The 144,179-nt window shown below is 35.0% G+C and overlaps 1 protein-coding gene and 1 long non-coding RNA gene across 3 annotated transcripts; both read left to right on the forward strand.

The window, feature by feature from the left end:
- The first annotated feature begins 1,873 nt into the window (after positions 1–1,873).
- Positions 1,874–3,591, forward strand: LOC134670803 (uncharacterized). 2 transcript variants are annotated; one of them, XR_010099133.1, is made up of 4 exons: positions 1,874–1,958; positions 2,061–2,199; positions 2,411–2,549; positions 2,660–3,591. It is a non-coding gene; the product is annotated as an uncharacterized LOC134670803 (long non-coding RNA). The 2 variants fall into 2 exon arrangements; XR_010099134.1 differs by lacking the exons at positions 1,874–1,958; positions 2,061–2,199 and adding an exon at positions 2,263–2,308.
- A 29,398-nt stretch (positions 3,592–32,989) lies between these two features.
- Positions 32,990–99,962, forward strand: LOC134665923 (zinc finger protein 177-like). Its single transcript, XM_063522982.1, has 7 exons — positions 32,990–33,626; positions 78,647–78,757; positions 79,090–79,261; positions 82,030–82,296; positions 82,539–82,708; positions 98,361–98,526; positions 98,987–99,962. Exons 1-7 carry the CDS (start codon positions 33,438–33,440, stop codon positions 99,022–99,024), a joined length of 1,113 nt encoding a protein of 370 aa, XP_063379052.1. The 5' UTR covers positions 32,990–33,437; the 3' UTR covers positions 99,025–99,962.
- The last annotated feature ends 44,217 nt before the right edge of the window (positions 99,963–144,179 follow it).

Below are 144,179 nucleotides of genomic sequence, written 5' to 3' on the forward strand. Positions count from 1 at the left end.
TACAAAAAATTATGAACTAAATAAAAACTACATAAAGCTACAACTAACTACAAGATAAACTAAAATTATAAATAAAAACTTGGCTCCAGCTCTGTGCCTTTGGGCAGGGTGCCAAGAAGGCTGGCGGCATTGCCGCGCTGTCCAATTGTATTTTTCCACAGTTTTGTCTTTTCTAGTTCCACTAGGTACGGCCAGGGTCAGCATCAGCTCAGCTCTATGTATACTAATACCTTCTCCAGAATGTAACAAACACTTTTCTGAAAACCACATCAAAATCGGTTCAGCTAAACGCGAGATAATCGCGGACACATACACCGTGTAACATTAGGAAGCCGAATAATTTTAACAGCGTATTCCTGATCATATTTAGAGACAAAAATGTCCTATAAACTTTTTTGAAATTCGCCTAGTTTCAGAGATAATATTATTAAAAAAAAAAACAAGTTTTTATTGTTACAAGTTGTGTGATGTTGCTGCTATGAGACGTAGTCTAAATATCCTTATTGATAGATGTCCAAAAGTGACAAGTAAGAGTGACATTCCATTTCCAACTGCAGCTGCAATACTGTTCATTTTACTATGGAAATTGACAATGACAGCGACACGTTTCCATAGTAAAATGAACAGTATTGCAGCTGCAGTTGGAAATGGAATGTCACTCTAACACTTTGCAAAAAATAGGTTTTACGAAAAAAAATTTAAAAATCAATTTTAAGTGAAAAGTTTACCAATCAACATCAAATAACATTTATTTATTATGTACAAATACATTCAAAAAATTTAAAAAACAAAACAAAAAAATTTTTTTTTTGGCGAGGTAGACCTAAACTGATATTACATTTTTTCTTTCTTTTGACCTCAGAAATGCGTGGTTAAAGTTATTCGGTTAAAGTTACGGTGTAACATCCTCATGTTACACCGTGTATACATACAAACACCGTTCCGTGTAGTTTTGGACATATTATAAAAGTTATTCAACGATTAATGCAGGTGGCTGGTAATAGGGCACTTTACCCTATGATAATAAATCTTCCTATCCCAGCTTTTTGCCACAGCTGCTCGCAGCGGGTCCGCTTGGCAACTAATCCCGGGAATTGGCGTAGGCACTAGTTCTTACAGTAGCGACTGCCATCTGACCTTCTAACCCAGAGAGGAAACTAGGAAACTTGTTGGAATTAGTCCGGTTTCCTCACGATGTTTTCCCCTTCATCGAAAAGCGATTCATCACCATCTCGACCTATATACGTCCCACTGCTGGGCACAGGCCTCCTCTCGAGCGCGGAAAAGCGATTGGTAAATATCAAATGATACCCATTTCGTACATAAATTCTTTTCAACTTTACCGTATGATAAGCTACAAAAAAAAAATTAGAAAACTAAGGGATTCAAATAGGTCATTCATTGGCTCCAGGGAACCCCTTAATGTAAATTACAGCATCAAAGTTGGAAACAACAAAACTTACGATGTTATTATGTACCAATGTCAGCAATTATTATTGATAAAATTGTGTACCTAATTATTAATTTCGAAAAATAAACTATAAATCTTTTTAAGCACGGCAACCCCAAATATGAATTCATAACCGTTAGCACTCGCGGATTGGACGAATTTTGTGCGGCACTGGAACACACCCAATCACGGATCACTATTTTTACGCGCGCGAATGGCGCGCAAGCTACATGGATCACGCGATCGCTAGTCAAGCGCACCATGAAGCGCACCCCACGCCACGCACCTGAGGGCTTACCGCGAACCACGTTCGACGTGTTGCCTCTCTGCCGCACCTGTGAATTTGTACGTAAGTGTGACAGGGAGGCAACACGTCGAACGTGGTTCGCGTTAGGCCTTCTGCAGCTGCGTTGGTGCGCAGTTGTTCACTTCAAAATGGCGCTCGCTGTGCGTAGAAAGTAGTACTCGTGTAAACGTGTAAAATTGGAGATAGCATAGAAGAAAACTGGTAAATATAAGTATTAGATATACCTTTACTTTCTTTCATCGAATATCTAGTGAAATCTGCATTAGACCTCAAAGCGTTATGTACTTAATGTGATTGTTCCAGAAAGGGTTCGCGGTTCAACTTTTTCTAACGGTTTCCTCAGCGTCCTTTACGAAGTTCAGTTGATATCGTGTCCACGTCCAGGGTAGATCAGACCAGATCTGCAAATCTTGGAGCACTCGTCGTATGCCATTAAAAAAATGTAAGTATTTACTAGCTACATCTAAATTTAAAACGATATTAGTACATGCTTGATTTTGTAGGTTAATTGTGTAAACGTGTAAAATTGGAGATAGCATAGAAGAAAACTGGTAAATATAAGTATTAGATATACCTTTACTTTCTTGCATCGAATATCTAGTGAAATCTGCATTAGACCTTAAAGCGTTATGTACTTAATATGATTGTTCCAGAAAGGGTTCGCGGTTCAACTTTTTCTAACGGTTTCCTCAGCGTCCTTTACGAAGTTCAGTTGATATCGTGTCCACGTCCAGGGTAGATCAGACCAGATCTGCAAATCTTGGAGCACTCGTCGTATGCCATTAAAAAAATGTAAGTATTTACTAGCTACATCTAAATTTAAAACGATATTAGTACATGCTTGATTTTGTAGGTTAATTAAATAGTCACCAACACTAATAAATTGTGTTATTCCTTCACAGTAAAACATGCCTGTTATAAAAATTTGGTCTGTAGATCAAAAAATCAAAAAAGCGGTTCAAATAATGGACCCAACAATAGAAAATGTTATTGAAAATGGTGAGTAAATCTAAATTAATTTGACTTTTCGTAATGAAATATTTTTTGTGTAATTGTAGAATGTAGTGTATTGTAGAATAGACTATAATTGGATACCTATTGTTAAGCATTAATGTGCTGACTCAAACCACATTTATTTTGCAGTAACATCGTTGCTTATCATGAACAGTGGTACAACTAAAAATGAAATGCTATTTATTGCATTTAATATTCTATCTTTTACTGGTAAGATTTAAAGTCGTGATGTCAATTTAAAAATTAGACGCTTGAAGTTGACATATTGCAAAATCAATGTGGTTTGACATATTAATATTTTTGCTAAACAGTATCCAATTAGGTATGTAGATTGTAGATAGAGGCCTATTTTCTGTCACTTAATTAGATCTATTCGTGCCGATATACCTCTATGTAAATACATACAAACTTGTTATACCCTCTCTCATATATCTATGTGAATGGTAGTAGAGTCGCACCAAGAAAAGTCTGCAGCGGATTTGATAGCCCACGCAGTGTGTTATTTATACGTCATAATTTCATAGAAGTTTGACGTTTAAAATGACACTTGCACTGCGTGGGCTATCAAAATCACTGCAGACTTTTCACAGTCTGACTCTATTAAGCAAATATTTAATTACATTGTACGCCATAGCGCTAACTTGAAAAGTCACACTTACATACAGAAATTTGTTTAACATATTAAGTAATTAGTGATCACCTGATCGGTTACAACATTCTAATTTACATGTATGTATGACGACCGGTCTGGCCTAGTGGGTAGTGACCCTGCCTGCGAAGCCGATGGTCCTGGGTTCGAATCCCAGTAAGGGCATTTATTTGTATGATGATACAGATATTTGTTCCTGAGTCATGGGTGTTTTCTATGTATTTAAGTATTTGTATATAAAAAAAAACTCATTTATTGTAAAATTTATTGTACAAAACGCTCACGCCCCGCCCTGAAAACGCGCCTGTGTGACGGAACCTGAACTCTTCCAAGAATCAAAAGTAACACCAAGATCAGCTTGCAGAGTGATTGCACGGGATTTGTGTGACAAATTTTCACAACTTTATGACAGAGATGCTGATACAAAAAAACTAATAGTAGGAGATCCCACATATGGTCGACCTTTACCAATCTGTCTGACGGATGAAAGCATGAAAATATGAAAAAAAATATGTTCCAGAACATAAATTAATAGGGTTACCTAAAGAAATACGGTCAAGGCTATTTTTAATTTCATGTATTACAGCACGCTACATTTATACTATACTATTTTTACTGTTTTTATAAGTATTGAATTCTAACAATATTTAGGTGGTAACTACTTACTGGGAATAAAATTCCACCAAGCCGAGTTAGTGGTAACTAGTGGGATTTTTTTTCCCAGTAGTTACCAGTGGTAAAAGGTGGAAAAAAAATCCCAGTAGTTACCACTGGTAATAACTTGGTGGTATGTAGTGAGTTTTTTAAGCACTATTTTCATGTTTTTTTTTGAAAACCCTATTTATTTTAAAACTCATATCAAATATCATCTTACAACACTGGTATCAAACGAAAAAACAAGAAAAAAAATGTATGTAACCCTATATCGAACTAATCGTTTAGAAAAAAAAAACGGTTTTTCCTTCTAACTTTTGAACCATCTGTCCAAATAATATGAAAAAAATGAAAATAGTGTTTAAAAAACTAAATCAAATAAAATTAAAACAAACTTGATCAGTTAAGCCGTTTATGAGTTATCGCTAAAAGTCTTCCCTTCTTATTTTAATTAAAAGCCTGGCAACCCTTATTTCTGACCGGATTTTCGCAGGCAACCCTGTTTACTTTCCATTGAAACTTATTTCGTTCGTCAGACAAATCGGTGAAATTTGCCGAAAATTTTTTTTTTCAAAAATTTTATTAAAATTAGCCTTGACCATATTTCTTTAGGTAACCCTATTTATTTATGTTCTGGAACATATTTTCTTTCATATTTTCATAGTTTCATCCGTCAGACAGATTGGTGAAGGTCGACTATACAGGGTGATCAATCCAAATGGGTCAGTATAAGTCAGAAACTATGAGAGATAGCGAAATCTGTTCTTAGGAACCATGGCTTCGATTTTAGATTTAATAATAATGGCATTCAATTTTTTTTTAATCTATCACACATATCCGGGATTCGAACATGGTCAATATTCTTGTTGTTTGTTTGTATGGCAACTTTTAAACGATGCGTAATAGGTGGGGGGTGCTTATACAGGTTGATCAATCCAAATGGGTCAGTATAATTCAGAAACTATGAGAGATAGCGAAATCTGTTCTTAGGAACCATGCGGCGAGCCTGGGGGCCCAAAATTAGCATGTCAAAAAAAACATTTTGGATAAATCTAAAATGGCGGCGGACACGGGCAAAGTCAAATTACCAAGTAGGTTAAGCGAGCCCGAAGGGCCAGCTTCAGGCCGGGAGGCTGAAAGCCGACCCCGGCAGACAGCCGAAGGCCCGGAGCCTCCACCCCGACTCCCAAAACGCGACGCTCAATAGGAAAAGTGTTGGGTCGTGTTTAAGGCTCCGGGCTAAGGCCTTCGGACTCGCTTAACCTACTTGGAGATTATTTGACTTTGCCCGTGTCCGCCGCCATTTTGGATTTTTTCAAACAAAAATTTTGACATGGTAATCTTGGGCCCCTAGGCTCGCCGCATGCCAAATCTCAGTGCGCTCGTACCAACTTGAAAAAATTAAAAAAAATGTCGGCCATTTTGATTTTTTTTTATGTAGTTTGTTTTGTCTCGGGGCCCTATATGATATTTGGTCGAGCACCTCCCACCTTATCACGCATCGTTTAAAAGTTGCCATACAAACAAACAACAAGAATATTGACCATGTTCGAATCCCGGTTATGTATGATAGATAAAAAAAAAATTGAATGCCATTATTATTAAATCTAAAATCGAAGCCATGGTTCCTAAGAACAGATTTCGCTATCTCTCATAGTTTCTGACTTCTCCATACTGACCCATTTGGATTGATCACCCTGTATATGTGGGATCTTAGACCATAATAGGAACAGGCTACCACACTATTATTAACACACATAGGTTTCCGTTATAGGGGTTTATATACCTATACAGGGTGATTTCGGGGTCGTGGAGCAAGAGAGCCAGACATCATACAGAATCCAAAGATGAGCTTTTTGATGTTGTTAATTATTGTTTTTCACCAATAATGATGATGATTTTCCAGATGACAAGTAGGAAAAAACATTTTTGCATACAAGTTGGTGACCCTACTCAATGTGACATCTTGTCGCTTTCCATACAGCGTATGTCAAAAGTCATAGGGTGACCATAATTACTTAGTATAACAATAATTTTACTTGAAAAATAAGAATAATTAAAGTAATTATCTTTTAATCAAATACTACCATACGATAATGTGGATCATTTACAGAGTCACAAAAAGTGGTTCTGGATCACGACCCTGAAATCACCCTGTATATATTTTTGAAAAATGACTTCATAGTTGATATAGTACACACATCTGTACACTCTTTTTTAAAGAACATATTTTTCCTAATTTATTTTCGTGTCGAGTAGTACATACCCATCAATAATAATTTATTAGGCACTATATATTTTACGTGCTACTTAAAAGACTCATAATTATAAACATATATATGACTCATAATTATAAATATATTGTAAGGCATATCTTCGTCTAAAAAATCGTTGCTTCAAGCATCACTGGGCCATTCCTTGCAGCCCGTACTCATTATTTCGATGATTTGAATTCTTTCTTGATCCTATAAGATAAGGTATCGTCACTTGTCACGTAATACTACCTCTCTTCAATATTTTATTAGGGCTTTGTACGTAATGAACTATTGATGTAACGGATAGTTGTTTGGCCCGATCCCGAATACTGGATGTACGGCCTGACGATCGGCCGAATATTCGGTCTGCGGCCGGCGGAAATACACCTACATTTCTGTTTTTCAGGTGCGCATTTGTGCAGTTTTCGACCTGTTTTGTAGTGAACTTTCGCGCGGACTCATTTCTAGGTTCGAAATAAGTGCGCGAGCAAGTGAGTGGAATGTTTAAATTGTTCTTCCATAAATGATTCCGTCAAGTTATGTTGGGTTATTCCCACTAGGTACCACCAAGTTCTTACCAGTGGTAACTACTGAGAATTTTTCCCCCACCTTTTACCACTGGTAACTACTGGGAAAAATATTTCTCCGTATATAGTTACCACCAACTCGGTTTGGTGAAACACTAATCAATTTATAATAATTGATTAAAACATAAATTTACTTAAAAATTGATGTTGATATTTGTATGGGAGAGTCAATTTTTTTTCGCCTTTGGTTCCATAGTAAAAGTTGTTCAGTATGACTTACATCCCCGTAAATTAATGCAGGTGACTATAAAAAAAACAACCTGTATTTTATACTGTACTTTTATTAGTATTTAACTCTAACAAAATTTTGGTGGTAACTACTGGGAAAAAAATTCCCAGTACATAGTTACCACTGTAAGAATTTGGTGGTAACTAGCGGGTATAACCCGTTATGTTCTAATGTATGGGGAAGAAAAACAATTACAGCCAGCGTTAAATGAACGTAGTATGATAGCATTGGGTATGGTGCTTTACGCACACTAGCGTCCCCTCCCCTACCCCTGACACAACCCCCCTTTTTAGCATGAAATATGTCCCGGTTGATGGTTTTTTTTTTAATTTTTTGAGGGAAGTATTAGAGTCTGGAAAAAAGTGTCAAGGTAAGAAATAATCCTTAATCAAATTTGTACAAAAAAAGTTACATGCAACTGTTTGGTAAGACTTACCATATTCATGTATTAACTTGTTGAAGTTGAATATATGTAACATAATAATACGTGATAGTACTGCAATGACAGGCGGTCTAGCATGAGTTGTGTTCTCGTGCGCGATTTTAAGTATGGACTCGCACGCGAGAACGCAACTCATGCTAGACGGTCAGAAATCGTATGGAGAAAACCAGCTTGTTGAACGGTAAAATTTTATCGAAGTTCATCTAGCTATAACATGAATATGGTGCACCATATCAACAAAATGAATAAAATACCTTTTTTGTTGAGAATTTAATAAGGGTTATTTCTTTCATTGACACTTTTTTCCAGGCCCCTCCCCCTGATGCAACTCCCCCTTTTAGAATAAAATGTGTCCCGGTTGACATATTTTTATTTTTTGGGGAAAGTATACAATATAGGAAAAAAGTGTCAATGAAAGTAGGGACACTAGTGTGCGTAAAGCACCATACCCAATGGTATCACACTACATTCATTTTCAGCTGGATATAATGTGTTTTTCAAAAAACACAATTTGACCGAATCAAAAGGAGAGAGATAAATCACTATATAGTTGAATTGTATATATATATGTCGCAGTAAGATAGATAAGGCCGTTATATAGTTATAACTCTAGGGATATAATTATATGACGTAACATAGTTATATGAAAGCGATTCATTACTATCTTAATAGGTATATAACTATAATACGGCTTTAGTTTAGTGATATAGTTATATTACTGGATTAAGTTTAGTGATATAGTTATATTACTGGATTGAGTTCAGTGAAATAATTGTAGGTAGGAGTGCAGCGGTGCGGCGGAGGTATAGTTATATCCCTAGGGATATAGTTATATGTCGTATAATACTTTTTTGCAATATTACGTAAAAGTACAGGTCGATTCACGAAAGCTGGCGCGAGATTTCTACTGAGTGACAGCTATTTTCATTGAAATTCTGTCAAATCTCGCGCCAGCTTTCGTGAATCGATCGCAATGCCTCATAAACCCTTAAAAATAGCAGCATGAAAATATATATAATAGTTATCTTACTAGGAATATGATTATAATACGGCATATAACTATATCCCTAGGGATATAACTAAACCTCCGCCGCACTGCCGTACTCCTAATACCTACAATTACTATCTTACTAGGAATATGATTATAATACGTAGTTACGTACTATACGGCATATAACTATATCCCTAGGGATATAACTATACCTCCGCCGCACCGCTGCACTTCTACTTACAATTATTTCACTAACTTAATCCAGTAATATAACTATATCACTAAACTAAAGCCGTATTATAGTTATATACCTATTAAGATAGTAATGAATCGCTTTCATATAACTATGTTACGTCATATAATTATATCCCTAGAGTTATAACTATATAACGGCCATATCTATCTTACTGCGACATATATATACTCAGAACTCGACACGTCCTGCCGTACTTAACACATATTCTTGACGAGTGGCCAGTATAGGTATTGTTAGAGGAGATACTGAATATTCGGCCGATGATCAGGCCGAACATCCATTATCCGGTATCCGGCCAAACAACTATCCGTTGCATCTCTATAGTTCGTTTTTTTAGCATTAGAAAAAAGGTAAACAATCTTGATGCGTCTTTTAATTGAAAAACACGTTTTAAAAATAAGTCACGGCAAATATGTAACAATTATGAATCTAATACGATCATTCATATTCTTCTGCTTTCATAAGTAATAGTTTATGATTTTTAAAAAGCGTTTTTCAATTAAAAGACATGTCAAGATCGCTTACCTTCTTGCAAGTTCTTTCTAATGCTAAAAAAAAACGAACTATAATTTTATTAATGTCAGTAACAAACATTTTCAGACAATTCGTTACTTGAAATGGTATAGGTTTTATTGCGTGATTCACATAGGCCTTATTAACCGAAACTTTTATAAGACTAATGTACATAAGATATAATTTATGTACTGGATTGCTGTTAGCTTTTAATTATATCATTTTATATGTTACTGTAATAACCAGGATGGTTACATTGTTGAAGTACATTATTCTGCAGGGCTCGTGTTGCCCGCAGGTGACACAGCTCACACACCAGGTTTGTAAAACTTATAGACCATTTAAGCTGATATGCGGGTCCGCCACCAATTTTTTCCCACATTGGCTTTTAGAGACTAGTAAATATAAAGACTGCCTTCAATATCTAGTTATATACAGTGTCGCATTCCTTTAAAATAATGAGCCTGCGGTAGATACAATTATTATAGGTAGGTAGGGGTACAATTATTATAGAGAGGTCTCTGTACCATTAATTTCGTTTGACACTTATAACTAGACGTCTGCTTAACACATTGGCACCGTCTGTAGGAAATTCATTGAGTGCATATTATTATATTATATTGTGTTAAGCAGTACAGAGCGCGTAGCCAATGTGCCAATGGTTAACGCTCCGTAGCGTATCGTAGTCATCTTTCTCTAGCACTAGTGCAACATTGACGGTTGCGTTTCGTTCGCTACGGAGCGTTAACGATTGTTCGTAGGCTCCGCACCCAGATACCTCTCTATAGTGAAACTAGCTACAGCAGGTTCATTATTTTAATGGAAACGCGACAATGTATAGACATGGGGCCGTATGAAAAAAAGTAAATCCTTGTGATTATAGGTATAAGAAGTCACTTCAAAAGAAGGTATAAGCTAAGCATTTATACTTTATTCATCTATGGATATCCTTTACCTTCTACTCTGAAGTGAATTACTGCGTTTGAAGCGAATGCTTTGGCTGTCATTCGAGTACTTTATTCATATGATTGAAATGAGCAAAAGGCCCGGAGTAAATCGTTTTGCTTAGCTTTAAACTTTTAAAGTATTAGCATTTGACCATGTATCTTTTTGTCAAATTTGACGCATTTAATACGTATAGAAGTGAATGCTTATACTTTTCTTTATTCATACGGCCCATTGGCAGTCTTTATTTTACTAGTCTCTGCTTTTAAGATGGCCAATTTCCTAGACCATGGGGTATGGGCAATCGCCGCCCTTACTGCCTAAAGGTGGCACGTGATCGCTCCGAGAAGCGGGGTTGATCCATTCACTTTTTTTTTTCTTGAGTTACCAGTATAAAGTCGGGCTTTGCAACATAAGCGCCGCATACAGATAATCAAATGTTATATGTATTATAACCTATTATAAGGTGTTAGCGAACGGGCTCCTAAATACTTTAGACTGTTGAAAAACAGTCTGCCTATCTGTACATGTGTGATACACTGTAAAAGCTATAGGTATATCACTCAGAGGGGTACAATTATTATCACAACTGTTATATACACTCACGTGAATTATTTGTCGCTACTGGCGGCGGCTGCACTCCGTGCACTGCGCACTGCGAACACTCGAGTCGATGAGGGACCCCCGAAGGGCCCGAAACATGTCGCCAGTATAGCGACAAATAATTCACGTAAGTGTATAACCGTTGTGATATAAATATTTTATAATATATTATGTCTCACGAAAGTTTAAATTCGATTAAGCATAGACTATTGACGATCCCCTTAAAGTAAACTACTTGAAATCAAACAATCAAAGCTTTTTCGCACGTACTTAGCCGGAGAGCTAGCCACGGAAAAAGGTATGAAATTTATAGAGCAACGAAATCCCTATAGTTAGTGTGCCATACTATCATTATTAATTAATCCGGGCAGCTGTTTAGCTGTGGGTGCGGGAGTGGATGGGAAACAAAGGGGTTGTAAAATCAATTGAAGGTGTGCAATTTATAGAGCTCTGTGTTTGGTGTGATATAATAGCTAATTATGTATTTAATTCAAATATAACAATGCCAGGCGTTTTATTTGGAGGAAAAGTAGTGCCAGATGATGAAAGTACACAATCCTTTGTGCGCCTGTCGAAGAGCACGAGCAATTTGCATCTAACTCACAATTGCTTTACGCATAGTGTCGTATGTCTTCTACTTTTTGTACTCTGTCACAGAATAAATAATAGTACTACACTGTTCAATTACGCCTAGGTAAGTGTTAGGAAAAAGTAGAAGACTCAAGACACTATGCGTAAAGCAATTGTGAGTCAGGTGCAATTTGGCCTGGCACTTGGCACCTGGCACTACTTTTCCCCCGAATAAAACGCCTTGCTTTGTTATATTTGAATTAAATACATAATTAGCTATTATACCTATCACACCAAACACAGAGCTCTATAAATTGCACACCTTCAATTGATTTTACAACCCCTTTGTTTCCCATCCACTCCCGCACCCACCGCTGAAAAGCTGCCAGGCGCCCGGATTAATTAATAATGATGGTATGGCACACTAACTATAGGGATTTCGTTGCTCTATAAATTGCATACCTTTTTCCGTGGCTAGCTCTCCGGCTATAGTACGTGCGAAAATGCTTTGATTGTTTGATTTCAAGTAGTTTACAAATTAGTGTTAAGTTAATCTAAGTTAGATAAGTGTTTAACTCGCAATGTTGCTATAAAACTAATAAAATTCTGCGTGGTATGTGTGTTTATGCATGTAGATATGCATGTAGACGTGTGCTCTATCATTTTAGTGCAAGAACTTCAATAAATTTATTTCTTTGTAATTTTGTTTTTTATTAAATAACCTCCAAACTGTAAATTGCTTGTTGTTTGTATATTATGATAAAATTAACTGATAACTGATAAAATTAGTTCGTTTTACATGTTATTAGGCGATATTTCCTAAAGAATTCTATACAAATTTTGTACATTCACATGCTATCGATAATTCTCAGGATTTTGCTATTGGCAAGTTGGTATTTGTTTTCTTATGTATTTTAATAAATGCAGTCTGCAGACAGGCTGCATTAATTAATTACATAAAAAAAAACTAACTAATTAATAACTAAATCCGGAGAATTACCGTAAATGTACAGAATTTGTATTGAATTTTACAGAAAAATATCCCCTAATAACATGAAATATTACCTAATTTTACAGGTAATAATACACAAACAACAAGTAATTTTACCTTGCCCATATTTAAAATCACAGTTTTCTTATGTAAAAATACATAAATTGTATCATTAATATTACCGAATAAAATGGAAAAATACTCAAAAATCATTAAAAATACATAAAGTTTGTGGTTAATTCACATACGCAAACTGTAATAAAACACATAATAATTCTGTAATATTACTGAATAAAAAGTAAATATACTTAAAAAAACATTAACAATACATAAAGTTTGTGTAATTTTACAGACGAAATCTGTAACAAAATACATAATAATTTGGTAATATTCCCGAATAAAAAGGAAAAATACTTAAAAAAATCATTAATAATACATGTACTTTGTGTAAATTCACATACGAAATCTGTAATAAAACACATATTAATTCTGTGATATTACCAAATACAATGTAAATATACATAAAATATCATTAATAATACAAAAACCTAATGTATTTTTACATACGAAATCTGTATCAAAACACATAATAATTGTGTAATGTTACCGAATAAAAAGTAAAAATACTCAAAAAACATTAATAATACATGAAGTTGGTGTAATTTTACAGACGAAATCTGTAACAAAATACATAATAATTCGGTAATATTACTGAATAAAAAGTAAATATACTTAAAAAAACATTAACAATACATAAAGTTTGTGTAATTTTACAGACGAAATCTGTAACAAAATACATAATAATTCGGTAATATTCCCGAATAAAAAGGAAAAATACTTAAAAAAATCATTAATAATACATGTACTTTGTGTAAATTCACATACGAAATCTGTAATAAAACACATATTAATTCTGTGATATTACCAAATACAATGTAAATATACATAAAATATCATTAATAATACAAAAACCTAATGTATTTTTACATACGAAATCTGTATCAAAACACATAATAATTGTGTAATGTTACCGAATAAAAAGTAAAAATACTCAAAAAAACATTAATAATACATGAAGTTGGTGTAATTTTACAGACGAAATCTGTAACAAAATACATAATAATTCGGTAATATTACTGAATAAAATGTAATCATACATAAAAATCATTACTAATACACAAACTTTATGTATTTATACATACGAAATTTGTAACAAAACACATAATTACTCTGTAATATTACCGAAAAAAATGTAAAAGTACGTAAGTGAAATTTTACGTATATGTAAAATTACATACATGAAATTTTACAGATTATGTAAAATTACATAAGTGAGATTTTTACATATCTGACAGCATGATTATGTAAAATTACATAAATATAATTTTACATAACCGTCAATTTGTTTGATTATGTAAAATTACATAAATGTAAAATTACATAATAATGAAATCAGGTCGATATGTAAAATTACCTACGCCTTGTAAAATTACATAATTATGTAAAAATACAGAAAAGTTAGGGCAACGAAAGTTGCCCTAAAATTATGTAAAATTCCCTGAATATTTTTAACAGTGTACAGACATTAAAATACACGTGAGGATTCCAGAGAAAACCTTATTAACAAAAAGCCGAACGTGTTATGGACTAATATTGCTGGTTCAATTGGTAACGTTCTTGTAAGTACTTGTACTCTTATTTAGATGAATAGGTATTTAATACTTAACATACGTAGATACGTATGTTGATTACCTAAATATACAATTTTTTAAAAGTGTTCATACTATTTACTTCTCTCGCAATACACGAGTCTATGTGCTTTATACACGAGACTAAGGTATATCAGGTCTGTAATGTAATCAGGTTTGTTACATTTCGTGTATTTCTATAGTAGTTAAAACTATTTTTTAGCCTATAATAGCCTACTTACGGCCAAAAGTAACTTTGTATATTTTGTTACACACTTTACACTAATTTTTACGATCACGGATCCCTAAAAATAAAAAAGGTTACAGTCACGATTCCTTCCAATTTCAAAAATATTCTGTATCAATTTAGAACACCTAATTTCGGCCGTAAACGGTTCAAACTTTGCATATGAAATTCCTATTTTAATTTACATTTATTCTAATTTACATCCGATTGATAATTTGGAAGACTTGGGGCAGTTGCTGCCATCCACGACTTGACTAACAAGAATCAAGAACAAGGAAATTTATTCGAAAAGTTACTAGTAGGTAAGTAAGTAGGTAATGGTGTAGTTCAGCAAAAAACTTGCGGGTGTTAAACCTGAGATTCATTGAAAATTATGTTTATTGTAGGTTATTGTTGTATAAGATTTTTTTCCTTGAATTTGTTTTAAAAAACAATTAGAATTTATCTAGAATAAAATATCTCAGTTGCCAGTATCGTATCTAAGCATCGTATTTAAGCAGCATTATTGCTTAATCAGCAATAATTAAACATACTAGTAGGTAAATAATAAATGGTATATCACGCACTATATTGTTCTATTCTCGTCTACACGATGGGATTTTAATAAGACGCTATGTTATTACGAATAGCTTTTAACAACATCGTATAATTACCGGCAAGTTGCCTTAAGACATTCGGTGACCGAAGGTAATTAATATTGCCGCGCTTACTTTGCCTGCTTGTGCTTTTAATAATAAAATTATACGTGTAATTTTCTGTATTTTTTTTATACAACCGATAAAGTATATATAGATTGTTCGGTAAAGAGATACCTATTAAATCGTAAAAACAAGAAACACTGAGATACCCATCGGGGTTCAAGCCCTTCCTTCGGTTTTCGTAGAGGTTCTGTGGTAATATCATTCATGACACAACTTTTTATAAGTACCACTAGTAATTACTGCTAGCTCGTACGCACCTCCTCGTGTAAAAATTACATTTGGATAGCGACTGCACCGCTCCTGCAGCTGAAGTACTGACGCAGGCGATGCCACTGTTAATTTCCTGGACAAATTGTTACAGATGTAGTGCATAATTGTTTACCATGTTCGTATTTGTCATCCTAGTTCAGTCAATGTCAGTACGTACTTGTTGTACCAAGACTAACTGAAATAGCAAGATGCGTTCGGAGTTTCAGTGAGAATGATATGTATAATAATTATGCACTACATCTCTACTGTCATTGTCGCATAAAAGTGACAGTCAGTTTCCAACGACAGCTGCAATACTGTTCATTTTACTATGGAAATTGACAATGACAGCGACGCGTTCAGTACCGGGAGTGCAGCTGCGGTTAGAAATGGAATGTTATCATTAAGGTGACAGTCCAATTAGAACGCTCAAACCGTCACTTATTTTATCAAGGAGCTGCAACTATAAAATGGGACATTCAGATAGTGTCTGTCGCAGCGATACTGTTGCAAAGTTACTGCTGCAGTCACAGAATATGACCTTGATCCCTTAAGAACGCTTATTTTATAAATTGACGTCCTAATTTTTTTAAACAGCAGTCGTGCAGTCCCTATACGTAATAATAGAAACCATAACGTGGGTTCGTGGGCTGTTCCCGTAAACGACTTCTGATTTAACATTTAAATTCGTTCCCGAGGCGATGCGGGAGCACTCTAATTGCTGCGGCCGGCGCAAATTATAAATTCATTTAAAGCACAGACCCCGGGCTAAGGAGATTTTTCAAGAGCAGCACTTTTTGTTGTTAGTTGATGACGATGAATGTTAGGTACTACTTATAATCTTTACTACTAAACTACGGATGACTTACGTTAGAACGGTCCGGATCCGGGCATAGGTGATCACGTGATGTTTTCTGAAAAGTCGGATGTCTCGTCTCGAATCCGGACCAATATAGCGTGAGTCATCTTTAAAGAAATATAATAAACCGACATAACATATCGACCTAATTTATGATTACGATTAGCCACTGTAAATTAAAGTCGTTGACTCTTAAAGTCAAGGTCTGATATGGAGATGGTAAAGATAAAAGTATCAAATGGCGCGCGTTATTATGAAGTTTTTGCTAAACACGTCAATCAATATAAAGAGGGCATAAGGGCACGATAAAAGTAATAGTATTTTATGCAACAGTTTTATAAGATGGGTCAAAAAATGTGAGTGGCGTGGGTAACAATGTGAGCCGAAGGCGAACATTGTTAATAAATACGCCATGAGCATTTTTTGACTACTTATACAACGTTGCATACAATGCTTTTTCTATGAGTAGGCAATATTAAATAAAATACAAAAAATTATAAACAAAATTTTATTTATGAAAATGTCAATGTAAATTTTGGATAGTAGGTATTACTATATGTATGTAGCTCTTGTATGCGACAAGCACCCATAATACCAAATATTACTGCAACCTGTAACAAGAAAAAGGAGAATTAAATAATATTCAGCTTCAATGCAAAAATATAAAATGTACATAAATATAGCTCGTTGTACTGTGTATCAAAAATTTTTATAACATATACCAACCTTGCTTAAAAGATAGATCTGATCCGGTGCTTCCAATTAGTCTTTGAAAATACACCAAAGACGTTTTCAGAGAATGACGAAGTTTTGTGCTCCAATCTCCACGCCATGCACTTCTCATAAGATTTGTCGTATAGGTGCTGAGATTTAGTACTTAGGCAACAAATTTTCGGTCGCTGCTTTTGCTGCAGCGTGGAAAGTATTAAGTAAAACGCAAGCTGGGCACTAACTGACTTTATTATGCATCTACCCGATATGTTACAATTGTTGGCATACCCTACACATCCCACCACCAAATCAAGACATAGCCTTTAAATAATCACTATTGTAATTAACATCATTTCGTGTGAATTTGACCTTCAATTATTTTTATACATATAACAGTACCTATCTACCCCATATATATATCCCTCCCACCATCGGAAGGCAAATCTAATAAAATAAGTACATGCTAGGATTAATAATACACTTTAACTGTGCATACTTAGGAAAAGCCTATGTTTTCCGTGAACGTCCGTTAAATGTTGTAAATTACTTGTAATAAATTACCTTACTAAAGTGTATGCGTTTGATACGCCGGTTCCAGAAAAATAGGCTTGTGCTAAATATCTTGACAAAAAAAAAAATTTATTTGTTTATCAATCTATACTTAATGACAATGACTAAATCTATACTTAACTACTTTTTTGTTACTATTATTATTGTCTTGATTAAACCTTAGGTTCGATCAGGCTCAATTATGGTAAGCTTTTTGTTAGCCCTACGTTGGGCCCGAATGCTTCGAGCGGAAGGGGCTGTGTGCCCCGCGGGGCGCTCGTCATTGTCTTCACCCGGCAACCTGTCAGTGTCTACCGCGTCCCCGTACTCGTAGTCAGACTCGGCCTCTGACTCCTCCGCTGACTTGGTGAAGTCAGCAGCGCTATCCCTATTAGTCTCCTTACTAACCCCTGCGGGCTCGCCAGCCACCTCCGACATCGATCCCTCACCGGCGCCATTCGTCTCGCCAGAGTTCGTGTCCGCCGGTAACATACTCGCGCGTGACAATGAAAACCTAGTAGTATTATTATTTCCTCTCAACGGAATAATTTGATCTTGGTGCCGGCGCCAAATCGCATCGTTTCCTACGTCCACTTTGTACGATACTGGACCCGTGGTCGCAGTAATCTGGCCTTCAGACCATCTTTCGCCCTTTTTAGTATAATCACGCGCCAGAACTGGCTGCCCCACGTGGAACCGCCGGTACTGGCCGCCGGCTGCCGCGGCCTGCTTGCTCTGCGCGGCGTGCGCCGCGGCCGCGGGGTCAGGGCGCAGCGCGTCGAGACGCCCGCGCAGCCGCCGCCCGAGTAGTGCCACGGCTGGTGCCACACCCGTGGTGGCATGCTCGCTGTTCCTATATTGGAATAAAAATCGACTTAACGCCTCTACAATGTCTACCCCCTCGATAACTGCCCGTTTAACTGCTTTTTTTACTGTTTTTACCGCGTTTTCGGCTTCCCCATTACCCTGCGGTCTATATGGCGCCGATGTGGTGTGTCTTATCGAATTTCTGTTACAATACGTATTAAATTCCTCCGAAGAAAATGGCGGGCCATTATCCGTGACTAATTGAGAGGGCAAGCCAAATCTCGCAAATATTGAACGGAAAGCTTTTATTGTCGCCCCCGCGGTCGTTCCTGACATTAGCAAAACTTCTACCCATTTGGAATGAGCGTCAATAACAATAAGGAAACGTCTATTAGCACAATCAAAAAAATCGGCATGCAATCGCCTCCACGGGTGTAAAGGAAACTCCCACGGGTGGAGCGGCGCGTGCGCGGGCGCGTCCCGAACCGCGCGGCACGCGGTACATGCGCGCGCCGTCGCCTCGATGTCGGCATCCATGTTAGGCCAATAAATGTAATTACGAGCTAAGCTTTTCATTTTGTTAATGCCTAAATGACCCGTGTGGATTTCCCTTAAAATATCACTGCGTAATTTTGTGGGAATTACGATTCTATATTTGAATAAAATACACCCTAAGTCCACGTATAATTCGTCCTTACGAATAAAGAAAGGTTTTTCTTCCTCTCTATTAGGGGATAATGGCCAACCGAACATTATGTAACCTAGAATCTTACATAACAAAGGATCTTTTTTTGTTTCATTAGCCACATCTTTAAAATTAATGGGCATAGTTTCCAACATATTAAAACACGAAGTCTCAGGGGGGGGGGGCGAAGCTCGTGTGACAATGGAAGCCTAGACAGACTGTCCGCCGGGCCGTTGTCCGCGGACCTAACAAATTCGACTTTATAATCATAGCCCGCCAGCGCTGTAATCGACTGGCCGCCGTCTGTGGAATGCCTTTCTTTTCCCCAAAAATATACATAAGTGGTTTGTGATCCGTGCGGAGTAAGAACTGCCTCCCAAACAAATATTGGTGATGTTTAATAGTCACCCCATAAAATATGGCCAAGGCATCTTTATCGAGTTGGCTGTAGTTCTTCTCCGCGTCGTTGAGCGTGCGCGTGACGGGCCGCTCGCTGCCGTCCGCGTACCGGTGCGCCAACACCGCGCCGACGCCATACGAACTGCTGTCCACAGACAGCACGAGCTCGCGCCCCTCCTCATAGTGCGCCAAAACGCGATCACTAACCAACATGTTTTTTGCATTGTTAAAAGCCTGTTCACAATCACTGTTCCATGACCAATTAACATTTTTTTTTAAAAGCGCATGCAGTGGGTGTAATAAGGTACTAAGATTCGGAATAAATTTTCCGTAATAATTCAAGAGACCTAAAAAACTCTTTAACTGCGTGACGTCAGTAGCGTCGGTAAACTAGTGATCGCCTCAAGCTTAGTCGAGTCCGGGTGCAAACCGGTTTTATCGATGATAAATCCTAAATAATGTACTCTTTCTTGAAGAAATGTACATTTTTCCATTTTGACAGTTAACCCCATTTCCTTAAGCCTCTCAAGTACCATCCTGAGATTGCGGAGGTGTGCATGGCGGTCCGGTCCCGTGACGCAAATATCGTCTAGAAATACCACTGTGCCCGGTATCCCCCGCAAAGTCTCCTCCATTAATTTTTGAAATTTCTCCGGTACACATGAGAGACCATAGGGTGTGCGGCGGTAAGAAAACGTACCTATATGTGTGGTGATTGTGGTAAAACGTTGCGAACTTTCAGTTAACATCACTTGTTCGTATGCATGTCTAAGGTCGATTTTTGTAAACTCCTGCCCGTTACTTAAGTTGGCAAATAACTCCTCAATACGCGGTAGAGGATAATAGTCCCGCTTTAGCTTAGGGTTAATTGTTATTTTATAATCGCCGCACAACCTAAGTTCCCCGTTTGTTTTAATAACAGGCACAATAGGAGTTCCAAAATCCGAATGACTCACCCTGTATATAGTACCATCGCGCTCCAGGCGCGCCAGCTCGCGCTCGACGCCCGCGCGCAGCGCCAGCGGCACCGGCCGCGCCCGTATGTACACACCCTCGCAATCCGTCAGCTCCAAGTTGAGAGTTTTTTTACATGTACCTAACTTGTCAGTGAACACTTCTGGGTACTCTTTGCACAATTGCTTCACGAATTGATCCTCCACTATCTGGTTAATTTTTATCTCTTTAATACCGAACGCTCTAAGCCAGTCTCGACCTAGCAGTGGCCGGCCACCGTTTCTAACAACATATAGAGATTGGTTATACACTCTCGTACCTTCAAAGTACACTTCGACAGAGAGGTACCCGAGAGGTTCAATTCGTGAGCCCTGATAGCTACTAAACCTTGAATGATCAGTTAATAATTCTTTATTTTTAAAAAACTGTTTATAAAATTGTTCATTAATTGCTGATATTCTACTGCCGGTATCGATTTCCATTTCTACATTTAACCCCTCAACTTCCATGTCAACAAAATAAGGGTCGTTACCTCGGGATTGCATTTGAATATGGTAAAACTCGTCCTCGGAATTATCACTTAAGTAGTGCTGCCGCTTGTCACTATTACGCCGATCACTTTTTGGACACATCACTTTTAAATGTCCGCGTTGATTACACTGATCGCAATTATAATTAGCAAAACGACACTTATTTGCGCGATGCCGTTTACCGCATCTCCAGCAAGTCGTATCGTCGCCCGTCGAGCTATATGCGCCCCCGCCGCCGCCGCCGGATGCCCTCGCGCCGACGCCGCCGCCGCGCTCCGCACCCTCGGTCGGCCCCCGCGGCCGCGGTCTGCCTTGCCGCGCGCGCAGGGCGTGCAGGCCCTCGCCCGCCGCGCCGACGCCGCCGCCGTTCGCACCCGCCGCCGCCGAGCCCCCGCCGGTCCCGCTTAGGACCGCATGTTTCTCCGCGGCCTCCAGTGCCAGAGCTAGTTCCACCGCTTTCGCGTAATTAACATTTTTCTCTGCAAAAATCCGTGATCTCATGGCCTCACTTGCCAAACCAGAGACGAACTGATCTCGCAACTCCTCCTCTAACCTCCCAGTAAAATTACAATTGACTGCGAGAAAATCAGTCAGCGTTTCACCCGGTTGTTGCCTCCGTTGCCGATAAACATGGCGCTCGGCGATTTCTGAGCGCTGCGGCTCGAGGTGGTCCGAAACCAACTTGACGAGGTCGTCAAATGTTTTTGTCTCTGGGTGGTTAGGAGCACAAAGGTCGCACATTAACGAGTAAGTGGCCTCACCCGCCACGGTAATTAACGTCGGCACTTTTAAAGTTTCTTTTATTTCGTTCAGTAAAATGAATTGTTTGACACGTCGTACGTAAGCCGGTTACACACTACCGCACCGTACCAGGGTCGTGGTGCTGTAGGGTATAAAAGTATTTTTTATTATGTTGGTAGCAATGAACTCAGTACAAATTTGTTTCTTTTTTAATAAAAACCGTATGCATTCAATCGTTTGTCACGTTGGTAGCAATGTACCGGTATGTGGCACCTGCTACCCTGTACTAGCTTACCGTATCGTAATGTCTCTAAAACGACACAAGTGCTTTTTTGGGCAATAGACTATAGACTTTTAAGGAGTATTAATAATGTATGCCCTTATATGTTCGTTCGTGACTATGTAAATGACAGATAAAAGTACTCGAGTAGAAAAAAAAATATACATCAAGGTAATCATATTTTTGTATTTAGAATAAGATTTAATAACTTTTGAGATTGACTTTGAGAATAGAGATAAGATTGAACATTCATAATTATACATTAGATAGTCGTTCCAAGTAGTTTATTAACGATCTGCCTCGGTATAATAAAAAGCTATGTTTTGTACCTAACTGGGATTCTCCTTTCAACTCATAACGTGCCCTAAAACCTGCGAGGACGTCCTGCCATCATTTATTCGCTAACGCTAGCGATCTTTAAGGATCTCCGCATGACGTGTGTGTTTGATATTCTGTTGACGTTCGCTAGGCATAGCGAAGCATCTTCATCGGGAATCGTAAAGTATACGCTAATTATATTAGTTTTCCTCGAAGCCCAGCATTTCCTAGCTATATAGTGATGTTGGGTTTAACGTTTTGTTTTTTGAGAACCGCGCTTATGCGACTTTTGGTGTCAATTAATTTATCAAAACTCGTAACCTGAAAACTAGAATCGACATAGTAGGACCTGAGTTCTTAACTAGACACAAATATGTATAGCTTTTACAATTTATTTATAGCAAGCCTCTTTAATCATTTGAATTATTGGCGTGGTATTATGGCATTTTATCCCTTTACATAATATTATGGCTGCTATTTAACTGATCACCAGATTTAATAAAATTTAATACCAAAAAAAATCTACTTTACCACCCTAAAATAATGAATGATCACCAAAATTATAACACCATTTTAATGTGAAATGATTACCAATTTTATTACATTTTACTATCCTATTAAAGGAAATGACACCAAATTAATCATTAGTAACCCAAAAATTGTAAATAATTACCAAATTTCAAACCCCAATTTAATGTCAATTGATAACCAAATTTTTACATCGTGCTATCCTATTAAATAAAATGACACCAAAATAATCATTGTAAACCCAAAAATAGTAAATGACCACCAAAATTAGAACTCCATTTTAATGTAAAATTATAACCAAATTTTTAAATCTATTTCGTTTCTGTATGGGTTGCAGTTCAAACCTAACCTAACCCACTTTTCTAGTAACATTTCGTTTCTGTAAGGTTCGCAGTTCAAACCTAACCTTACCCACTTTTCTAGTAGCATTTCTTATCTGGAAGGGTCGCAGTTCAAACCTAACCTAACCCACTTTTCTAGTAGAATTTCGTTTCTGTGTGGGTTGGAGTTCAAACCTAACCTAACCCACTTTTCTAGTAGCATTTCGTTTCTGTAAGGGTCACAGTTCAAACCTAACCTAACCCACTTTTCTAGTAGCAATTCGTTTCTGTAAGGGTCGCAGTGTTAACCTAGCCCACTTAACTGATAGCAGTACAAACCTAATCTAACATACTTTTCTAGTAGCATTTCAGTATGCCTACCTAAGTTATGCGGTGCGGGGTACGGGGGTTGAGCGGGAGGCGCTAGTAATTTTGGCATCATTTTACTTTATTTGGTAATATGTATAAATATTTTGGTATCATAGTGGTTTATTTAGGTGAAAATATCGCATTTATTTGGTCTTCAAGATTTGGTGATCATTAATGATTTTTGGTAATCATTCAATATATTTGGTATTCGAATACAATTTGAAGTGCAGTCGTAATTAAAATGGTGGTACATTTGTAATTTTAGGCCTTATTTTTTTGGTGTTCAGTAATTTTTTTTGGTAAGCATGCTTTTTTTTAATTAGGGTACCAAAGTATTTTTTGGTGGTCATTATATTTGTAGCCTAATATTATTTAGAACGCAAAGTTGTGTGCGATGTATTACTACTATTTTAATAATACAATTAGGCACGTCAATTCAAAATAAAATTGAGATCAATACACTTACTCATTTATTTAACATGTCCAACGCGGTCACATGTCGTCTGCCCAATGAATATGTCACAAAATATAGATTTATCTCGATTGGAATAAGAATTGATGTCGGCCTACGTTTTTTGTAGATTAGAACTTATGGATGTCGGCGCAGCTTGTGGGGATTTAGTTGTTAATTTAATAAATACTTACATAATTTTAATTTATATTTGTGTAGGTACTGAATTTATTTGTTAAATAGTTTATTTTATAGCAGATATATCTACGTTCAATACGTGTGCGTTAAATACTAACCGTAAAATTCAATTTTATCACGTCTTTAATTATTATTAGGTACTCTTAATTAATACTGAAAACGACGCAACAAGCAAATATCTGACGCATGAAACAGGAGCGTCATGTCTAGTTCAATATAATATCATTAATTTATTATACAATACAATACAATACTCTTTATTGCACACCTCACATACACGTAGTTTAGGTCAAGAAATGAATGCTCAAAAAAGGTTGTAGAGGGAAATGCTAGGAACACAATTTTTGACTCCGTAACTTTGTTTGGACTAGTTAGGAGGTGAACATATCAAAAGTCCCCGGCTGTAGCCCCGCTGCTGGTGGGTAGAGGGGGGTAAGAAGGTCGAATTTTTCGGTTTTTCATTGATATCTTGGAAACTTTGCGTCTTAGCGACATGACTACTAAGACAAACCGAAAGCTGATAAAATTAGTTACAAGTTTTATCCTGTCAAGTTTTTCGATATCATGAATAGTTTTTGAGATACCCGCTCTTGAAAGTTTATTTAGGGATTTTAATTTTATCTTGATATCTACGTCAGTGAAGCTGTTAGGCCATGTTTGGTATCATTTTCGTATAAATCGGGGGTGCTGAATTCATTTATGGTATCACATTGACACCATTCCGAAGTAAAACCAAAATTCAAAAATAAATATTTTTTTAAATCCCTCTTCACGCTTAAACTGCTGAACCAATTTCGTTGAAATTTGGTATAGAAATAGTTTAAATCTCGACACACGACATAGGATAGTTTTTATAACCAAAAGCATCTTTTGAGGGTGTGAAAAGTGGGGTGGAAGTTTGTATGGGGAGTCAATAACCGCTGAACCGGTTTAGATGAAATTTAGGACGGAATACATCTGTGATTTAGATAAAAGTGATACCAAACATGACTTCAAACCTTACCTTGAGCAGTATTAACCTCAGGAATTCAGTTTCGTCGACGAAGTTGAATTCCCCCCATACTCCATTTCACAACTTTAAAGGATGATTATTGAGATAAAAAGTATCTTATGTCCTGTCTTGGGACTCGAAATATCTGTATACCAAATTTCAATTAAATCGGTTGAGCGGTTTAAGCGTGAAGAGGAATTAAAAAAAAAAGGTATTTGTTTAAAGTTTATATGTTTTTTCTTAGGAATGGTGTCAATGTGATACCAAAACTGAATTCAGCACCCCCGATTTATACGAAAATGATACCAAACACGGTCTAGCAGCGTCACTTTTTTGGCTGTCTATAAGCAGTTAAATCTGTAAGATCGATAAAGTATTGCTTTATTTGCTTTTGTTCGTAACAAATCGACCTGTTTCATTTGTCATTTTAGTTTAGTTTGTGAAGCTGCCGCATGGCGCTAGCTGTAATATCAGTAGGGTTGCCAGATCTAATGGCGCTATTATCGGGAAAAAATATAAATATTTCGGGATTATGGGACTTAAGTCGGGAAAAAGTAATTGTATTAAAAACAACGATATTTTACATTATTGGCACTACGTCAGCTACTCTGCCCATAGACGTTTTTATATAAAAATAGTATAAATTCTTTGAGATCTTGAACAGTCTCGCTCATCGCTCGACGCGGGTCGCTCGCTCGTTCGACGATAGTTTGTAACTTGAAATTAATGTTTTTTAACGTGAAGCTGTTTTTCGGGACAGTTTTCACTTTGTCGGGAATCGGGAACACATGCTAAAAATCGGGAGAATCCCGCCAAATCCCGACCATCTGGCAACCCTAAATATCAGACGTAATGTACGGCCAAGATGAGTTTGACCTGATAATATAACAACTATTTTGTACGGAGTAATACCATACATAATAATTTATTGTAATGTACTAATCTCTTCTAATGTTACCATCTTTGTCTTTTGTATTCTTATTACTATATTTGTCTTTTTATATTAATTTTGTTGTTATTCTTTATGTATATTAATAATTTTCTTGTTATTCATGTTACCTGTCGTGATTGTTTCACCGGATGGTCTTATCGGAAGACCAGCGCTGGAAGTCGCCAGCAACATGCTGAGGTGAGACCATTTCGTGGCACTCTCTCTTTTTTATTATGTTTTCTCTGTTCAGTGTAAGTTTTTATTTTGTGTTTGTGCTCACGAATAAAATTATTTCTATTTCTATTTCTATTTCTTTCTACTAATGTAGATATCAAGGTAAAATTGAAAGCCCTAAATAAACTTTCAAGAGCGGATATCTCAAAAACTATTCAAGATGTCGAAAAACTTGACTGAATAAACTTGTAACAAATTTTATCAGCTTTTGGTTTGTCTTAGTAGTCATGTCGCTAAGACGCAAAATTTCCAAGATATAAGTGAAAAACCGAAAAATGAGACCTTCTTTCCCCCCTCTACCCCCCAGCACCGGGGCTACGGCCGGGGACTTTTGATATGTTCACCTCCTAACTAGTCCAAACAAAGTTACGTAGTCAAAAATTGTGTTCCTAGCATTTCCCTCTATAACTTCTTATTGCTTGGCCTAGTTATTAGTTATAATTTTACTAAAGGGCTTCTTAATACGTAGGAAATTTGGCACTACAACTTTCCATCCAAGGGCATCTCAGAACAAAATGGAAGGATGTAGTGCTAAAGGACATGAATGAGTGCAAGTTATCCTAAGACGATGTCGTGGACAGGGCGAAGTGAAGAAGGTTAAGCAGGAAAGCTGACCCCACCACCATGTGAGACAGATAGATAGCTAAGAAGTCAAAGAGATTATTGTATCTATAAATACCAACGCTAACAGGCGTATATAGATCTATCTAACATAATCCACATCGACCACGACTTACAAACCGTACAATATTGACGTGTTATACCGCCAAACCAAATCGAGTTGAAATTAATATCAATTAATCCTTGCTTAAACGGGCTCGCGCGTGACGGGATCCGCTCACGTCCATCCCGGGGCGGATAAGGGCTGACGGAATGACAACGGTTCAGGGTTCATTTTGACTTTTTTTTAGTTTAAGCCGACTGAGGCACTGGTCGCAACATGCTAAGAATAAAATGAGATGTTTTTATTCTTTGTATTGTCTTCAAAACACATTTAATAAAAAGTTTATGATTTTAATTAACTAACATTGTAATCCAAAAATAAATAAATTATACGGGTATGACGACCAGTCTGGCCTAGTGGGTAGTGACCCTGCCTGTGAAGCCGATGGTCCTGGGTTCGAATCCCAGTAAGGGCATTTATTTGTGTGATGACACATATATTTGTTCCTGAGTCATGGTTGTTTTCTATGTATTTAAGTAGATATTTATATATTATGTATATCGTTGTCTGAGTACCCACAATACAAGCCTTCTTGAGCTTACTGTGGGACTTACTGTCAATCTGTGTAAGAATGTCCAATAATGGCAATAATATTTATTTATTTATATCCTTATTACAATTGAATGTCTATTTTTGTAACTGATTGTTACTTTGTAGGTATTCAGTACATTTCATCTTGGATAATGTAATTTTGTCACATAGAAGGTATTGTGGGTCTCTTTAAATAGGTAGTATTGAAATGTTATTCAGTATTAGCTGTATCAGGGTATACATTTATATGCACGCATATATCCAAATCCATAGCACAATTTCAACTATTAAACACATGGAAGGTCGTCGTTATTTCACGCACAAACACGCAATAAATGAAGCACCAAAATTAATAAGGAAATATGATATGACACGCTGGTAGGACCAATAGCGTAGTTGTCAAACAATAGTGCGCGCCGGTATAGCACGCCGGCGCAAGGGAGGGCCGATCGAGGCCACGCCTTTGCCGAAACCACGCCCTGTGGACGTATTCTGTAGCGATCGAATTTAGTAGAAATTGTGATATTTTGAATAATGTAAGGGTTTTTTAGTAACTTAATTATATCTCAGATACTAAAATTCCAGTTAAATGCCAATTTACTACACAATCTGTCTGATTTTGTACAGTAAAGAATGACAGTCGGATTGGGCAGATTGGATAGATAGTTAATTGGCCAATTTATCCATATGATTTAATAATTGAAATTATGTCTGGGATTAAAAAACACGGCTACGGGTTATTCGATTTATTTTTTATACTTACCTATAGTTAGTAAGTTATACTTTTATTCTTACCTATGGTTCTGTCTTTAATAAGGTAATAGTAAAATATGTCTTTGGATTGATTAATGTTGTATACATAGAAAGGCTTAAAATTTCCTTTTTCAAAATAAGACCTTAAAAAGAGAGCTAAAAAATATGGCTCAAGAGTGAGATTTTCTACATATAGGTAGTTCTTCAGAAGGGTATTGTCATCTTCCTTGAAGAAGAAGTTTATTTATTTTGAAGGTAATATAATTAATTGCTAATGCATAATATACAAAAAGAATCCCTAATCTTGTTATTCTAAACAGTCGCATTCGTTTGAGTTTAACAATTTTAACACTACTTTGTGCTCCCACTTGGTGTTATAAAGTGTTATATAACGTTATGAAACATTAGTAGTATATAATTTTATCGCATTTTATAACAAAAGTAAAGCATTGTTATCATGTTGTAACGTTGTATACATTTTTAATCTTATACCTACATCAAAATTACAACTTCACTGTAACAAACTTCATTATAACTTTGGTGGTAAAATGTTTTATAACATTATAAAACTTGTTAGATGGTTAAGCGCTCCCACACTGAACACTTGCAAAAATTTGTTGCAAATTGTTGTATAACAACTTATAACTTTTGTTAAATCTATTTTTTTGTACAACATGTTGTGCATTTTTACCAGTGTGGGAGACATTTCAAACATCTAACGAATTGTAGCAAGTGTTATAAAATGTTAGTGAACGATATCGTGTTATATCGTTCTATAACATTTTGTAACACCAATGTGGGAGTACCTTTATTGCTCACTTTGTATTTGTATCATAATTTATATATATTTTTTTAATTTATACAAAAATATGAGCGAAAAATATGACCATAATATTGAACTGTAAAGTAAACTGCAATGAAACTTTGGAATAACCGTAGCCAGCGCTGGAATAAGCATGTGATTTTATGCAACTGAACCGTTTGCGGCCTAGCGGTAAGATATACGTCTTTTAAACCAAAAGTCGTGGATTTGGACCCCGACTCATTCCAATCAGTTCTATGGAACTTATGGATCAAATGTATAATTATATATCAAATGTGATATTTACTCCCCAGGCCAAAAGTATAGAAATAACGTTGTTTTCTTTAGTATCTTATGTTTCTATTATTCTTATTGTATATTGGTAACCAAAAACTTACATTAGGTTGCCTAAAGGTTCAAAATACATTAGTACGTAAAACTATACTTCGTTTTTTTTAGCATTAGAAATTAGGTAAACAATCTTGACGTGTCTTTTAATTGAAAAACACATTTTAAAAATAAGTTACGGCAAATATGTAACAATTATGAATCTAATACGATCATTTATATTCTTCTGCTTTCATAAGTAATAGTTTTATATTTTTATAAAGCGTTTTTCAATTAAAAGACATGTCAATATCGCTTACCTTCTTGCAAGTTCTTTCTAATGCTAAAAAAAACGAACTATATGTCACGTACTCATAACATATGTACAGTCGCCATCAGATATATCGGAGCAGCCAAGGTGTTCACAATATCTGAACAAGCACTCTAATGCCCTGACAATAGAGGCGTGCTCAGATATTTGTGAGCGCCTTAGCAGCTCCGATATGTGTGATGGCGACTGTACATAGTACGTTCGTGACACAGTAGGATTGCGGTGACGGCAGGTGCATGCAGTGCAGGTCGTTGGCGCTATCTGTAACATATTGGTTAAGAAGTGGGTACAAGCGAAAATGAACTGTGTGTAATGATTATAAGAAGTAGTTTAGGACTTATTTTTATAAACACCAATGTTAAGGGTAACTTGAGTAGGTGCTCGTATACTTTCCGTTCATGCGTTTGGTTGGATGCTTAGATTTACCTAATAGGGTAGTTGACTACTATTAGTCAAATTAGGTTCTTTTTTTTTGAGCTGTCAAAACGATTTGCCAATGTGGAATTTATACCGGGTGTGGCCTGTAATACGAGCAAAAAATTAAACTGTAGGCTGTACTCCTCATACTGACCAACATTTGTTCAGAAAATTTAAAAATAACTTGTGGTTTGATTTTTAATACACTTTAAAGTTTATTCTAAGACGCAATGTATTGCGAATTTTGTTATGTTTAAAGCGTGACAAGCAACGTCAATCACAATGATATGGCGTGGCGATGGCGTCCATTGAAGATAATATTTATTTTGTATGAAAAATAGGGACTCTAAATACTTCATAATTTTTAAAAGTTATTGAATAAAAGTGTCACCGTTTGAGGCGTACAATCTATGTTTTAATTATTTGCTCGTGTTACAGGCCACACCCGGTATAAAACACTAGCAAATTACGCCACTGTCAAGTTACCTACTCTTTTAGTTCTATTGTTGAAAAATAATTGCTGTAATTTCTTTATTTAATGTTCTGGTGCTTTATTTCATGCATGGTGTGAAATAATTTATGGATTGTGTGAAGAAGATGTTATATCAAATATTTGGCTACACCACTACTTAAAACACGTACTTTGATACGTAGGTGTCTACTAGTATATTTACGACAATAACCGCTCTATTAGTCCAAAAAAAATGTTCTACAGCCTACTACATTCTACATGAAGTTTAATACAGTCTTTCAGTGAAAAATATGTTGGACCTGATCAGTTAGCCATTTTTTTAGTTTTCGCAAAAACGTATGAACGAAGTGGTATCCATAGTTAGTAGCCCCTTCTAAATCCTATGACATACCTATACCTAGACACCTAGCTTTATAGTATCTCAGCTTGGCGGAGATTTTAATTATTTAATTTTTGTATTGAAATCATACCTACATTTCCTCTTTATTCCGCTTTTGACGAAAATTACCAGTTGAAAAAATAAAATGTGAGTTAAAAAGTATTCTTTATATTATATTATGCACAAAACCTCGTCTCGTCATAGAAACATGATTCGAGTTACAAACTTCATTTATGCCGTAAAGCGTGGAACATAGGAGATAATGATAATATTTTGAATTTGTCGCGTTTTTCAGGTTTAATTTCTAAAATATCGATTTTGGGGGAAAGAAGGTGGGAACCAAAATTGTTCAGGATTTGATTCTCTACAAGTTTAGTCCTCTTCATTTATGTCGTAAAGTTGAAAATAAACGAGATGTTGAAAATATTTTGAATTTGTCGCTTTTTTCAAATTTTATTTCCAAACTATCGATCCTAGAAGAAAAATTGTGAGAACCAAACTTGTAGAGAATCAAATTTTCTAAAATTTTTGTCCTCACGGTTTTACTGTAAAATAAAAATGACCGAGTTATTCAAGAAAAACCGTTTTTGGAATATACACAGGACCCTGATTCAGTCTACTTTTTGAATTTACACTCCCAGTGATTCCCCCGAGGGACGTACGAAAAAAAAATCCAAGAACTGATTATTCACGGGAAGGGTCGGTTTTTTTGGATATAATGACTGGACTAACTTGTAGAGAATCAAATTTCCTACAATTTTTGTCCTTACGGTTTTACTGTAAAATCAAAAATGGCCGAGTTATTGAAGAAAAACCGTTATTTTGGAAAAAAACCATTTTTTGAATATACGCAGGAGCCTGATTAAGCCTACTTTTTGAATTTACACTCCCAGTGACCCCCCCGAGGGACCTACGAAAAAAAAATCCAAGAACTAATTATTCACGGGTCAAAATCTATAATGACTGTACAATCCTGCAAGAAAGTTGTAATAATGACCCTGCAGATGCATTAAGTGCAAATTGGTGCAGCGGTTAATGAGTGAGATCACAAAAGGACTGACAGGCAGGTGTTTTATCTAATGGAAGCTCTAATTATGAAGAAGGATCCTTTATCTCTTAGATATATAAATAGAAACGGAATACAGCTAATAAGTTGCTTAGAACTACCTTGGGGCATAAAGTATTTTCCTAATCATTACAGGTTTATTTATAGAAAATATAGAATGTTAACGGAAATTGGCCTTTCTATTCAGTTCTAGTATCGTAAAAATAAATAAATAATAGTGTAAATATTTTCTTGAAGTTTTCTATTCTAATTTGTATTATAGGTATTTATATTATTGAGGATGTTAATTCATTATTTTAATTACTTCTTTCTAGACCTACAACATTCATCACGAACCACTACACGCACCCCCAAAAGTACATATTACAAAGTTAAGAATTTTAAGTACAGAATTTTACTAAGATAAGTGGAAATCGCAAATATTCTTAAAGCAAGATAGGTACGTAAAAGCTGGTATGCGCGATAGGGATCAAAATATATTCAATCTTAGGTAGAATTATGCAAGTCCCTTCATAATACTAATGAAAACATTTTTTTTCAAACCCAAAGGTAAATTAAAAAAATATATGTAAGTAGGTACATGAAATCTACGTCAACCTATGTTTTGAGTAGGTATCTTTATTTTATTATGGCGCAAGACAAAAACACCTTACGTCAATAAACCACCTAATTAAAAAACGGAACGTTAAAAAAACACCTGTCGTAAGAAGCCGAAAAAAGCTCTATAGCAGGTAGGTGCGCGTGCGCCGAGCGAGGTTCTACGCCGCTCTGACGGGCGGCGCACGAACCTGGCAGGTGCCGCCTTTGGAGGGGAGCGCACCTTACTACATCTTACAAACATATCTATACATTTGATATGGAACTTATTGGTAGCGATATAAGACCTATATTTCGAAAATGACTATGACAAACTCTTGCAGGGCTTTACTCCTCTCCTTTTTATCGAGCAAAAAATGAACTGTAAACGCGATCACGGCCGCTACTAAGGTCAATGTTAGCGCTTCCTTCAGTCTACGTTCAGAGACGGCGCGCGCATCTTGCGTATGCGCTTACCGGTACTCCCGTACTGTGCTGATATTGTACCTTAAACGGACAATATTGTGACGGGTTGAACGAACTTTGATAAAAATGACCATCTAATATTTTCTTTAACTTTGAGAACAGCCGTGCCTGACTCATATGAGTATATGCAGTGATTAATTTACACTGACGTTTCACTGGACGATCGATCACGCATCCAACCGATATTTTGTCGGCGACATCAGCGACTGATAATCGGAGAGACGTCCCTTTTTTCTTGTAATAAATTATTTATACTCATTAACTGTGATGGACGAGTTCAGTCACATTCTCGGGGATTACTCATTTGTGGCATGACTGTGGGAGGACAAATTTAATCCCAATTAATTAATCAGTTTTGACTGAAAGTGCGTGCAAAGATGGAGACTTTGGTGTTAATACCCCAAGAACTTAGCTTGGCTTTGAGGCCTGGTGGTGCTAGAGGAAGGGAGGCGTCAGTGAATGTTTGGACATCACAAGAGCTGCCGAAGGGATCCCTTTTATACCCTTTTCAAGGAACTATAAGAATCGACAAGCTTCACGTCTACTCCTATGTTCCTGACCACGACGTGAGTAACCGACTGTTTATTACCTACTTACGTTTCTATTTAGGAAAATGTATCTTATTTAATTAAACTATCCATGAATTCATGGCAGAAATTTGAATTTGTAGATTCATCCAGTAGATCAGATAAATTCTGACAGTAGATTCTTAATTCACATTGATTGAATATACCTAACTAAGTAGGTTCTGTTCTAATTTAGAATTGTGAATATCATTTGAAGACAATCAACACTTTTTGAGATGCATATGACATGACAATGTCTTAATTAGTAATAATACGTTTGTAAAAAATCTGTATTTTTTTTTATAGAATGTATCAAGGATTGTGAGATAAAATATATTATGCTCTTTACCTGCCGCCCATTTACCGATACTTCTATAATTTGTTTGTTTATGACTGTGACTCTAGTGAAAAACGGTGCAAGTTTCATACAATTTTTAGTAACATATAGCGTTTTTCACCTTCTAACTGGGTCCTAACTGAATTAAGTATAATTAACGCAGAGCAAAAGTTACTGTATCCTAGAAACTTGATTGTTACATTAGGCTATTAACGTAAAGTAATAACACTAAAGTTTTATGGACCCAAAGCCTGAAATAAATACATTGAATTTATTAAATAATCCACTAAGAAGGGGTTTTACAACATAATACAACCCCTAAAATAAAATAAAAAATCCACGCTAACGAAGTTACGTAACTTTGAAACGATACTGAAGAGTGAAGATACAGACTTTACAGAATTGCTACTTCATTAGTAACCTCATAAAAAAATTGCGAGACTTCCTTCTATAGCCAGTAAAGATTCTAATCAGACTTTAAAAACCACATATACTTATCCCATTAGAATAAATTATTAAAAATTGGTACAACATTAACATTTTATTTTGTCAAGTTTAATGGATATGGGTGTCCTTGGTAAATAAGGAAACGACACATATTTTAATATATCTCATTTTAATAACTACACGGATTTTGTAACAGTTTGTGTATAGGCACGTGTAGTGAATTATACAAACTGTTACAAAATTAAGGAATTAATTAAGGTAAGTAGGTATAGGTAAGTATAAAAATATTCATTATTTATTAGCCACCAGAAAGATACATTATCTATGACCAAAGTCGCGCTCGCATAGAAGTTGTTAAACTGTCACTATATGAGTCTATCTACACAAAATGTTTACTCCACATTCTATGTGAAACTACAAACATATACGTACATTATCAATACTATAGATTTATTTTTTAATTACCAGTCAATGACGAAAAACTAAATGTATTGCATTATATTTCTTATCTTTCTTCTATTACATAAGCCTCCTAGTTACAAGAAAATAAACAACATTATCTTTTTCTTTGACTTTTCATAGTACAAGTTATTATTTAAGTAATATATCTTGGCTTACCCATTGTTATGCTTTCCCATTATTTTAATTGTTTCGTTTAGTTTTCTGAACTACAAAACAAATGAAACATATATATTAAATATGATGACTGATGAGTTTCATGTTCTGTATTACTGATAGGAGAGTTAACATTAAAAGCGTCCTTATCATTTTGAATTAAATAAAGAAATGTATTAGAAACCAGATAATAAAAAATATGAACCAAATCTTTATGTCGGAGATCTATTGGACGTTGAGACATATAGCGCAACTTCCCGTGACGGTCAGATTACAAGGTATGTACAAGGTTACAGACAGGTAATTAAATAATGAGGATTGTGATCTATGAGCAGGAAGTAGATACTTTAATTCAATTAATTGTATTGACAAATTCAACAATAGATACCGACTGAAGGTTTTGTAGATCTTTTTAATTTAACAATTTAAAAAAAGCTTTTCTTGAATTCTAACCGTGATCTTTATGATCAGGAAATAAAAGAAATGATCAGTTTGTATACAAGATGTATTTGCAAACAGTACAGACTTAAGTTTAATATTAAATTACTAAGCAATGAAATTGACGTTATTAATAACAAGATTTATTTTCTTAATGGTGCTCTCAATAATGTTCTTGTAAAAATCTATTCGACACCAATACATACATAAAACAATATTGATAATGGTTGAACTGATTAAATACTTACGGTCGGTAGCATCAAACTTACTGACGGTGTGTAAGTAGGCAGTTTATTACAATTTGGCTGTAAGTAATTGAAGAAAAAAGAAATAAAGTTTGTTTTGGGATGATAGACGATGGCACGTTTAATAAATTAATATGATGTGCAACTAATCCAATAAAAAAATTGCAACAAACGGACACACATTATATAGGTACTTATTAAATTTTAATATTATTATATGATATAGTCACTTCATTTCCGTAAGTAATCTACCCGTCTTTACAAAGTAATAAACTTTTACTACTAACATTCGTCAAATAATCAGTATTAGACAGAAATTTTAACGAAACAATCCAGTAGCATTGAAAATAAAATGTCTTCAACTTTCCCATTCATTATAGATAATCCGTACTTAGGGCGTCAGTAAACATCGTTATTTGAAAGTAATGACTCCCTTCCTATGTTATTTGGCTTGCTCGTTATACCTGTTCAAATGAATACAAACAGAAAACTTATAGGAAACCACAATGGTTTCGAAAACGTGAGTGCAGCCTTGAAATCGTCGGAGATGTACAAACTTGGGAAAGGTTTGGTTGTATACATATTTACTATAGTAATTACGAAATAATCAGAATCTTAACAATTGAATAACTTGTTTTTTTTAAAGTAATAATTTAAAATAAAAACAAATGAAAAAATATAGGTAGGTACCGTAAACAGGTACCGTAAACAGGTTAATGTCGGGAGTCGTGGAAGACAAGGGGAGAGGCCTTTGCCCAGCAGTGGGACACCTTAATAGGCTAGCAAAAAAAAAAACAGGTTAAAAAGTAAATTTTAAAACCCCTGTCTTGTTACAAAAATATTATACGTAACTTATATCACTTTTACAAATAAAAGCATTCTAACAAAACTTGACTTGTCCAAAGTCCGTCAACCCATTTGAGATTTTTGACCAGTGGAAGCTTCATAAAGGATGACTCACGTTAGTCACGTTAGACCAGGTCGGGTCCGGGCCGGAGCTTCCAGTGCTTAATTTACCATAGAAAATGAAGAGCCGAAATCTCCGGGCTGGAGCCGGCCCGGTCTAACGTGAGTCATCCTTAATGTCGATACTTGGGATAAAAGTCAACTCCATTTATTTCTAGTCTGTGGTGGTCGACTCCTCACGTCCGTCCTCGGTTACCAACGAGATGAGAGTTTAAAACGGACGGATGGACAAAAACCAGATCATAAGCAACCGCATGATTGTGCTTTTCGCGGCCAGCCGTTGGTTTTCTAAATAAGCTCGCGCTACAGACTTGCAACACAGAACTTTGCCTTAAATGCGTTTTTTAGTCAAAGCTGTTTTCTTTCGGACTGTCTAAGTTTTTTTTGCCAGAGAGTTTAGTAAACATAGACTTCTTAGTTTCCATGAGTTTGGTAGATTCTAAATTAAATTTGCTATATTACTGAATAGCAGAACTGTTATTATGCCGGAAATACAGGCTGTACGACAAGTTGACGTCCAGATTAAGTCATCAAGTTTTATGAATTTGACTCATTTGTCTTTATTGTAATCGTATGGACTCTGTAAGTACTTACTCTTAAATAGCTATGTACTTGATATAACTTTAGAGACCCTCATTATTTCATAAACGCATACCCACTTTATTTAATGAAAAGTCTAAATCCACCAGGAAACAAATGTTTGGGTTAGTTTATCCCATGGCTCCCACGTTGGACATAATTTTGCTAGTAACTAGCTAGGTACTCAGGTAAGTATAGGGGATTTTAGTTAGAATAATACAATTTATATATTCAAAAATCCAGAATTTCACTGGGTGTGGCTGCAACGTAAAATCGGAGCCACAAAAAACCTTTAATTTATATCAAGGAATCTAAATGCATCTCTTTATGCGTGACGTAAGTTATCAGCTTCAGAGGATATACTCAAGTGGGACACAAAACTCTCTAAAAAATAGATGTACGGAATATCTATATGTTTGAATATTAACACTCTTTCTTACTACGCTTGTTCATAAACCAGATAGAGCACGAAACGGACAACAGCAAACTGCCTCTAGGATCCATTTTAATCCCTTATAACATCTAGTATATAAGTAATAAGTACTTGGTTTAAATAAAAATAAAAACACGTTTTTTTTACGGTAGGGTACCGGTCATAATGTACTGCTTATATCATGTAAATAAATGTTCGGAGCTGTGATTTTTTTTTAAATATAACTTTTATTTTTAATTTGAGCATTGGCAGCGAGTAGAGTAAGCGAAAAAAAAGCAGTGGTGGCCGAGTGGATATGACGCCCGACTTTCAATCCGGAGGCCGCGGGTTCAAATCCCGGCTCGTACCAATGAGTTTTTCGGAACTTATGTACGAAATATCATTTGATATTTACCACTAGCTTTTCGGAAGAAAAACATCGTGAGGAAACCTGCATACATCTGCGAAGAAATTCAACGGTGTATGTGAAGTGCCCAATCCGCATTGGGCTAGCGTGGGGACTATAGCCCAAGCCCTCTCGCGCATGAGAGGAGGCCTGTGCAGCAGTGGGACGTATATAGGCTGAAATGATGATGAATGATGAATTGATGAATGAGAGTAAGCGATATACATACGTACGCTTTCATAAGTATGTAGTACTACAAATTAACAAGACGAGTGGAATGTCATCTGTAAACCCTAAACAAAATATGCACTAACATTTGAAATCACACTTCGTTTAAAAACACCCGCAAATTTCTCCTAAATCGAGCCACACAACACACAATCTAGTAACGTTTTTATACATCCAACTGATCCAACGCACGCGCCTCTTCATAACCACTACTTTGTTCCTCACAAGAAGCTGATTACTATTGTACTGAATATTTTGACAACGGCCATTTATAATTCTTTATACAGTCTTTATTGGACCGGAATGTATTAGCGGTGTTGAAATTTAATAATTGGTCCATTTCACTCGTTAATAACTAACTGAAGTTTTGGTTGAGATACATCATTCAAATTTGTTGCACACAAAAATTGCATTTTTTAGCAATATTTACATACATAGGTACTTACAAATTTTTTATATACAATTAAAATATAAATAAACTTAACATTTTTATTTTTTATATTAAAATATTTTAGTAAATTACGATTAATATTAGGTATGTACATATTACATTTATTAGTGATTACATTTGTGAGTTATCTCAAAAGCTTATACTATAGATAGGTACCAAACATTCCGTTGAGCTAACAACACTTAAAAGTAGGTTACTTTTAGGTACAATAAGTGATAGGTGACGAAGTAAAGCCTATGCTTAGCAATAGGTAATTGCAAGCTGAATAAAATATGATGAAAATACATAAGTAACATGGCCCTAAAAATGACTTAAATAACATTAACATTATTTTGATAATCATATCTGATAATAAAATTATCAAAGCTAACCTACGCATAATGGGTGTAAAAAACGTATAAGTTACCACAGTAGAGAGTGCAAATCTCATTGTTTTAACACAAAAGCGAAAGTTTATTCTTCACTATGAGATAATTAGGTGTTTCACCTGTTGCATGGATTGCGTCACATGAGGTTTTTCCTCGATTGTATTGGACAGTGAACTTGTATGGAAAGAGTTTTTATAGCCATATTGTTGACGTGTCGGAAGCTATTCAGGTTAATTTATAATGCGGCGCGGGGCGTATGAAGTGCACTTTATCGCAGACAAACAGTCTGTTACTAATTAAACTTTTTCGAAGGATTTAGATATTTATCTGACATTTGGATAACTTTTATAGACATAAGATTTAAGGTTTTTATAACTACATACAATACTAATTTCCATAAAGGGTCTACCTATTAATACATTCTTTTATAATAGCTAAATGCATGAGGGTTTTTTATTTCTTTCAGTTGTGACGGAATTTTATTTAGCGATTACTAAAATATTGGTAGGTATAGCTAGAGGCTAGTGGCACTTCATCGAACTCATATCTTCACACCTATTGGAAAAAGATAGTATATTAGCCTGCGTTTTCTTTAAGACATAGGTAAAGGTGCTTAATTATATAAACTTTAATTATAAATTAGCTAAACTTATGGCATAATTTTATGTTTGCCTTGCAACTAAATTAAGCCATTCACAAAATTATCCCAATGTACCTTATCGTATAACATTATCTTATCGTATATTAATGTAGCAAACTCTGTCACTAGTGACAGAGTTACAAATTACGTTGATGACACCTCCACCCTAACAATTTTATAATTTTAAAACATGTCATCTTGATCTAGATTATCTGAGTTCAAAGAGCAAGAGCATGTCAACGTTCCTACATAATAGCTTCATTTTTCTCGCCCATACTACAAAGAATTTATGAAGAGTTCGCACGCCTTTTGTTTTTTTATCACAAAGAATTATACGAGTAAGTAGTAGTCATTTCCTTAAAATTGTTGAAATTGTGACGATACCAGTAATTAAGAAGTAAGACTAGACGATGTGTTGAATGTATAAAAATTCTTCTAAAATATTACATTGTTTAGACACTTTCATAGGTCTAATGAATATCATTTAAATTAAAACAATAATTGTACCTAACAAGAGGCCTCTATTTATCTATTTCAGAGTTATTTCAGATTTTATTTTTATACAGTTTATTAAAAACCCATTAGATCGATCGGGTTCTGATATAAGAGAGGGTTAGGTATTTTATGTATAACGCTTACATTAGATGTGAACCTTACCATGACTGTATTTTGATATTAATATATAATAATAATATATTAGGTATACCAGGTTCCGATTATACTTAGGTGACGTGTGACGAATCTTTGAGGTGTGGGTATTATGTTACATAGGTACATATTTATTTATAACAAGTCTTTAACTCTCACGCAACCTCGCTTCGCATTTAAGTAATACAAATATACCTTGTAACAAATTCTCATTTAAAATAATTCTTATCGGTCTATAATTAAAATCATTCATAATCTTCCCAGTAATTGCCCGCAACCGTTTAATTGATGAATCACGAAACGCTCAAAGTGATTTATTTTAAAACGAATGTGAATATTTTGGTTATGTACCTATCTTTATACAACATAGATACTTATATTTAAACTTAGATAGAAAATATTTGCATATTATTTAAATATACTAATTAACCATAAACAATTCGTATATTTAGCAAGGCATTAGCCAAAAGAGTACTATTATTTATTCTGTGCTAAAAGCTAATTTTTGTTGCGACTGTTAGTACTTTACTCACCTTTTCAAATTTAGGGATCTGAACTTCTTTTAGGTTTTTATCATGGGTTCATGATTTTATAAATGGAAATAGTTCTTTACAATAAAATGATAGTGAACTATTAATCAAAAAGTGAAAAAACAAAACTATTACTGTAACGGCTATCAACCACTTCATCAATAGCGAAGATGAACAAAAACCGGAAAAAAATGTACCAAAGAACTGCACAACGACTTGTTCCTATCTAAGGTCTCACTTTTTGTTGTAAGTAAACAACTTTGTTGTCACTAAACAATATTTATTTAAACAACCAACAAAGTCGCATCGCATATAAACCGGCGATATAAACAAGTCAATATTAACATAATACAAAACACATCATTACTAGTTTATGGCGAGTGCTTTCAAAATAGAAAGCGTTATGCGAAAAAGACCCAGAAGCGGTGCAAGTGGCCAGCACTTAATATTCATGTGAATGGAGTCATGTAAGAAGTAACCACTGAGAGGACTCAACTGTAAAAATAGCAATTACAATTTGCCTTATTCTTCAATACATTCTCTTTAATACTTAACAACGGTTAAGTATTATCCGGTATTATCCTACACGACGCCAAATTAAAAAAGAATCAGGCACTTAGTACAAAATTTAGTACTTTTAAGGTTTGTCCGTACATATTTACCAGATTTTTACATAATCTTAAAAATATTTTTGTATTTTTCAAAGCTCAAATAGATAAACATAAACAAAGAACTAATTGACTAATTGTGTTTCACCATGATGTTCAGCCTGATGGTCTACTTTGAGCTAAAAGAGTCTTAGAACTAGAAAGATTTAATTAAGTCATTAATTATGTAAAATCCGCGTAACAGATAGATTGAATTTTGAAATGTTTTCCTTTTAATCATTTCTTATCTGTAGTCATAATCATATTAGTTCACTACTAAATTTAGATGTACAATTTGTGCAACTTGCAATCTTAATAAAATTAACAATATTATCTACAATACTTTCTTCTGCCAAAGTTATACAAAGTATATTATATATTTCAGAATACAATACAATTAATTCAAGATCTAGTTCTGATTCGTCTTGGTTCATAGCGTTTACCGTGGACCAACTTAGTTTCACCTAGCCGGAGGACAAAAGATTTGAATAACCAATCGTCGCTCCGAAGCAGACTCATAAGTTACGGTTTACGTACCTTTACACATATTATTATTTATTGTAGCACGAGTCTTAATATTTTTAGGTACGAGCACTATACAATTTTATGTTTGATGACACGACTTCCGGTGCATTTCACACTGCACCAATTAGCATCAGCATTGTCATAGATGTAGCAAAACATAATTAAACCTTAACCTTATTTATAGGTACTTAAATTTTTTTAACCCCAATTCACGATTGTTCAGAATTCATGGTATAATTTACGTTATAAAATTAAGCTACATTCAAACATATTTTCTAGATTAATTAAAAACCGATATTCAATAACTAATAAATATTGTTATTAAAAGTGGACAAGCCATCCGTAATAGTCCAAGGGCATAAACTGTGTGCCCCGTTATTCGATTCCATACCCGAGTTTACGATTGAACCAATATCTTTGCTTGTTTATTTGCAAAACCATAAGACCTGAGTTTATTGAGTAGTAGGACTAGATGTTGCATAATATTATCACGTCATATTCCCATTAGGTACTATCTTACATTAGTTACATTACAGGAAAGCCTTTGTAAACTCACAAAAAACATTCTAAGCCGTTGTATATATTATATTTTTATAATGTAAGTAGGTATAATAGTTAATTCTCGCGATTTATGTGTAGCGTTTTTAACCAATTAAATTCCGTCGTAATAATATTAATCATTTTAATTATTCTTACAAGTGTATACGGACTATCAATTTGAAACAGGCGCAATCAATTACACACTTATTTCACTCACAAATCATATTAAACATTTCACTTGAGCGACTCATCTTTTTTACTTCTAGAAATTTAATTAATCGAAAACAGATGGTACCTTGTTAACCGGTGGTATTATTCGGATTCGGTTCTTAATTGAAAAATCGATAGGCAATTCATGATCTTTTGAAAGATCGCGCAAATACAATGCGCACACGCTGCGCCATTGACTTTCTATGAAGGACGATAATCACCTATTGTCCATAAAGTTCATATAGCCACGTAAATGTAAGAATGTAGTTTGATATCGAGGTTGGGTTAAAAATCGTTAATCTTATTTATTCAAATACATATGTACCTATAGTAATGTTAAAGAAAAAGTTCACAAATTGGCTCGTAATGGTAAAAAATCATTTATGACCATACTGCGTTTCAAGACGATTACAATGAGCCTAAAAACAGTAAGAATACAGTAGCTTTAAATGACGGAATGCTGTTTGATACTTTGTGGTCTTCATCGGTTCAGTGGTTCAATAAATATCGATTTACGATAGCAAATGCACGAGGTACAATGAAATAAAGGATTACCCTTATCACTATAGGTGTGCCTATTTAATTTAAAGCAACTGTTAATTTTTTAGTGTTTTGTTTTGTATTGTCATACAATATTTCTCGAAGACGGTTAGTCCGATTTGTATTTATTTAAGGGTCGGTTTTTATAATCGCGTCAGGACCTGATTATTGCAATCTCGGGATTTTTTTAAATATAAGCAAACTAGGTACATATATTATATTTTAATAGTAGAGGTAACCTATTATCTTAATGTGTTTTCGTAAACATACCACAACTATACCTAATGTAAGAAGAAGAGGCTCTTTTACTAAAATTACTAAGTATTGATTTTAATTTATTAAGAGTTTATAATTTATATGATGAAGATTTTACAATATTAAAGAGTATATTTACATTATTATTTATATATTACTATCCGTCGTCTACGCTATTTTAAATTATATTGGTGTAAATCTAAATATAACTTAATTTGCAATGGCAACAAATAACACCATAAATAAACTATAATAAAATGTTAACGCTTAGAGCATTCTTATAATGTGCCCGGTTTCCAAAATTTACATATAGTTTTGTTGTTAGCGTGACTTTGGATTCCCACGGCTGCTGGTTTGGATTGTGTATCCATTCAGCGCCCAGAGCGAAGGATATCGTAATTTTGGAGCTTCCGGGCTGTTTGATATTGTTCGCTAATTCAGTTATTGGCAATTAGTATGCACATTGATCAGCGGCGTAAAATAACTTAAAAGCGCGGGTGAAGGTGTGATAAAAACCTTGCGCATAATTAAATATAAAGGTGACATTTGGTTGAAAACTATGAGGCATTTGCCGCCGCATTACTGCCGTGGTTATGGCGTTCAATCCGTCACTCATTTTACTAAGGAAATTAACAGATACAGCGCCCGCATCAAGGCAGCTTGACAATATGTAAATATTAGCTAACTCTGTACTAGTATAACTAGCTATTGCAATTTTCTCAAGATAATTTGTATTTATTATTATTACCTTATATTACTTACATTATTTAAAAATATTATTTTGAGAATAAATTTGCTATTTAATTTATTCAAATCCAATGATTTTATAGTGTGTTTATTTTCAACGAGGAAATAATGATTTTTATGGTTGAAAAGGACAAATAAAAATATATAATACGACATAAAATGTACCTAACCATTTAATTCGTCATTATTACGACTTATATCCCGTAATGGATGGTAATGAAATTCTAATCTGTTCGAAATGATCGATAGAGTGACCAAAGGTAGACATCATTTTATCGAATGTATACATTTTTTAAAGATAAAATATGTTTTAAGCTTACTTAATAATATTTAGAATAGTAAACCTTTTTGTAGAGAAAGGGTAAACGATAAATAATTTAAATTGCAAAAATAAATATACCTACATGTTTTAATGAATTGATCGCTACCTTATATTAATGTGTTTATTAACTAATGTAGGTAATAAAAAACCAATAAAACTACAAATCCATGTTATATCAACACATCCAGACGTTCTGAAACCATTGTTACAATTAAACTTAACACAAATCTCGACCGGTTAGACCAGTTAGTTAGAGTTCCGCAAAATTATGTGCGTTGCCTTATCTCAAGCTTTGCCATAAAATATTATTTGTAGGAAAACCAATTTGTTTCTTCACTATTGAAATTGTGATTTATGAGTTAAGATTTATTTATGTTTTACTTCTCTGTCCAAGTAAGCCACTATTGTACGGAGACTTGATTAAGTTATGATGTAACTAATTTAGATTCATTGTTAGACTTTGCTAAAATATGCGAGTAGTGGTTATTATGACAAGTCAATAAGGGTCTGGTTGTCACGGTATATATGGTTTATTTATATGAATAATTGTTTTGCTTGTAGTGTATGTACAGAGTTGTTTCCTTATTACTAAAATACAGACTAAGAACATGCACCAACTTTTGCCATGGCATTAAATAACCTACATTTGCTTACTGTATCTTATAAGATACATAATTTTATACCGTCCGAGTCTTGGAGTTTTTTAACTTCACTTCATACAAGTCGATTAGGGCACAAAATAATTAACCCACTTGTAAAATATTATTGATTTATTTTTGTAAAGTACCCTTTTCTATGTGGTCATAATACAAAACGGCCCTTCTAAAAAAGTAAAAAATAAAACTTTTCTTCAACTTTCGTCTGAATATAATAGATGCTCTAAACCATTTTTTAATTTTTTTATACTTTTTAAAGTTTATTGTAAAATTTAGAATATCTCAAGTATGTTACTTTCTTGTTAAGCTTAAAAAAATTACGTTATGAATTTATTCAGTCAGACTTTAAGGACATTACCCAACAATCTTATAAATCCAAAAGTTCATGTTTAAAAAAAAAATACTATATTCATAGCTTTAATAGAGTAACTATACTATCGTTAATCATCCCATCCAACTTACCATATGGAGGAAATTTTCGTTAAAATCCACTAAAACCCTAGAAATGTCGAATTGTCGATACCCATATAAAATGATCAAAAAAGACCGGAAACATAAAATAACACACATCGTTAGCAAAATTACAATAATGCTATAAAAAGGAACATTATGCTTTGGTGCAAATTTGAAAAGGTTTTATCTTACCTGTTTCAAAGGGATAGATATAGATTGACATGCGGTAACTCAAAAAAGGTTGCGCTAATGCGTTATAATACGGGTTGTGAATGGGTCGAAAGTTTTTTTTGAAAAAAAAAATGGCGCCTGACTATGAATGAACAAGTTTTTTTTACATCCTCACATTAAACAAAATTAAATAAGTGATACAATTGAGAGAATAAATTTTGTGTTCGTTAATGCAATTCCTTTCTTTGATCGTAAACAGATATGTTGATGTTAACTTAAACTGAGAGTAGAGCTTTACGTGCCGTATATAATTATATTATAGTGGTTTCTTAATTTTCTCTAATCACTAAAGCGCGTCGCTACAGGCATGTCACACGAGAGATGGGAATGGGAATGAGAAAGCGTCGCGAAGTTGACCGTGACGACTTTAGTTACGCTCTGCTCAAATTTCAGCGCTGCTCTATAGGTAGTACGTACCATAATATATTTAGGTAGGTAAATAGTGCTTTAAAGCCTTGACGAGTGACGAAAGACAGAGGAGGCCTTTGCCCAACAGTGGTACACTAAAAAAAATAGTGCTTATGTCATTTAATTTTGGGTTCAAGTTGCAGAGCTCCAGACTCGAAAATTTAGATGCGGCAAAATGCCGAGACAACGTTAGGAAGATAATGACTTGTTAAGGCCATATTATAGTCCAACAAGAAATTATAGAAAATAAATGAAGTTCCACCTCTTAAATGCTTAAACATGGCAACAATTTAGTATGTGTGTGTGTGGGGACGATGGACTAAAACATAAGCGCAATGCTAGTTCTCACAGTCAACGGAAGTCATTTTTAGGTCATTAACCTAGACCGTCAAGACATATGGGTCCAAACCAATATTTTGACCACATCACAAAAAAACACAAAGTGCAAAACTGGACTAATAAATTACCATTCAGTAATATATGCTAATTAGTTTAGAAAGACACTGGACTTCTGTATATCTGGTTCACACCATAAATATAATAATGTCATGGGAAACCTACATAAGTTCAAACTTCTAGTATTCTTTAATCAGATCGATTCTGTCGCGAATGTCGCGATTGACAAATTTTATGGTTGTTGAGTGGTTTTGCTACCGGTGCGCTTGTTTTAATTCAGCAATAAAAACTAAAAAGATAGTTTTTATTGCCGATACTTATCTCTACGTATAACATCAACAGTTTGCGAAAATATAATTATTATTTTACGCTAATAGGGGCACTATCCTTAAATGATGGATAATATATGTTTTGTTCACGAAACACGCTTATTTTCTTTTCTTTTTAGATTTATTTGCACACAACGATATCCATTTCATGCTCAAGTATTTTTAGGGTTTTGTAGCTAACATAGGGAAAACGGACCCCTTATACTTAGTTTCGTCATGTCTGTTTGTCCATTAAAGATTGAAAACATTTTTTTTTCAGTGATAATCAGCGTGTGGCACATCATTCCATAGGTTTTTAAAAATAATTTTATTAACTTTTTGAATATATGAATAATTGCTTTTAAGTCCAAAGAAAAGTAGAGGTAGATACTTTTCTCTAACTATTGAACCGAATGTTAAAAAAATTTGAATAAATATACGTTAAAAAAAGTACCCACAAACAATATATCTTAATAAATATATTCCAAAAAATTCTTTAGAACATGATCGGTGAGCCATAAATGAGGATTTTTCAAAAAAGTTATATTTGCATTAACAGTATGAAGTCACGGAATCTTTTTTTACGCGTTTTTCCCGACATGAACTTGGTTTTTATTTCAACAGTTAATGGTTATTATATATCTTATCTCGTCAGCTGTCAGAAAAAACACATTACACGTCATAAAAACCAAATTAGCATTAACGAAATTCCCATTATTAACTTTCATATTATTTTGATTCATCATTCGAAACGTTATTTATTTTATTGGCACTGTATCTTGTGATGTATTCACATAATAATCCATTTGATAATTAGATTTATGGTGTTGCTATTGAAATTTGACATAAATTTATTCAAATATAGTCTGTTAATTGCGAAACTAGTGTTTATAGTTATAGTGATTTGATGGCTGACGCATGTCTATACATCACACTCCTCCCCTTACTAATAATACGCTCAATCAATTACCACTAGAAATGTACATCATTCATTGCTTCTTTTAAACACCATTGACATTACTAACTTCCGTGTGGCTGAGAAATGGTGATCAAACATTATGGTAACATCAGTTATGATTAATTTTCGTGACCACATCGCGACGGATGATGGGAAACGTTTGGCGGGTGATTTGTGAGTGAGTATTAGGAGCATAGTTCAAGCGCTAACACCCGTGGATGGGAGGTCAAATGCATTAGCCACCTAGCGGGTACGCGTATGCAAACGTTTATTAATCAAACTTACTTAGACTTTTTTTTGGTTGACCAACATTTTCTTTCTCAAAACCAAGTGGTTGTAAGTTTAATGTCTATCAACAATAAAGTTGTCTTTAAGTTTATGAAACATGGATATTGAGCCTGAGAACTTTAATGTTGGTGGGAAATATAGGTATTTAAAAACTATTATTATTTCTAAAGGCAATTTAATTGATAAATAACGACACTAAAATTTAGTCTTAAAATTTACGGTTTTCATTGGTTTTTCGTACCTGAAATTTTACTAGGCATACCTAATCCAACAAAATCACTTCAAACAGTAAAAAAAATCGAAACACCGTTGATATGTTCCCATCACATGCAACCAGCCAACTATCGTTATTCAAAGTTGCTTAAGGAAGGAAACAGTTGTTGACAAATCGTGTAAAACCCGATCATCTTGGCCCATTAGACCAATTATATATTACTAAAAGCATCTAACTTTATTAATATTTCCTTTAAGCAACGGAAGCAGTGAACATCGCGATGTTATCATCTGCACTTTGTCACCAACCGTTAAAGTTATGAGAAAATTTATATAGATCAAGCCATTTTTGTAAATCTTACTAGTCACTTTAAATGATATTGCAAAAAAAAATCGAGCATAACATTTTGCTTTAAGTGAGTAATTTGTTAGGTATCTTAGTAGATTGTAAAATGTGGCTTTCCATCAGAGCCTTAAGCTTCATGTGAAATAAGAGTGTATCTAAGCTCCAAAATAAATGTAACGAGGGACGTTACAACAACGGACAACAACTGGCAAATGGCGCACAGAGTCGTCACGGCTGAGAAACTCAGGTGGGCCATAGACAGCTTCCATCCCTTCAAGGCGGCTGGTCCGGATGGGATCTTCCCCGCTCTCCTACAGTGGGGTCTAGGACTCATCCAGGAAACCCTGACCGACATCATGGCAGCCTGCCTAGCCTGGGGGTACGTGCCCAGGAGATGGAGAGATGTGAATGTGGTATTCATACCTAAACCAGGTAAGAACGACTACACAGCTGCCAAATCCTTTAGGCCCATCAGTCTCACATCATTCCTGCTGAAAACTTTGGAAAAACTGTGCGACAGGGACCTGAGGGACCGGGCGCTAAAGAACATACCGATGCACAACAACCAGCACGCGTACAGCTCAGGTAAATCTACGGAGTCGGCTCTTCACATGGTTGTAAGCCGCATTGAGAGAGCCATCCACGGCAAAGAAATGTGCCTCGGCACTTTCATTGACATAGAGGGCGCTTTTGACAAGACTCACTTTTCCAGTATAGGGAACGCCTTGGAAAGCCACGGCGCTGAACCTGGACTAATAAAGTGGATCATGAACATGCTAAATCAAAGGACAATAAGGTATGTAGGTGAACCGCAGGCCGTAGCGGCGGTGCGGGGATGCCCTCAAGGGGGAGTTCTCTCACCTCTGTTGTGGAACCTAGTAGTCAACAACCTCATAACCAAACTGAACGAGGAACACTTCTACACAATAGGCTACGCTGATGATCTGGCAATATTAATATCAGGTAAATTTGCCAGTACAGTATGCGACCTCACCCAGGCAGCTCTTCGGATCGTAGAACGCTGGTGTAGAGATTTTGACCTATCAGTTAACCCCACCAAATCAGAAATGGTAATGTTCACCAATAAAAGGGCACTTGGCAACTTTACCAGACCAACACTCTTCCAGACTGAGCTACAGCTGACCGACGAAGTTAAGTACTTAGGGCTAACGCTCGACAGTAAACTCAACTGGAACAATCACATCAACAAACGCATAGACAAGGCGGGAGTAGTCTTCTGGCAGTGCAGAAGGATGATTGGTAAGAGGTGGGGACTCAACCCGAAAATTACCCTTTGGCTCTATAAGACTATAATCCGCCCCCTACTCTGCTACGGTGCTCTGGTTTGGTGGCCAAGAACAAACCTAGGCAACGTACAAGACAAGCTTCAAAGACTCCAGAGGCTCGCATGCGCGGCCACCACTGGCTGCACGAGGTCCACTCCGACTGCAGCCATGGAGGTCATGCTAAACCTTTCACCGCTGCACTTACACATACAACAAGAGGCCAGTCTCTCAGCGGTAAGGTTACGAACCCTCAATATATGGTCTAACACCACAGGAGCTCTTCACACAGCATGCCTGGAAAAAGTATACAGCGAATTTCCAGTGCTCATGGCGGGCACGGATCGAATTCACAAACAAGCCATCTTTGACAAAAGGTACAAAATACAATTATTTGAGGACGACAACTACGAAGGACTCAATCCCCGGGAGCTGAGAATCTTCACTGATGGGTCCAAAACAGACAGCGGATCAGGCTCTGGAACCTTTTCAGAAGACCTGAACATGTCAATCACCACTCCGCTAGGAGCCCATAACTCGGTATTCCAGGCTGAGTGCATGGGCATCATTAACGCGGCGGCTGCCATCACTGCAAGGAAGGTAGTAGGATCCTCCATCCGCATACTCTCCGACAGCAGAGCAGTCTTAATGGCCCTAAAAAGCCATATAGTCACATCCAAACTTATACACGAATGCCACGAACGACTAATGGAGGTATGTCAGAACAATAAGATCACCTTACAATGGATCAAAGGACACAGTGGATCCCGAGGTAACGACGCCGCGGACGAGCTCGCCAGACAAGGATCGGGTGCGGGGGCGATAGGCCCGGAACCGATCCTCCCGATACCGTTTAGTAAGGTACGCTCAATGCTGCTGGCACTTACAGGGAAACTACACACAGAACACTGGCTAAACCAAACTGGATGCAGACAGGCCAAGCAGGCCATGCCTAGCATGAACGGTAAGCTCACAAGGGCGCTCCTTCAACTAGGAAAGGTTCGACTGAGTATGGTAACCAGTGTCATAACAGGTCATGGACTTTTTAACAAACATCTTTTTATAACAGGTGTCACAGACAGTCCCCTATGCCGTGGATGCATGGAGGAAGAAGAAACAGCCTCTCACGTGGTGTTGGAATGCAGCGGATTGGCCCCATACAGGGCAAAACATCTCGGATCCCCGAGTGACCTCCCCGAGGTCCTACTCAACATCAAAGGTTTGATAGGATTCCTCGAGGAGCTGGGCTGGCAAGACTAGCCCACCCCCTATCACGCAAAATAGGCGCAAGACGTCGAGTTGCGGAAAATCGCCCGAGCTACAATACAATACAATAAATGTAACGAGTACAAATAGTAAAGGATCGTTAAAATCAACGTTAAAATCTTGACTATAGTTGTACTTAAGGACTATAGTTACCTAATTTTATGGTATGTTCTTGTTTTCACACTAAAGAAGAGGCACTTTAAACGTAGACGAGAACATTAGTCGAGTTAAATATAAAACATTAATAAAGATAGGTACTGGCACGTGAAAGTGGTCTACCAGAATGACCAGTTCCTACATCGGTGAACATCGGTTCCGTCCATATTGAAGAAGCCAAAATATCTAATCAAAGTTTCCTCCCATGATTATTTAAAAAAAATATCACACCAAACATCCAAAATTGTTGCCGAAACCAATAAAATGCCAATTAAAACCGGCTTCCTTCAGTTTATTATCGGAAGTGTTCAACAAACGTGAGATTTTGTTATTTACCGTAATACACTATTAGAGATACCACGATCTAGTATCGTAAAGTAACGGACGACACTTATAGATTAACATTGGACATTAGTCATTTGCCTAGATACAATCAATTTAGCAAACATTTATTAAACCATAAACGGCTATTAGCATTTTTATTTTATTTTGGGTAATTGTTACACAAAGTGGCTGATTCTGAGTTGTGCATGGCCAGTAGACCCAAACGTAAGTATTTGTCTCATCATTTTGCAAAAATGTTATAAGTACATTTAAGCAAGATAAACATAATTTACACATTTTGGATGTAGATAAAGTAACAAATCGCCATTCCATGTACAAAATGTTGTATGCAAGTTTCTTTGTTATTAAAATGCAAATCTTATTAATTTCACATTTAACGATATAAGTATTATCACCGTGTTAATGTTATACAAATATATACTTAATAACAACTTTTGAGAGTTAAATCCAATCTAAGTAAAAATTTTCACAATAAACCATTGATTTTTCTGCTGAAATAGCGAACAACGGATTTCATTCACTTTCCTACCGCGATCAATAAGCATAAGCACCTTAGTGAAATTAATTAAGTACAACAAGTCTACATATTATGGCTATATTACTTTTACGTATGGCCGGATATTGGGCTGCGTGTGAACGGCACTTATCGGAACGGAAGTGCTCTAGTTGTCAGTTTATAAGAAATAGTTAGTAAAATTATTTTAGTAAGCGGTTTTCTATATACATTATTTACCTACTGATTTCTTTATAATATTAGTACCTAGTAGTGTAGTATTTGTACTGAAACAATACACATCTTTTTAAATACATATATCAAAATAATTATTCGGCACAAGATACCACATGGATCGGAAATGTCAGTGTCAAAACTGACGTTTTTGACACTGGCGTATCCAATCCATATCGTATCATTAGGATTAACGGTATCTTAAAGTTCACATCGGCAGATGGCCGAAGATCGAGAGGCCTGGAAAGCAGTGGTAGGAAGAATAGGAGTCACGTCCCTCAGACATGAGGTCACGACCACGAAGAAGAAGAAAGTTCACATCAGGCCGGTAGTTACGAGTAGTTATCGATACATTTGGAATCAAACCCGCCATCTCCGTTTCCGTCTGACGGTTAAACTATTTAGGTACATTGAAATGACATAGGAAGTGATTACTGTTTGTAGTAGGTGCCTTACTAATTTCGGCCGTCTTCCATTGGTCTCATAATTTTTATAAGTATGTTTCTTATGCTAGCTACAATTGCATTAATCAAACTCGCTCTCTGAAAGCTTAATCATTTGTTTGAGTATTGTTTTCATACTAATTAAGGGCTCATTTAAAGATGTCTATTTTGACGCGATATCCTATTTTGTAATAGAAAATGTTCATAACTTACCATATATTTGTTACTTAATACAATTAAAAATAAAACATCGAGATGAGCGAGCCGTACCCGCAGACTTCTCGTTTTCACACCACAAACATTCACTCATATTTCACCGCATCGTGATTATTGACATATGATCACGACCTCGTCAGAGTATTGTACTTGCAAGTAAAATATAATTAAGTATTTTCTTAACAACAAAATGTAGCAATAGAGACAGTAATTTAATCAAAATTGTATCGTGGCGCGTTGAGTCCCAAACAACATAAGTCACTCTTTGGGAAAAACGCACTAAAATACTTAGACAACCTAATAACGAATTATATATTATAAAATTAATAGTCAGTAAGTATGTTTTTCTTATTTTCTAGAACGCCTGTTTTCCAATATTTTAGACTTTTTTTCTTTTAAAATAACGTTCTGTAAAAGAAACAATTCGGAAGTAAACTGCAGCAAAGCTGCATTAACTGTATTGCGACATTACTTCTGCGGCGCTGAAGCTGCCGCTGTATCTAAAAAATTCCGTGATAAAATGAGTGACGGATTAAACGCCATAATCGCGACATTTTGATCAAATAAAATTACAGATATAGTGACTGCGTCAAGCCACAGCACTAATGTCGACAGTAATGCAGCTGCAGTTGCCATCAGAACGTCACATTTACTTATACAATCTGGTTCCCATACAAACCGGTAGATTTTGGCATCGTCTGTTTCCCAAATGAAAAGTCGATCTCATAAATTTTGTTATAAATCAAACGAATCATTTGAATACTAACCAGGCAGTAAAATCTTTGAAGTAAAGCGGTGCGCGGTAAGCTAAAGAGTAACATTAGTGAGATATATAGTTTTTCTCAAACATGCAATGAAATATTGATGTTATGTTCCTTATAATAGGCTGCGAAGTATGACGTTTCAGGTGCGGCTAGGACAAAAGGTCGTTAATGGAATTTCATACACATCTTGCAGGCCTAGGCCGGCAAAGTCCTCTTTTTTAATTTTCATTTCACAGATATTTGTGACACAGCATCGTGGCATTCATCCATTAAAAAAAACTAAAGGCAGTATTTGCTTTATGGTTCGTAATGACACTCTGCAACTACGCCTATAAAAAAAAACAAAAAACAATGTTTGCTATAATTTGCAGTTTTATTTGTATAAAATCAACATGAACTTAATAAATAATACATTCTATAATTTTATAATTTTTTAATTATAAATTTAACTACACAAATAAAAACATTTAAAATATTCATCTAAACGTTATCGTTAGCGGTAGAAAGGTCTACTCAAACACGCGTAGTTATATTTTTTAAATTGTTATGGAGGTAAAGTTGAAAAATATTCATTCTGTTTTATTGGATTTATGGTGCGTTGTTGATTTTTTGACTTTAATATGAGTTCCGACGAAATAATGAAATTAATATTAATTGTAATCGTAGGTGTTAGAATTGGCAGCGTAAGCAGAATTGATTTTAAATAACTTCCTGCCTCTGTCGCCAAGTCAAAGACGAAGTATGTAATAATGGATGCTGTTAAGCAATAATATGTCAACCCACATTAATTTTTCAATAAGATGTCAACTCAAAAACTTTACGCTTAAAGTTGACATTTTATTGCAAAATGAAAGTGGGATAACAAATTATTGCTTAACAGCATCCTATATGGTTGCTTATGGCAATTTTATTATTTGAGAAACTAAGAAAAATGGCTTACAGTTTATTAGAAACAGTTTTGTGGCATATTTTAAATGAATGTAACTACAAATTCGTCAACACTGTGGAAATTATACTTATTTACTCCATGCATAAAGCAACGATGTATGTGAAACATGATATCAATATGAAAGACTATGTAAACTTATGTGACGAAAACGACAGTCAGGCGGATACAAGGCGAAAAAATCAAAGATACATGAAAATACACGGGTAGTAGAAATACACGACTCGTGTAAAACATACGCGTGATAATGATATAGGTACGTGTTGGTTATATTTTGGGTGTAGTTTACTTTTAGTTTTTTCTATAAATAAAACTTGGGATTCGTGGATTTTTTATTTTATTTATTTCATTGCATGTTTGAGAAAAGCACTATACATACCTCGGCGGGAAATGGGGTTGCCCGCGCTCAGACCTATCCGGCCTCGCTTCGCTCGGCCGTCTATATGTCTTCGGCCGGCAACCCCTTTCGTCCCGGCCTCTGTAGTAATGTACTATTAGTTGGCTTTTTCAATATAAATAATTATCGCATTTGTTTACATTATTAATCGTGGCTACTTATTCCATTAATGGTGTGGCATATTTAAAAATCGCGTTTTGTTAGTGATTTCCAAAATTAGTTTCATACTCTTAAAAAGAAAACAAGCTACGATTAAGTATATTGCAGAATTAATCTTTGATTAGATTGCTCTTAATTAAATTTCTGTTAAAATTTCATTGTGTACAGTAATTGGATTTTTACATTTTCTTTTTATTTATTTTTCTTCTAGTTAGGTTGTTTATAACATGAATATAAAATTAAAGTACAAAAGCACATACAAAACTATAAAAAATACCGTTAAATACATTATAAAAACCTAACCTAGGCTACCGCCAGCAGCGGGGCAGGGCCCAAACATTAAATTTTTATTATTATTGTAAATTTTGCCGGTAAACATGAATTTAGGGTTTTGTGAGAAGGTTATGGCTGTGAGTGACTTCAATATTTTAGTTTGAAGCTTTTAGTATCAATTTGTGGGTACATGTATGTGGGTATACATAGTATAATATACCTACCTATTAATAAACTTAACGACGAAGACAAATCGCCAAACGTGAAATACGCATCGTTGAAGAGTTCCGTTCTGGTCTTCATCAGCAGTTCCATTACATCAAATGACACTGTTCTGAATGCAAATGCTTGGTTTGTTGATGAAAATACAAAAATGGCTATATGTTATATGCCCATAAGATTTGAGGATTTTCCTAAATTCGTTATTACTAGTTAATCTAGTTATCGTTAGAACTAGCTAATTATGACGATTAATCCGGAAGACCAATCTGGGACTATGTACTTTTAAACAAAATCCTTTTTTTTCCAAATCGGTTTCGAAATGTCGGATTTCTGAGGTGACATACAATTTAAAAAAACAGCCGAATTGATAACTACTACTTCTTTTTTGAAATCTGTTATAAAGTACGCACCAGTACAAGTTCAGTCACTTAGTTTGTAGCTGTTTTGCTTTATTTTCTGAGGTTAATTGCTGTTTGAATAGGGTTTTAAACCACGTGCATATATTATAGGTGGAGTGTCGTGAATGGAACTTGTTTAGGATTTCCTCTGAACCTAAATAGTAGAAAGGACGCTTACAGTGCGCACGTTTTAAAGCTTAACTTTTTTTACCCACATTACTATTAATAAAGTTGTTGGAGGTTGAATTAAATTATTATTAAATTTATTAATGTCACAACATTTCTAAATAAGTTAAGGCTTGCGTACCTATGAATAAATAGTTATGTACCTAAATCTATAAAGTTACGATTGGGTAACTTAATTTTACGTTTCAATGTTGGTATGGCCGTTTTAAATATGTTGGACAATGTTGGTTTTATAACGATCCTTCTGTATGACTGTGCAAGCGCACAGTGCTACTCGATCACGCAGCGTCATACTTATTCATAAACTAAGGATTACTTGCAAATACCGGACCTGTCCTGCGGGAATCTTGTCCAATAAACGAGAGCGCTGCCACAGTGTAGGTGCAATGAGTTATGCTCTTCATTATAGTGTCTCACCTAGGTGGCTTATATCATGTATTACGATTTCAGGAATCTATTAAATAATGTTTTCACTTTAATATATTTTATATACGTAAGTCCAATAAGCAGCCAATCACAATAATAACTTTTTAGTTAAATTCTTATTCTTATTAGGAATAGATAACTACGTAAAACAAGTAATAAGTAATATTCGATTGATTTATAATGTTATAAAATATACAGGTATTTGTGAAATTTCTCCAGATATCCGGTCCATTTTATTGTCCACTTATTTTCTAGGATTAGTGTAAAATGTTGCATTTCTAAACACATTCACATTTTTATACATTTATCATGATTGCTCTTTATATCAAGTTTAGCAACATTCAAGTATTCTAATTATATTAACTTCCGGTGTAGTACACACCGGTTCCGCTAATATATAAAATTTTAAAGTAATGGCTAGAGACAACAGTCACAATATAACTAATGATGAAATTTTGTAATGTGTTACCTATGTGATAAGAAAGGGATTTTTATTGACTTAAGATAAAAGGATAAATTAATGTTTATTAATCTCAACCAATATTTTTGGCACAATAATGTATATTATATAATAAAGAACAAGTCACTTCATATTTTTATGGTTCTTGTTACATGTATCGTTGTCAGTTTTCAAATTTACTTTCGGGGTCATGATAAAAAGTTCCTTATAAACATTAGTATAAGCTACAAGCTGCAACCTACTTCTATCTGCCAGTTGTGGCGATATAGATTTAATTAATGTCACATTTGTATTCAACCATTCCCATAAAATAACAGTTATCGACCAATTTACTTAAAACATACAGGCTTTTAAAATCGATAGCCATATTTTAGTCGAATAAATCTAGTTTTATCACAATATTTGCCGTGACAAATCGTTGTTAGGTTGATTTTTGGATTCAGAATGTCATTATCGGTGACATCTGAGAGACCGCTGGCATTAGGAGGCTTATTTATTGGGTACTGTTGAAGAAACAAGTGTTATAAATGATTTTATCTACGCACATATCATTAACGCTCTAAAATGCATTCAGAAACCATAGGAAATGACCAGCATTATGACAACCAATTTTACTATGAGTACTTTCTTATCTGTGGTAGTAGGTAAAATCTGTACTTTAAAGTTATAACTTTATAGATTTTTGTAAGGTTATGAGTTTAAATTTGGAACAGCTGTCAAAACTCAAGTGGGTGTCTATTCTAGTATCCATAGATATTAAAACAATTATCGATACGAAACGTCAATTCAGTATATTTTTTAAATATAAACCGTACGACATTTTATCTCGAGTGACATGAGAATAGGGACTTCATTCGTTTGTCTATGAATTTAAAAAAAACTACAGATGCGTGACATGTGTGAAAAAAGTTTTCATTTACCGCCATTTGACGTACAGTTTATCTTTTAATTAGTTTTAGGTATAAAATTAATTTGTTTTGTTGTTTCTAAATAAGTTTCAAGCAAAAGTTTCATATAAAATGAGTGATAAAAAGATATTTAAGGAGACTGCACCTCTCAAATCTGCGAGTTCCGCCAGAGAGCAACGATGGATGTCGACTGAAATATGAGGTTAGTGAATATATAAAAGAAGGTAATTATATGTGTGTAGATAAAGTAGTGTATGTAACTGTACATAATTAGGCATTAAAACACTCGTGTGATCCTTTTAAGAAACTCACTTCGTTCGTTTCTTAAACCCACACTCGTGTTTTAATGCCTTTCATTATGTAGCAGTCACATAAACTACTATTATTAGCAAAGTACCGTACCTTGGTCGGTTTTATTAGGTAAATTTCTTTGTTTATACAAGATAGGTAACTTTAAAGACGTAATAAAAATATATTATTTTTGTAAATAACTATCTGCAAGCACGTAACTTTTTACTACTTCTAAAAAGGGATTACTCAAATAATTATAACGTTTCGAAATACTATGGCGTATCAAATCAGTTATTTTGAATCCAGTTGTAATTTATGTTCAGGTTAGGTAATTGATACTTCAAGGCACTTTGATTAAATTTTATGTTACTTTTTGCTTTATTTAAAAACACGACAAATATTGAATAAAAAAAACATATAGACTTGTATTATTGACTGTCCGTGCCCTCTTAATTTTATTTGTTAGTTCACATTAATGTTTCGTTGAGAGCATTTCCATCCAGAATCGGTAGCTTAATCGCCTGTTAATTTGTTAGAACTGAGCCCAAAAGTGCCGCCTTTCAAAATTTATGGCTTTATCTCGCTATGTTTACTCTTACCACGTTTTTTCATTGACACTTTTGAAATAGCCGTCGACTTCATTTTATTGGTATTTTAAGTATCAATAACGACCGTCTCAAAATCGTTTTATGATAATTATTTCTTACTTCCCACTTCCTATGAGGTGAGGGCATTTTATACTTATTTTAAATTATGATAGGGTCATTTGAATATAGTAATATATACCTTAATTGCTGCACAAATTTGGACTTATTGCAAACCATAACAATTTATCTATCTACATAAACATTCTATTTCGCAAGTAGTAAATTACAAAGATGTATATATGTAAATATGTATATATGTAAATATGTATATATGTATAATTTGTTAATCTATCTAGCTAGTGGAAGGAAACCGACTTGACTGTACACCGACGCAATTACCCTATGCAATTTTTAATCAGAATATATATATTGTTTTGTAAATATTATTATAATAAAATAACAACTAAACTGAGTGAGCGCAGGAATGAATAATACATAATAAACACAATTATTAAAAATAGTATTCAGTTTTCATATTTTAGTTTTGATTCCGGTTAATACTTTCCAAATTGCCATTAAAAAGTAATGTGTGTATTAACAATCCCGACAAAGAATCTGTATCGGATAACGGTACAATCCAGAATGCTAATTCGTTTGGTAACGAGTTCGGACCTAATACTCACTTATCTCAACTAGACGCTTCGCTAAACATGACTTGGAGGTTTAAGTTTATAACTGCAAGCGTTTGATTCTATAGCATTTTATTTTAATACACGAGAAATATGCAGGTAAGTACCTAACGTAAATCAACAAAAGTTTTCGCATCACACAATATAGTAGTAAATAAGTAACATCTATGTCTTACCATATCTCGGGACCATGGGGTCCTGGACCTTTGGGAGGCGTGCAGGCCGAAGCCATCATCACAGAGGCCCTTTAATACAAGTTTGATGTCATGTAGAATTATTAAACTTTTATTAGCGAGTTGATAGATTTTTAAGATAGGTGACAATAAATTATAAATAACAAAATTTATTTTTTATGTGATAGGAAGCAAACAACTAGACAATAGGCTTGTTAGTTTGGAAGCGTTTACGTCATTTTACAAAACTGCAACCAAACAAATAATTTGTCCTTTAAGTTTATAAGGTGCCCAATACGCTATGCGCTTGTGGTTTGAGGCGCTTCGTAACTAGTGTACGCTTTAATTTGAAGCCAATAAAATCCAAACCACTTGCCATCAAATACAAGACTCTATGAAATTATAAATGATTCCATAATCGCTTGACAGCTGGTCAGAGGGCCTACCGCGAACCACGTTCGACGTGTTACCTCCCTGTCACACTTAGGTACAAATTTACAAGTGCAACAGAGAGGCAACACGTCGAACGTGGTTCGCGGTAGGCCCTCAGAGTAGACACACGATAGTGAACCAAAACTAATCATGATTAACCTTGCGTCGTAATTCTTCGATCACTTTGGTTGGAACCCATAAACATCGGACGTCACGTTTCAATGAAAAATAGTTTGAAAACGGAAATGGGTAATTTATTTTCTAACTAACAACTAAATTGTAAGTGTATGTGTGACATAGGAAATAAATACAGGCCTTTCCAATACAGTCGAACATTAGCAGATGGCCAATAATCTATCGATCTGTTAATGTCATGAATCAGGTCTAAAAACAGTAAAAGAAAAGTAGGTAGATAGATATATAATTTCCAATATAGGGACATTTAAGTAGATAAATACTGATAACTTAACTGAGTGAGCGCAGGATAAAAAATGGTTATATAATAAACACAATATTATAAATAGTACCTATTCGGTTTTCATATTTTAGTATTATTCTTAGTATAGGTACCGTCCGTCCTGGTATCTGAAACAAAATGTCGCTATCAAACATGTATTTTATTTTCTTGTTCGGCTCTGGAATCACGCTAAAGCTGTGTTAGCCGTCCTTTACGCTAAGTAACGACCTTTGTATCGGTGAATATTGTTCGCAGATAGAATAGATTCGTGTTATAGTTGACAATTCAAAAGTAAATTGCTGTTTCTTCGCATTAAATTTATCGATTAGATTTTTACAAGAAATTTCAATTATGAATTTAAACTTACGCATTAAGTAGGTACTTAAAAACAGATCATTCAGCAGTTAGGTACGTATTAGTAATGTGCGTTCTACGTAATAGAAAATTAAAATCGTAACCTACGAGTACAGTAACATACAGCCGTATTCGAACTTTAAGATATTCACAAGAGACGACACTTACTAGATCCATTTTAGATATGTTATAGTTTAGATATCAACTAGTTCTCTTTTGGTGCGCAATTCGGGCAACCAATGTCACTTTTACGTTAGATAGCGTAAGATATCTATTATGTAGATGTGAATTAGATCTCTAAGTCATATCCCGTGGAAATCGTTAAAGAGTATCTCCAGAATCGCGCAAATGTCAAATTTGACAGGTTAGATCTTAAACATATAGTTATCGTATCTTGGTGATGTCTAATAGATGTCTATTTCATAATCCGAATCGGGCCCATAACCAGTTAAAAGAAAACGTTCTAGGAAATCTTTAATGTTAGTTTGAAAGCTTTGAAATTGAGTTTAAGTTAAGCAGTGTCTTATTCCAAGACCTCCAATTAAGTAAATCCCCTTCTTGGAAGTTTTAAAGTTCGAAAAGCGATTGCGACATGTCGTGATTACAGCGAATTACATATTAGATGTTTGCTCGTTCATCATTTGTATTTGTTAGAACATATTTTTCAGTGGGGATAAAGAAAGTTTATGAGACCCTACCGATTTGTCCATGTTCAGCAAAACTAATGGTAGCAGAAGAAATAAGTACTAGATAAGGCGTACTAACTTTTGCATTTCGATTATTTCATAAACTATAATTTAATAGTATTCATTTTCAGTAATTATTGGAGAAACTTTAACAAATTAATATTATGCTGAGTGTATTTAAATTACATTTAAAACTAATGTTAATGTATGGAGTCAAATTTTGTTGATTACTCCTACACCACATACCTATTACCGCTAAATATACGTACGTACACATGTATTTCAAGTCCAAACTTCCTTTTCTAAAAGTATATTCCAAAGTTGATTTAAGGCAAACAGCGGCACAAATTACATCGATGTCGAAACTTGCGGCGTTCTCGCCTTTACTGGCAACCACGTCCAATCAAGCCCATGAGCTCTCTTCACACCCCTACTTACTATACAATACTAAACAGAAGTTCGCAATTCTGAGCGGATACGTGTTGTTAAAAGTTATTGTAATTTGTATCTACGTCTAATTGATACCTACTAAAAAAACTGTTTAGTTCGTAATTTTGTACGTAACAAACTTCATAGATATCTTAATTAATTTTTAGTGATTTTAAGATAAATATAAATAAAATAATCCTACTAAAACTATACGTATTTTGTGGCTAAGCATACAGTTTACTGTAAAAGGCATGATATATTCCTCTTAGTTTCATTTTAAAATTATTCTTTTCATGTTTCAACCCTTTCCTACAATTCCGTTATATCTAAAAAATTGACTATACCGCTACTACTATACACTACAACCGTGAACGCATCTTTACATTTCCAATTCTAAACCTTAATCAGAACCCGTGATATATCGGCTACCGAAGCAATACCTGCCCACCAATTACTAAATAATTACAAAGTCTTAACGTAGATACTCGTACTAGAACATCGTAATAATATAATAACATTTTACTCTTATGACTTTTAGACTCACGCAGTTGATAAAAGGAATTAAAATAGGCTCTCTCAACTCAGTTCAATCTGGTAATTATGATAACAAAAAAATATTACGTGTAACCAGAAGTCGTTAAAGGATTGAATGCTCTTGTTTCCGTTACTAATATGTAATGTCTTCAAATTATACGATAATTAAAGTTTAGGTTCCTCCAGATCTAGTTAGCGAATATGCCGATAATGTACGGCTCGCGCGACGTAAATGGAAATTAATATGCAAACGTAAGCACATTTTTTAGTAATGACAGGCGTGGCTCACTCCGCGATTTCATCGCTTTGCTATAGGTTGCTAAAAGTACATCCGTTCCACCCCAATTTTGGGGAAAGCCATAAGCCGCGCGTGGTGCTGTCGCCGCCTAGCGGCCATATCTGTGCTGATCGTAACAAACGCGTTTTGTTAGAGAGTGAGTCTTCTGTAGGTACCTAGTACTATTATTTATTCTGTGGTAATGAGTTAGTTTAGGGATAATCGAAATTACAGGGGAAGTAAGTAGGTACTTTGTCTTCCATGAAAGCTTAAGTCTATTAGGTCGATATGTATGTTTAAGTATCAACTATGGCTACTTTCCTTTAGACAGGTGCGTTTGCAAGTAGCAAAAACGGGAGACAAAAATAATCTGAATCTGAAACATTCGAGCCATCTTTCCTCCGAAACCATAATACACCCGAACCGTGGAACGTCCCCCTGTTATTTGGCGCAATTATAACGTCGTGGAAGAATGCAAGGGCAAAAAAAGCGATAGAATTTGCAGGGCCCTTGATTAAAATTGTGACGGGATGATTGTTAGCAACGCATACTGGCTTTGCCTTTTTGTTTGATTATTTCAGAAGCTTGATTACGGTTTTTGTGGGTGTAATGCCTGGTTTCGGAAGTAATTTAAACGTCGGAATTGGATCCATGTTTATGATTTAAGGTTATGTTATGTCGCACTATACTGTACATACTGGTGGCATCAAGATGTGTACTTGTAAGATGCGGTAAGCAAATAGGTATTACTTTTTATACCTTTAAAATTTTAGTAAAAAAGGCAATAAATTATTAATGTTTTTTTAAGCATATGTTTATACTTTCTAATTTCCTCTTTATTTATTTTAGTGCAATTGGACCATACCTACTCATATAACAAAATTTAATAAGATTAATGTACCTACCTATAGGGACTTCGTTTTAAATTGTCCAATTTATCAGATAAAAAACAGTGGATCCTACATTACCCACATTCTTCATGGAATCACTTTTTAAAAGTGTTTTTTCGTAAAGGACCGTTTTCTTTATAGATTTTTTTTCCTAACACTGATCACGAGCGGAAAGGCGCGTGCTTGTACAACAAACCAAATATAATTGTATTTATAGGTACTTATATTTTATACTTAATCTAATTTTAAAGACCAATGTAGCCTTAACTGTGAAATTGTTTGTGGTATATTTAAAATAAAAGTTACAGCAGAAAGAGCAAGAAGTACGCACTTAACCGTAAACACGGGAACAATACTACACAACAGATCACAGGAAAAATAATAATTTAGCAGTATGTTTTCAATGTGTCATAATACATTTAAAAGGAGTATAATACGTATAAAAATTCAAGACGATATTAACAGAGCCAAAAGGAAAAAGTCATAATACGAGAGATTGAAAACAGGTGTGAGCATGTACTCACCTACTTAACATAAACAAGACGGTATTGTACGTACCATACCGTGACGGAGGGGTGGCACAGTATTGCACTTCACGCTTCGGTATACCACGTGTTCAGGGTGGGAGGCAGACCGTGACATTGCTGTCAACACCTATGGTTTTCAGCCAATTAAAGGTATAGCACGCCTTTTGATGAGTTGATAGGATGATAAATGTGTCGTGTCAACTGTTCGTTGTCAAACACGATGTTTTCATAAAAAAATATATCAGGACTTGAAGAGCATTCAATGTTGGGCGCCATTTGACTTTTTTAAACCGATTAGTGAAAACCTCATATTTTTGAGTTGAAATGAATAGTTGATGGTGATATATGTAGATTGCTCATAACAGATTCCACGGTTATTCCACATGAGCGAACAGAAAATAATGATATTTTTTTCATTTGTAGGTTTTATTGAGGGTTACTGCACCAAACCGCTTGACAACGTCATTGTATTTCGCTATTAAAACTTGCTTGGGTTTAATTATGAAAATAATTTATTAACCTAGTTGTGGGTATTATATTTTAAACCATTTTGCTTATTGTTACCAATCAATTATGTAGTAGGTACCTACTTATATTTTTTTTTTATAAAACAGTTGGGTTAAAACGATCAGGAAAACTGACATCTTTCCTTGGGCACTACGTGCCTAAGTTAACGATTAGGACTTAGTAAAGGCTTTAATCATACAGCTTTTAAGAAGTAGAACTTAAAACCGAAGTTTGAAGTAGAAGTTAGGTTGTTTGAACATGCCTATAACGGTCCGGTAAGTACTAAATTTAATAAATTGTATATTTAAATAAACAATGTCCAAATTATTTAGACTTTGTTATTGGTCTTCAATTTAATATTTCGGCGTGTAAGGATAATTTCGAAATAATCGTTATTTTAGTAATAAGTTGTTTAATTTAATTTGCAACTTCTTTGCTTAATGTATATATGCGAGCTATAAATCATGCCCACTTATCACTTAGCACAGTAACGCACGCCCACCGTGAACAGAACATCGATTACACGGTATTTGCGTGCAATACCGACCGTGACGGTATGGCACGGTTTGAGTGGGGTGGGTGGCAAAGCGTGACGATAACACCCTATTATTGCTAATGGTTGTTGAAACATATAATTCATTAGGGATAATACCCAATCTCCGACATATCTGACTGATTAGTTGTCTGTTTAGTATGCAAAAATAAATGCTACCTGGGTTCAGTGACGGACATATTGCTACAAAACAAATTCATTTACTCGTAATTAGGTAGGTAGGTATTAGGTAAGCGTACGTGAGGTGTGCAATAAAGAATATTGTATCGTACTTACTACATGTTTGAGACTAATGAAAATCGTAACGTATTTTTTTATGAAAAACAAAATTATTATCTTCCTAGATTGTAGACCATTTCTAATTACCAAAATATTACCTCTGACTGAAAACTGCAAAAATACTCTTATAAGTATGCCAAGATTGCTATTTAAAACAAAACTGATCCCAGAACCTGCTCACAAGTGTTCCATTCATTCTGCAACCTCTCTGGACCTATAGTAGCTGTCAAATTGGTACACAATCAGTGCACCGCGGCTATGCAGGCGGAGTAATGAGATGCAATTTTAGATCATGACTGTACCATTTGTGACCGCGCGAGCCGGAGGGATAGGCTTGGTATATACGAGTGGTGTTAGCGGGAAAAACTGCAGGTCCAAATCAGTAGAGTACGTTTGGAAAATGATATATATTAAATTGTATAGTGAATTTCTTTCACTTACAAGAGAGGAGTAACAGCAGCATAATCGAATTGTACAACCTCAACTTGTTTAGTCTACATTTGAGATACACCTACTTAATTTTCTTTGTCTATGATTGACCATTGGAAAGGGAGAGGGGAGGCCTTTGCCCAGCAGTGGGACACACTTATAGGCTAATAAAAAATAGATGGACCATATCTAGTAAGTAAGCCGTTATCATTGACAACGAAATGATTTTAGGTATATAGTTTACACTTGTATAATAATATAATATCTAAGACAACAAGTAGTTTACGTACGTATGTCCCGCTTTCTCCTACACTTTAAACAATAAAATTGCAATAGCAGGCAATGTGTCCAGTTCCGTAATTCCCAGTTATTACCTACCCCCGGCCTTCACGAACTCGCGCCGTTTTAGAAATTGTTTCTACTTGACCGCCAGCACGTGCGGTATTGGGAGCGGTTACCTACCGCTCCATATATCTGATAACATTATTTGTTTGCTGTTATAGTTTATTCTAATCTACTTATATTACTACGATGAACATTTTAATTTCCTTATGGCTTTGTTTATCTGTCGTCTGACAAATTTCTCAAGAACTATATTACAATCAGATTACAATAAATACAAATTTTATACAATAGGCACATGTCACGTGTACGTATAAAATTATAATGATAAACTTAAAATGATATTGCTTTTGAATATACCACTGTACTTCTAAAATGTCTGTTGCAGTAATAAAGTTCTACAAGAATGTATAATTTAATTAACCGTGCCATTATTTGAAATCGCAAAATAATTTGGTGCCATTAAACACAACCGCGTCTAATCAAGCCAAACTGTCTAATTGGTTGTTGGCATATATTGCAGACATTATTCGTCGGTATGAACGCAGGCGCACGGGTGCTCAATTTGGTGGAAGTGCGGCAAATAATCGCCTACGGGCTTGGTGCAATCAACGTTTTCACGTAAGAGTAAGGTCGGACAGACGCGAAAGTACTGGACGTAAAATGAACACAGATTTGTGTAAATGTTCGATTGCAATTGCAGGAATTTTGTAATAGAGTTGTAATATTTTACGGTTATTCGACGTGCACTAATCTGATACGATATAAATATTCTTATTTAATGAGAAATATATTGATTTTTACCTATATATAACTGCAAATTTTTACCTAAGTAATCTTTTCCCAAAGCAAAATTAAGTCTGTCCCTATACCCAGTGCTTTTTTTACCTTGGCACTTTTTGAATTTAACAAAAGTACTCAAATAATTATATTCAAAAAATTCCTTACAAAATAATCCCTTAGTAGCAGCCTGCAGTGAATACTGCATTTGGTGCATAAATTAGTCGCATCCTTTAAAAGAGTCGCCCGAGGCCCGGACGTTCGTTTCGGCTTCTGTTCGCGGCGAAATGAATGCATTACTAAAGAATGCACGTACTGCAAAAGCGTTTAATAGAGGCCTTTACTGATTGGTAATTCGTTGGGGTCCTACCTACTACTGAAAGTCACGCAAGCATGCGGAACTTCTGTGTGAAACAGACTATTGTTTTTTTATGTGGCCTCCCAGAAATCAGAATTGTATAACACAATTGTTTGTCTCAATGATTTGTTTTCTATATAGCATCACGAAATTAAACAGTTGAAAAATCAAACTAAAACATGAAGGTTTGATGGAAGAATCTAATGTTCTAGCGACATAAAATCACTAGCATACTAAGTTGTGCTATTATTTATAGCAATTATAATCGCTGGTCACACCGAAATACGGTCGAGTAAGTTAGCTCTCCGATTAAATAATTAAGAATGCGACCTTTTTCTTAATATGTAACGATAATTTGGTCAATCTTATTTTACAACGTGAAGTTCTAACACGTTTAGGTAATTCCATAGGTACTCATCTGTGATAGAGATGAATATCGTATACAACATATGTAATGCCACAAGGCATTAAATACTAGAGGTAGTTAAGAGATTAGTAGTAGTCAATGAAACTCGTTATCAAGATTATTCACTCGAGCGAAGCCAGGACGGGAAGCTAGTCACTGACTCGCCTGTCAGTATTTCACATCTGTTTATGTGTCTAAAGGAGTGTGTAGAATGAGTGGAACGAATTGTAAGTCTAGGGATTAAGGTAGAGTCGATAACTGGTTAGATACTAATGACTGTTGCCTATACTGTTCTCTAGAAAGTTACAAGAGTACTTAAACAATTACAAGTTTTTATTTAAAAACGTAGTTACTTATATGTACGAGTACAGCCGTTGCATACTCGTACAATACTTTAGGTATCTAATTTTTTCTTCTACCATTTCGTAATCTGAATAAGATACCGAAGATGGGGCTTAAATGGATCCTCACTATTTTTATTACGTGTATTTCGGTTTAAAATTAAATTAAATTTGAGAATTTTACAATGGACCTGTAGACGAATAAACTTTAGCACCGCCACTCAAAGGGACCCATTTATATTTTGTACCTTCCATTGAATAAAAAAAAAGTGTAGGTACTAATGCAGTGAAGATGTTACAAAGTACCTATCTACGTTTTTCTATATGTATAATTATACTACTTACTAAGTGTGTAGGTACCACTGACTGTATTTAGAATCGGTCAATGTGCAAGTACCTTTCTATAGAGCGTGCGCGGTGAGCGATTTGACGCCTCAGGCGCGCTTCTGTAGATCGTGACCAGGCAGCCGCACGCGCAGGCTTGGAGGTTATTTAAAGGGTCTTTTCTTCGGTACCTAAAACGAGAGATGGCAGTAGACTCAATACAAGATGAGTCGGATTCATCTGGTCATCGCTTAACTACCTAATTGAATAATAAGAAGAACGCGGGTAAAGCAGTATGTAGTTAATTAACTAATTGAGAAAATGCAATACCTAATACTAATTGATGTGTAAATGAATAATCACAAAAAGTAAATTAACTAAACTAAATTAATTAGTAGTACTACTGTATTATATATTGTATGTAAACAAATTATTAAAAGAACTAAACTAAATTAGTAAGCAATTTCTTAAATTATTTTTTTGCAAACTTTGTGCCAACTTTTGGGAATATTGCCAGGCACGCTACCCAAGTGAACCAGGCAAAATGCCGGGGCAAATCTAGGAAGATGATGATGAAGATATTACCATAATATTTGAGTTGTTTTCATTTGTAATCTTTATAAAGTTGTTTTTTATCAACAACAACGGCTATTAATTAAACAACATTTTAAAACAGATAAGAACAGTAAAAAACTTCATAAAACATATTATTATAAAATTAAAACTAGAAATAGACCAAAAATTAAATTAATCATAACCAAATAACTGTATAATCAAAACACCTATGTCCCGTTCCGTTGAATCCGTTGCACAACCAGCGATATTAATTTATAACTATTATGATTCTACACAAATTTTTGAACCAAATATTTTGTAAATTTACCTATTATTCAATCACGTTAGCGTTACAGCCCATATGATCAATATAGTCCAATTTGGCTCAATATAATCATAGTATCTGTCAGTTGCGGTAAACGAATTTAACTTATTGATTTACAATATCGGTTAAAAACCAGATAAGTAAGAATCGTTTAACTCAACTTGGTTCCGCTGACGTTAAACGCAAATAGAGCATAAAATTGCTGTGATACTTAAGGGTTTTTTTTATAAATACGCTAGGTACGAGTAGGTATTGTCGTTATTAATGTTATCATTTAAATTACTTTGTATATTTCTACGAAGCTTTTAAAAGTAGGTAAGTATTGCATTTTTTAAACAAGCAAAATAGTCCACCTTGTCTGTGTGTTTGAATTGACTTCTTAAAATAATATCTATAACAAAACTATTACCATGTTTTGCCTGTAACTCTTTTCAAAGGTCTTCTTTCTGAGAGGCCCCAAAAACATTTAATTGGTAAGATACTCGTTATGCGGCAGTACGTCTCAATAACCGCTCGATCCAAAACAAGAACGTTTTTTAGGTCCCGATTCACGATTGACGTCAATTAATTTTGATAGGCCCATTTGGGAGATTGATTAAAAGTCGATTGCTCGTTGAATTCGTATCGATTGTTCGCATTGTACTTCAGTCGAAAGTGGACTACTGAACTACTTTTATTTAAAATGGCGTTTTTGCGTTAATTACTTTTACAAAATTGTCTTAGAACCAAAATTAAACTTCAGGTGACTTATTTTAAGATAAGATTTTAAAACACAATAAAAATGACATATACATATTATGATGATAGGTAAAATTAAAAAAAATACGTAAAAACCCAATGTCATACATATAGAAATTTAAAGGAGGTACCCTTAAATTTATTGGCAAAAGGAATCCAAGAAAATAATTCAGAAGAATCGATTATTGCTTGAGGTTCTGTAGGACATCGGTCCCCATAAGGAAAAGCGAAATTACCAGTATAGGACCACCAAAGACGTTTGTTACGTGCCGGAATAAATGTAATTACGATTTTAGTCCACAAGCTTGTTTTTTTAGCAAAACCGCAATATTAAATTTACCCAGATGGTTATGGATATGGTTATCAGGTACAGTAATTAGAGGATATGGTACCGTTTTCAAAACTTATGTCGAATTTAAATACCTATGTAGAATCAAAATGAAGCCCAATTTAACCATCTACCTATATAAGATTAAAGATATAAAAGAATTATAATTACAAGAATTTCGGCAGTAAGTCCTATGTTTTTTACTCCTTTACCTTTTTTTTTATCTAATAATAATACTGACGGTGTAACTAGTTAGGAGCCACACCAAAAGCTGGTCATGTATTTTAGTTATTTCTGCCTGTATAAATACATAATGTTCCCCTATATTTAACCAAAACGGTATTTTTTACTTAACATTAGGACATAACCCTTCGTCTGAGTCATTGGAACAAAAAGCTGACATGTCCCAGACTCCTGCGCATCCGCCCGACTAACGGTACCGAGATTTATGAGAGCGCGTCTTCGAAAATACCAATACTGGTTTAGAAAGGGTTTTTGCTCTGAATAAATTTCCATTTCACTTTCAAGGCTTATTACAAAAATACAAAAACCAGTTTATATTTATTTTTATGTAATTTTTATTACTAAACTAAAACTAATATATTTATGTGATTGCAATTAAATACAACAAAATTGGATTTATTAAATTTTATCCCAATTATGTGTTTAATCTTTGTACCTATGTTTACAATTTTTTTATCCATTGTCGAATTATAAAAAAAATACTAACGTAACGTTCGTTTTTTTTAGCATTAGAAAGAACTTCAAAAGAGGTAAGCGATCTTGACAAGTCTTTTAATTGAAAAACGCTTTTTAAAAATCAATAACTATTAATTATGAAAGCAGAAGAATATAAATAATCGTATTAGATTCACAATTGTTACATATTTGCCGTAACTTATTTTTAAAATGTGTGTTCAATTAAAAGACACATCAAGATTGTTTACCTTATTTCTAAAGTTAAAAAAAAACGAACTACTTCTAGAAAAATCTGATGTCATAAAATACCTAATAGGAAGCTATTGGAATACTGACAGTAAAATTTCCTACCAAAATCTATTTTTATGCGTCAAATTTATGAATATTTTTGCTGTGTGAATTTCTTGTACAGTCGGCGTCAAAGATATGTTTACATTTTTCACCTTATTACAAAGGCGTAAGGTGCAAAAGTGTAAACATATCTTTGTCGTCGACTATACTCGAAGCCGGGGGTCTACTTAGCAACCTTTGCCTATGAATTGGAGCGAGCACCAATTTATGAATGGGGCTAACAACAAGCGGTGTAAGCGTGAACCTCTTCACTCTTAAACCACTCAATCCACGTATATTTAAGTCTGTGGCTCAACCGATATAAACCAAATTTGGTAAGTAATTATACCAAATTTAATTGTAACATAAATAATGTTGTTTTTATCAAACATCATCCTCATTCTTCCACAGACGAAACCGCGGGAAGAAACTAGTGATACATAAATTCCTTGACTTAACAATGCAATGAAAATAATAAGTAATAAATTTAACATTAATAACCACCACTTGATTGATATTTTTCAGTGACCTCTATTATTATGTGAAAATAAGGGTGACAGCTCGCAACTACAGTTGCATGAATCATGTGAGTGGATAAAGAAAATAAAATAAACTCCTATATTATTAATCATGCGACATAATATGTATAATCATGTCCTGACTTTTATTATATGAGTTATTTATTCTAATTTGATGCTAACAGACATCTAATATATTACAAATCTACTGACGTGTTAAGTATTAGTGTAGATTTACATTTTTATAACTTTTTAACATATTTAACTATATGGTAGCAATAACTGATTATGTTTAATACACCATTCTCGTATAAATTATGAATAAATATGTGTTTAAAAGATTAATATAGTCATTTTACGTTAACATATTAGAAAACAATAATAATATATGTTGTAAGGTACAGTTATGTTCTCATTGCTTTTAAAGTAATAAAATAATTAATCGCTTTTAAAGCAAACTGCTAAATTAATTAAATGAAATATCTTTTACGATTTGGCAATCATATCGTTTATTTTTTTATTGCTTACCAAATACGGTTCCCACGAATCTACAGTAAACTTAAATGCGAACCTCCAAAGTTTTCTTTATCGTACCGTTGCAGTGAAGTTTTCGCTTTAACAATTAAATCTTTCAGAAAATAGACTGCTTGATGATACGTGACAAATAAAAAAATATCTCTCATATTTAGTTTTGCACGTATTATTAAGAATTAATACATTTCGAGTGAAAGTAATAGACAAGTACATAGGTACAATATATAACTTTATTTAGCGTCTGAATATGTACAGTCATCAGCAGAAGTCGCTATACACTCCAGGTGCTCAAAGAGAGGTAAACGTTTAAACTGTCAAAAAGTTGTTAACTGTCATGGTAGTATTTACTTGTGAGCGCTCAACGTGTCACAAATATGTTAACAGTCGCTATTCATTAATTTCTACACTTACAACAAGTCATTGATACCTTAGCTGTCAAAAAACCAATGGTATCTAAGCGGTCAACGTGTCAAATATATCTGAACAATATGGAAAAATAGACTTTAAAGCATACAAGTATGGTCGAATATTGAATAAAAGATAGCCATGCTAATTTCAGGTAAAGCGTTTTGACAATCATCGAAAGCAGTACAGTCTTGTCATCACATACATCTATCTCACGTTTTGCTCTTCAACCATTTGACAGGAGCCTCTCGGTCAACTTACTGCAAACTATTTCTTTTAACAGAATCGTCAAGACGAATGACACAGCAAAAGCTAACTGAAGCCGAATTTAGAGCCAATTGTCAAGGCACGTCGTGGTCTCAGTAACAGGCGTTTGCTTTTCAAAGCAGAGACCGCGGGTTCAAATCTCAGTCGTACGCACCTAGAGATTATACAGCTTTTTGCTTTTTTTTTTGGGTTTCATTTCTATTATTAATTTGTGTCTTCTGGTTTTATGTTAATTTCGCATTAGTTTATATAATTTTTGAAGATAATGTCACATGTAGCGTATGTACCTACGACTTTCTATCAGGACGTTGTAGGTTTGAACCCGCAGTGGGCGTTACTTAGATTACTCCTGTGCGGAATGCCATTTGATATTTACTACTCAAAAATCACGTTTGTTGTATAGGAGCCCCACTTAAATCTTTATTTTTTTCTGTTTTTAGTATTTCTTGTTACTTATTATAGCGGCAACAGAAATACATAATTTGTGAGAATTTCAACTGTCTAGCTATCACGGTTCCTGAGATACAGCCTGGTGACAGACGGACGGACGGACGGATGGATGGACAGACGGACGGACAGCAGTCTTATTAATAGGGTCCCGTTTTACCCTTTGGGTACGGAACCCTAAAAATGCTGGTGTCTTCGAAAACTGACTAAATTAAATTAAAGGATATGAAAACAATGCATTTTATTAATTTCAGACATCATGTTTCATAGTAACATTTATTGCATAAGACCTACACAATCTAAATAGAAATAGTCTTAGTTTTATTTTTCAAAACGTTCGGGGTTCGCTTCCCGAGCTGAGTACACATTTTTTTAATGTATGAATGCAGTTTTTCGTGTTACTAAAATCGATGACATGATTCCTAAGAAGAGATCGGTGTATATCTTATAGTATCAGATTTTCCCATACTGGCCGATCTAAATGGGCCACCCTGTATGGTATATTTTAGTACAATAAGTGGGCTAAATAAATATATTAACATAAGTATATAATATGATCAACGGTTTGGAAGAACAGCCGCATATGACAGTTAAAATAAAAAAAACCGATCATTCTAGTAGAACCTACTTATTTATTGTATAAGTTTGACACTTAACGATAAAATACTTCTTTAAGAAAGGAGGTGTCAATTCTTAGTGCTACAGTATTTATTTTAAAGTTAAACAGATAAAATGTTGATGCTTAGTTACCATTGAAATAACACCTGCTTAGCAACTGGTGGCACCCTGGCTGCTGACGTACGTGATTGGCAGTGCGTTAAGGTATTAATGACAGCAGCTTGAATTTGATTGCTTAGTTACCACTGACTTTTTAACCGTTATTGTCATTGTGATTAAATAAGGGTGTATGTGTTAAAGAAAAACTCAGAAGTTAAGGTATTTGTGACGAACTGAAAGCCTACGTGAAAATGACATCTTAGATGTCCTTATTTTTGTGACGATTGAAGTGTATATGTTTTCTTGGACACCTTGCCCGCTCAGGTATATCTGCTGCTGACTGTACTAAGTAAGTTTTAATGCATACCGTCGCTGTGCCTACAAAAGTCGCCATGTGTTTTTAACCTACTTTCCAGGAGACACAAAAAACTGTTTATTTCGATAACTATTGAACATATTCAAATCATAATTTTTATGATAAAAGTATTTGCACTTTAACATATATTACGGAATTACCTGAAATGATATTTTAGTTTCAATAGTGTGAAAAAATATTTTTTTATAAATATGTTACATAGCGATTTTTGTTTTAGTCGTAAAAACCGCTAAGTGTCTTAACCAGTTCATAGGTAGATTTAAATAAAATGATGGGGGTGTTCAATAAAACAGAAAAAAAAACTTTTAAGTCGATATAATGGAAATTTAATTATGATTGAATAGTCTACGTACTTTTTTATTATAACTATATATTACTACATATTAATATTTCCTTGTTTGTAGGCAACACAAGGGTCACTGCGGTATTTGCGTGGCTTGTAAATTGAAATTTTGTTGTCTTCTAATATTTCTTTAAACTTCTTTCTCCCAACATAGCATACGAAAAAATAATTCAATCGACTCTTTTACATATATTCTGGTACTTATTATTTTCCTTTGAAAAGACATGAATAATTAATAATGTATTTGTCTGATGTTTACTGCTTTTTTTTTTCATTTATTATCTAAGTTTGTGTTACAATATTAAACACGACACGATATTGCCTAGCTCAGTTGAAAAGAAACCATTTGTATTTAAGATATTGACCCTGCCTGTGAAGGCGATGGCCCTGGGTTCGAATCGGGTCCATATTGGGTCGCATAATAATTGATTGTCCTAATGTAATGTTACGCATAAAACTCATTTCGCATTATTGTTATTGTGCTGGAAATATTAACATTTCTGAAAAATTATAACACAAACCATTTGCAATGCAAAATATTTTCGAAAATACTTTCTGTTTCAGTTGGAGAAAAAATATGCGAAAAGAGATTTATGCGTAACATTACATTATGACAATCAATTATTATGCGATGAGACCTTAGGACCCCGTTCGAATCCCAGTAAGGGCATTTATTTGTGTGATGACACAAATATTTGTTTCTGAGTCATGGCTTGGTCATGGTTGTATGTAAATATTTATATATTATATATATCGTTGTCTGAGTACTCACAACACAAGCCTTCTTGAGCTTACTGTTGGACTTAGTCAATCTGTGTAAGAATGTCCTATAAAATAACATGATTTTTTTTTCTTTAAGTAATGCATAAATGCACTACATGTTCATGTTATAAAGTACATTGCGCTAACTTTATTAATTTTTTTTTATCAGAGATAAATCAAAATTACATAATTTTTTGATCCAAAAGCATCGGTAAACCAGAATGGTTTGTCTCGATACTCCATTCCGCAGTAAAATTCCGCACTTAAATAAGTAAATATACAATAGGCAAAACATATTTCTATTTTTTATGTAATTTTTCATTCACTTGTTACCTTTAAAACTGCCAACAACTTGTAACGAAAACTCACAAAACTCAATTATTTGTACACACACGTAATAACATACGGTAGACTGGATACTGGATTGTTATAAGAAAATTCCGCCATGTGTCGTAACAGGCACGGTCTGGGAACATAGCATCGACTCCAACTTGTACAAAAATTATCGCTATGTGCGAGGAACTACATATCGGGCGCAAGCGCATCTAATCATTTTTCGATAAACTAGTAGAAAATATCGCTATGTGTCAAGAATGACAGTCATAGCGAGCGCACGTCTGTAATTGCTGTTGAAGTAAGCTAATGTAGTTATGTGATTTATTCCAGTTAGCGATTATAGGAAGAGCATTCATTGTATGGGCATCACATACCTACATTTGTTAAATCCTTAAATAATGAAATAAGCTCAACGCTGTTTTTGGAGCATATGCGTATGGAAATAAGGTTCAAAATGGCATTAAAACCTAAAAATCGTCAAAAATCACATAGCGATTTTTGTAGGCACAGCGACGATACGTAGTTTAAACAAAGAAAAAATATAATACATATGTGCATCGGGGTAATACATATAATGCTTTAGAAACCAATACTTGTACTGTACTTATAAAATACTGAATTTTCTTATATTTTTTACAAACGTAGGTACAATAAAATTGTTATGACTAAGTCTAGAACTATTAGTTAATCTGTACACAAGGCGCTGGCGCATGCAAACTTACTCATACTTGTTGCAATTTTCACGTCATTACGTATAACCCCAGCCCGGCGGTTACTTCAAAGGTAGCTGACGCCATAGATTAGTATTTAAAATGGCGTAGACATGCCAAGAGAATTTCCAATAAACTACACATTAATACTACTTGACTCGACCGCCTAAATCCTGACTATACCTACTTATTTACATTAAGGAGCTATGTCTTATTAATTGTAGCGAAAAACATGGACTAGTTATATTTTATAACCATGTTAACAAGTAACTTTCTCTAACACAAAACTAGATGTTTTCGTAATTTAACATTATAGTATAGTTTACGCAATAACTTGCCTTTACCTTAAGTTACTACAACTAATTTAAATTATTACGTATTGTTACTAATGAAAAAAAACACATACGATGTTTTATTTTCAAGACACACCCACTTTCATCCGCTTCTGTACTTAAAAATGTATTCTTAACCTACTCGTATTAAGCAAATGAATGCAATTTACATCGTGTTATGATAATGTAGTTATGCATATTGCACTGAAGCAATTTCACCATTAATGCACTGTGATACTAAAACCATTACGCTTAATAGAAACGCGAATTATTATCGCTTAAGATCTAGCTGATAGCGCTAAAGTTCGAAAAGGATGTATATTTCATAGAACGTAGACTGATAATGGCTCTGAAGTGCTATAGATATGAGTGAAAAATTAGCTCTTATGTTTATCTCGTAAGCTGTGCATATTCATGTGTGATAGAATCGTGGCATTGGCAATACTAGGTTACTTAGTAACCGATAATGTAATCGAATTAAGACACCCTACCTACGCTCTAAGTTAAAAAATATTCTGTTTTAAAACTGTGATAAGAAGACTGATTGTAAAAAAATAACGAACCAAATTATTTTTAAATAAGTACATATATAGGTTTTAGGTACCTACTAAATAGTTTTATAGTTGTACATTTCAAATAAATACTTATAGTAAAATAACAGCCATTACGGGAGTGGATGGGTTACAAACCTGAGATTTACTTAACACCGTTTTCATTGTTCTCAGGTCCGCCACCGATTTGGTTTATTTGACGAAGTATGTACTTCGGGAGGCGTACAAGTCCGGCATTGCAATTGGGTTCGATTTCTACGAGTTTCTGAGAATTATGGCCCACAAGTAAGTAAAAATTCTGTCTTTTAGTAGAACTTTTATGTTTTCATTTGTATCACTATAACATTTATACCAGTATATATGTGACGTTCTCAAGAAAAAGGTACCACTTTGTCGTTTGCCATAAAGACACTCTAATCGTATGTAAGTACAAGCAAATTTCGTCCTTATAGTAAGCGACAAAGTGGTACCTTTTGTTTGAGAACGTCACATATATAAGGAATATGGTAGAAAGTTGTTCATATCAAGATATTTAAAAAATATTTTTTTTTAGTAAAAGATTCCGTTCTGACTTGCTGTTTGTTAATAAATTGGTTTAACAAAGCATTTATACTCAGGTAAACCTAGTCTGCACAAAAGTCAAGGGCGAACCAGTCTACGAAGCAGTAAAACCTATATCAGCCCACACAGAACTGGTGGTCTATTATCTACCAGAAAGACCAGAGGAGCTATTCTTCGTGAGGATGAGGAATAACCTGTACAGACAAACGATGGATTCCATTTTAGAAGGTAAGTTAAAAGTAATGTGCTATCATTTGAACAGTCTTAAAAACAATGGTTTATTTATTTAACCTTTATTGCAACAAAAAAAAAAAACATTTAGCAACTGTATTGCAAGCAAACAAAAAAGGATTAAATTTTCCTTTTTTTTTTTGTAAAAAATATTTAGATTTAAAGACACATAAAAAATCTTGTAAAACTGCTGTGGAAACCTCAATAGAGGTTTAGACGATCAAAGAAAGGTTCTGAAAATGCATGAATACCGATTTTGATTCTCAGGCCAGAAACAAATTTCTAGTTATTTTCATAACGATTAAAACAAAAGTATTGGGCAAGGTAAGCGACACCCTGTTAGAATGCTCAGTAAATTGTTTACGTTAAATAATGACTTACGTTCCACAAATATTTGAACGCATGACTTTCATTTAATTGCAACCGATATATACTCGTTGAATGCTTTTTATATGTAGGAACATCCGTTCATGCCGACAGCTGCAGAGTTATCAATATGGTCTTGCGATCCGATCGGCAAACGACGCCGCAATGCGTTATCGATTCATATGTAACTTAACTGGTCTTAAGGAGTATAAAGATTCGGTTTTTATTTCGTGAGATAGGTACCTAGATTTCGAATTGTTCGGTGCACTTTGAATTGTCTTTTACTTTTTATTATGAATTGTAGCATTATATACCGCAAGCAGTGATTAAAGCATAAAGTTCTCTAATGATTGTAAATTTAACCTATTTGTAAAACGTTAATTTTAATTAAATAATTTGTCATCCGACGTCGATGTTGATTTAAGGTTATGGCGATATCTTGCGATATATATCTATATACATACGAGTATATAAGTGCAAAGATTACATCAATCGCAACGCGCTATTTTTATTGTCATTAAGGTATGATGTTTCTAAAAACTTTCTTTCCAAAATTAGATTTTAAGTGCTGCATATTAAGACAACGAAAATCTACTGAAAAGGCATGAATCTAATCAAGCTAAGAAACCGCTGCCTACTAAATTAAGTAAAAACACATAAATCACGTTGACACACAGATATCGCCATTTCACTGGCTGCTTAAGTGCGATAAAAAAGCAATCACGACCGTCGACTACCGAACCGGCGCGGGCGCTGCGGAATGTCCTTTGATGTGCCGGTGTTAGGACGGGCTTCACCAGAAGCGGAGCGGAGCTCAGTTCAACAACGACTTGAAAAAAATACAATTAGCTCAATGTTTAAACTCATAATATATGTAATGGACATAATTTCTCCAAACATTACCAGAAATATAATTAATTAAATATTAGATTTTGGAATCCGTATCCATAAGTGACTGTAATATGACACTAATGCATGCCAAATACATACCCTCCTGGCTCATGGTCCTAGCTATAGTAGGTACTTATTCAGTTTGATTAAATTTAAATATTTTATATTGGAACAGAGCATTTATTTTCTTTGGTTCAATTTTCAAACAAAACAAATATATTTCACAAGAATATTAATTTGTATGGCTGGGCCTTAGGAGGATTACATGAGAAATTACAATAATGGAAAACTTAAGTAATTTGTTGTTTTTAAGACCCGGTTTGATTAACAAACCGCTTCGCTTATTCTTACGCTTATAAGTAGACGCTGCTTTACATCTCTTGTTGAGATACAATCCTAGCTAGATCCTCTCAGTAAATCTGCACTTTCTATCCGCTTGAGGATGGCTACGAACCTACTATCTCAGAGTAATACAGGTTTTTCCATAATTTTAAAGTGAAAATGGGTAAAAAGAAATTATATTACGGTCGCAAAGTATCGCAACGAATTCCTGAAACCTTTGATTTCATACTCAAAACTTCCTTGATATTAATCGATAAAAACTATTTAAAATCAATTAGTAAAATATACTGCCTTAAAATATAATGATCGTAACTTGTAGACTAAGATTATAACGCATATATTTCGCATAGCATTTACTCAACGGTAAGAGGCTGATACAAATAATAATGCTCTCACATGTATGGGATCAAATTGATTGTTGAACATTAATTATAATTATATAAAAACTTTCATTAGAATATTGATCCAATCAAGCGAAATTTTAATTAACCAATTTCACGAACAACCGTAACGTAGTTAAGGAAGTCTAGACAATTTATGTTTATTGCCCGTCTTAAAAATTAAACCAGTTTTGACTCTGACGTGAAAAAATGTTCGTTCAGAACTTTTGTTCCGAAAGTCTGCATTTATAATATGCGGCCTTCGTACAAAGTTATCTAGTGAGATTGCCTATAAATCTTCATAGCTTTAATACAGTGTCGCAGATGCTGTGGATTAATTAGTCGCCGCGTTCTACTTGAAATCTACATTTATATCTTTAACATTTGCGCTGCATGTACTCTGTTTTCTATATGTATTTTAAGATCACGGATAGCAGTTGCAGCGGCTAACAGACAGATGGCAATGATAGCATCTCTAGTTGCCCGTCAATACATTTCGCCTGCTATCTGCAGATTTATTTTAAAATCAATACCGTATTCAAATGAATGTTTCAAATCATAAATTTTCTAAATAAAACATCTCTAAATTAGGTACATAGTGGAATTGTAGAACCTATAATAACTTTTGAATTACATATACTATCTCAAAAGTAATCTTAAATGTTGTTTGTTGAATCATATACTAAAATAGTCAAATCCTTAACTGTCTCATATTCCTGTCACTTTTACCCGCATTATTTTACCTACTGTATGGATTGAAGCCTAACCTAACATTGTTTCTTTTAGATTCACCATTAGACCTCTCAACGTCGCTCCTGTCGAGAGTACTATTACCAATATCACCACCCTCGGGTCCCGATGATGAGCACAAGTCAGTTTCTGGTGATTCCCTTGCATCATCATCCGCCGGCTCATCAAGTGAACTACTAGACATGACACCAAAAGTCCAAAGAAAACCAGCGAAGTCTGAAAGAGCACTACTGCCTTGTGAAGTATGCGGGAAAGCATTCGATAGACCTTCATTATTAAAAAGACATATGAGAACACATACAGGTATGAAATTCTACGTTAAATTTTATTGACCTCGGGGAGCGGTACTCTAATTCTCAAACCTGTTAAGGTTTTGATACTGATATAACAGTAATAAAACTTTAACAAATTTTTAATTCAGGCCCACAGCCGTTCTATTTCTCATGCTGAATTTGTCCTATAGTATAAGTAACTCTAAAGTAGTATATGATGTGTAGGACCAGACTAAGATTCAAATTTGTTCATTCAGATTTGTTCACTTTCAGGTGAAAAGCCTCATGTATGTATGGTATGCAATAAAGGCTTCAGCACTTCAAGCAGTCTTAACACTCATAGAAGAATTCATTCCGGAGAGAAGCCACATCAGTGCCAGCATTGTGGGAAGAGATTCACAGCTAGTTCAAACTTGTATTACCATCGAATGACACACATAAAGGTATGACACTTACTACAAAATTAATGAAAAATTTTACAAATTCTAGTTCTTCAATTATAGTTGGTTGATTTAACCGATTTTTAGTGTCATAAGTTTGTGACACAACATTTCGAGTAAGTATTTTTCTCACTTGAATATCATATCAAGAAGACCACAAAGACTTGCGTGGTCGAGTGTGGCGAGGCGGAAAAGTCATGTGTCTTAGACCGTCGTGGGAGCGACCTGCGGGGAGGAATACGTTTTGAAAACAATTATAAAAGTTTTCACGCTATAAGTCTTATTGATATATCGATTGGTGTAAACAACATGTATTTACTCTTAAATTTGTTTCATTTGCTTTACTGTTACACGTCTTACAAGTGTGAAGTTAAACAGCTTGTAACAAAAGTAAATTTAATATAGTCCATAATAAATAGTTATTGCTTCGCTTGCAAAGATGAAAAGTTGCGGACTGCAAAGATAAGGAATTAAAAAGCAGTAAAGCTAATAAGAGTAATTAAAGTACTTACAGAATGTACATCATCGCGTAATTAGTGTGTATCTACCGATATAATGTCCTTTCAATCATATCCTAGTAGGTACTGTCTTGCTTCATCGCGGAAATTATCCACACTTTACAGAACGATATAAAAAACGGGTTATCCTTGATGCAAAGACAATAGACTACCATTAAAGTTTTTTCTTCTGATAATTCACATACTAAGCGTATCCTTTTTCATGTCACTGTAAGATACTGCAATTGTTTTTTTTATGTGACAACATGTAGTTACTGACCAGTTGCTCGATTGTTTATTGATGATAATGGGTGGTCGATTGAATATGAAATTATTATTTTATTTAAAGGAAACTGAGATTGTTTACGTACTGGAATTCTTTGGTAATTTTATTCATATTACTTAGGTCCGGCTTACATTATATTGTAATATTATAAACAACCCCAAAGATCTTCAAAAAATCTACATCTAGGCAGATAAGTAAACTTAATAGATTTGCGTAGAGTAATAACTAAAAAACTACACCTAAACTATATTTTTACGTGTGGCACCCACCCCTCTTCAAGTTACTCAACATAGTTTATTATTATTTTTATAAAATGTTGTACAATAATGTAAAATTGGTACCTAACGATGATTTATCCTAAAGTGCTATATTACTGGCCGGCAAAGCTTGATGCACATTACACGGTGATGTTACCGTGCTCGCTTCCCATAACGCCCCACCTGAGTTTTTACTTTAACTATGACCTCATGTTGAGGCGACTTAAGAAAATCACACAAGTGCACACGGTCAATGAGCACAGGGCTGTCACGACGCTTTTCTTCGGCTTAAAATCATTTTTTTTTATTGTGAAGTTGACATGCATAATTATCTATTTATCTTATCTTATTAAATTTTGCTTTATACGTCATTCTTATATGAATAAGTATTATATATCGTCGGGTTAATAGCCATAGTGAACCATATTAATACCTAAATAAGGTTGATTTGTGTTATATTTTTTAGTAATTTGTGAGTTTTGCTTGTCACCTGTCGATATGTATGTAAATAGGTAAATTGAGCCTTCACTTACATTTGAGATTTTTCCATCTTTATGACAAACACTTAATTGTACAAATAAACGAAGTGTATATACATATGTGTAATTCAGCGTCACACAATAAATACTTATCACATTCGTACAAAGGTGAACTTTACTACTTGGGATCCTCAATATTAAAAGGCACCATCACTATTTATGTTATTTTTATGTGTTATGAAAATAAAATTTCGACTTATCAACTACCTTAAATATTTTACCACTTCCCAAACAAATGATCATTACGTTAAAGATTAAGTTAGAATCTAGACTTTAAATATTTCGTAACATCTTGAAAACCCTACGAGTACCTACCTCGCCAACCCTTAAGACGCACCTGTGGTCACAGGCAGTTATAGTTAAGGCGTTCAAGGGCCAATAAATTACCGGGTCAGGTCATCGTGGGAACACCCCTGCGCAGGAGACCGTGGCGACATTGTTCGTAATAGGTTAATTTGATTTTGTATGCTTTAGTTATCATGGATCGGGTTGTTCAAGCGTGTTACACGTTTGGTTTCACGTGTTATGAGTTGAACAGTTTTATTTTATTAGGATTTGGATACGTATACTATTGCTATTTGTAATACAGTGTTGTCAGTTGACGTGGTTTATTTACTTTTGCGCTGCCTCTGTCTTTCCATTATTTAATTGTATATTTACGTAAGGGAAACATGTTTTCTATTAAAATAAGGTTAGGTATATTATTGGAACTATGTTTAGACTAATCTTTAAGATTTTTTAGACTATTGGATAAATCCATATAATGTGCCCCATTTGATTTGCTCATGACATTAAGTATGTTCATGATATTATAATATATATATATATATACATTATAATATCTCAAAACTCACGTGAGTAAAATATGGCCTTTTGTAAATCAGGCAGTAGTCAGAGTATTCCTATTGTATTTAGAGTAATAATTCCATACAGCATTAAAAAACGGTAGCATCTCATATAGCAGTTCACACACGGTCGTGTGAAGCCACGGTCTGCTGGCCTCGTCTTCGGTATCGTCTTGGCCGATACGGTTCCTTGGCCAGTCGTGGGAACGTGAATTTGGCCGCTGTAGCTGTGTTGGCAAACGTTTGGGGATTCATATGAACAAACTTGTTTTTAACTGATGTACATATTTTATCTTAGTAATGAACGAGGATCACTTTACTGTAAAAGTCGTAGTGTTAATGAAAAATATTGTACGCCAATCGATATTTCATTATAGTTATAGCCATACTATTTATTTTTTATCCTACAGGATAACACCATTTTTAATTGGGTTCAGATTATTAGGTAATTTTAACTCCTTTATAGAGTAGGTATACATTCGAAGCCTAAATATATTACTTACCTAGCTTGTCTTGTCATTGTAATATTATCGTCCCATTCTGTCCCTACTCAGCGTTACAATAAGAGGGTGCATACAATAGGCTAGCTGATTGATAGGCCTCCGCGCTTAAGGATCTTTTGAGCTGTCCGCGAATTACGTTGCCCGCTACGGCACTATCATTGTGCGATAGCCTGATATGTGTGCACGGCTCACAATAGACATTACTGGTCGTGTAGGGTTAGCACCATATTTGCAAAATTGTTGTAAAAATCTTCTAATTAAACGTGGATTTACTTCTATACTGGTAGCTTATTAGTATAGCTTCTATATCATTTAAGTCAAATTATACCTATTATACATTCACTTGCAGAAATCTTAAAAAAATATTCGTGACAGAATCAGTCAGATATTGCTTAAAATTATTGCCAAACCTCATTATTACCAATAGTTTTTTTTATTTAAAGTTTCAATTCTAGAAAACATATACCTAGAAAAAAGAATAATGCTTGAATCTAAATTCTTAAACTCAATGCCGGCTTGTTCTGCTAGCGATAACCCTACTCACAGCTTAGTGATAGCTCGTTAAGGCTCCCTATATCTTGACGCGAATGAGCATTGTTTCTCTATCAGGCTTTGTCTATGGAACATTCTCAAAAAGATGAATTTAATATGGCTGGTTTCTGTAATTTTCACGGGTAGTACTTAAGGTAGTTTTAAAGTAATAATTATTTATTTACAGTACGTAAACATAGTTTCTTTACAACGACGCGTACATACTTTTTCTTAACTACTTACCTGGCTATTTTATCGAATTTACTGTTACATTTTTTCTTATTAGGTAGCATACTTGCCTTTTTTGCTATCTAAGAAATTCAATTTATCAGTCTCTAATAGTTACTTACTTTAATATTTCTTATTTGCTAAGTAAATATTATCTGACTTTTCATTAAGTTTTAGTGCTAGAATTCTGTATTTCTTGGGTCAGTTGCAAATGTCCAAGAACTCTGTCTATCTTCCCTCACTCACTTGACACTTTTCTACTCGTTAGTTTGTTTGTTGTCACTGTCCGTCTGTCTGTCTGTCTCGGCACTTGGTAGCCACAATTGCTGATCACACAAAGCGTTACGGGAAGGACTTAAATTGTAAGCTAATGGCGGAAACTCGGTGGATGAGTTTTTTTGCTAAAGAGTACTGTATGTTACAATAACGTATTATTATGATCTGTAAAAGTAGGTACCAAAGTGAATAAAATTATTGTGCCATAATAGTGTTGTAAAATAGTACTACTAGTTACCGCACTAGGGCTAAGGGTGGTAAATTAGCACCATATAGGTATGTTATTAGATCAGCCGCCAGCCTTAATGTTTTGTTTTTAAATATGTATACTAGTTAATGTTTTGCTATGTCGATAGAAATCTTACAATCTATGATATTTATTCTCATAATATTAAATTACATAAATTTAAAATACTAGAAGACCTAAACAGGAATATAAAACTAAAACTAACTACAATTAAAATAACTAAAACTAAAAATTAAAAATAACTATCAAAATTAGGTGCCTTCGGGAATCCATGATGTTTTCTGTAGACTTGTAGTTTTTAAACCGCTACTCGAACTGTGCTTAGACCGCTCAGTAAAGTAACGAGGAGCCACGAAGATTGGTAGTTGTTTCGAATCAGAATCCGATTTGCGTTTGTCAACGTGTTTGGTGGTTGGCACTTTTCATTGGATAAATTGCACGAGATTTGTTCTTATGGAAAATATATGCTTCCGCCTTCAGTTGTTTAACTTGCAAGGTAACGAAACACTGTGAATAATGTTGCTGTATTTAACTTAATACAAGGCTTTATTAGAATCGTAGGTTTTTTTTTTTACATGATATCTTAATGCCCTTATTATTAATAAGTACAAAGATTGAGGTAGGTAACAAGGTTTAAATGCGTCAAAATAAAAAAAAATAAGTAAATTATCTCCAATCTTATTTGACGTCGACCTATTAAAATAAAATTTTCGTAAGCATAAACATATACTTACGAGTAAGGCCGTTTCTTCCAAAATCACCCTTTACGACGTACGTCATATTCAAAGGATTATTTTTTGTACAATATAAAAGTCCCAGGTTTATAGCCATATTGCCTCCATAATCTCATTAAAAGTGTATTGCCGTGAAGAGAAGGGTTGTGTTATAAGGCAATTTGTAGGTATACTTGTGCCGTTTTAGGACTGGGTCGGCGGTATATGGGACCGGTGCAGCGGCGCCTGGCCATGTTCCCATGCACCTGCCTTGTATGGGGGTTAAAAAATGGAATCGCCGCAACGGCTTTTTAGATTGCTAGTCGCTGCTGAATGGATTTTTTTTATGAATTAGAAGTATCACTTTGTGACAGGTGACAAAGTTTTGAGATTACAGGGTACGTACTGCATTATAAATTTCTAACGTTGTGACATCATGACTGGGCTTAAATTGTTTTACTGGTAATAGATCTTAATGTTGTGACGCAATAACCGGAAAAAGAGTTTTTATATTAAATGTATGATATAAATTAGTTTACAATAACACAATTTTTTATTTTTTTCGAAATGTTTTTGACGTGATAACGTCTTAATAATCGATGAACACCGGTAGCATGCACGAAAAAGTGTCACGTTGTGGACAAATCTTCATGGTAACGCTGTGGACGGATCTCCAGGGTAACGTTACGTAATGTAATGGTAATGTTTTCTTATGATGTTATTACCCAAAATTATCGTCCGTAAACCGACTTTACAGACAACCATATTTTTTTATATTGTCTCAAACGATTACATAGTTATTGTCTTGGATTGGCATATTTAAGTATCTACCGTTTTGTAAACGAGTAATTACCAGAGGTGAGTATCGTTTCGACAAACTTGTAAGCGTCTGGCAATTTCGATGAGCAGGAAGTAGACACCATTAATGTATTTTATTGCCCACTTTCCATTCTATGTGGATCAATGTAACCTATGCGGTGTAACTAGTTTACTGGTTGCCTGACGTTTACTGTCTTTACAGATAAGGCAATATTTTTTGGCCATTTCCATCGACTAATTGGCGTGATCAGGAAATGAAATCGACATTTGTCTATGCTTAATTAGTTTATTTTGGGGTTTATCGGTTATTTGCTGGTTTTGAAATGCTGTTTGACCAATAAGATCATTACGAGTGAAACAGAGAACCCATAAATAAGTATTAATAATTTTGATATAGGTAACGATAAGCTATACTCGTATTATATATATACCTACCTACAAATGATATATAGACCTATGTCATCGAGTATTTTACGTAGACTTCGAATTTCAATAAAACGTAACTTAAATAACAAATCATGCGAATCTAGCCCTACAGTATATTTACTACCATAAATTCATATGCTTTCTCATACATTTTCCATCGAATCTCGAACCATAAACAGTTCACTATAGCTTTGTGGGCCTTTCATTTGGTCCACATTAAAGATATATGTATCGCGTATTGTTTGATATGATTAAAGACTGCTTTCACGATCGCCTCATAAGTTTCGTATGAAATAAAATAAGCACGGATATGAAAGCATGTGGATTGTTCGGATTTGTGATTGACTGCTTAAATAAATGGATTCATTTATTGATGTATTTGGAATGTAGTACGTGTTTTGAAATTTTTGGCACATGTTAATAATACATTACACATAGTAGGAAAATTAGTAATGCAATTTTGGCACATCTATTACCTACTACCGACCCGCCCCCGCGGCTTCGCACGGGTTAGCAAATTATATACCTAAACCTTCCTCAAAAATCACTCTATTGATATGTGAAAACCTCATGTAAATCCGTTCAGTAGTTTTTGAGTTTATCGCGAACATACAAATAAACACACAAACAGACAGACGCATCGGAGGACTTTGTTTTATAAGGTGTAGTGATTGAGATGATCTTAATCTTTAATTTTATATTACTACCTAGTTGAAAACTACGTAGACATAACAAATCATGCAAAATTTGTCTACACAAATACCTGAATTAGGGAAGGCACTTTTGTTATGTATATATAGAGTGAAAAGTGTTATCGTCTTATCGCCATCTATATCCATTGAACCTAAAACATTTTGACACAAAATCCGTGCATAATCAGTTACATAATCATAGACAACATATGGCAGAGCGTATAATAAAGATCGCGTGTCTTCGACATCTGCAACTGATCCGGATGCCGTTAAAAAAAAACAATACACTTGATTTACAAATAATGACCAATGGCGTACTCACAATCATAATTTAATCAAGCAGCGCGTGCGAGAAGCCATTTTAACGAAGGTTTTTTATACCGTACAAAGAAATGCGTGCAGTTAATGCTATTTTCCGCCTCAGTAACTATAGCATAATGACGATGGTGACGGCAAAAAACAGATGTGTCAATAATTATTGTGCCAGTGATTTTATGAAACTTCTTAATGACATGGCATGAGCCCATTGTGTTGTGCTCGAGTCACACGTAGCAATACTTGTACTTAAGGGACGTGTCCGCAACGTTCTACGTTTTACTAATCAACAAATCCTAGAGCTAGATAAGATTATGCCAAGTTATTCTAGCAAGCATTTGTTAATAGAAAACCGGGCTTAAACTTACCTTACTTTTTGATTCCAATGTGTCCTTATAATAAAATTAACACTATTATTAAAAGATAAGCCAGCTAAAAGAGTATGTCACTACTTCTCGCCTTTTACTTTTTGCAATACTTAAATTCATATTACTCATTAAATCAATTAGTATAATAACGAGTATACTATTGGTAGTACCTACCTATTATTTAAACTATATTAAAGACTAAACTAATTAGATATAACTGGATACAAAAAAAATCGATTCCAAAGAAAGAAAGTGAAACTTTCAACGCTCACTGAATACTTACCTACCAAAAAACAAACGATTATGAATATAATAACACACTATGTAACAAATAGACGATATACCGCCTCGACGTTATCTCGCACTCACGACTCCATCAAACGAATATTAAAATATATTGCTCGGCTGCTAAGTACCGGCCTTTCAGATATGTCACTCAATAATAACACGATAAAATTGATACGGCACTCAACTAACTACATTAAAAATATAACTTTATGTTATAAATGCCTAGTAGTTAGAAATAAAGTAACAGCTATAATTATTATTGTCTTTATTAAGGTATTGAAGTGTTTAGTTTTTAGTACAAAAATTTGGATTACAAATACTAGGCAAAATAATAAATTCAACAGATGCCTAATAAAAAAAATATTTCTGCTTCAGTGCAAGCTAAAAACTAGTCAATAACAATTTATACATACTAAGTTACTAACCTCCTTTTATTTGCTTATTTCATATCAGTCATCATGAAATGAGTAGTTATAAATATCACAGTACTTTTTGCCCCAACTGTATGCGTAAATATAATCAAGAACAAAAATTACGTGCATATACAGCCCGGCCGATTGCATCTGTACCATCGGCAGCACTATCAATCATGCTTTATCGTTCTTTTGCTGACCGTACTGATTAAATTATTCCCGAGAGGTGACTTAATGAAATAGCTAGGTAAGGGTAAGTTCAAGATTGTGTTTCCAGCTTACAAAATTATTATGATTAATGTCTGTGTAACATAGAAATTAATTTCTATGTTTTTAAAATAAAGTGTTAAGTGAAAAGTTAGTGGCATTTAAAGGTCATTGACATAGAGTTCAAAAAACCTGAAACCAAAAATGCTATGTCTACTATAGTCAACATTTGGATCATTTGGAGTAAGCGTTAATGATTAAATATCGTTTAACATTTGAATGTTGGTGATCAAAACCTCCGAGAGAAACATTAATTAAACTAGATTCCACCAAACGACACTTAAAAAACCGTCTAGACTAGATTTTATTCTAAATCGTTTTAGGAGATAAGTTTTACACCGTGTGAACTCGTACAAAAAAAGTAAATAGAATTTAATATTACTTTTTATGTAAAATTTAATATTTTTTTAAGTAATGAATAACTGCCCTCCCTTAAACACTCGCCTACTAATAACGCCAAAGAACTGACAAAAGCGAAATATTATTTAGTTGTAAAAGTGTCTCAACTCTTTTTTTAACATTTTGTACATAATTGCCAAATAATCATTGGAATAAAAATTATCGGATGAAAGAAGCGCCTGGCGTCAGTTGGCTCGTTGCTTGGACAACATCTGGAAAATTGCCGGGTTACTTCTGGATGAGATTAGCTCATGACCAGGACAAGTGGCTTACTAGAAGGGAGGCCTATGTTCCACAGTGGGCGATAAAGGGCTGATGATGATGATAAAAATTATAAATTGTCAATGTGCACCGTCTCTTATTTCGAACCAGTTGTAATCACGCCGCAGCAGACCCGTCGTTATATGAGGGACCAATTAATATGCTCCTTGTCTTGGATCCAGATTGAGCCCACAATATTGATTACTGTCCGGAATCAATAATTGGGCCACGGTTATTAATTGCAGCTTCTATTCTTTGAATATATTAATGTTATTTATGCATCATTTTATTACTCTAATTGAGTTAGAAAGCTACTTAATACGGCTCTCTAAACTAAGTATTCGTTTAGACAGCCGTAAATACCTATCTAATTTGACTCAAAGCACCTACGAGCCTTTATTTTTACTGAGCGAATTAAAATACATTAGCGTCGTGATTTGTCTTAACTCAATACTAAACTTATCTATGTATATTTCATAATATGTATTACGGAAAAATGTTCAACGCTCTTTCTTCTTCTTTCTCCGTGCCACTTCCCATTTCATTTGGGGTCGGCCCTCTGAATATGCTTCCGCCATTTGGCTCTGTCATAGTAGGTTGCTGGTATTTTTAGCGACGGTTTCTCCAGGTTTCTCCACCAGGTGGCTTTTGGGCGGCCTGGTGGTTGTTTGCCTATGTCAATTTCAAGTGCAATTTTTACCGGGTGATCTTTTTCTCGACGCATTACATGTCCATACCATCGGAGTTGGCTTTCGTGGAGTTTGTCTGGTATTGGAGTGACTTTAAAACTGCCTCTAACATGTTCATTCCTAATCCTATCTAGCCTGGTGAAAATGTTCAACGCTCTTTGTAATCTAGAAATAAACCTATTTATTATCTAGTCGTGTTTAGGCCAGGACTAATGATAGTAAGTATACATTAACTCTGTTTTAATATATCATCATATTTGATGGTTTAGTATCATATAAAAACCTGTTCGTTATTCCCAAGCATATAAATTTACCAGAATTGACTAAAGGATCAAACTACTAACTACAAGAGCTAAGATTTTCAGTAGGTATGTTGAATATGAATACAAATGCTTTCAATTCACTAACTAGTGTTATTAACCATGAAATTCGCACATCCTCTACAACTAATTAAAATTCACTTATCTCAAATAAACACGCAACCCATATCTCGTACTGATATACCGTGAAACGAGACTGTGGAACTAAGGAGTAAAATACCAATACCTATTAGGCCTTTCTCGGCCTTATTCTGATCTGCATATTTTCAATTTGTTCTTGTTTTGTATCCCTTTTTATCAGTGACTTATAAATTATTTTTAAACGAGTATTCGTTTGAGTCAAATGCAGATTTACTATCAAAGAAACAGTAGTAGCCGATATTTTGTACTATTCTTTCTTCAAATATCAGAAAATAATTATGTGTATATTTAAGCGAAGGAATGATAAGTCTAAGTCTAATTCAGTTGTGCTTTCTATCAAGCTATTTATTTAAGATCAAGTTATATTTTTTATTCAGTTTTCCATAAACTATAGACACCTTTTTTGAGGTTCGCTGCTCTTTGGTAATATTTAGTATTTAACGAGGCTTTGTTAGGTTTCTTCTTTAAGATGTAAAACGATTGAAATTTATTTAAAGCTTCTATATGATTACAAAACCAGAATAAGGGTACTCGCACGTTACTGGCGCATCAATTTATTTAGTTAAATTAACCGAAGCACAGCATTTGCATTGGATTTCCATAACGCGGACGAGGCGTATCGCTCGCCCATACGTCACTGCTGCAGGATTGCCACTGCTATATTCACAACATAGTAACTTTGTAAGTTTGATTTAAAAAACGAACTTTATATAATACCAAATAAAGTTTACTTTGGTATTTATCATGACGAAAATAAGAGGTTATGAAAGTTAACAGTGGAGTGGAGATCAAAACGATTATGCTGACGATATTGCCTCGATTTTGTGCACTAAAGCCCGCAAGATTAGTAGCATTAGTTTATTTAGTCTTCTCTTTGTATGAAACGTTATTTTTTTTTATCTTGAACCGAAAAGTCTAATATGTAGGTAGGTAATTATAATTGAATTCTAGGGTGACTACCAAATCGGGAATTTTATTCTTAGTATATTACACGTAAATCCATGGCCACAAGATCCGCAAAACATAAGTCAAAGAATCTAGCAATAATTTAATTTCGTTTCTTACCTTGCCTAACTTTAGATACTGTCTGCGTAGCGCATGAAAACTCGTTTTTACCTGTTGTGATTTATCCAGCGGAAATTGTCTGACAACTAATGGCTCTTTGTTTATTGATTTATACTCGTATATGCAATATTCGGTAGCGGGAAAGGTCGAAATAATATCGGGTGTCGTTTTTTTGCCTCCTTGATTGAGCTACCGCGGATAGCAGTCCGGACCAATCAAGTTCGCCTTTCCAGTTGTATCGAGGTGGTACGCTTAAAGTGGGCTTCTTAATTTTGCCGTAAAACCTTTATTATATTTCATTCATGGCAGTGGGCGGTGAGCGAAAATGAATGGGAGGGCCGGTCCTAGGATATCAAATTGGATTTTTGTCGGAGGTTTGATTTTGAACTTATATAATGATATTTTAATGTTGTAGGAAAGGAAACAAAAAAAACTTTGATATCCGTTGTTAGAATACCTATTTTATCAAAAATAACAATTTATTTTTGTTTTCATTAATGATTCGATTTTTGCTTTTTTAAATAAACAATTCTATTGGAACACTAAGAGCCATAATTCGAATTTAAATTTCGTTTACCTATTATTAACGTTTTTTTTACACACAAGCCGTCATGTTTTTATCTTAATGAAATAAAAAATTTGATTGTTCGCTATGGTTATATAAACCCTTCTTTACATCAACTTAAGTCGACAATCGAATGCGACAAGCCTTAATGCTTTCAAGCGGAGCGTCCAAATAGTATACCATCAAAGTGCTCCATTAACACGTTTACCGCCACTATAATAATTGAGTCCACGAAAACCACAGCGGAACGACGATATGGTTTATTCAATTTGTCTTAAATTAAAGTCATCAGCGGTGTGTTTTATATAAATCGTCTAAATATACCGCGATGCAGTTGCTCCGTAGGGATGGGATAAGCTGGACAAATTAATTAAGTCGATAAAATAAATTATTTTTGTTTTGTTACTTATGAATATTAATAAATTGAGGGTAAGGAACATGCTTTATCCTTTACCACTCTCAATTGAGTCGAGTTGTTGAGATTGTGTTAAAATGTTAAACATAGGTTCAGAAAAGGTACTAATGTAGTATTTCCTACTATCAAAAAGCGAACAGTTAAGTTCAACAATTAAGCTTCCTTTACGCCGACTCTCCTACCGGAACGAATAAGGGTCTCCCCTGATATATCGACGCGCATTCGGCAAAAGCCGATAGGAAAAAGCTTTATGTCCACGCAATAAGAGCGAAAAAGTCGTCGTTCGGCTCGGCTCGCATCGGCCGGCGCCTGCCGACGCGTCGACGGCTTTTTCGCTCTTATTGCGTGGACATAAAGCTTTTTCCTATCGGCTTTTGCCGAATGCGCGTCGATATATCAGGGGAGACCCTAAGGCTCCCGGCACGCGTTTATGTCGAGAAAGAGTGATTATGACGAGACATTACGATGACAGTAGGCACGATGTAATTATGTTGGCCACTTTAATTTATTGACGTTAAAAAGAATGCTATTATCTATATAAAATATTTATGAATGATCTATATGTCGGCGGGCAATCGTAAGATCAGGCATATAGTAAAATTCCTAGGCATATCGTGAAACGTGAAAATCTTTGACTCGTTCCCTGAGGCGACGGAGCCCCGCTACGCGGGGCTCCTATTTCTGGGCAGTTTACCCTTTGGGAATCTGAAGCAACCTAACGAACCTATCCTACATATATTGGTTTAATGTGACTATCGTCAAATCAATACACAGGAACATTACGATCTGCCTGATATTATATACGATCGGCCGCCGACGTATTTACGTAAAGTTAGCATCGATTGTCCTGAATAGAAAAAATACTGGTCAAGTGCGAGTCGGACTCGCGTTTCAAGGGTTCCGTACATCACACAATTTTCAAAATTTTTTTTTGTACGTGAAACGTGACGTGAATGAAACGTCTTGAAAAGTGTGCAAATGCGTAGAGCTGAAAACTCAAGCGTCCGACGGGTCGCGCTTCCTACAACTTCCGAAAGTGTTTTAAAAGCAAAGGCCGAAGAGAGATAATACCTACAGGGTGGCCAGAAAATAAGTGTATTCCCGTAGCCAGGGAGGTTTTGGGATTATACTGAGCAACTTTTAGTATGGGACCAACCCCGAAATCGCGAAAAAAGAAGTATCCTCCCATAGAAAACGGACCAGATCAAAATGTATGAAACAGCCAAATTTTTCTTCGCGATTTCAGGTTTGCACGTTGGCAACGGGAATACTCTTAGTTTATTTTTTAGCCACCCTGTATACCTAGTGCTTTTTAAAACACGTAACAATAGTAACCTAATCAATCAGTACAGTCAGCAGCAGAAGTTGCTAAGCGGGCGAGTGGTTTAAAATGATCTGGTCGCGACAATCTGGAGTTAAGACAATAAGAGTATGTCAAGGTAATTTTGAACACCTCGCCCCCTTAGCAACTTCTGCTGTTGACTGTACTACAAGTACCATTGCGGCTATGTGCCAGATACAGCCTACTCGCATTTTTTGTCTTCAGTCCGACTCACGCTTGAAGCTAAAGGCACGCCTCTTTGGGACGCTTCGGGCCTTCGGCCTTATGCGGATATCGGCCCAGGGCCTTCGCAATAGCTGTCTACATCACGTTTCACTTAAACCATTGCGGCTGTGTCCCTAAAATACGTTAACCGCATTTTTGTTCTTAAATCCGACTCACGCTTGACTCTAGATTTCTGATAGGTTTTCCTGTCATCTTTAGGTAAAGGACTATTATGTGTATTTTTTTCAGAATTTTAGACCCAGTAGTTTCGGAAATAGAGGGGGGGGAATGGTCATTTTTTGTCTATTTTCTTGAATAACTTCTAAACTTTTTATCGTAAATTTATAAGAAAAATATATTTGAGATTCTCAAAATGAGCTCTTTCGTTTGATATGTAACACGATATAGTTTTCAAAACTTTGTTTTTTAATTTTATCGTTTACCCCCCAAAAGTAGCCCCTATGTTTAAAATTCATTTGTTGGCGTTACATATCCGTCTTTGGGTCACAGACTTACATATGTGTACTAAATTTCAACTTAATTGGTCCGGTAGTTTCGGAGCAAATTGGCTGTGACAGACGGACAGACAGACGCACGAGTGATCCTATAAGGGTTCCGTTTTTTCCTTTTGAGGTACGGAACCCTAAAATACGCTAAAAGTATCTACAACACTGTGTTATTTACATACAAATATTTTTGTAATACTACTACTACTAATTATTAGATACTTTTGATGCATAATCTTATCCGTTACTTACTGATGCTGACTGTACCTCGTTATAAAAATCAGTCTGTAATAAATAATTAAATATCATAACAATATGGATTCTTAAACGGAATCATGTGAACCTGCAATAAAATAAACCTTACATATTAAGCATATAGCTACAAAAAAGTTGGTAGACAGGTACCATTAAAAACCTACTACAGTAAAAAGAAACTAACGTACTCGTGTCGGAAGCACGTTCCACAAATTCATTTGCACGAGCTGCGGCGTCATGCAATCAATATCTCTCAAACTAACAACAATCATAATGGTCATTATTGTTTTCTTTGGCGGTGTTGATTTGTTCAATGGGGATATTCAGGGCAGTGGTACAGTCGCCATCAGATATATCGGAGCGGCCAAGGTGTTCACAATATCTGAACACGCACTCTAACGCCTTGAAAATAGAGGCGTGCTCATATATTTGTGAGCACCTTGGGCGCTCCGATATATCTGATGGCGACTGTACGTAGGTTTGGCAGAACAATGTAAAGAATAAACGAATACAATATAGAGACGATCTAAATTGTATTGTTAGATATGTAGTCCAGAAATTTGATTCATTGTTTTATGGTTTTTCAAATGTATGCGAAGTTAATGAACACACCCGGATAGACGGAAGCAAGTTAGGTTTGACAATAGCGCAAAGGCAAATGAAAGTTTAAAATAAAGGAGATATATTACCTATATATGTCTGCAAATTAAACAAATATAGTTAGACCGAGGTAGGTCTGCAACGATTTTGATAGCACACGCAGTGCAAGTGTTATTTAAGCGTCATATTTTTGATAGAAGTGTGCTATCCAAATCGTCGCAGACTTATCTCGGTCTGACTCTAACTGCTTGATTTTCAACTTTCATTATATTTCCCAAGTCTGTCCAGGGTATGAATTGAATGAATTCCGAATCAAACTAAAGGCGGTAGATGTTGTATAGTATAATCCCATTTTCTAATAAATGTCTCTCTTTCTTTCACAGGAGAAGCCACACAAATGCAGCCTCTGTTCCAAGTCCTTCCCTACGCCTGGAGACCTTAAGTCGCACATGTATGTGCACAGCGGCTCTTGGCCTTACAAGTGCCACATATGCTCTAGAGGGTTTTCCAAACATACAAATCTAAAGAACCATCTCTTTTTGCATACTGGTATGTACTAAAATTTTAATTTTAACATTAAACAACCTGAAGAAATTTCACCTAAATACCTAACACAACTAAATACAATGCAAATACTCTTCACATGTAGCACGCAGCACATCTCAACAGATAGAAGTAAATAATATAAAAACAAAACAGTAACACAAGTAGAGGGTAAACAACAAGAGGTCTTATCGCTAAAAAGCGATCCCTTTCCGACAGCCTAAAGGTTTCTAACTGAAACTTTAAGGGTTCTCCATACATACACATAACATCTTCTGCTTCTTTAGACATAATTTTTAGAGGTATTATTTATAGTATTAGTGTCTAACGAGCTGAGCAACATGTTCTTAGGATAATAAAACTACAAATAAGAATGTTGTGCCAGTAAAATTATTACAAATCACACTACATAATGTTTTTTTAAATATATTTTCTATGTTTACAACTACTTTCTTTTTTGTTTCAGCAAAACACCAGAGAAGCGGCACTAGAGAAGCAACTTGAAATCTGAATAATAAAAATAGTTACACTAGATATGCCTAAACATTACAATATACACTCATAATATATAATAATTATGTAAGGTAACTACAACTACGTGACGTTTGTAAACACGGACTTATCACATGAAGACTATAGTGGAAACTAAAGCCGCCAAAATAAGTATTAAACCACGCACAAAGATGAATTAGCTCTGTACCTTGATGAATATAGATAATAAAATATATATTCGACAATATCTCAAATAGTGTGTGACAAATTACCTTTAAAACCATTTCCATTGATGTATTAAGCATTGTATTTTGAATATATAATTATTTCATGAAAATACATTATATAGATTCCTGGGAAATTCCGAGTAAACTGTGACTTGCAAAGGGACAGGTGGACAAACTAACAGACCGACATAAAGACACTACTAAATGCCCCTAAAATGGACTTTAAGAATTAGATACACATTTTCTTTAAGTGACTTATTTATTGTACAGTATACCAGACAATTACGAGGTTAAGTGTTTGATTTAGGTTAAGTTTGTACATAAATATAGCTACAATTGTGATATTATTTTATATTTCGTTTTAAGTGATAATTTATTATTTTTATGTATTAGTCAAAGGTACTTTAAAAAAATGTTAAGTAATTGACAAGTGGTATCAGATAATCAATTCAGTTTTCAAATAATTAGGTAAGTATTTATTCATAATACGGATTACAATTGACTGTTAAAATGCCAATAGTACATTACGATATATTATTATTCGACTGTTATTTATTTATATTATGATAAGGGTGATTACAGTGATTTGTCAAAATTTCAAACAACCGGATTTAAGTATCAGATGTGTTTTTATTTAGTTGTTTCGTGAGTTTTATATATATAATGTTAGCAACTATATTTGCTGACTGGTATGTACCGAATAGTTCATCTTAGGATATATATTTTAAAAAACTACATAGTGTTATGTAGACTGCACTTATAATATACTTACATTGAGTAAGTGTATTGTGATTTTAAAATCCGTCCACCTTGTAAATATATAATAGTTTATTTAAGAAAAACCTTTATTTATATTTTGGTGAAATAAGTATTCGAGTAATAAAATATTTTTAAATTATAATCTTGTTTTTTTTCCAATATATTGAACCTATAACTGACGATATGGTGTCTTGAGTAAAGGTTTCATTTCAGCATTGACGCAACATCACTATCGATTTTCTCGTTGATTAAACAGTTTTTTTTTTCTAATTTTGCGCGCAATCTGAGCAATACATGCTTGCTAACGCATCTTGTCGAAAATATAACCAGAAGGTTGACTCTGTTTTAACAATTTGGTATGGTTATCATGTAATTTTGATACAACCTTTACTAGTGTTATCAAGCATCTCACTCACTCTCTCTCTCTCTGTACTGATCGCATTTCGAAAGTAAGATTTAAACCATATCAAATCGTTAAAACAGAATAGGCCTCTACATTTACCAGCTCATCGTGAACCGTAATAGGTATTAAACAATAAACACATACATATAAAAATAATTATGAATAACGACGCCTGAGTCACATAGTATAGGTACATACTATGTATACAGCTTCAGTTAAGTGATAAATCACATATAATATGTCAAAAAACGGGTAAGTAGCTATCCTACATGCAAGGAATGCACTTGTTGATGCACATTTAGGGTAACCAAATCGGAATATTATTATGACAATGACAGCTTCATTCAGATTCGAGATAAAAAAAATATAAATCGCTACTAGTAGGTAATAATTTGCTTTTAATTGCTAGTTTCTAGAAGTCATAAATATATTTATTTTTAAATCATATATAATAAAGATGAATGAATATTATATTATTTTAAATTTAAATCCTAATATATAACAGAAAATCAAAAAAAAATCGTCCCGTTGTCACTTTATAGACGATACCATCTAAATATACTCATACTGAGGTAAGTCATCAAGTAATTACAGGGATACCTCCTTACTAAGTACTAATAAATAATATTCCAACCGTACTAGAGATATTTACTTCCTGACTACTACTTAGGTACTTAATTATTTACTTTAGTTTATACCAGTACCAGAAATCAAAATTCATTTATTGTTTTCTAAAATGTAGGTTCGAATCAATAATCGATAAAGAAAGGCAATCCAAATAATATTCATTTATTGACTTGAAAAAGCCCTTAAGGCCTACTTACAAAATAAATTATTGAACTTGAATTTTGAACTTTAGCCCCTGAAAAATGCAACAAAAAATATCTCCAAGAAATTGCTCCATCAGACAATGTGCATAATGCCATTAGAAATCAACGAGAAAAAGTCCACCAATTCCAATTTATCGTCCGTTTTAAATATAGACGGCGGAGTAGGCGTCGCAACACGCAAACCCCGCAACATTTGCATAATACAACTTCAGTTGCAGTATTAAGTCTTAATTGTGTACCGTCCTGTGGGACGCTACATGCTCCTGAACGATAAAAGCAATTCTAACATTTCATTGCTGGAAGATTTACTGGTCTATTCCAAAGTTGAATTAAATAGATTATTTGTTTTTAGTTCGGGATAACTGGTTTGTTTGATAATGTGCTGCAATAAATATTATAGTATTTTTTTATAAACGTTTGTATTTTATTGTAGGACACAATTCTTCTTTTTATTTATCAAAAGGCTTACTATGTAGATAATTGTTAAATCTCACTTTTCATATTAACATTAATCTAATTTGGGTTTACAGTAATCTTATTTTGTTGTAAGTATAGCCCGTGCTTCGTATAGTAGGAGTAAGTAGGAGGTAAATATTAGGGATGTATGTATTTGGCCGACTAGCCGATAAATCGTCGTCATATCCCCGATGTACCGTAAAGCATTTTACATGTAAATGTAGGTTTAAATACTTGCCAAATATTTCTTACCAGACACCGAATTCGTACTGATACAATAAAAAATGCCGTTTAAATCATACCTATGCCAGTAATGTATAGTACAGTTTAAAGGATGACTCGCGTCTCACGTTATACCGGACCGTGTCCGGGCCGGAGCTTCCGGCGCTTACTTTTCTACGACATGACAGGTGATCACGTGATGCTTTCTATAGAAAACGATGCGCCGGAAGCTTCGGCCCGGATATCATCGTCATTCTTAAATGACTAGCGGCGCGATTCGGAAAATAAATTAGACATTCACTAGATATGAAATAGTAACGATATGTGACGTTCCACGGCAATAGGTACCTTATGGCCGCATTAATATTGGAGCGGCGTTAATAATAGCGTAAGCGCCAGCCGCCATAGGGTACCTTTTGCCGTGGAACGTCACATATCGTTACTATTTCATGTCTAGTGAATGTCTATTTCATTTCCCGAATCGCGCCGTATGTATTGTTTTGAAAGAATCAATATGAAAATTATACAAGCATACATTTTTTAACACCCACGCTAAAGATGTTGTGAACCTCAAAATAGTTATAATCAAATTAACCAACCTACATAACGAATAAAGTCGTGATCGCGAGAATACGAGGTTTATACCTACTAATTGTGTATTGCCATCACAAATTATTGAATTACGTATAATTGTAGTGACTTTCACTTAGTACTAAATGTTGTAGTTAAACAAATTAATCTTATTAGATCATAATTAATGTAGACCACATATTGATGATTGATACAATTCACTTAAACAGTCTTTAACTTTTTCCTAGTGTATACATGGTGTTTACTTTTAGTTGATGAAATATAATATTAAAATTTCTTCTGTGAATAAATTCAGGTCTATAACTTACTAGCTGTTGCCCGCGACTTCGTCCGCGTGGAATCTTATCTTCAACATTTTACATCTTTAGTACCTATCTATAATTTTCATATCCAAGCAATGTTGAAATTAAGTACTTTTCTTTTTTAGCAAGTTGTATGAAGTTTTAAGTCAAGTGGATTTTGATGTTGGTTGCTGAAATTACTTTTTTTGTATTCTCATAATAGGTATCTATGCCCTTATACAAAGATTCAAATTCGGCACTCACACAATATCTGATCTCCATACAAACTTTCAACCCCTTTCTCACCACCTTGGGGGATGATTTTCAAAAATGCTTGAATTAGTTTTCATGTTTTTTATTTTTATACCTTTTTTTTGCAAAAGTTCAAGTTCCTAGCTTAAAATTAAATTTGCACCCGCAGACGAACTTTCATCCCCTTTTTAGCCCCCTCAGGGGTTGAAATTCCAAAAACGTTGCAATTACTTTTTTTTGTAATCGGCTATTATGCCTTTCTAAGAAGTTTGAAAACCATTTGTAATGGATTCAAACTTTCAACCCCTTTTTAACCATGTTAGGGGATGAAATTTACAAAACGCTGAAATTACTTTTCCTGTATTCTAATAATATCCCTAAATACAAAGATTCAAGTCCCACACTCGAAAAAATGTTTGATATCCATACAAACTTTCAACCCCTTTTTCACCACCTTAGGGGATGAATTTTCAAAAACGCTGAAATTAGTTTTCTTGTATTTTAATAATATATCTTTTAACGAAGTTTCAAATTCCTAGCTCAAAAGAAAACTTTAACCCCATACAAACTTTCATCCCCTTTTTAACCCTGTTAGGGGATGAATTTTACAAAACGCTGAAATTACTTTTATTGTCTTCTAATAATATCCCCAAATACAAATATTCAAGTCCCGCGCTCGAAAATTTTTTTGATATCCATACAAACTTTCAACCCCTTTTTCACCAACTTGGGGGATGAATTTTCTAAAACGCTGAAATTAATTTTCTTGTTTTTGAATTTGATACGTTTTTACAAAGTTTCAAGTTCCTAGCTTAAAATAAAATTTGCACCCCAAGACGAACTTTCATCCCCTTTTTAACCCCCTTAGGGGTTGAACTTCTCAAAATCGCTTCTTATCTCTTGTACACTTTATAAATGCAATCTGGTGTGCAAATTTCAACTTTCTGGCTTTTGTAGTTTCGGCTTTTGTTGATGAATCAGTCAGTCAGTCAGTCAGTCAGTCAGTCAGGACACTTGCATTTATATATATAGATAACTAAAGTAAACGCCTGACAATAATATGCATATATATATATATATATGCATATTATTGGCGAACTTAATGCCAAATGGCATTCTCTACCAGTCAACCATAGGGCCAAACAGAGATATCTACAATTGGTGCAGAGAGAGAAATATAACTATTGAGTAAATAAAAAAAAACAGACTATAGGTACATATAAAGTACATAAACATATATATATATATATATATATATATATATATATATATATATATAGTACATAAACATATATATATATATATATGTTTATGTACTTTATATGTACCTATAGTCTGTTTTTTTTTTATTTACTCAATAGTTATATTTCTCTCTCTGCACCAATTGTAGATATCTCTGTTTGGCCCTATGGTTGACTGGTAGAGAATGCCATTTGGCATTAAGTTCGCCATTTGGACATTGTTGTATATATTTTGTGCAATAAAGTTTAAATAAATAAATAAATATATTAATAGGCATATACTTATGCAGTATGTACTAATACCACAGACTTATATGATCTCTATAGGTACTATAATTGTTTAGGGTGATTATCTACATTATATGTGTAATTGTTGAATAAGGAGCAATCTGATGGATATCTAATATATTTATTACTTCAAAAGGTTTACTTTTTCTTAGGGCATTACAGTTTGGAGTTTGGATCAAATTGGTGCAGCGTAGCTGATGGCCAAATCAACTTCAAGAAAGATGATAAATCATTACTGTAAGTTATTTATATATAACAGTTCATTATATAGAAATTATCACTTTCTTTAGTAGGTGAGGTTTACTCGTGTAATTCCGAATGTCGAAAACTGTCGGATAAATCCGAAAAGAGACTTTTATTATGATGGAATTTAGGGTGATTTTCATCTGAATTTCGGAATTATCCGACATTCAGTATTACCCGAATACACCTTATCTAATATGATTATATTTTTGTATTTATTAAGAAGTATTTGTTTTCATTATTTAACTAATGCTTTAAAAACAAACACGCTATACAAATCTGATCTCCTCTAAGAAAGCGGCACATAACGGCCGGTATTCATCTCGAACATTATAAATCTTTACTCGAAATCAATTATAAAGACCGTCCGCACTCGACCACCCAGATGGCCAAAATTGGACCACCGATTGTTCTAATAGGTAACTGATAATGTACCTACTTTGTATTATTATGTTTGATTTAATTATATGAATACAGTCCAAGTTTGTATGGTAAGGACAATCAAGATTCAACTTCTTTACATACATAAGTAATATTATTATAAGTAATCATAAAGTGATTCCACGAATTGTAAGGGTAAGAAGTTGCATAACCTCTAGCCGCCCAGAAACCTATAAAAAGGTCTCCTACCTGTTCCATTCTAATTTGAACTTTGTGTTGACAAACTCAAAATTTCATTTAACTTGGCAAGGTTTGACGTATGGGCGGCTAGAGGATAAGTAAGTACTTAAAGTAATAAAAACCGGCCAAGTGCGAGTCGGACTCGCGTTCCAAGGGTTCCGTACATTACTAAATTTTTTACAATATATTTTTTTATATATGTGAAACGCGAGTGAATTGTCTTTAAAAAAAACACGTAGGGGGCGGATCAAAAACTAAGTAATTGGTCCGACTCACGCTTGACTACATATTTCTAACAGGTTTTCCTGTCATCTATAGGTAAAGAACTATTATATATATTTTTATTATATGTATTATATGTATTTTTGTATTATATGTATTTTTTTCAAAATTTTAGACCTAGTAGTTCCGGAGATAAAGGGGGGGGGAATGGTCATTTTTGCCTATTTTCTTGAATTACTTCTAAGCTGTTTATTATAAAATTTTAAAAAATATATTTTTTAGATTCTCACATTGCGCTCTTTTGTTTGATATGTAACACGGTATAGTTTAAAAACTTTATTTTTTGATTTTCTCATTTACCCCCCAAAAGTGGCCCCCATGTTTAAAATGCATTTGTTTACGTTACATGTCCGTCTTTAGGTCACAAACTTACATATGTGTACCAAATTTCAACTTAATTGGTCCAGTCGTTTCGGAGAAAGTAGGCTGTGATAGACGGACAGACAGACAGACAGACGCACGAGTGATCCTATAAGGTTTCCGTTTTTTTTCCTTTTGAGGTACGGAACCCTAAAAATATGATATGTTGTCTCAATCACAAATATCGTTAACAAAGCCTTTAAGTTACTGCCCAACAGTCATAACAACATCGTCAAAAACAAATAAAAAATTTGTAAACCTAGGCAAATAAATGTTTTGAAAGAAATCCTTCTTATACTTGTACTGTCGTCGCTATCTAAAACGATGTGTAGAGGCAGGCATTAAAAAAAGTGTTTAATAAATAAATAATAAATAAATATTATAGGACATTCTTACACAGATTGACTAAGTCCCACAGTAAGCTCAAGAAGGCTTGTGTTGTGGGTACTCAGACAACGATATATATAATATACAAATACTTAAATACATAGAAAACACCCATGACTCAGGAACAAATATCTGTATCATCATACAAATAAATGCCCTTACTGGGATTCGTACCCAGGACCATCGTGCATCGGCTTCGCAGGCAGGGTCATTACCCACTAGGCCAGACCGGTCGTCAAAACGTCAAAAGTGTTTGATGCATCAATATACAGTGAAACCTGGATAAGTGAGATCTCAAGGGGCGAGCAAATTTGTCTCACTTAAAGAGGTTTTCCACTTACCCAGGCTCCCAGTTAGCCAGGTACAAATAAATTTCTGTCTCATTTACAGAGGGTTCCATTAATAGAGGTGAGAATAGAGTATATTTCAGTTATAGAGGTGGTTAATAGGGTATTTAGTAATTATCTTTAAAAATAAATAAGGTAAAATAATCCTTGTCCCTAAATATTTTTTTAGTCTATTTAAATATTTCTTTGAATTAATTTTGAATGATTCTCCAAAGGATAGATATTTCAAAATTAAATTAAATTTGATATGGACTTCAATGCGTATTAGAAATTTAATAAATGAAAATTTATTTTTTCGTGTTACTTATCAAAATTTCAGCTTTCGTTTCGATAGTTTTAACTACTTACATAAATTAACTAAATCAAACTTGAAGTTGTTTAGACACAATTAGGCAAATGCGGAATTTGTGGATTGACTAAGAGTTAGTAAGATTACGGAAATTGTTCAATGAAGTCCAAGTTAGAGAGGTCATAGATTGACGTTATCTCAGATACAGAAGTCAATTCCCTATAAAATTCCAAAAAACAATTAGGAAAATGTAATCTTATAAATATAGTCTCAGTAAAAGAGGTAAAATACACTCTCTGTCTCAGTTATAGAGGTAAATGTGACTATAAAATCACAATAACGAATCCCAGTTATAGAGGTTCGTTTTTTCTTAGTAACAGAGGTAATTCAGTGCTAAAGTGTCGGGACCGCACTATGAGTCCCAGCTATAGAGGTTTCTCACTTATCCAGGTCCCACTTAACCCTTAATCAAATATCGGGAAATTATTTCCCACTTCATTCTAATTTACGAAATATTTTTTATCTTTTTAAAGGCAGCACTCAGCGATACCAACAATACAGATTTAAAATCTTAGTAAAATTTTGAATTTGAAAATGGCAACACTTTTCTAATGGCCGCCATTTGTGACCATACGTCAAAGTCAATGTCAGTTGTTGTGATTTTTTTTGCAATCACGACAATTTTTTCAGTGTTTTGAGGTTAAGTGCGAAAAAAAATCTTGTAAGTGCATACCCTGAATACTATCATAAACTAGACTTATTTTCCCTGTGTTTTGCTTGAAAAGAATTGTCATAACGATATGATTTAACCAAGATTTTAAGGTTTTAGTAAGTGGGTAATTATTTCCCATTGTTTGTTCCTGAACGTACGATTTACAAAAAAATTGGTAGGTTATATCAAGTGGGAAATTATTTCCCAGTGTTTGTTCTCCACCTAAATTTTAATTGGTTTCCATAGATAAAAATATATGCCCGTTTGCCTGTTACACAAAAAAATCTGTGCCTGTTTTTGTTTTCTTTTTTCTTTTATTTATTTCTTTGATTTTTGAAGATAACGTTAATGGATCATACTTGAATGCCAAGCAAAGCCGGGGGGAGCTACTAACTAGTAAAAAGTTCGTAACCGTATCGGACAATGGGAAACTATTCCCCACTTCGTTAAAAAATTTTGCTATTCCGTAACGGATAACGGGAAATTATTTCCCACCGCAAAACCCCCCTTTCCCCCCCACTAAAATTATTTTTATATATTTTTTCGTAATCTACGCACAACAACAAATTACCTAAAAACCATTATTAGTTTTCAAAAATCTCATAAAAAGTGTTCCGTTTGATTAAGGGTTAACCAGGTTTCACTGTAATTAAAAAAAAATATTGATAACCGCTTTAAATTTTTTTTTCAACAAAGCACAGACAAATTTATGCATCAATGCATCCAAAAAGTAATATGTACCATAATATACGCTAGGTAGGTACTTACATATTATTATTTAGGTAGAAAGCACAGCCTTTCTGATTTCAAACGGTGCTTGAAAAAGACCTATTAAACCAACAATTTAGCTCGCAAGGCGCAGAAGGCCATAGATCGCGCCACGGGAGCTTACGGACTATTCGGTCACCATCTTACTATAAACTATGATTGCGTGATTGTGGGAATAGAGAGAGGCCTCAGTTGATTGGTTAATGGTACAAGACTATCAGACTTGGATTTTGGCGTGAGAGTAGAAGCGTGAGCGGGTTTATGTCGCTATGATTCCCATATTTAAGATTGTTATAAATTGTAATAGTAGTAGTAGTAGTAATCACTTTATTGTACACAACACAGGTTTATAAAAATAAATTACAGTAATGGAAGTACAAAGGCGAACTTATCCCTATAAGGGATCTCTTCCAGCTAACGTTCGAGTAGATGAGACTAATATGACGAGTAATACGAGTAATATGACTTATGATGAGTAATATGACTAAATCTCATGTACTTTATCATTCATCCTAACATTTACCAATATTGGTTTTTTTCTACCAGTTTTCTTAAGTTGCACTGGTGAGACCGAATCATTAGCCGAATTTGCGAACAACTATTCAACCAAAATACCAAATATCTAATTCAGGTTTTTAGTTTCACATACTCGGATTATGAAAGTAAAATATTCAGGAGAGCCAAAACAAAATGCAAATAAAGAGAAAGATTTTTTTTGTAAGACTAATATTTAAGATTTTTTTTTTGTATAGGTATCTTCGAAATTTGGCTTAAGTATTACACATAGAAGGCGCTATTTAGTGTATTATATCCTGCTAACTTTACATTTTGGCCAGATACAGCTATATATCAGATCTTATGGAAATCGATTCAAAAAATCTAACCCGACCTAAGAACATAATTTGTTAAGTTTTCATAACTACTCATTTGCAATTATTTATTCATTCTTCATTACGCTTTTGCTCCACATTTACACCGGGACGTATCGCATCACAAAAAATCTAATAAGGTTCAAACAAAATAGAGAAGTAGTTTGGATCAATATGGAGTGTTGTTCGAGGCAAAACGCCTTGTCATAGGGCATAATCGACGGGACGGTGGCTCTTTGTGGCGCGGTCGTCGACGGTTTTTGTTAACTGATGAGTATCGCTCCCATTTGGCCGACAAAAAACTTATTGGACAGAGTGTGATGCTTCGAGTTTGGATAGCTGCCCTTCAGACGTGATGAAGTTCAAGCGCCTAGTGACAGTCAAAGGATCCCATATTGTTTTAAGGTTATCAGTTATCAGGCATCTGTTGAAGACACGAATGTAAGCTCAACACTTGCGTTTAGTAATACAGTTGAATTTACATGTACCGATTATCTATTACATTTTATTTAAATTGTACGCAAATTTACAACTATTTCGCTATTGCTAGATATTTCTTTGGAATAACCTAGAAACTATGAAATAATAATTAAGATGGTATGAGAACACATAAATAAATATAAGTTTATGTACACAGTTACAAGCAAATCAAAAATTACTTTCAATTCCTTATAGTTGCGATATTTAAAACTATTACTGTTTCTAGCTCATCTTAAAGTACATTATCTCCCACTAATTGCCACGTTAGCCAGTGATTTATAATCCGTGGTTCGCGCATTCAAATCGTCTCCTTAATAATATCGATTAAACTTACGATCGCTGCTTGAATTAATCGATAATTGTCGGTAAATCATCGATGTTCGCACAAAGCGCTATCGGGGTGCGAACAGTTAATTTATCGGAGTGCTGCGCGTACGCGGGATGGCGTGCGAAAGGCACATAAGTCGGGAATGAGCAATCCGGCTGTTTATGACGCGAGAGTCGAGGTGTAATTGTGTGACTTATTTGTGGATAGCTATTTTATGGAGTTTGGTGAGTTAAAGCATTTTGTAATTTTGTTATATTTATTACGTGAAGAATTTGACTTTAGTTCGTTAAGGTTTTGCCACTGGCGCCGCGTCCGGAATATGAATGAGTATGATAACGACCTCAGCGTGTTCGTTTTGGGGAACTCTGACATGATTGTCTGTGTAGTACTTTACCATTTGGTTATATGATTTATTGTGATCTAGTTATGCTAGTCAGAGTACTTTTTTATTAAAATCTGCCTGCACCATTATGTATTTGAAAAGTTATACTTAATATTCAAAGTACTTACCGTCATCCCTTTACGATGAATAAGGGTTATTCGGTTGCATTTATTTAATAAGTACTCGTATTTAATAAAATCAGTAAAGCCTTATGCATAATTTTGACGTATTACCTACTGATGCTATAATTTTGCATGAAGCAATGATATACGTACCAATTGAAATTTGCTCTCTGCAAATAGTGCAAATATCAGATACAAATAATATTGGCTACAATTTTATCTAATGCCGCAAAAACAAGGTTGATTGTTTTATCACCACACCGTTCGATATTATCTAGCTGATACTTTGATAGGGTTGTGCAACGCCGTCATTATGTTATTAATTTATACACTATTTAAATTTAAACGGAACTAGTTCGCTTTTAAATATAGTAAAGCTTCTTTTTAACTAATAATAAAATTAATTATTAATTACCTATGTTATAAATAAATAAACTTTGAAGTAGAGTATGTGGCATACCTACTACGGATTAAATTACCTATGTACCTATTGAAATTCTAAAATTCTAAATCTGCTCCAAGTAGAGAAAAATACTCAATAATTTGCCCATTAAAAAATTATCATAGGACGCTGTTTCACCACTGCTATGCTAAAAGAATGTTGATGGGGAGAATCTTTGCAAAGGAATCGACATTAATCAATCAATCAAAATATTTATTTGCATAAATAAGGGTACAAAACAGGTGGTATACAAAGTTTTCATTCTCATTTCATTAAATAGGTAACTATAGTTTTCCTACGTACCCACGTTAATTAAAGTGAGGTTGCTGCTTGATAATCACTTACATACACAAACAGGTTTTATATGCAAGATGTTTTGAATAAACAAAGTAAAACTCAATAAACATGTTGCTTGCATGCCTGATAAATACACAACTAAATTACCCTTAACATTGTAGCAGCCCTAACAACAAATCACTTTGAACTAGGGTATAGGCGCGTGCCGCAAAAACAATTTCTCTATAAAATATTACTAACTTTCAACTGCACCTTCAATAACCTTATCACAATCGGCATAAAATTCAAAATTGTTTTTCTTAAATGTAGAAGGAAGTGCAAGTTAGAGATAGGGCGCTCACGATCGGATATTATTGTTATTTGTTTGTAGTGCTGATTATTGTTCTAGAAATCGTTCGTGTCGTACACTGAGTCGCGGTTAAAGGTGTAAATATTTAAAGGTAGGGTGTAGGTAGGTAGATACAAGAACGTTACTTATATTTTAATATTGAAACAAATACCTCCCTACTAGGTACTGGTTTCAATATTAAAATATAACGTTTTTGTTAAACTTCAGACCAAGTAATAAATAAACACAATGCACGGTCCCTCCGATTAAATGTTGTTTTTGGAATTTACTCCTTAAGAATCGAATTTCATATATAAGTCCGGGGTATAAAAAGTATGCGTAGTAAGTAAAATTAAACGTTACGATACGCAGTTTACTACATTATCTTAATTTTTAAACATTACGGCAGTAGGAATTAATACCAAATGGTATTCCGCTGAGCTAGTTTTATCTCATCGCGGCGACAAACTAGTAGAGCGAGTGTTCTCGCCGGCAGTGTGAACAGCCAGCGATGGACTATTAATATATGTGTCTCTTTTACTAACAGAGGACCCTAATCTTTTGTTCGTTTCTTGGGCGAGAAAATCGCCGACAGTTAATCGCTTACTCGCTCTCGGTGGGACAAGTGCCTAAAACAAGAAGCGTTAGTAGTGTGCAGTCTGTCTTTCCAATAAGTTACAAACAGGTTTGTTCGGACGATAAATATCACTGTTTGAAGTTTATGGAGCTCGATCTTTCGCAATTGTTCCACTGACACGGTAATTCTAGATTAGAACTAATGTGACACATTATTTCTAATCTAGAATTACCTGAAAACTTTAAAGGATGACTCACGCTAGACCGGGCCGTGCCCGGGCCGAGGCTTCCGACATGATCGGTGATCACGTGGTGCTTTACATAGAAAACGAAGCACCGGAAGCTCCGGCCCGGCTCCGGCCCGATCTAGCGTGAGTCGTCCTTTAAAGTTTTCAGGTAATTCTAGTTAGAAATAATGTGTCAGTGTTAATAGTATTTAGGTATTACTATAAGTCAAAATAATTCCAATTTTGGTATAATTAAAAAAAAAATAGAGTAAATTTTTGGTAAATTTTGGTAATGCATTGTTTATTTGTTGTATAGGTATATAATTCCTATAATAGCTAATGAATAGATTTTATACATCAAAAATAGGTAGTGATCGTAGTGCATCAAGAGAAATTAAGAAAATTCCATTAAAACAGACCTAACCAACCCCTATAATCAGACATCGCACATTTTCCAGCATTTTTGGTGCAGCGGAGTGGTGTTAACGGAATTGGTATAAATATTTTCAACCCTAATGATAAATTAGCGTTAATTACTTTAATATTAACCTTAATTTACCATTTCAGTTGAAATTATCTATACCAATTCCGTTAACACCACTGTGCTGCACCAAAAATGCTGGAAAATGTACTACGTCTGCCTATAAGATACTTAAACAAAACAAAACTATAGCAAGTCAAGTGCCGGGACGCAAATCAATAGCACCCCACACATCTAATCTAACCATCGTAATGTCAAATGCACAAAGGAAGCGACCGTTGACGCAGGTGCCGCTTCACCTGTTGCGCACACGCACGGCAAAAGTATCACAACAGCATACGCCAGACAACAGACTTATGACTTTTTATATTGTGCGCGTGCTAGCACCCCCGCCGACCGTTAACGTATGACGTAATTTGATTTCGAAGGTTGTTAAGTAAAAGGTGTTTTAATTTGTTACCATTGCAAAAAATCTGATATCTTTAGTTTTAAGTAAGTATTTATAATTATTTGTGAGTCTGTTATTATGTAAGTGGCTAAATAGGTAGATACTAACCATATTTGTATCTACCTATTTAGCCACCAGGTGTGAAAATGTAAGCGATTTTATAAAATGTATGTATGAAAGAAATTTGGACAGGTACGTATATTTTTAAACAGGTACTCCCACTATTCGTAGTCCCGCTAACTTCTCTATTACAACATTACGCTCTGACCTTCATCACATTAGATCTAGATGCTTATCGGCCTAGAATACCTCTTCCCCATAGACTCTCATTAACATTTCAGAAATGTAATGAAGCAGCAATGCTAGGGTCGCGGGACAGGTGCTCGGCGCACGCGCCGACCGTTAGCGGTAGAAAGTGCGCGACCGCGCCGGCACGCGAATAGGGTGCCCATAAGTGCCTACTATATCTGAAAGAAGTATATAATTCCTGTAATATATTTGCGATTTATTATGAGACTGGCGGTAGGTCCATAACTCATTACGTATATACATATCAGTTCCTAAGAACATTGAAGAAAGTATATTACTAAATAGGTACTTATCAAAGTTATCATCTATAATATTATTTTCATATTTATTTTCCCAATTGCTGTCCAAAGAACTTTCGCCTGTGTTTGTTATTTACACCTACTCTTATTAGCAAGTTTATTTTGTCATCACGATGATGCCTGCCCATTGCACTTTCCGCGTTTTATGATTACTAATTTATAAAAAATTTCAGAAGCCTCTCACTTCTCTCTCACACAAAATATCACTGCCTACTCGTATATAACATCGTACATAATCTCTATTTATTTATTAGACAATAATAAAAGATGATTTATTAAAAATGTACAAAAATAAAAGTATTAACAAAATAATTAAACGAAACATTAAAATTAAAACTAAAGTCTAACAACTATATGCACATATTTACAGATAAAAAATGGGAGCTAGCTCGTATATTAAAACTTTTTATAGTAAAATCACAATCTGTTTTTTTTGCACTTTATGTCATGGTTATATTAGGTTATATAGACAATAGTAACTAATATAATATACCACTATTCGATGACAACTACTGAAAAGTCCTTTCTAACACACAACTGCTGGTTACCCGCAGAACTGACGAACATACTAGTGTGATTAATGTCAAGAGGAAATTTGACGGCTGCTGTTGTTTTATCTACTTACCTGCACGCCTTAAGGTTTTTTGTACTCCATACGAATGTGGAGCAGTCGTTAATGCTTTAGAAAAATTACATACCGCCTACCGGTGAATGGACCAAACTAATGAAGTCTTGGCAATCGCGGTAGCATTTGCGTGTTAATTTTGGTGCAATGGTAAGTTGGGTTTAATGTTATGATAGAAAAATATAATTTGTGGTTTAGTTGTTGAATTTACGTTGCGGAACGATGTGATTGAATTTAAACGGAAAAAACAATATCTTTGTTCCAGTAGGTATGGTATTTGTAATTATGTTAATAACTGAACAAAATTCAAAATTATTTCAGTATTTACTGAAAAATATTAAATGAACGAGTATACTGTATTTAGCCCTTTCACCGGGTTTCACCAAATTCATTCGTAAACATGTATAAGCCAAATAAGAGGAAACTAATTTCTCTCACCAATAGATTCCTATACATTATTACACACCTACACCTCTCGTCATTAGTGACTAATAACTTTATCTAAAAAAATATAACAACAAATATTTTATGTTGACGGCCAATGTCTCGGAAAATTTTAAAAGATCTTAAATAACCTAATATGTTTAGATAAATATGTTTTATTGCAAATATTAAATTAATATATCTCTGGGTGTTTAACAGCGTCATATTAGATTCATTATTTGTTTATTAATTACATAAAAGGTATAAGAATATATGTTACGTTCCAAAGTGGCTTGAAAATTATTATAGAGCCAGGAGGATGATTGGCGACAAGAAGCTAACGGCTAAGCTTCAGACTTTGGCCCATCGGCGGAAAGTCGCCAGCCTGTCGGTATTCTACAGGTTGCACTTCGGGGAGTGTGCCCAAGAGCTACACGAGCTCATTCCACCGTCCCCATTCTACCATCGGACTTTTAGACGCACGGCCGGTTTCCATCCTTACTTGGTAGATATTCCGCCAATTCGCACTAAGCGCTTTGCTTCTACTTTCCTTATGCGCACTGCCAAGGAATGGAATTCCTTGCCGGCGTCTATATTTCCGTGCTCTTATATCCCGGCAACCTTCAAATCAAGAGTGAACAGGCACCTTCTGGGCGAGCTCGCTCCATCGTAGGCCACGTCTACGCCTCGGCTAGTCTGTGGCCACGAGTAAGCCCATTCATAATAAAAAAAAAAATAGAAACTGAATGATACTCACACAATACCTAAATGTTAGTAATAATAAGTTAATGCCTACAATAATAGGATAACTATTAATACATACTTTATTTCAGTAAAAGCATTGTACATAACAAGTACATACATAGAATACAAACAGGTATATTACACATAAATTAATGAAAATGTTCCTATTTGCTGAATAAAATTAATGAACCAGAATCATTTTCTCAGTCATCCAGTAGAATTTCATATATGTTATTATTATTATATATGTACTTAAGTATATTTCAGCTTCTTATTCGATAAAGCACACATTTGATTAACCTCTGTCTCAATTCCCCGTGCATTAGTACCTACTACTAAAAACACATCTGTCGATCAAGTGTAGCAAGGAATTATACCATTTTATTTCAAAAGTTAAACATACCACCACGTGGCGTCCTCAATTATGCTCAAGACGGAAATGGACCAACGGACAGCCATTGTAACCCCTACTCCCCTTTAGTTAGCAAATGTTCTTTGGATAAAAAAGTTTTAGGTAAGGGTATGCTGGGTAAATTAGCATATTATTATAAAACAGGTTATTTGGTGTTTGCGAGCGGGAAGCGAGTTGTTTTGTAAATCTTTACTTAAAAAGATGCATCTGGAATACATAATTTGACATAATAAGTATTTATTTTAGTTTTAATGTAAGGTAGAAGTACTAGTGCTCGACGCTGCACTAGTATTCGACATGGGCACTCAAAGTGACAAGGATTAAATTTGAATACAGAAAAATCTTCGCCGTCAAATTTAATCTATATTACTTTGACATAAGTGCCCATGTCCAATAGTAGTGCAGCGTCGAGCACTAGTACTTCTACGTATAAGTATACAAAATTTTAAAATAATTTGTCTTGCCAGGCAAACGCAATATTTAGCGAAATAAAATTATAGCGTATTCTAGCTAGACTACTAAAATATTAGATTGTAGTAAAAAGTTGAAGAAAGACTTAAATAAAAAAATAAATTTAAAATACCTGTTTCACTATTAAAATTCCTATTTTAGGACACCCAATGGTTTACTGATAAAATAAAACTAAACCACACAACTAAAAACAATAAATTAAAGCTTCCCTATTCGTCAGCGAACGGCCAAATACTCGTTTTGGTACTCGTATAAGTAACCAAAAAGTTAAAAAATAAAATCGAATTAAAGTAGCCACGAACTGTGCGGTGAGTGATCAAAACTCAGCGTGTCATTTTTTCCTTTGCAGCCATTATGGCGCTCGTGCCACCACCACAAAATATCCGTTCGTCACCGTCCAGTAGGTGATCAATTTAGGGGTCAATATAACTAGAATTAAATTAGATAACTCTTACATCTATTTAACTAAATAGTTTCAGGATCATTCTATTTCAGGCTCATAAAAAAACCGTTTTTTTAACAGTACACGCAAGGGTATTAGGTTTGATCTGCTGAGAAAGTAACCTAGTCAAAATTGGATAGTGCAATGCAACTATGCTAATACCTATTTTAAAATTTGGTTTATAGTTAGTACCTAAATCCTCGTAGAAAGTATCATCACACCATAGATAGTCTGTCCGCTTTATTTTTGTCCAGTGCAATAACCGAAGCGATTTCGATTACAGTAAAACAATTTATTTTTTAGCAAGATTAATATTGCACTAGTCATCCAGAACGGAACCCTCAAGCGTTTTTTTGTCCAAAATAAAGCTACCGAGAGCAAGGTGCGGCAACCGCGGAGAATCGGAACACGCGACACCGTGACGGGGTGCACGATTGAAACGAGAAAAACGGCTTTGGATCTTCCACGAAAACGTAAGTGACATTCTGACGTTATTAAATGTTACGTAGTCTCATTAGCTATGTACAATGGAAGAAGCAAGACAAGTTTTCTTTAAAATAGGATATAGCTTAAAAAAAGTATCGGGTATTTTGACGACCGGTCTGTCCTAGTGGGTAGTGAGTGACCCTGCCTTAAGATGAAGACAATGTTCCTGGGTTCGAATTCCCGGTAAGGGCATTTATTTGTGTGATGAGCACAGATACATGTTCTTTAGTCATGAGTGTTTTCTATATACTTATTTAAGTATCTGTATATTATATAATACCTGCTGTTTGTCTTGGCCCGAGCAAAATAAACTATATTAGTCTTACCTTACCTTATACAAATGTCAATCACAATGAAACGTGTCGTTGAGCAGTTTCGTTCTAGTCTTCATCAGCAGTGCCACTTCGTCAAATGCCAGTTGTTTTAATGAAAATGCTAGATTTGTTGAAGAAAATAAAAAATCGCTTAATGTACCTATACCTACAAAATTTCAAGACTTCCTTTGATTTCTCAGGATGAGGATTCTGACAAAAATGGGACCAATCCGGAAATAAATACATACTTTTAATAAATATATACCCTTCCAGTGTTCTGTGTTATATGCCTACCAATTCTACCAAAGACCATTAGAATGTACATTACAATTAACAGCTGGAACATTAATTTTACATGAAAAAATATACAAATCGATAGGCAACAGTTAAATTATCGCTGCAAAAACAGCCTACGATTTTTATCATACACGCACATCGAATAGTATCGATAGCGCCTTATGCGCCCACCATGTGTTGTCCATATGTTTCGTAATAACACATACAACCTTACCTACCTACTTGAACACAGCTTATTCATCATTAAAAAACCAGACAAGTGCGAGTCGGACTCGCCCACCGAGGGTTCCGTACTTTTTAGTAATTGTTGTTATAGCGGCAACAGAAATACATCATCTGTGAAAATTTCAACTGCCTATCACATTTTATGAGATACAACCTGGCGACAGACAGACGAGACGGACGGACAGTCACATATAGACGGACAGTGGAGTCTTAGTAATAGGGCCCCTTTTTACCCTTTGGGTTCGGAACCCTAAAAATTAAGCAATTGTGGACAACTTTGGAGTTTAGAGGTTCCAATTAAATTTAAAACTTCAATTAACGCTCCAATTGGCAGACATTACCTATCTATAGTTGATTTCCATTAGGTAGGTATGTACCTATTAATCAAAGTAATTTTATAACGATAACGATAGGTGATATTTTGTTAAAACTTCAGAAATTCAATGATAAGTAAATTTTAATCATCAGAACCGATGTCAAATTTTTACACTTTAAAAGTCCCTTTGGTTAAAATTTAATGTTTAAAATGCTGAATGTTACTGAGCAGCCAGATCGCCCATACCACTGAACCCTAAAACTCTGGCGCACTTGAGGCATTCTTCTTCAAAAGCCTGATATTCATAACAATCGGTAATTTTACATATGGCTTTTGTAACTTTTTTATTCCACCCTTTTATGTGTCGACGGCAGAATGGTAGCGGACTGGGCGTCAATTAGAGTCATTGTGTTGACTGAAGATGATTGATCGGTTTAGAGGATTAGGCTAAAATAGTAAATTCGTGTCAGTGATTACATCTCTTTAACAGGTTGTATAGAGCCATGATATTTTTGTACAGGTGTTAGCTAGCAAGGACGTGAGAGGGCACAAAGGGACAAATTATGTTACCAACGAAAAAAAAGCTCTTATTATGTTAATAATATTATGATAGTAATTTGTTCAGTATTAGTTCGCTTTAATCATAATTAAATCCTTTGATATTATTATACTTTATAATGAATAAGTATTCTCTGATATTCATAGGTATATACAGGAGCTGATACCAGCATGTTCTGCACACATAGTCAGTTCTTTCTATCGCATCACAGGCGCGCACCTATCACACGTGGACCGCAAAAGGCGCGAAAGGCGCGGCGCGAGGTACTCCACTATACAAATATAAGTTCATTTCATTTTAAAAATTGTAATCGTATAATAAGTTTCAGTTGATACAAAAATTTTCAGACTCGACTAAAAAATTATAAAGATATTAGGTGCGCATGAAAAATGCAAAGTGACGCAATTCTTTTACACGCGAGTGTACTGAAGGGGCGAGCAATTTGACAGTATTAATGCTAATATTGATAATTGGTATTTGTTTTTTATATTTTCCTGTATTTAATTTCCTCGAAATTCCTGTTGTGTGATATGTGTATATGCATGTGGTAAGACGATTTTCAACTCGTAGCATTTAAAATATCCACACTCATTGGGATTTGCATACTTTCCACCATTAATTACATTACAAATAACTACTCATCACGTAGTAGTAATATTATTGCAATTTATCATTGTGGTACCTATCTAAACACATCATTTTCATTAGTATTTCAAATAAATGCAACATATCACATAGGTGCTAGTATTTTTTTTAACATAATTACATTCTCTCTTTAGTAATTAGAATAGTAAACGAGCTGTAAAACGAACCATTTCGATAAAAAAATACATATTCTGTAGAAGCAAGTTCGAAACTGGCTTCCTCGTAAATCGTTGCCGCGTGAATTAACCACGCCCACCAAATCATTCGGTCTATATCATTCGGTCACCTTTATCATTCAAAACGAATGATTTACACCTTGCAAACCAGTAGATGATAATTATTTTATTAATATTCACCACCTGTTAATTAAATCTGTAACGACAGCATTAAGTATCTTTACACCTGTGATATTGTATGGGATTTGGAGAAAAAATTAGAAATATATAATAATATATTATAGTATGGATTGAATTGTAGCACGGGCAGGTTTCTGCTACTCAACGACTGCCGGGACTTCGCCTATTTTGCGCGTTTATTTGGTACACCTGTAAATTAAAAGCGTTAAGTAAGTAATCACTTGAAGTGTAGGCAAAATCTAGTAAAATAGATAGCAAATGAGCAATTTATCAAAATAATGTGGATATTAAAATAATATATGCACATAATATAAAAATATAGGGCCTGAAAGTCTTAAAATTTAAGTCTTTTTTAACTTCCAAAAAAGAAATAAGTAACCTTACTTTATTACCAATCGATTCCTTACATTTTATCCAAAAAAACATTGTATGGTAACTATATATAGTTGCCATACAATGCCAGTGCCAATGCCAGTTTATGTATACATAAACGCAATATTTCACCGACAAAAACACAATTTTCTTGTTTTGTCCATACTTCAACATGAACTCTCAGTGACCTTGACGTCACGTTCACTTATCGTTTTGTTAGAGGCGTTTCGCGCGTGAAGTATGACTGTCGCACTTTTTGACTATCATTTCTGACTTCTGTGTTGCTTTAATGCAGAGGGTCCCCATATAGACTTTTGATCCTAAAGACGAACCTGATCGATTGATAGGTAAGTACCATAAATGAAAATTAGTCATCTACTCTATTTATACATTTACCTAATTGATGTCGTTTAACCGTAAGTACCTAATGCTGAAATAGATGTTTTACAACCCCAAAAAATATATAGCAAGTGCTAATTCACGTAAGGGATAACAGAAAGACGAGACTGGGTCAGAGGTAGTTTATTTAGACAAAATATAACAGTAAACTTGTTAGTGTGTACTCGCCCTATTCTATAGGTACTTACATGTCGGCTAACGATAACTTTAATTACTGATTTTATGTCGCCTACGCAGAGCATAACCGGGATTTAAAACTCTGGTTATCGACCGACTCCAGTTAAATGATTTATTGCCCAACATCGGCCGTAGCTTGCTACCACATTAGTTTTAAGTACCTACTCGATAGGGCAGATTTAAGCAACCTGGTAAGTAACATTTTTATTTTATTTTACTAGCCGTAGCCCTAATTCATTGAAATATAAATTTATCATGCGCAACAGCTACGAGCATATTACAAGACCACACTTACTGATTACCGAAAGAAGATGTCTACAATTTTATTTTAACTTGTTAAAATAAATAAGAGAATAGTTCTGTTATGCTATTTTTGATAGTTATCTACTTACTGGTCTAGTCATTCCGGTACCTACCTATTTAAGGGACGGCGAGGGGGACCAACGGGCGGAGCATGGTTTCATTTTTATCGCCTGTCACTATGTCCGTCACTTTCGCACTTACATACTTGGTAGAATATGACAGGCACGGTGAAGGCTACCGCCGCAAGAACCGCTCCATAAAGAATCCTTATCACAAAAAATAATTCGACATTCAATTATTTTTATTTTATTAGGGGCCCCTAGACTATTCCAATTACACAAACATCTGGAGCGTTTAATAAATACATCCATAATATATATTCATAGAAATCAGCTTCCAGCTATTACGGTACGTCGGCAATTCGGAGAGATACGAAATTTTTATTATACCGAATGAATAGTTATTACAAGCAGATGAAAGTCGATAGACGCCGGCGCGTGCGTCGTGTTATTTCGGAATGTTTCGCTAGATGTTTATCGCTGAAAATAATGGGTTCATGTCGATTTTATTATTCAATTTATAAATAAGTTTTTTTTTTCTATAGGTTATAATTATTTTGGTTGCAGCGTCATACGAGTACCAATGTTTTGTAATATCGCCCTATAAACTGCGGGTGTCATCGCATTGACATTATGAATTCAAACGCGAACTTTATTTTAATTGCATTAGACTACTTACATGTCAAACTTTTACACCCATGACCTTTTGTATAATACTTTACATCTCATGTTACTAAATGGAGACGGACTATACTTTCTCTGCAGACTTTGCGAGGAGCGTGGGAGTGTCACCATAAACGTCAAATTACAATGACAATATGATATTTAGGTTATAGCACTTCAAAAGTCCGAGAAGAGTTTGTAAAGATGGACTCTAATAATATTTAGTCTAGTAATTGTTATCTTACCTGTTCCAGTTTGTAAAATTAATAATTAAAACCGTAAGCCTCCGTCAGTATGTCCGTTATAAACATTGTTACAGGCAATCTATTCGCATGCCATTCCTCTACTTGGAATACTACAAACTAAGCTAAACATCGCTCCATATACATGTATTATTTAGCTAATACATTATTGCAAGCCACAATTTGGCCCGCAGTACCGTTGGGACTATAGATCAGCTCAGGTGTTGGCGGCCTGCGGGTGTGGTGTGGTGTAATTTAAGAGCAAACGCCTTTCATATCAAGAGGTACAATGAAAGCTTTAATTTCATACGTAGGTACACATTCATTTTCTCATACATTAAGATGTCTTAGTTAAGAGTTCCTCTCCTCTATCCTCTTGGTCTAGGCCACCGGCAGGGCGTTCACCGTCACACCTTGGAACCTCTTGTCATCATTTTAGTCTGTTCGTCCGTCTGTCCGTATGTCACAGACTTTTTTGCCGATAAAATAAGTGAAGAAAATTATTTTTCAATATAGTCATAGACAAAGGAAATAGTCTAGTCTTTATAAATACGAGTATCATTCAACTCAGAGCGTTTTTTGATTCAGTTTATACTTTTAGAAATAATCGCTAAGAAATTCAATCATAATTGTTGGAGACAAATACATGATAGTAAAGTAATATTCGTTTTCATATACCTATTAATGTAAGTGTATTCGTTGCACTATTGGTTTGCCGCCGACGTGGTATAAAAAAAAACTTTAGGATTCGGCTTAATATCAAATAATTTTGTTTAACTTCCAATAACGCTAGTCCTCACATACTTGCACTATACGCTATTGGACTGGCAGGTGAGATCCAACATTATATTGTGGCCACCACGCCCGTCCATATGGAGGCTTGGTTTGAACTGCTAAAATATTAATAACTATCATTGTTTATGAGAATTCACTGTCAACGGTGCTGGTTATTGTTGCAAAATAGGTACAATTTCATCTTGTAATATAACTGCTCAGCTTTTCTAACAATTATTATGTTGAGGAATAATTTATTTAATATTTACATTACACTCATTACATAACAGAGAATTACATTTAATATAGGTATTTTTTTCTTTTCAGTTATATCAAGAAAATCTTGGTTGTTTCGTCTGTTGAAGTTTATTTTTATAACGAACATTACGAAGTTTATATTTAAATATAAATTAATTTCCTTAAAACCATATACCTAAATCCTACAAACTGAATATACTAGTACGAAAAGTTTTATTGGCCGAGCAAATTGGGCAATAATGCTTTTGTATGTCGGGCTGTTCCCATCTAAAGGGGCCTATTGCATAATTAATAAAATACAAGATTATTATTAATTTTATATATAAAATCACTAAAAGTACCTAGCTTGTATTTTATTATGCAATCCGGTTGGTCGCATTTCTCAACCGATTCTCGTGAAATTTTGTAATAAGGTTCGATAATAATGGAATTTTCTGTCGATACGATATTTGAAAAAAAAAATGGACGTTTGCGGCTTGCACTGTCTACAGCTTACAAGGCCTCTAGTCTTCAGAAATAAAATGCACTGTATTTTTTTAGATTGGCTATCATCTACTTTTTAGGGTTACATCCTTAAGTTTTGATTATATCTGAACATGCTGTAAAGATCGCGGGTCAAATTGCCATGCGAAAATAATGACGGGATGTATATATGTTGATTCCAGATTCATTACTCATTAAAAATCACTGTGAACGCAAAAAAATATATATAGTATGTTCTTTACATAACTGCGTGACGCACGTGAAATAGTCTCTATTATATAAATTTAACAACTTGTATAAGTTATTTGAATGATTGATTTCAAAATACTTCGACCGTAGAACATCTCAATTGCATCATAATTCTAACGAAATGAAGTCTTCATTCTTAGAAGAAACCATCGATCGCCTTTTGTCTAATTTAAGCTATCAAACTGTACCTACGGGAACATTAACAAATTATTGCCTAAAGCTATTCTAAGTGACCGGATATGTTACCTTTATTTTACGTACAGATGAGTTTGAACGTTATATCAAGGGGGAAAGTGCTAGTTTTGGTTGGCTGTAAAAGTGATTTGCATTCACGAATTCAATGAGTAAAAATTAAGGCAGTTTCCGATTACTACAGGCTATAACAATATTGCCTCGAGCCAAGTAATGTCTTGGGCGGTATAAGATACTTCCTCTCGATTTTATATACCGCTTAAAATGCATTAAAATATGGGAGTTTAGAGGTGTAATTTTTATAACATACTAGTTTGTTTTAATTTGCTTTTACTAAGGATGTTGTAAAATATGATTCATTACAGCAACAACATCACTTTATTTGGTATGTAACTATTTGTAACTGTTTGCCAGGGACAAATAATAGATAGGTAATACATAGTAACAATATTATTATATATTAAAAAAAATAATAATAAAAAAACTCTGTAGATACATAATAATATATCTTTGGCTAAAGCAAATTTAAATAATAATAATATTTTGTTCATTCCACTGTTTTTCCCACAAAATAATGTGCAGTAAAATCATATACATACTTACTTCTTAGTTCTGACTATAAGGGATTTGATAAAAAATAAATAATACAAAAAGCACCACTTCGTCGAAAAATACATTGAAACTTCTACAAAAAATGTCACATCAAACCAATTAGAACAGTTTAAATCTCGCTCCCACTAAAATGCCACTAACCCTATTATATAAATAAGATAATCATAGAAAACTTTTACATTTTATGGCTGAATATAGCCGTTGGCTACCGTTCTTCGTGCGTCGATGATTATTTTTATGTTCACTTGGACACCGTCGCTTTGTTTCTATTCGATATTCTCAAAAACGTTCTTATAGGAATGCACGTGTGTTTCACGTTTGATTAGTTTTAGTGATCGTATTCATAAAGTTTGGGCTTTAAAAAAAGCGGGATATTTCATATTTTTAGTTTTTTTTCGTTGATGTTTGGCGCTTTTTCACAGGTTCAAAAGTTAAGTAACCAAAGCCGAGGGCATCAACTGCAAACGCTAAAACACTGGTTTAAATCCAGCTTGAGACACAAGAGCCTTAGTTTGGCCTAGGTCCATATTCTTTAGTACGCGACATAAACGTAAATAGTCCGATTTTATAATATGCTGTAGTTTTTCTAATTTGGTATAAAAAAAATACAATGACAATTTTAATTGCCTATAGTTGAAAAGAGAGTAGGTACCGAATCTAATGAGAACAAAACAAAGTTATTTTATGCCTAGCAGAATATCAAAAACTTAGCTTGTCCCCAATTATATATTGACAATTTGTAGTGAGTTTACCTCCTTAAGAATAAGAATAAGAATAAGAGATGTTTATTAGCACAAATAATAATAACTAATAACACAAAACTAAAATTCAATTACATAAATATTTGTGCCAAAAGGTCCTCACTCAGCTTATTGTCACGTTGTGTATCCTAGGACACACAACGTGACGCTGATTTTCAGTGAGGCCTACTTAAAGACTAAAGCTAAAACTAAAACTATATGGTGGCAGAACCAAAATAAGAATTCAACAATGAATATAATAAAAAGGCTATTATGATACATGTTTCTATCATAATACGTGTCCAGTTAATTGATGTAGGTATATTCAATTGATTACATCCGGCTGTGGCAAGATGCGTTCCCTTGAAAATATTCGCTTATTTCATGGCCACAATTTTAGCGTTCTACGATATAACCAAGCCCCCGTATTTATTGAGCTAATTGGTTGTAAATCGAAAGCAGATTGTTCCAAATGGCCCGCAACGATTTCGTGTAGTAAAACTCATAAACCCCCCTACTTGCTTGATGTCGGTTAATGGCTTCATGATAAGACTCCTTTTATGGTTTAATTGGAGTTTCAAATGTAATTTGTGGAACGTTTTTGTCTCAATCATTATTCATTTAAACGCCAATTAGCTAAATTAGATTGGTTTTTTAAATCGAGCTTTTTATAACTGAATTTCTTTAATTATTTACGTGTTTTATAAATTGTTATATTATAGAATTTATAAAATTATCTGTGTTTGCGCAGTTTTTTTACACCTTTATACTTGTTGTAATACACAATCAATCTTGCGACAACTTGTTGATGACTAATTGTAGAGACAGATGCTTTAGCCCATATATTTTCGATATCGGTAGCAATTATTTCACAAATATATTTGACTGAAGGATCTTTTCCATTATTCAACTCGAGTAGATAGTTTCTGTGCCATAAGTAATATTTAATCACATCACTATACGTCGGCAACATATTACCACTTAATTTTTGTGGATCGCCAAACACAGGACACCTCAAATCTTTTCGAGTTTTTGGCATTTTGTAACACTTTACTTTCAATTTTCACTTCTTCGCCACAAGCAATTAATTGTATTTACTTCGAATAAAACCGATTCATATACGAGATGATACTTCGATACAATTAAAAACACCGCGTTTATAAAGTTAAATCGTGAATCGATTTCGAATAGTGGGAGCCACTTAAGCGTAAAAATTAAAGTTTTTTGTAAACTACCTTCAAGGTGCGCCACCTGAAGATTAAGTCCTAGACGTCTGATTTTTGGTATGGACAGAGGTTTTACTTAGGATCATCGATTAATGTTACAGGAAATTTGAAAAAAAGAAAAAAAAAATTTTGGCCACTTTCACTCCACCCTAGTAAACATTAATTAAAAATAAAGGTATTAATATGTACTCGTTGTTTATTTTTATAATAATAGGTAATAAGTACATCTTCTTCTTCAATTTAAGAGGTATCCTCTTGTCGGTGGAGTATTTTCCATTTCTCCCTCTCATAAGCCATAGCTTTGACCTCTTGATACGACACGACACCAGCTATTTCTTTTATTTGGTCTATATAGCTACGTCTTGGTCTGCCCCTGCCTCTCTTTCCTTCTATCTTGCCTTCTATGATGGTTTTAAAGAAGTTGTCGTGCCGTAACAAATGTCCAATCATTTTTCCCCGTCTGTTGTTGATGGTGTTCAATATCATCCTCTTCTCTTTCACTCTTCGTAATACCTCTTCGTTCGTTATCTTCTCCGTCCATTTTATACCTTCCATACGTCTCCAACACCACATTTCGAAAGCTTCCAGTCTTTTTCGGTCTCTCTGAGTCATAAGTACATAACAAAACAATTAAATCTGTTTATTTCAAAATAATAATAATAACATTACACGTTCTTAACCTAGTTCCAATCTTTAATATTTAAGATTATGTATAGCTATACATATATGTATAGGTATGAAATGAGGGAGTCTAATGGGCATCTCCCATGGCATTTTTGTAATTTTCCCTGTACAAGACTGCATCGATTCGTCAGCGCATTATTACGTCATTACCATAATGCACCCGAATTTTGAGTGAACCTTATGAATAATCCGCCGATTTGTATGTATGAGAGTGCAAAATATTTACATAGCAAACGGGTTAGCAATTTATTGGATACTTTAATAGGGTAAACATGCCTAAACTCTACTTGCTCCTAAACGTTCTTGTAATCAGGAACACCTCCAGCGACGCTAGTGATAAAAAACAGCTATTAGTAGGAACTTAGAACCCAGTAAGGGTTCCATGCCATCACAATGTTTAATTTAATTCTTAATTACGAATCACAATTGATGAGATTTTATTATTTACTTATTGCTATGGAGGGAGTACCTTTAGTGTTTACCTGTTACTTATACATAACCCTGCCCGTATTATATTTTATGTTAATTTTGTTGTAAAAAAGCGGCAATTTGTATTTTCTTCCCGTTGTGTGTAAATTTCTGAATTACTTACTGTAGAATCCATATACATTTGAGTTGCCCAAACATTTGTGCACAATTGTATATCCTTCATAATTCACAAAATTAAAAATTAGTACTAATACTTTGATATCTAGTACCAAATCAGTCGAAACTCTGTAAGGGACTCGGAAACAGTGGTAGCACCCCTAGAGACTTTTGTTCAGGACTCTGAAATCTATAACATATCAAAATCTCATCATTTTCCATACTTTAGGTCTGGGGTCCTTTCAAAACTCACCTTAGAAGGAAATCCCTCCTCACCCCTACTACGGGGTGAGCTGAGATTTCCTACTATTTCGTATTTGTCTTTAAAGTTATGAAATGGAACTACACAAAATCATAAAAATAACTTATATTCAAACGACCGGAACATCTAATAAGTATAAAAATCAGTTTGCCACATGTAAAAATAAAGTTTTATCGAGGTTTGAATGTCAGTTTTGTCCCTACTCACCCCATTTTACGGTAAAATGAGTAGGTACTGTTACTCCACACTTAAATTTTAAAGAAAACAGTTAAGTACAAGACTCACGATTATTGACTTTAGCAATCAATACGCGTATAATCCTCTTCCATTACAGATTTCATAGTACGAATCATGGGTCTAAAATCCGGTTGCAGAGGGCGGATGCATGGAGGATGCTGCAACCGGTATCTGTCTGTAATTATTGGGGTGCCTTCATGGGACGCTACGTGACAGACTACTGCTACTTGTACCGATAGGTACCTATAAGAATTCGTTCAATGTGAGTTTTAAAGTTACGTAGAACTATTACCTACTTCAACCTAATTTCATTAGATATTTTTTCTAATGTTTGATGAATATATGTGTATTACTATTACTATAATACATGAATACAAAAAATGATTGTATTGATAGTAATCATATTGATTAAATAATGCGCAACCTTTGCATTTTTTTCTATAGATGTAATTAATTAAATATAATCATTTATTGTCTTGTAAAATTTAAACATATTTTCAAGTATTTTTCCTTTTTTTTTTCATCAGATTTCAGAGATTTCATAGTTGATCATCGTTGATTTTTTCATTGTGACTGACTGTCATTGTCATTGTTGACATCTGTATTTTTACAATTTGGTAGAAAGTACAAACAAATTAGAACGTAAACAATACTTATCTATACGTACCCCAAAATAACATTCTGTCGTACGTCTTCAGTCGTACAGTTACAGTTAGATAATTTAAAGCTTTAAAGACTTATATTATGATCTTTGTAGAATCCCATGAAGCGTGATTATTCTTAATTATGTAATTCTTATTCAGCTACTGGAACCAGTACGACAGTTAAAATAATGATAAATAATTCCCGCCTTTGTCACAAAACGTTATTGCTGTACACACGCTTGTTCTTTTTTAACACAAATAATGACATTCCATTTCTTCCGACAATTATAACGTCGACCAATGCACGCGTAAGTTGGTGTTCACGACTACTTTGCGGCGCTCAAGCATTTCGACATAGGTAAGTGAGATCCCTGATTACGCATATAAGCTACTAACGTTGAGGCCAATTTATACAAGAAAGATGCGTAGGTATAAGCAAAATTTAGCTAATGTTTTGTGAATTGAGATCTTGCAAGTGCTCGCGCTGATTGGCTGAGTTGTAAAGAAAATACTGCCAGTTCGTTGATCACTTATGATTATAGTTTAGTTACGATTACGGTCAAAGACATTGTTATAAACATCTATGTATAACATTATTCACAAATAATTACAAGATTTGCTGTAAGTTTATTCATTAATTATATATATTTGTTTACAAAGAAGTGTTTGGTTTCAAAAAAATCTGTCATAGTTGGTTTTTAGTTAATATAGAATTTTCAATCACTAAATAGATAAAGAATTAGTATTTTTCACCTGGAACTTTCCTGGAACGCGTGCGTGCCGTTGTCGAGATAAATAGAGCAAGCTGGGCTATAACCGCGAAAATCGAAGTTCGTCAATTGCGGGCATTTTTCTCTGTCACTCTAATTACAGTCGCCATCAGATATATCGGAGCGGCCAAGGTGTTCACAATATCTGAACACGCACTCTAACGCCCTGACAATAGAGGCGTGTTCAGATGATTGTGAGCACCTTGGCCGCTCCGATATATCTGATGGCGACGACTGTACGTCTTAATGAGAATGTGGACGTCGATTATCACTAAAACGAGACGGATGAGTACCTACGGGCGCAGGGCACTATATAATATTGAAAGGGATCAGTACAGTCGCCATCAAATATATCGGAGCGGCCAAGATGTTCACAATATCTGAACGTACCCTGACAATAGAGGCGTGTTCAGATATTTGTGAACACCTTGGCTGCTCCGATATATCTGATGGCGACTGTACAACAATTTTTTTTCATAGACATTCATCATCATCATCATCATCTCAGCCATAAGACGTCCACTGCTGAACATAGGCCTCCCCCTTGGACCTCCATTCGTACCGGTTGGAAGCCACCCGCATCCAGCGTCTTCCGGCGGCTTTAACAAGGTCGTCCGTCCATCTTGTGGGTGGACGTCCTACGCTGCGTTTGCTAGTCCGTGGTCTCCACTCGAGCACTTTTCGACCCCATCGGCCATCTTCTCTGCGCGCAATGTGGCCTGCCCATTGCCACTTCAGCTTGCTAATCCGGTGAGCTATGTCGGTGACTTTAGTTCGTCTACGGATCTCCTCATTTCTGATTCGATCACGCAGAGAAACTCCGAGCATAGCCCTCTCCATAGCTCGTTGAGCGACTTTGAATTTTGAGATGAGGCCGATAGTGAAAGACCACGTTTCGGAGCCGTAAGTCATCGCTGGTAACACACATTGATTAAAGACTTTCGTCTTGAGGCACTGAGGTATGTCGGACGAAAAGACATTACGTAGTTTCCCGAACGCTGCCCAACCGAGTTGGATTCGGCGGTTGACCTCCTTCTCGAAGTTGGACCTACCTAATTGGACTACTTGTCCTAGGTAGATGTACGAGTCAACAACTTCGAGTACCGAGTTCCCAACAGAGACTGGGATGGGCACAACATTGGCATTTGACATAAGTTTCGTCTTGTCCATGTTCATTTTCAAGCCCACCCGTTGTGAAACTCGGTTGAGGTCATCGAGCATCATGCTGAGTTCCTCCATCGACTTTGCCATGACTACGATATCGTCGGCAAACCGAAGGTGAGTGATGTATTCGCCGTTGATGTTGATGCCAAGTCCTTGCCATTCCAGGAGCTTGAAGGTGTCTTCCATTACGGCAGTAAACAGTTTCGGATAGATAACGTCTCCCTGCCTTACGCCTCTTTGCAATGGAATCGCCTTCGTGCTCTGCTCCTGTACTCGGACCGACATGGTGGCGTTACTATACAAATACTTCAACACTTCGATGTACCGATAGTCAATATGGCATCGCTGAAGAGACTCAAGCACCGCCCATGTTTCCACCGAATCGAAGGCTTTCTCATAGTCCACAAACGCTAAGCATAATGGTAAGTTATACTCTTCGGTCTTCTGTATAACTTGCCGCAGCGTATGGATGTGGTCTATGGTACTATAGCCTTTTCGAAACCCGGCTTGTTCGGGAGGCTGGAAGTCATCAAGTCTGTGTTCGAGACGGTTCGTGATGACCCTTGAAAACAGCTTATAGACATGGCTCAGAAGCGTGATGGGTCTGTAGTTCTTCAATAGGCTGTTATCACCTTTTTTGAAACACAGCACCACCTCGCCTCTATTCCATGTTTCAGGCGTTTTGCCCTCGCACAAGACGGAATTAAAGAGCTTCTGGAGGACTTTAAGTACCGGTGTTCCACCCGCTCTCAGAAGCTCTGAAGTGATTCCGTCTTTGCCCGGCGCCTTGTTGTTCTTAAGCTGCTTCAGGGCCATCCTAATCTCGTACAGACTGATGTCCGGGATATCTTCGGTATAATGTCGGGACAGCTTGGCTCTTGGATCTCCTACCAAGCTGTCGACGGGCTTTGCGATCGAAGTGTATAACTGTCCATAGAACCTCTCGATCTCGCCTAAAACCTCCGCTTTGCTCGACGCTATGCTGCCATCTTCCCGTTTCAGCTTCGTCAGCTGGCTTTGCCCAATAGACTTGTCCTTTGCGAACACTTTGGAGCCTTGGTTTCGCTCAATAGTCTCTTTAATACGGTTAGTATTAAAGAGACGCAGATCATGTCGCAAGGACTTAGATATACGTCTATTGAGTTGCCTATATGACTTCGCGTCATCGGGAGACTGCAAATTTAGCGAGCGTCGTTCAGCCATGAGGTTTAAGGTTTGCTCGGTCAATTTCTGAGGTCTATCTTTACGGCGGGGTCTAAAAAACTTAGACCCTACTGTGTGGACAGTTTCCACTAGCCCGTCGTTGATTTCGTCCACTGAAGCCAAGTTCTCTAGGCAAGCAAAGCGGTTAGAGAGCTCGAGTTGAAAGCTTTCGGGGTTTTGAACATGGGCTCGAGTAGGTCGGAGCGTAGACTTCATCAGGCTGGACCTTTCAAGTTTAATATTGATATTCAGTGAGCCTCTTACGATTCGGTGATCACTACCGGTCTTTACCCTGTTGATCAAATGATCACAGAGACATCGCTGAATATCCGTTTCTTGTCGGTCATGATGAAGTCTATCTCGTTTCTCGTGGAACCGTCAGGACTCATCCAGGTCCATTTCCTGTGAGGCGGCTTCTGGAAGAAAGAGTTCATCACGAAGAGTTCCTCTCTCTCCAGAAAGTCGGCCAGCCTCTGACCCCTAGGGTTCCGTTGCCCATACCCAAATTGCCCCACTCTCAACTCATCACCGCTTCTCTTGCCCAACTTTGCGTTGAAGTCCCCCATAACAACAGTGAAGTAGGTTTTAGAAGTATGTATGGCCCTACTTACGTCCTCATACATAGCCTCTACTTCATCATCGGAGTGTGACGAGGTCGGTGCGTATACCTGAATGACCTTCAGCGAATATCTTTTGGATATTCTGAGTATTAGGTATACGACCCTGCTCGACACACTGTCGATGGTTATTATGTTGTTTATGAGGGACTTGTGAACGAGAAACCCGACACCACCTTGGGACTGTTGGTCGCCCTTCCGGTGGTAGAGCAAGTTACCAGACTTCAGGGTTGTCGTGTCCTCCCCCTCTCTACGGACTTCGCATAACCCTACAATATCCCAGTGTAACCTGCTCAGTTCCTCTTCCAGCTCGCAGATCTTTTCGTCAGTCCTCATAGTGCGTATGTTGTGTGTTACCAGGGCCAGTCTTCGTCGGGGTGGGTAGCCGGATCTTTGCCGGAGATTCTTAGCACCCCTGACCCCGCTAATGCCCTGACCGCTACCATAGCCAGAGCACCGGGGGTCGCCGGAACCTCGGGGCCGTGGTTTGATTGTGCTCTGCATGATGGGGGGTGAATGCCATAATCGCCACGCTTGGCAGGCGGGTTGGCGATCGCAGTCGAGTACACCGAATTTGAGGGACGCTGCTGCCCGTCCACCGGTGGTCTTGGACGTAGTTTCAGGACATATCCGGGTCCTGGACGTAGTTTAAGGACATACCCGGGTCATAGACATTCACATTAATATTATTTTATTATATGACCCAATTTTGTAAACGTAAGAAGATAACATTTTGATTTCATCTTTGGAATTCATATAACTAGCGATTTAAATAATCCAAGTACCTAAACTGAAAATAAAAACGAGTTAAAGGAGAATCATATTTAGAAGTCATATTTTTAGATAAAATAATATCTTAGCCTTTAGTAACTTTACTAAGTATATCATGAAATAAGAGCTCTGCTTATCCACTAATTTTTAATTGTTTGTTTGATAAAAATATAGCCTGTTTTTTAACTGAAATTACCTACATTCATGACAGAAGAAAATACTTCAGTAAAATAAAACGATTAAAAATAAATCAATGCCAAAGAAACCCTGCCGCTGGCACCCTGGAAACGAGAGACTTGCTGCAATGAAACCAATTGTGATTACCATAATTTCATCGTCCCACGTGTCTGGGACGATGCCGTACAAAAACTGGTAGTAATCAGTACATTGCGGTACTGTTGCATGCACAACTTTGATGTGGATGGATAAAATTTTAAGTTTTGTTTTTACAAATACATATTTATGATATTTAAATAGGCTATACATGGTCAACTATATGTTTTTACATAAAACAATTACCTACCTACACCTCAAATCAATTTCAATAAAGCTATGTCTTAATACCTATGTGATTTGTTGAATAGTGGAAATGCTGTCATAACTCATAACAGAGCTGCTGATTATAGCAATCTCGGAAACGGTTCTAACAATTTCGGTGAAATTTGGTATATGGGGGTTTTCGGGCCCGAAAAATCGATCTAGCTAGGTCTTATTTCTAGGAAAACGCGCATTTTTGAGAGCAAAGTTCAGTCTCCCAGATATTAAATATTAAGTAGGTAAACTGCAGAACAAGTTTTTTTTTTATCATCAAATCTGGACACTGGTTACTTATATCATTAGCTATTTGATTATTTGCGGTGTTAAGTTATAGTAAAATATTGGTATCTTTAACATTTGTTGCCTCGACAGTATGCAGGCGCAGTAGCCTCCCGAGGCAGCGTGGGCTACCGTATGAAATAATATGTTTTTGTTGGAGCATCGCCTTGAAATCGTTACATTTTGTAACGCCGCCGGCGATTCTTGACCATTTGTTTACGTTACAATACAGGACAAAAAACAAATGTAATACATGGAAACGGCAACCTTTTGACAGAAGTGATATTTTGTAAAAAAAAAGTACTACCTATTGAAATGTTTCGTAAGAAATTAAACTGAAAACAATAACTATCTCTTGGACCAGCACATAAAACATCATTAAGATTATAAAACTCTTTGCCTCGCAAGCACCATTAGTCCATTACAATCGGCACTGCAAATACACTGAGAATAATGTCATCTTCTTCTTTGTTCTATCCTTATGACTGAGCGACGTAACGACTATGGACACTCTTCACCAAAACTCACAAAGCATGCTTAAGTATTAATAAGTGTATATAACATAAAATTTATTAAATTCCTTTTTTACAGATCAAGTTGTAATAGGGGAGGGTGAGCTCTGGGTAAGTGGTCCAGAACCCCCAAGATCTACCTACTTAAAAATTCAAAAATGCTTACGGCTAACTACGAGCATAGATAGGGTCGTGGTTTCTGCCACTATGGAGTGAGAATAGATATCCAAATATTTAAAGTAGGACGCCAGGATACTATACTCATCAAACGTATGACATATCCAAATGAAAATACAAATTTATTTACTAAATACTTTTATTCACTTTACATCACAATAAGACCTGCTGCGGCCTCGAGACTTAACATTTAAATTACGTACCGTAACTATTACTAATTAAATTTAACTTAAGTACATCTCAGGCATATTTGGGCCTGTAATACACACAAAATCCTACATAGGAATTGCAGGTTTCATAATAATAATAGAATTTACCATGTAGAAAGTTCACGTTAAAAAGAAATTCAGACTTAAATATTGTTTATCCTTTCCATCAAAGGAACACAGTCACTAATGTAAATATAAGTTTTTAACTCACAGTTTTATCGTATAAACACTTCACCTCGAGTCCAAAAATTAAGTAGAGAAGACGGCTTCCCATCTAGCATGGTGCGACACCACCCTAGATCTTCCAAAAGCCATAGGGCCAATAAGGGACCAAGAAGGCAAGCCAAGGGCCAAGCCAAGGCAAGAAGTAGGCCTAGCCAAAGGACAGGCCTAGCCAAAAGACAGGCCTAGCCAAAGGACCCTAGAAACAAAGAGAATGTTCTAGGTTTTAGAAAGGTTATGTTATGAAAAGTTATATTTATATTTAATTGGGACAACGCGCGATTTAGCTTGCGGAAATAAGAGATTAAAAAAAATCCTTACCGGTTTCTAAGCCGAGTCCCTTATATTAGACACCAGACGTGGCGACGTATGCGCACGCGGTGAAACAAAATGATGTCTCATCTTTGTCAAGGGATTGCTGGAAAATCACACCAAAACACGACATTAGCTAATTGCAATTGACAATAAACAACTTCGCCTTTCCTTCCGTATATTTAGAAAGTGTGGACAACTCACCAAGTTGGTTTGAAAGAGGTGAAAAGGTTATGCCGCCATTACCGGCGCATAGGAAGCTAGGTTAATCATATTTTGGGCCAAGCTGGAACAAAATATATCAACGATTAAAACATTGAACTCCGAATTTAACCGAGTTTTAGGAAATACAATCTTTAACTAAAATACATACCCCATGAATTAATTGCCGACCTGATGTCGAAATTACGTCTTACATCTTGTCACGGAATATCCCAGTGATCAAGCGAAAAATCAAATGGCAAAAGCCACAGACAAAGTGGTGAATGGAAAACCTCCCATTCAATGACATCGCAACTGACCGGATCCAATTTACAGAAAACCGAAGTCACCAAAAATAAAAAGAATTACTAATTTCGAAAGCTAAAAATAAGGACATTATTTATAACTACGAATTGCACAATATAAAAGAACACATACTAAATGTTTATTCATAAATACTCTTTATGTATGACTGATTGTTTGTGCCAAACCACAGACAACAAACCAACTGTCATTGACAGACGTCAATGTTTACTGCGACAGTAATAAACAACACCGATTCAACCCGCTTTACCAAGTCAAAGCTATTTATATGTAGTGTAACCATGTACAAATGTATTTCAATTGTGAAATGTGTAAACTCCAAAGAAAACAAGGTATTTATGTCCCAGCACAATGCAGGAACGAACAATGGATGCGCTAAATGCGACGATTTATAGATGATTGATGACCTACCATTCCGGTAAGTTTTATCCTCTAAATATAGCCAAATGCGTACATGTGAAGATTAAAAACAACATTACTGGTCTCCGACCTTGACCTATCTACTCTAATACCCGTGTAGAACGTATATTAACCACCAAATTCTTACCAAACAAACATCTACTTTTCTAACCTATAAAGTGCCTATCTATAATAACATTCAGACGTTTATAACACTGGGTGCCTACCCTAAAGTGTTACAGTTCATCTTTAGTTGGGTTAAAAAAAAATTTTTTTTGAAAAAAAAAATTTTTTTTTTTTTTTAATTTATATGTCTAATATGAAGTTACACCTTAACCAACCAAACTTAACCACGAGAACACAGATAATCCGTAAAGAAAACAAACCTTATGACAAAACTTATATCTATGACTTGGTGAATGGCCAATTCAACCAAGGAAAAACTAACAACTAATTTTGATCCGGATCTACTTATTACTAGTGAATACTTACCTAAATCTAGAAGAGGATGTCAAAGACGGCAACCCGAGAAAAAAAACTTTCCCTTTATTAAAGAAATTGCCTATCACCGACAAAGGTGGAACTAAGTAAAGAGCTGCATCATCTAGCCAATACACAATTCCTATATCGACAAACAAAAGTTTGGACATAGTACAGAGTTTATTGAGAACGTAGTCTCGTTTCACGATTTAATAACGTTTTATGGAGTAGTCCCACTTAAGGGTTTATAAGTAAAGTAAGTTTCTGTAGTTTATTCAGATTATTTACTGTTTTATGTCTTTATAAGGACATATCAAAGATTAAGATTGGTCCGTATGCATCCGGTACCAATATATATAGAATCAAATACATGGAACAATTACCCGGTCTGATGAAAACAAGCTTGCGCCAGGCTGCATTCAGTTCAGTAGGTAAGTTCAGTATTTTGTATCATATAGGATATTTCAAATTTAAATATTGAGCCAACAAGTGAAAAGACGAGTACCGCTACGAAGACGGCTCGGCTTCACCAGGACGTACAATATCTTTTATATGAAAGTTACCTAGAAGTTTTCCTTCTAAGGATTTTAAAGAGTATACAAGAGGACTTAATTTTTTATGAATGACACACTTGTCATAACGGGGCGCTAATTTAGCGGAGAAATGTTTTGCTGCATTTGACAATGGGAAACATCTTTTATAAACGATTTGTCCTTCTTCTAGTTCTACGTGACGCTTCCTCATGTTGTAATACCTAGCGTTACGTTCATGGGAGGCGATCAACGAGTTACGCACTTTTTGATATATAGTTTTAAGCTCTTTAAGTTTTTCAGAAAACTCACCGCTGGTATCTAATTCGAGCGCGTTTTGATCTATAGGACCTTCACTATTATAAAGAGAACCATCTAGAATCATCTGACGACCATGTGTTAGAAAATACGGTGTATTTTTAGTTACTTCGTGACGAGCTGTATTTAATGCACATTGTATTTCCGATATGTTCTTATCCCAGTTACGGTGATCAGAACGCACGTATGAAGCAATAGTTCTTACAAGTTCACGGTTCACTCGTTCCGTTTGATTCGTCTGAGGATGATATCTAGGGTTATAGAAAATATGAGGGACATTATATTTGGACATTAAGTCTCGAAAGTCTTTTGAAGTAAATTGAACACCATTATCGCAGAATATATATTTAGGAACCCCATGTATAAGAAATATCCCTTTTTCCATACACTTAACTATAGCTTTCGCAGTTATGTTGCGTAGTGGAAACAAAGTCACATACTTACTGAAATAATCAGCACATACAAAAAGATACTGATTTCTCAAATAAGACGGAGGAAAGGGACCAAGAATATCACAAGATATGGCTTCGCCTGGTGACGATATACGTCGGGGATTACCCATCAAGCCAGGACGAGCTAAATTAACAGGTTTATAAGTTTTACAAATTTCACAAGAATCGACGTATTCTTTCACGTCTTGAAACAACGTAGGCCAATAATATAAGTCCGCTATTTTGGAATGGGTTTTAGCCACGCCAAAATGACCGGCAGTAGGATCATCATGATACTTATTTAAGATTTCATTTCGATGCTCATAAGGGAGTACCAGCTTCCAGTCAAATTGAGCTGTCAGACGATACTTATTCTTAGAGTAACGGAAAAGTTTATCATTTTCAATTTTAAAGTTTGGAAAGAGAGAAGGTTTTTCAGATACCTTTTTATATATATCAAGATACCAAGGGTCTTGAATAGTAACAGAATTTATAGAACTGACATGAATACGAGAAAGACAGTCAGGTATGACATGTTCTTTTCCCTTCCGATGAATAATTTCAAAGTTAAATTGACTTAATCTACACGCCCATCGATTTAATCGTCCAGTAGGGTTTTTCAAGTTTTGGAACCATTTTAAAGATGCATGATCAGTTATAATATAGCATTTTCTCCCTTCTACATATGCACGAAATTGCTCGAGACCATAAATCACAGCTAAGAGTTCGCGCTCAGTAGCCGAATAGTTCGTCTCTGGTTGGTTGAGTGTACGGCTGCAGTATGCGATCGGATGATCGATCCCATTATAAGACTGAGTCAAGACCGCGCCTACGGCGTAAGAAGATGCATCCGTATGTATATAGAAGCTTTCATTAAAGTTAGGGCATTTAAGAATAGGAGAAGAAACTAAGGCAGATTTAAGTATGTTAAAAGAATCGTTAACTTCATTTGTCCATTCAAATTTTACTTTCTTACTCGTTAAGCGAGATAAGGGACGAGCTATCTTTGCGAAATTATTAATGAAACGACGGTACCAACCGCACATTCCAAGAAAACGTTTAATATCCTTAGCATCTTTAGGCGTAGGAAAATTTAAAATTACATCAATTTTAGATGGATCGGTTCGCAGACCGTATCTATCAACTAAATATCCTAGATATTTCAGTTCACTCCTACAGAAGGATGACTTTTTCATATTAATAGTTAAATTTGCTGATTTTAATTTATCAAAAACCGCTTTAAGTAATCTTATGTGTTCATCGAAATCGGAAGTACAAATAATTATGTCATCAATATAACAGAAGACTTTGTGATCAAAATGTGAAGTAAAGAGGTTATCCATGAGACGTTGCATAGTCGCAGAAGCGCCTACCAAACCAAAACACATTCTATTATAGTGGAATAACCCTTTTCCTGGTACAGTAAAACTAGTTTTCTCCTTGGAGTCTTCACTAAGAGGAATCTGATGATATGCCGCACTCAAATCAAGAGAGGTAAGGAATTTCGCATCGCGTAAATTATCCAGTATGTATTGAACATGTGGTACGGGATACGCATCAGATTTTGAAACTGCGTTTACTTTTCTACTATCTAAACAAAGTCTTAAGTCTCCGTTAGGTTTTTCCACCATAACGACAGGAGAATTCCATGGGGAATGAGAAGGTTCGACAATTCCTTCTTTCAGCATACGATCTACTTCTTTAGCTAGTGCAGCTTGTTTAAAAGGACTAAGTCGATAATATTTTTGTTTTATCGGAGGAGTATCTCCGGTATTTATAACATGTTCCATTAAGTGAGTCTTTCCCAAACCAACCTTATCAGTATCAATTTGATCAAAAAGAGATTTAGTAGCCTCAAGTCGAGACTTTTGTTCAGAAGATAAAGAGTCATAAGTAGTAAGTCCTGTCTCTGACGGTAAAGCGTCAAGACTAGCAATATAATGAGAATCAGTTTTTTCTATATCAGTAATGAGGCCTGGAGCTAATCCATAGGCTCTCCAAAAGTTTAAACCAAGTACCATTGGAGTGGCAATCTCCGGTTGAATATTAAAGTGTATAAGTTTAACTTGACCTTTATAATTTACTGGTAAAACCATATATTCAGTAGATACGATTCGATGATCGTCAGCTACGTTCACCATAACAGGTTTCGTATGTTTTTGAATAGGAATTCCACCTGTGGCGAATACTAAATGGCTGTTGTGGCCCAGGAAACTAACACTGGCACCACAATCTAACAATGCCTTGAAATTCAAGTTAAGTATATTCAATAGCGCATATACCCTATTGTCTCCCTTTGGAGGATTAAAGAAAATCGTCTTTTCTGCGCGATAGGGAGCAGAAGGTCGACATTTATTATTAACAGAAAAGACCTTATTTAGTTTTTTGTCTTGGAGTTACATTTAACACATTCGGGAGTTTTCACCCCTTTTTCTCCACATTTAAAGCAAACGATATCTCTAGAGCTCTTGCACTCTTTAGTGTTATGGTTGGACCTACCACATCTAAAACATTTTAGTTGAGAAGAGCTTTGTGCTACCGTAGCAACAAAGTTTCTGGAAGAATTAGGAAAACGAGACTGGAAGGACTTATTCCTAGGTTCAACGTTCTTTGGTGGATGTTCTGATGAAGAATTATTTGACTGGTTTGATAAAACCGGTTCACGAAATTGTTTAGCCTTAACCTGAGCTAGTTCTATGCGTTTACACAACGACTTCAACTGCTCAATCGATCCTATGTCATGTAAAGCTAAATCTTTGGAATACTCCGGACGAATGTTTCTCATCATAGTATCCAGCTTTTCTTGTTCAGGAACCTCTTTTGCAAGACGCTCATACATTCCTAGAATGGTCGATACGAAATAAACAATAGTTTCAGACTTGGCTTGAGTCCTAGCCCGTATTTCCTGTAACAACTGATGATCCAAATCAGGTATATCAAATTCATCTTGTAAAGCCGCGGTGACTTCTTTATAAGTAGTAAGTTTCGTACGTTGCGACCGGAACCACGACAACGCAGGACCTTCGAGAATCTCAGGAAAACCTCTATATATTCGGCTTTCAGAAATTCTTCTAGCATCTCGCAACTCTTCGAGGCGAGACAGGAAAGTACGAACACAAGTGTCACCTTTAAATTTCAAATTTAAAGAATTTATATTAAAAGTCTTATCCGTTTTGTAAATAATCTCCCTAACAATACGAGATTCGTTAGGAGATTGAAAGTCATCATCCGAACCAGACGACGCAGAAGAGCCTTGCTCATTCAACCGATCCAATAAAGAAGTAATTAACGTTTTCAACAGAAGTACCGCTTCGGTCTCCTGAGGCAACCGTGAAATACGACACAATAGATATTTGCAACGCGAGGATAGCCTGTCGATCGCCGCTGCTGATAATTCTCCTTTTGCTTCTAACTCTATCTCCTCTACCTTATGCTGACAGAGTTCTAATTCGGAAGCTTCATTACTTATTACCAAGTCCTGGAACTTTAGACTACCCTTTTTGGCTAAATCTGCAGTCTGTTTTAAAGCTTGACACAGACTGGATCTACGTGAGATGGGATTAACCGGAAGTCTGCGAATCGCTAATTCATGTGACATTTCGTCTTTATGTAAATGGGTGATTTTACAACCCGCTTTTATGAAATCCATTTTTCAAGATTGATATGTAATATCAGAAGTAAGTCAGTATAGAGTTATAATATTTTAAAGATAAGTTAAAATTTTATAAGATTTTAACCCTTTTAAAGTATTTTAAAATATTGAGAAAATCTCTTTAAGTATAGCTAATTATTTAGCGTATAAAGTATAGCTTTATTTATAAGTTGGTTAAATTAATAAGTTTAACCTCCAACACAAACAACAACTTCAAACAACAACTTCAAACAACAACTTGCAATTCCCTTTACATATAAAAACCTTAATACTAAAATATTTCTAAAATGTTTCACTTGGAAATGTCATACTCCATAGGCCATACGTTGGGCACGCCACTGTAATAGGGGAGGGTGAGCTCTGGGTAAGTGGTCCAGAACCCCCAAGATCTACCTACTTAAAAATTCAAAAATGCTTACGGCTAACTACGAGCATAGATAGGGTCGTGGTTTCTGCCACTATGGAGTGAGAATAGATATCCAAATATTTAAAGTAGGACGCCAGGATACTATACTCATCAAACGTATGACATATCCAAATGAAAATACAAATTTATTTACTAAATACTTTTATTCACTTTACATCACAATAAGACCTGCTGCGGCCTCGAGACTTAACATTTAAATTACGTACCGTAACTATTACTAATTAAATTTAACTTAAGTACATCTCAGGCATATTTGGGCCTGTAATACACACAAAATCCTACATAGGAATTGCAGGTTTCATAATAATAATAGAATTTACCATGTAGAAAGTTCACGTTAAAAAGAAATTCAGACTTAAATATTGTTTATCCTTTCCATCAAAGGAACACAGTCACTAATGTAAATATAAGTTTTTAACTCACAGTTTTATCGTATAAACACTTCACCTCGAGTCCAAAAATTAAGTAGAGAAGACGGCTTCCCATCTAGCATGGTGCGACACCACCCTAGATCTTCCAAAAGCCATAGGGCCAATAAGGGACCAAGAAGGCAAGCCAAGGGCCAAGCCAAGGCAAGAAGTAGGCCTAGCCAAAGGACAGGCCTAGCCAAAAGACAGGCCTAGCCAAAGGACCCTAGAAACAAAGAGAATGTTCTAGGTTTTAGAAAGGTTATGTTATGAAAAGTTATATTTATATTTAATTGGGACAACGCGCGATTTAGCTTGCGGAAATAAGAGATTAAAAAAAATCCTTACCGGTTTCTAAGCCGAGTCCCTTATATTAGACACCAGACGTGGCGACGTATGCGCACGCGGTGAAACAAAATGATGTCTCATCTTTGTCAAGGGATTGCTGGAAAATCACACCAAAACACGACATTAGCTAATTGCAATTGACAATAAACAACTTCGCCTTTCCTTCCGTATATTTAGAAAGTGTGGACAACTCACCAAGTTGGTTTGAAAGAGGTGAAAAGGTTATGCCGCCATTACCGGCGCATAGGAAGCTA

The sequence above is a fragment of the Cydia fagiglandana genome, chromosome 1 (genome assembly GCF_963556715.1).
Source record: "Cydia fagiglandana chromosome 1, ilCydFagi1.1, whole genome shotgun sequence".
NCBI lineage: Eukaryota > Metazoa > Arthropoda > Insecta > Lepidoptera > Tortricidae > Cydia > Cydia fagiglandana.

What these genes read in the sequence shown, in the direction of transcription:
- LOC134665923 (XM_063522982.1), top strand. Translation starts at nt 33,438, where the DNA reads ATGGAGACTTTGGTGTTAATACCCCAAGAACTTAGCTTGGCTTTGAGG. An exon ending in CTGAGAATTATGGCCCACAA is followed by an intron (nt 78,758 to 79,089) that starts GTAAGTAAAAAT and finishes ATTTATACTCAG; the next exon opens with GTAAACCTAGTCTGCACAAA. An exon ending in CCATCTCTTTTTGCATACTG is followed by an intron (nt 98,527 to 98,986) that starts GTATGTACTAAA and finishes TTTTTGTTTCAG; the next exon opens with CAAAACACCAGAGAAGCGGC.